Source organism: Aotus nancymaae, unplaced genomic scaffold (assembly GCF_030222135.1).
Source record: "Aotus nancymaae isolate 86718 unplaced genomic scaffold, 86718_ANA_hifiasm-v0.15.2.pri h1tg000007l, whole genome shotgun sequence".
Classification (NCBI taxonomy): Eukaryota; Metazoa; Chordata; class Mammalia; order Primates; family Aotidae; genus Aotus; species Aotus nancymaae.
Genome location: NW_026988418.1, coordinates 64,806,437 through 64,950,615, shown reverse-complemented (window position 1 = coordinate 64,950,615; position 144,179 = coordinate 64,806,437). Strand labels below are relative to the sequence as shown.

Sequence of the window (144,179 nt, the reverse complement as noted above, 5' to 3'; positions counted from 1 at the left end):
AAAACCTAAGGAAAACTCTTCTGGACATTGGTCTAGGCAAAGAATTTATGACTAAGGCCTCAACAGTACAGCAATTAAAAAAAAATAGACAAATAAAACTTAACTGAAAAGTTTCTGTGCAGCAAAAGAAATAATCAACACAGTGAACAGACAACATGCAGACTGGAAGTAAATATTTGCAAACTATGCATCTAATACGAGACCAATGTCCAGGATTTACAAGGAACTCAAACAACTCAACAACAAAAGCAACAACAACAACAACAAACCATTAAAAAGTGGGCAAAGGACATGAATAGACATTTTCAAAAGAAGACAAATAAATGGCCAAGAAGCTTAGAAAAACAATGGTCAACATCACTAATCATCAGGTTTTAATGCAAATTAAAACCACAATGAAATATCATCTTTTACTAATCAGAATTGTTATGATTAAAAAGTCAAAAACTAGATGTTGGTGAGGATGCAGAGGACGAGGAATGCTTATACACTATTTGTGGGAATGCAAATTAGTACGACCTCTATGGAAAACAGTATGGATGTTTCTCAAAGAACTAAAAATAGAAGTACCATTTGCTCCAGCAATTCTACTACTGGTTACCTACCCAAAGGAGAAGAAATCATTACATAAAAAAGACACTTGCACTTGTATGTTTATCATAGCACTATTCACAATAGCAAAAACAGGAAATTAACCTAAGTGTCCATCAGTGGAGGACTGGACAAAGAAAATATGGTATGTATATACCATGGAATACCATTCAGCCACTTAAAAAAAGAATGAACTCATCTATTTTTCAGCAAAATGGATGCTACTAGAGACCACTATCTTAAGTGAAAAAAACTCAGAAACAGAGTCAAATCCCACATGTTCTCTTATAAGTGGGAGCTAAACAATATGTACACCTGGACACAGAGTGTGGAATGGTAGACACTGAAGATTCTGAAGGGTAGGAGTGTGGAGTGGAGTGAGGGATAAGAAATTGCTTAATGGGTACAATGTACATTTTTCAGCTGAACGTTACACTGAAAACCAGACTTCACCACTACATAATATATCCATGTAAAAAAACTGCACTTACATCTTTTCAATTTATACCAAAAAAAACCCACCACCTCCAACAACAACAAAACCCTTAGTGCTCTGTGACCTTTATAAGTGAAGAATGGGTTAATAGAAATAGCAGGGTTTTCATGGTGTTCAGGCAAACAAGACCAGAGAGAGAAAGATAATTTTAGTGTCGCTAGCTTTTTCAGAAGGAGAGGGAACCCTGACCATCCCCCATGGGTACCTGGACGCTTTGGCAGGACTTTTTCTGGAGTGAAGATGTAGGTACCTAGCTCCCATGGCATAATACATTGACCATCAAAAGCATAAATTAACCTCCTGTGCCCTACGTTCTGCCTCATTCTGACCATCCAGTCCAGCCTATTTGAGTTACATTTCTCATGACAATTCTGATTTACCATCAGTCTCTTAGGTGGTTCGTTGGCAGAGGCACTATAGTCCTATAGTGCATCTAAATGCAAGAGCATCATCTTCAGGTAGAGAGTTGAATTCATGTTGTATTCAACACATCTTAGAACAGCACCAGCAGCTTAGTATCTCATGCAGGAATAGTGCATCATGTCAACAAGCCAAAAACAAACTAAAGGCTGACAAACATGGACCTTCAGGGGGAAGACTGCAAAAATGAGCTGGTAACAGACAGTTGCCCCCAGAAGTTCTCAACAGTGCTGAGAGCTGGGTCATATGTATATACCAATATCACCCACACATGTTTAATTATAGAGACTCAAATTTTACCAGATTTCCAAGGACATGTAAACTGTCCTCTTCTTCTGAAGCCTCTGCTTTCAACATTGCCTTCCACCCCACATCCCGCTGAAATCTAAATTTAGACATCTGTTTTCACTATTTCAATAATCACAGGTACTTAGGCTTACTTGATAGGGGTGATATTGTAAGTGAAGTCAAGAAAGAACACACATCATTAAAAATGTTCAGGGCCAGCAAAATGCCTTTGAAATCGCTTGCTTTTTAGCTGGAAATGTGAAATAGCATAGCAGGAGCAGGTCTTGATGCCTGCATCAGGAAGATAATAGAAAGGTAATGCTGTTCCCTGTGTCACTTTTAATGCCACGGGCAACTTCCCATTAACACTGGGAAGTTCTTTTCTTTAAGAAAAAAGAAAATAAGTTTTATTGGTGAAATGGACAGCCCACCACTTTTCTTATTCTATCACCTTACCTGTCCCTGAGATAGCTCATCTGCTACCAACCGTGGAGCTCTCCCTCTCCAGATGAAACTTAGGGCCTTCATCTTCCTTCAATACCAAGATCTGTAAGTCTGACATTCAAGTCAGCAGCACTGCCAAGGGCGCTGAGAGTGACAGTGCTTCTGTCTCTCAAACCTGGTACACTTTGTTCTAAACCAGATTCCAGGAAGGTCGAAGCAGGAAGTAACATCGTGAAAGGCCCCAGACCCGGCACCCTCAGGAGAGGGGGCAGGAGCAGAGCCTTCCTTCAATTAAATGCAGGCTAACTCTAAAAGGTTTTATAAAGCTATGCTATAAGTTGTATGATCACACTAGGTGCAGATTTATAAGTCCCTTTTTTGTGTGTGGGGGGTGTTAGAAGAATTCTTGGGTTGGGCATGGTGGTTCATGGGCCAGGCACACTGGCTCATGTCTGTAATCCCAGCACATTAGCAGACTGAGGCAAGATTGCTCGAGCCCTGGAGTTCAAGTCAGTCTGGGCAACTGGCAAAACCCCATCTCTATAAAAATACAAAAAATAGCCGGGTGTCATGGCATGTGCTGTAGTCCCAGTTACACAGCAGGCTGAGGCAGAGGATCACTTGAGTCCGGGAGGTTGAGGCTGCTGTGAGCCATGATCATGTCACTATGCTCCAGCCTGGATGACAGAATGAGATCCTGTCTAAAAAAAAAAAAAAAAAAAAAAAAATAGAAAAGAAAAGAAAGAAAGAAAAAAGAATTCTCCAGGGAGAGTCACCAAAGAACTTACCAAATATCCCTTGGGCAGATCACCTTTCTGGACCTCAGTTTCTTTATCCATAGATTGAGATGATATGAGTCAGTGGCTTTCAACCAGGGGTGACTTTGCTTCCTGGGGACATTTGGTAGCATCTGGAGATGGAGGTGTTTGGGGCTGTAACGACGTGAGGGAGTATGCAGTGCTGCTGTCATCCATGGATGCTGCTCAACACCCACGATGCACAGCTCTGTGTGCCCCAACAACAAACAAGTATTTGGTTTACAATGTCAATTATGCCAAGGTTGAGAAGCCCTGGAGTAGATGATTTTGAAGTTCACTCCCAGCTACAAGAATATCTTCCCTTTGGTGTGAGTGTTAAAAACCCACGTGAACATGTATGATTGGGATCTCTGAGTTTTAATGGCAAGTCCCAAAACTTAGTTCAGGTACCAGGAAGGCGCCCTGCTTCTGTGCCAATGTCCTGAACTCACCTTCCGAGCCAAGCAGGAAGGTGACCCAGGAAGATGACCCAGGGCCATCTGCTGCCATCATATCTGTTACCCCCAGGGTCAGCAGAACACCTATCATCATGGAAGGCACTCCCAGCTAGAGAAGTTGGGTGGGAAGTGGGGATGGAGGTATCACTTGTCACCGGGCTTTTCTCACTGCCAGTTTCCTCTCATTATCTGGTGAACTCTGTTCCTGTCTGTCACCATGCCTGTCAGCATATCTGTCAGGGGCCCAACTGCAATCTTCCTTCCGTCTCATGTCTATTTCTCTCCTCTTCTGGGACTTAGGTCTGCCAGCTCTGAAGACTCACCTTCCCCAGAGGAAACTCTTCATCACCTCATCTCCCAGGCTTGGATTCATAGTCCTAAAGAGGACTTCAGGATTTAAGCTATGGGCTTTTCTTCCAGCATTCACTAGTCTATCCCCAGTATACATAGGAGAGGCTCAATAACATTTGTTGAATGAATGAAGAGCCTCCCAGCTTGTGATCTCCCTGAGATGCACACTGCCCACCTGGCTCCCTGGAATTGGAATGGACTCCAATTCATAGCTTGCCATCTGGACTAATGCTGATTAGAGTGATCCTGGGAAACGAGAGCTTTGAAAGAGCAAAGACGATATAGTGAGCTCTGCTTTCAGGTGTAAAAGGGGAATGCAGGACTGATGCTTTCCATTATTTCTAAAAGAGCGATAATGGCTGTGAGAGAGAGCTTTGAAAGAATCTGATACTTGTGTCACTTTCCCATGTTAATTATTTTTATTATCCATTTCCTGGTTCCCTGTGGTGATTTAAGGGCTTTAGGAATGTTTAAGCTATCATTCGCTGAGTGCTATGTTTTATCAGCTTTATAAACATGACCATAATAGGTTGACCGACTAGATGACCATAATAGTTTGGTTCTCTTTTTGTCCCATTTCTCAGAAATTGAGGCACAGAGGGGTTAATTACATGCCCAAGATGCCCAGCTAGGGGAAACCTAAGTTCAGATTCATACCCAGGCCAGCGTGCCTCCAAAGCAGGTCTAAATAAAGCCCTTCAAACAGAAAGAGCCTGCATGCTTGTGCTTGATGGCCACAGGGTGGAAGGAGATTGTGCTCTGTCTCTCTGCCAAGTTTGAAGACAGAGACTCTGGGGGAGAGGGACAGTGGGAGAAGCTGAGGGAAGGATTCTTCCCTGAGACTTTGGGGAAGGCAGAAACAAGTCCCGTGAATTTAGCCTGGGTAGGAAATAGGTCCTCAGTCTACAACTCTGCAAAACCCCTGAGGGGAGGTCCAGCTCAGGGGTCCAGTGAGTCTCGCTCTGGCCCGCTGCCCACGATCCCCTAATCTCTTCTGCACCATCCTCTGGTTGTCTACCCCAACATTTTGGTGGCCAGATTTAGCAAACAGAATTACAGAATGGCCAGTTAACTTTGCAATTCAAATAACAACAATTTTTTTTAGTACAAGTATAGCATATTTGAGATAAATACTAAAATATCATTTATTGTTTATCTGAAATTCATATTTAATTGGCTGTCTTGTATTTTACGAAATAATTCTATCTACCATCCTTGGCCCCTCCCACACCATCCCCTGGTCTGCTGCCCTGCTATTCGCAGTGGAAATTCCTGGCCCCACATAGACCAAATTGCTGTGTCACTTTCCCTGCCTAGCTGCCTGGTGGTCTCTACCCAGCTTAGTTTCTCCAGGAGCCCTCCTCGAAGCAAACAGTTGCAGTCCTGAGGACAGGACTGTGAGCATCCTGCCCCAAGTCACTCAGATCCTCCTGGGGGTATTAGGTTCAGGCTCCCTGGGGTGGGGGTGGGGGGTTCTGGATAGCAAAGTAAAGAAGCTAATGAGACAAGAAATCTTGCCTCATGATTTGGAAAACTTCATCACTTCCCTGGCTCTGGGCCAAAGCAATCATTTTAAGGTGCTTGGAGCAGGGAGTGGGGACTGAGAGGAGGGTGGTTTGCTGTGGGTTTCTCCTCCCAGACTTGACAGCTGCAGACAGGATAGGTTAATGAGATGTGGAAGTAGAATTCACCCAGGAAATGATGTGGGGCCACCCCACGCCTGTACCCAAAGGCTGTGGAGCTTCAGGCTTGGAACGAGTGCAATCTGAAAACTCACTACCTATTCTGGGGCTCCCACTCCTCCCTTCAGACATAAACACGGAGATGGGAAAGGGCTTGGCCTTCAGGCAGGAACCCGTGGATCGAGGAAGACAGCAATGGGGATGGAAGAAGGGAAGAGGAATTAGAGGAGCTGTGCTTTCTGTATTTGACTCCCTACAGATGTACACATGCACACACTGCACTTACAGCACAGGAGCTGGGGAGCTGAGTTCTTATGCGTATTCTGTGGCACGTGGTGAGCCAGTTGCTTCCCTTGTCTAGGTCTCAGTTTGCTCATCTGTAAATTTTAGGAGAAGGGCTAGAATCTCTTGGGCCCTGTCTGCAAAGGTCCAGGAATCTGGTATCCCCACCTAAGTATGAACTCTCTGAGAGACTTGGCTTCAATCTCATGGATGACTGATCGCCCAGAACCCAGCCAGCCTCAGGGAGGGTCCAGCAATGCTGGTTTCTGCTGCTGCTGCTGCTGCTGTCCCTAGACCTGGAGACTGGCCAAAAACCAGAGGCATTTCCCAATGTGTGAGCTGGGGCCTTCCCAGGCTGCGCTGGCAGAGGCTGCAGGAGAACCAGGATTCTAAATTCCCAAGCAGGCAAATTACCCAATGAGCACCCTGCACCCTAGTGCCTCCGGACCAGTCCAGGAGACAGGGCAGAGGAGGACACATCTGCCAGGTGGCTCCCAGGGTCCCACCCCCGAGTTATTCTCATAGTGCCACTGTGAATGCCTTCCGCTTTAGCTTAATTAAGCCATCTGCCCACATTAAATGGTAAATTATCTCAATCACTCCCTGGATCCCAGAGGGGAGAAAGAGATGAAAGGAAAATGTCATCCCTTGAGTGGAGCTGAAGGACTCTGCCCCGCCTGTGATGACTTCTCCCTCAGTGAGGGACAGCCTCCAGTGTTTACAAACCTTTCTGTGTCCTTGAAACTCTAACTCCACCTGTCACCTCACTGCTTGTTTCTCTTTCTATAGGGAGGAGTGAGGCTCTTGCATGTCTGACCATGGGTAGGGAAAAAGAGAGTTCTTTTGTTTTTCCTCTACCTTGGGGATGCTTGAATGTCGGTAATGTTGCTCTCTTCCAATAAGCCTGTTATGTTTGCACCCCTTTCAGCTCTCAGTTCTGCTGAGGAAGCCATGTGCTCCCACTGAAGTGACCTGTGAACTTCACTCTGCTCTGCACGCATGTGGCCAGAGGCAGGAGGATGGAAAGATCTCATTACAGGATCTGTGGGGGAAGTGGGAGGTGTCTCCCAGGATAAAAGCACCTTCTTCGAAAGGTTGCTGTGGAGCAGGGGATGGCCCTTGCTTAGCTTTGGGTTCCAGACGTTGGATTTATAAGCATGCTCATAGTTGTTAGGGTTCAAGAAGCATTGACTTACAATCACTAAATCCCTAAGAGACTGATGAGCCTGAGTCCAGTAAAAAAACTGGGGGACGTGACTCAAGAGAGATTGACTCACATTCACTAAACTTCTAAGAGACTGAGTGTCTTGGTTCATTTTGTGTTGCTATAGCAGAATACCCAAGGCTGAGTGATTTATAAAGAAAAGAGGTATATTTAGCTCATGGTTCTGCAGGCTGGGAGGTTCAAGAAGCATGGTGCTGGCATCAGCTTGGCTTCTGTTGTGGCCTTTCCTGCTGCATTAAGACATGGTGGAAGATCAAAGGCGAAGTGGACATGTGTGAAGAGGCAAAACTCCAGGAGCTGCTGCTGCTGTCCCTAGACCTGGAGACTGGCCAAAAACCACGCTCAACGAAGCATTCCTGTGAGAACTAATCTGTCTCAGAGAGCAAGCACTGACTACCGCCAAACCATTTATGAGAGATCTGTTCCCACCTCTCACTGCGCCCCACTTCCCAATACCTCCACATCGGGGATCAGTTTCAACATGCATTTTGGTGGGGTCAAACCAAAACCTAGCACTAAGGAGCCGAGCCCAAAGTAAACATAAAATGGTGACAATTCCTACCAAGTATCCCCTTTCTGGTATCAAGCTTACCCAGAAAACTAATAATCAGAAGACTACTTAGTGAGTACAGAACAAAGAGACTTTAGGTCAGCAGATAGGAAATTGTGATTAACTATGTCTGATCCAGAATTAGTTGTCTCTCTCAGTGGAACTGGAGACACACTGACTGGGTGTATTATTTGACTGCCCCTTTTCTGGACACCTAGCAGGCCACAGACCTTCAGTTACCCTAAGCTTCCTTCAGTCAGACTGGGGACTACTGACTGAGCCCGAGCTCTCTTTAGCTACATTTAGTCCTGATGACTTTTTTTGGACTTGGGTACTTCCCAATCTCTTCATTATGCATTTACAAAGCATCACTTAGAGTGGGTCTTTTCTATGAAGGCTTAATGCTTACCTGTTTCACTTTCTCGAAAATGACTTACTTCCCAGGTTCTGTCAATCTCTTTCTGTAGCTCCCTAGCTACACAGAATTATTTTAATGAATCATAAGTCATGCCCCTGGATCTCAGACAGACTTCAGATGCTGTTTCAGGGCACACTGGGCTTCCGCTGAGGCTTCCCTCAATGGAGCTGCCTGCTAGCTGTGTTACTTTGGGCACAACACTAAGCCTCCATGAGCCTTGGTTTCCTTAGGATAAAATTGGGATATTAATGATGATCTCACAGGGATACAAAGATCAAGAGAAATGGTCAAGCGTTGTATCTTGATCATGTATCAAAGAAGACTGTGACCTCCTTACAGTGACTCATCAGTCAGGAGCCTCAAGGGATGCTTTCCCAGACAGAAATAGTCTTGGCAATATGCTTAATTTGTTTATTCACAAAGCATTTATCAAGCACCTACTCTGTGACAAGCATAGCACTTGGAGTGATAGAAGAAATTTTCTTAAATGCTGAAATAATTACTTTACCATGGGAGGTGAGGATAGTATATTGACAACTAATATTGGAACTTATTGTGTGCCAGACAGAGAACTAATGGCAGGTATCATTTTATTAAATTCACACAATAGTCAAATGAAGTAGACACTTCAACTAACCCCATTTTGCAGATTAGCACACAGAGCTAATCAAATTCTTTAAGGTAGACAGCTTGTACATGGTATAATTAGAGCCCCGATACGAGCGGCTGCAAAGATCATGCTCTTAACCAAACTCCAGAGAAGGATAGATTACAAGTGCAAAATTAAGATGGTACAGATTAGACCCTCTGGCACTGGATGTGTGACGGTTATTAAATGTAATGTGTTATATTCAAACATGACTGTGGGTTTAAGGCTACAATGTTAGGGTGGGTAAAAGGAGGATCTCCTTCAATAGGGTGAATAGTGATGAAACAGCCCATAATGGGGACAAAGAGGATTCTCAGACTAGAAGCACAGGGAATTCCCCATGTGGGTGTGGCCTCCTGGAAGGTTAAGTGCAAAGGCAGCATCCATCACTTTGAGGTAAGCAGGAATCAGGAAGTAGGGAAAGGGTGGTGAGCCAGGGAGACCTGCCATCTCTCTTAATAATATCGCAGACCTCCAAAACCAGCATGTAAGGGGAACTGGGCCTCACTGCGTCCAACCCAGGGATTCATACTCCCTCAGGGATGTTCTGACAATGACTGCTGCCTCTCTCATGGGTCTCACATCCAAAGGTCCAGCCAAAGACAGGACACCAGGTTGTCTTTAAAGCCTATTACTGAGTGGCCAGTCTTGAAGTCATGTTCTATGGTCATATTCTATTGCTGCCTTTATTTTTCCTCTGTTATTCCTAAGCCCTTTAGTCAAGTCTCATGTAACTGGCCCAGCCTGATTTCTACCAGACAAAAGGAAAGGCCTTGTGTTCAGGCTCTAATTGAAGCATTAAAGAGATTGCAGGCTTCCTTCAGCTTTGTGGAGAAAATGTATTCCAGGTCAGAGTGTCATCTGCATCCTCATCAGGAGATATGCTGGGATGGCCTTGTCACCGCAAGACTGCCATGAAGTCTGTGAAGTTCATGGACTCACTCTAAGTCCCCAACTCACCCTCCCACCCTCAGGCCCCAACAGCTGATGCCTCTGCTCTCAGATTCCCATAATGGTTCCAGGTGGTGACCATTACCCAGTACCACACTTTCCAGACTGTGCCCATCTCAGGGGCCAGCAGCCTGACCATTCCTAGAGTTTGTCAAGAATGCAGAGCCTCGAGCCTACTCCAGACCTCCTGAATCAGAATCTGCATGTTAACAGAGCCCAGATGATTCAGAAGCACATGAAAGTTTGAGAAGCACACATCCAGGGCAGGGGTTCTTAACCTGAATCCATGAGCTCAATGGGGAAAAATAGTATTACATCTCTATTTCTACCAGTCACTGACCAAACATTAGGATTTCCTTCCGTTTTGGATGTACGTTGCAAGTCACAGAAGTAGTCACGATACTTGTGACTTTGTCACCAATAGAAATCATGGGTACTTTTGTAACACATTACAGTTGTTTTAGACATCTCAAAATACCGTATATGTTCACCACTACCTCAAAATAACAATGGCTATTAGATCTGAAGTTATATTATACTATATAATAAAATTGTAACCAAACTTATTATATCACAAAATTTGAAAATATTTTTGATAGTGATTTCAAAGCACTCGACTTCCCTTATTATCCCATGTGTTTTACTTTCTGCATTAGAAAACTTATTCTGAGAAGGGCTCACCAAGTTGCTGAGGGATCCATTACATAAAAAAGGCAAAGAACCTCTGCTCTAAGAATCACAGCAGGGCATATTTGGAGAATTTCAGAAACATAGTGGGGTTAGCATCACTCAATCTGGAAAGCCCCAGAAATCACATAGCCCCACAGACAGGCAGCCTTTGGAGCAGACCTGATGGGCAGCTAGTGGTCTGCTTTGATGGCTTCTTTATTCTCTCTTCATTAAAAAGTGGGTTTGAGGCCGGGCTCAGTGGCTCACGCCTGTAATCCCAGCACTTTGGGAGGCCAAGGTGGGCAGATCACCTGAGGTAAGGAGTTCCACACCAACCTGACAAACATGGAGAAACCCCATCTCTACTAAAAATACAAAATTAGCCAGGCGTGGTGGTGCATGCCTGTAATCCCAGCCACTTGGGAGGCTGAGGCAGGAGAATCGCTTGAACCTGGGAGATGGAGGTTGCCGTGAGTTGAGATCGCACCATTGCATTCCAGCCTGGACAACAAGAGTGAGACTTGGTCTCCAAAAAAAAAAAAAGTGGATTTGCTAAGCCCCATGCTAAGGAACAAAACCAAGATTCCAAGTAGGAGAGATTGCTGTTGTCAGCCCAGCAAGAAAATCAGGGACCCAACTGAAAGAATATCAAAGATTGTTACTTTTATCAGACCCTCTCGACTTCCCCACGGTGATCCACAGAAAAACACTTCAAAAGAAAATCACCTGTGTGCCTGTCTTTAGGGGCAGAAAGGAGGAAGGCAGGGAGGACATCAGCTCCCTCTGCAGCCAGAGGGGTGATCCCTGCCGGGTGCGGTGGCTCACGCATGTAATCCCAGCACTCTGGGAGGCTGAGGTGGGTAGATCACCTGAGGCCAAGAGTTCGAGATTAGCCTGGCCAACACGGTGAAACCCCATCTCTACCAAAAATACAAAAATTAGCCAGATGTGGTAGCGCGGCTGTAATACTAGCTACTTAGGAGGCTGAGGGAGGAGAATCACTTGAACTTGGAAGGTTGAGGTTACAGTGAGCTGAGATTGAGCCACTGCATTGCACTCCAGCCTGGGTGACAGAGGGAGACTCCATCCCAAAAAAAAAAAAAAAAAAAAGAAGAGAAGATCCCTTTACAGTGTGTTAGGCATACGTGAAACATAAATAAATAAAAATAAAAAGAAGATCCATGGTTGGGGAGCAGCATCCCTAGGCCTGAGGGAATGGTGGGGGTGTCTGGGTGAGATATGACCCTGAGGCCAACAGCAGGCCTGAGCTGGTCCCCAGAATTCTCTTAAGGAGAGGGAAGTTACCACCCCTAAAAAAAAGCTCTTCTGGCAAAGATGTAATGGAAGGGATAGCAAGATCAGCTCAGGTCAGGGCTTCTCCCTGGATCCTCAGCTGGGGGCAGGGTGGGCACAATGAGCCATTCTAGGAGTTGGGATGGAGCAACAGCCCTGTGCTCTTTGGGGGCCTTGAAAGCATGACCCTATAGGGCTCCTGGCGAAGGTACTTTGGGCTAACAATAGGGCTCTCTAGGGTAAGGCTAACCTCACACTGTCCTTTATGAATAATGATAATAACTTCACAAACTGTTTAATATTTTAGACTTTTCAAAACTGCCTTAAGGCAGCCTGATGTGGTAGTGGAAAGAGACCAAAACTGAAATCTACTTCTGTCCATTAAAAAAAAAATAGAGAAAGCCATAGCCAAATTTCTTTGGCCCTCTTGAGTGTCAGTTCTTTCCATTTGAATGGTGGGGATAATAATAACTGAGGAAGCAGCTCACTGATTTGTGTGCAAATCAAATGGCGCATGGGCACGAAAGATGAGGGCTTTGCCAGGGAAGTGGAAGGTCCTGTTTTATCTGAGCACTGTCACCTCCTGTATGAGTTTCCTAGTGCTGCTGTAATAAAGTGCCACAGTCAGTGGCTTAAACAACAGAAATGTATTGGCTCGCTGTTCTGAAGGTTGCAAATCCAAGACCAAGATGTTAGCAGGATTTGGTCCTTCTGAGGGCTGTGCCTCTGCCTTCACTTCTAGTGGTCAGCTGGCAACAGTTGGAGTTTCTTGGCAAGTAGAGGCATCACCCTGACCTCTGCCTTCATCTTCACATAGTGTTCTTCTCGGTAGGATGTCTGTGTCCAATTTTTCCTTTTTATAAGGACACCAATCATACTGGAATAGGAGCCTACCTAACTCTAATAAGACCTTATCTTAACTAATCACATCACAACAATCCTATTTCTAAACAAGGCCACAGAATGAAGGAGGGGTGGGACTTCAAAATTTGAGTTTGGGGCCAACACGGTTCAGCTCATAACATTCCCATTAACCTATTGCTGCTCCTTGGCCGTGGGTAACCCAGAACACACAGGTCAGGTATAGAGGATGGAACAGGGTGGAGAAGTTCCAACTGTTCTAGGCAGATTCTGCTCTCGGATGAATTGAGGTCTTCCACCACCTCTTTTATTAAACACTTAAACATTTATTAAACATCTACATTATGCCAGATATAGAGAATATAAAATGAATAAATTATTGTCCTTAACTTCAAGGGAAAAGAGAGATAGACATGTAAACAAATCATTGCAAGGCAGCAGGATTCACACAATAAGAGAGGTACGTGGCAAAAAAGGCGGAGTCCAGGACAGGAGTGGTAACATTGGAACTAAATCTTTAAGATAGCTAGGGGTTTTCCAGGCAGACAAAAGGCAGAGGCATTTCGACAAGACTGAAAGCATCACGGCATAGAAGTGTAAGAGCCTGGCTTGGGCGATGTTTGGCTGGGGTAGAGATGGGAGCAACGGGAGACAGAAGTCAGAGGTAAGTTAGGGCCAGGTTAACGAGGTTATCCACCAACCTAAAGAATGTAAACTTTGGAATGGAAATCCTATAGGACCACCATGGAAAACTCTATGTTGTATGTTCTGAAAAGGTAATGATCTCATTGGTTGTGGGAGATGAGGGCAGAATGCTAACGTAACACCCGGCACATAGCAGACCCTCAATATATATGCAACAAACACATGAATGAATGAATGAATGGATGGATGAATGAATGAAGCAGCAGAGTGGTATGAGAGTCTTAAGAGTAGGGTGCATATAGAAGCAGATAAACACACTCAGGATAATTTGCTATACACCAGGCAGTGCTGTGAGGGCCTAAATAGCTTCTAAGAAGCACAGAAACACTTATGGCCTTCAGTGGGGTGGGAAAGGGTGGAAAAGGTGAAAATAACGGTACATCTGTGGGGGTCTTAAGGTTGGAATATTTTTTTTTTTTTTGAGACATAGTCTCACTCTGTTGCCCAGGCTAGGGTGCAGTGACATGATCTTGGCTCACTGCAACCTCCGCCTCCTGGGATCAAGCAATCCTCACACTTCAGCCTCCTGACTAGCTGGGACCACAGGTGCACGCCACCATGCCTGGCTAATTTTTGTAGAGGTGGGGTTTCACCATGTCACCTAGGCTGGTCTCAAACTCCTGGGCTCAAGGATCCTCCTGCCTTGGCCTCCCAAAGTGCTAGGATTATAGGTGTGAGCCACTGTGCCCAGCCTTAAGGTTTGAATTTGGAGGAGTTCCTGCCCCCAGCCTTGGTCCTCTCTGAGGAGCTGCTTCCCGAGGGAAAGGTAAGAAGAGGCTGTAGAAGCGCTCTTGCTGAGGAGTACAGAGACCAGCAAAGAGCAGGAGGAGCTAAGAACACAGCTCAGCTGCTACAAGGCCAAAAGGGAGGCAGATGCTGAACTGTGGGCCTGAGCTAAGCCTGGGGACTTTGGAATGCAATAGAAGGAAAAACTAGGCTACAGTGAGTTAAATAGTGTCTCCCCAAAATTCATGTCTATGCAGAACCTTGAAATGTGACCTCACTTGGAAAAAGGGTCTTTGCAGATGTGAGGTGAGATCATACTGAATTAGGGTGGCCCTAAATCCAATGATAGGTGTCATTATAAGAGACAGGAAGGACACAGACACACAGAGAGGAAGGCCTCATGTGAAGAAGGAAGCAGAGACTAGAGCTGCGCTGCCACAAGCCAAGGAAGGCCAGGAGCCACCAGCAGCAGGAACAGGCAAGGAAGCATTCTCTCCCGATGCCGCCGCAGAGAGCACGGCCCTGCCAACACCTTCGTTTTGGACTTCTGGCCTCTGGAACTATGAGAGAATAAATTTCCCATTGTTTTAAGCCCCTGAACTTATGGTACTTTGTTATGGCAGCCCCAGAAAACTAATACAGAGCCAGAATACAAGGGGCTGGCGAAGGTTAGGTCAAATGGCCAACTGTGGAGTAGGGACCCAGGCAGGAAAGGAAGGGATGTTAGGAGGGACTGGTTGACTCAGAGAGGTCTAGGGCTGAAGGACTTGAGGACAAATGACAGGTTTGGGGAAAAGCTGAATGAATAGATTTATATCCTGAGAGTGGTATATTTAAAATTAAGATTTTAGAGGTGTCTGTTGGACGAGAAGCTGTTAAAAAAATAAAAAAGGTTTCAGAGATGGAACAGTTCCAGGTGATTATAGGTGTAGTCAGATGAATCTCTTTTTTTAGTGGATACAAGCTACCTGACCAACAAATTTACCCAACCTGGCAAGACAGTTTACCCTCCTTGGAATCTGTGCTTTAAATTCAAGGATTAAAGAAGAGCTTGTGTTCTTCTGAGAAATTACTATTAGTTCTCTTCATGTTGAGGCATTTCAGACAGTGCCTGGGAGTTTCATGTTTTAGGAAGAAGGTCATAGAGGTGGGGGATAAGGCCTGTGGGTGAGTCTTCCCAGGCCTGGCCCAGGCTTTTAGAGAAAGGCATCCCCCGAGAGGCTTTCCGAAAGTTGTGCTCGTCTGGAGACCCCTGGGACATTCGATGGCAGAGAAAATAAAACCCACCAAAATGTCAAGGCAAGCTGGGCCATTTGAGGAAATTCAGAAGGAAAAACCCCAAACAGAATCTTAAGGTAATTAAGTGACATACCTCTAGCACAAGCCAGAGAAATTCTCAGAGTTGCCCTGGGGCCAGGAATTACTCAATTAAATAGCAAAAGCCCAAAGGGAGATGGAGAAACAGCACCTCTTCCTCTTTTACCTGAAGCTCTGCTCCCCCTATTCCCTTCACCCCATATGCCCTCTGCTAGCAGCTTCTCCCTGCAGGCCCTACCCTGAGACCAGTCTGCCATCACACCCCAGCTGTCAGTGCGTTCCTCTTTGCCCATGAGCACTGATTGGCCTTCTCTCCTCCTGCTCCTCTCTGGCCCTGGTCCAGGCTGTTTCCTATCACTTTCTCCCAGGAGCTTTCTAGCTGAGCTGCTGGGGGCAGGGGACGGTCTCATTTCTACCTTCTCAAGATATGGTCTCATATTATGTATATATTTATTTCGTTTTCGCTATCGCCTACTGAGAGGGTGGTCTCCTACCATTTAAACAGATAAGAGTGTTTTGAGGGAGAGAGGACAGGCAATAAGGAAGCTACATTTTCTTCCTTACACAGTGTCTGAGCCAAGAGGACTCTGGCCCCAGTATCCACGTGACTGGAGCATCCTCGTGCCTGCCTCTTCAGCCCCTACACTGTCCCCCACCGGCCCTTGCATTTGCCAGCCCAAGACTGTCAGGGGCATAACCCTCTGACCATATCCTCACACTCTCTACCTTTAGCTCCTTCTCCTCTCCCTGTGGCATTCCTCTCCCTCTCCCCAGCCCTTTCTCCAATTCCCCAAGTGAGAGGGATGGATTGGGAGCAGAAGGCAGTTTAGCTTTTACAAGCTAAAAGCTAGTGCAAGGATCTGCTAAGAGCTATTCCAAGGACCATGTTTTCCAAAACAGATTTTGTATTTTTTTTTTTTTTTTGAGTCGGAGTTTCGCTCTTGTTACCCAGGCTGGAGTGCAATGGTGCGATCTTGGCTCACTGCAACCTCCGCCTCCTGGGTTCAAGCAATTCTCCTGCCTCAGCCTCCCGAGTAGCTGGGACTACAGTCACGCGCCACCATGCCCAGCTAATTTTTGTATTTTTAGTAGAGACGGGGTTTCACCATGTTGACCAGAATGGTCGCCATCTCTTGACCTCATGATCCACCCGCCTCGGCCTCCCAAAGTGCTGGGATTATAGGCGTGAGCCCAATGAAGGTGTTTCTCTCCCAGCAGACAGCTAATCTCCAGGAGCCTCACATTCATCTTCTTTTGGTATTTACTCAGATGGGAAAAGTAGCTCCTCTTACCCTTATTGCCTGAACATCATACTTCCTTTCCCCAGCTTCTCCCCATTCACATCAAGGAATTGTACCATCCGACCAGCTCTCTCCTGTGGGAAAAGCCAGAGGCGGGTGAGAGGATGGTGACCTGGGGAGGCAAAGTGACAGAATATGTCAAAGAGCAGTGACAGTCTCAAGGCTGTAAGCTGCCTGGGATGGCATGGGGGATGGTGATTATATTGAGTCACCACTAATGAAATATTTATTGAGCTGTGAAGGAAACACTCCAGGGTAAAGCAGAGAAGCAGTAACTGATTTAAGATGCAGAAGTTCAGGTTCTCACGCCACTGCCTCACTGCGCAGGGACAGCAAGTTCTTTGCCTTCTCTGGGTGTCAGCTCACAGGCCTGGGGTGTCAAGGCTGTAAGGGAGCAGACAGAATGTTTATTGGAACCTCACCTATTAAAGATGGGGCATTGGACTTAGAGAGGCTGAGCTGCTCCAAAGTGTAATTCCAGATGGACAGACGAAGGGACAACATCAAGAGCCAGCCTCCAGTCCCTGGCCACTGTCCTGTCTATCTGCCAATTTGTTTGGGAAAGACCTGAACTTGTTTGATCAGCAAAGAAGCCACTGGCCTTTCTTACAAGTAGCTCTAAAAAGAGCAGCCTCAGATGAACATTAGGAGGCTTGGTCAGGTCCTGGCAGGAAACAGAAGGATCCTCAGCTGGTATTATGAAGGTAATTGCATAAGGGAACCATTTGCAGAGGTACGGCAAGGTCAAGGGAATCAACAAGAAATGCTGAGACAGATAGGGACCAGCAACAACAGGAAGCTCTTCCTACCCTCAGCCTGAGGAGGTGCACAGAAGAATGGAGTCCTCAGGACCCAGGAAGTGTTGGAGCCATGCAAGGGGGCTACCCAGAAGGAGCTGTAGTCGTAGAATTAAAGAAGGGCAGGGAAGGAGGGAGCAGAACAAACACCCTGACCTCTCTCATGCCTTTGATTTCCTGCCAAATCTTCCTGTTAATCTAACCCAAATTGGAAGACAGAAGACAGGAGAGCCCTGCGATAATATCCATAGAGATTTTCTCCTGGAGCATGAAGCAGGCAGAAAATGGATCTTGGGCTGGGAGCAAAGCAAAATTGCAAAACCAGCAGATGGGGTGTTGTAGATGGTGCACCCTAGTAGAAACCACAAGTCCTTGGGAACCAGTAGTCAGTATGAATCCTGAGTTCCTGCTTACTAGCTGTGTGATCTTGGGCAAGTCACTTCACTCTCTGAGCCTGGTTTTCTTCTTGGGGCTAATTATACCATGTTGATGGAGCAGTTGTGAGGATTAAATAAGACACCTTTTGGGAAAGCGCCGACCATGTAAGAGGTTCTTACAAAGATTGTTCTTCCTTCCCTTCAGAGCCCCCCTTCCAAGCTCTGCTGGACTGGAGGCACCGGAGTAGAGTGGAACGGAAGAAATACACAACTCTGGGTTTAGATCCTGGCTCCACAGCTACCAGCTGCATGACTTTCTGCAAATCGCTTAACTGGATGACTGGGGGCAGGTTACGTATCCTCTCTACCTTTATTTTCTTAATGGTAAAAAGGGAGTATCCAATTCATAAGGTTGTTGTGAGGATTAGAAATTATGTAAAGCACCTACAAAGATATTGGACTCGTGGTAGGTAAGCCCTGGAATTAGACTAATTTCAAGTCCTACTTCCCTCCTTATGAACCATGAAATTTTGCACGAGTTTTTGGATCTCTCTGAGGCTCAGTTTCTTCATTTATAAAACAGGAATAATAAAAGCACCTCTTTTGGGGGGTTGTAATAATGAAGTGAAGTCATGGGCACACACATGCCAGGCATAGAGTTGGCCCTCAAAAATCTGTTGTTGTTATTGGTCATGACTATTATCAGTCTTCCAATGTTTCCCATGTATCTTTCCCCAATCAAGCATCCAACCCTTCTACTCAGACCCCCAGAGTCCTTGCTGGAGAAAGGCAAGTCGGGAATGGGAGTAGGGGAGACAGTTAATTCAGAGGGGATTGGTTTGTCACGTGAGGATGGCTCAGCCTGCTTGGCAAATGCCTTTGGCAAATGCACAGGCACCCAGACACGAGGTGCAGTTGAACACCCAGCCTGTGACTCCTTTGCCTTCCTCTATCAGGTCACCCAGACGAGAGGATGGCCTGTCCTCCAGCCTTCTCACCCTCACCCTGGGCCACCTGATGCCATGTTGAGACTGACTGGCTTTCAGTTGGATGAAAACAGAGGGAAAGGGGGAATGTATGTCTAGACCTGACACTCTACATCCCAATCATAATTTGCTGAACCCTTACTATGTGCTAGGCATTGTGAAGACTTAACATAATTAGCTCACACCAATTTCAACACTATTGTGAAATTAGTCAAATTGAAATAGTAACATTAGCAATATTGGAAGCTAAAGCCCAGAGAGGTTAGGGAACTTGGCCAGCATCACACAGAGAGTAATTGGCAGAGTCTACATTTAAAATCAGGTCTGATTGTTCCCAAAGCTCAAGCTTGGGCAGCTGTGCCAGGTGGCCTCCCGGAAGGATGGCTCATATGTTGAACATCAATGCAAGGGTTTAGGGAGATAATGGAAGACAGGAGTGAAGAATGAGCCTGTAACAGATGTGAGAACAGCGTTGTCTGCCATTGCTGGTTGCTTCCCTAGGAGGCTTGGAGACTGAGGCTTTCTGGGGTTCCTTCCCCTCTGATACTCTGTGAGCCAGACCCTAACTGCCAGGCACCTGGAGAAGAGAGACAAAAATCCTGCTTCCCAAGGCCCCAGAAGCTGGCCTCCTTCCCTCCTCCCCATGTTAGTTCCTTAGGGCTCAATCACCTTTTCCTACCCTGAGCTACAGAATGCCTCTTAGCGAATGGTTTACTGTGCCCCAGAGGGTAACTAGAAAAAGATGGTGTACTTTCAGATAGGGGCCAAGGAGGAGGGGGCTTTTCCTTACATCATAATGCCCAGGTACTTTTGAGCCCTTAATCTGCCAGCCTCTCAGGCAAGATCTGTGGTCTTAAGTGTAAATAGACTGGTCAAAGTTTGTGGGGAGCGGCCGCTGGACTGCTGCAGCCTCTGTTGGCCTCTTCAGAGCATACATACTCTTCTCGGGACTTCTCCAGTCAGGAAATGTGGGGGTCCAGCGCAGTGAAGGAGCCAAGCCATGGGGTGGCATGGGTGGGGGAACACACAGCCCTGGGTGCCCCTCAGAACTGGACCCCCCCAGGATGTTCACTGGTTTCTTCACAGATTCCACAAACAGTTTTTGAGAACTACTTGAGTATGAGCCCTGCGTAGGCTGAATCAGATAGAATCATGCCCTCGAGTTGCTTAGATCTAGTAGGGGAGATAAAACCTGCAACACAAAAATATCAAAGTATAGAACGTTATCCAAACCTCTCCTTGGCATTTATAAGTGTTTGAAGGGTTTAGAAAGACAGCAGTAGGGGGAAGGGGGATGCTTCCATAGCACTTACTACATACCAGTCACTGTTCCAAATGCTTTGCATACATTAACTCTCATAATACTCACAGCCACCTCATCATTCTACAGATGAAGAAACAGGCATAGAGAGGCTAAGTGACTTTCCTCAGGGCCTAAAGCTGGTAAGTGGATTTGACCCAGGCTGTATGGCTCAGAATCTGTGCTCTTACCTAGTCTGTGCGGATCTCCTGCCCTGCCCTCAGGTCTTATCACCTGATTGTTAAAACACAATGATGAAAAACAAGCACAAATATCTCCACCTGTATTATGCTCAGTTGTTAAAAATCAGTATATCTGCAGCGTGTTAATGTATGTCACTGTTAGATTATAAGCTACAAAGAATCTCACTCAGCTATACTTATTGAGTGTCTGCCAAGAGTCAGACACTGTTGTAGCTGCTTAGCATATTCTAGGTCAATTTACTTCTCACAACAGCCTTGGGAAATAGGTGGCAATCTCCCCCTGGATTCCAGGGAAGAAAAGGAGAGACAGGCAGCAAAGATATTTGCTACACCAGTAACTCCCGGCACTAAGCTTTGGACACAGTTCTTTCAACAAGTTACTGCTTTTAATTTTAAAGATGAATATTAATATGGTTAATCTTCATTATATAGAACCACATACAGTGTAGCCTATACCTAGTATCTTTTTCATTTGATTTTGCATGTGAAGTAAGCTTTATTTTTTAATTTTTTTTAGCACTAGCGTCTTAACTCCTAATACTAAAAAGCATGGAATGTGGGCTTTGAGATTGGCTGAGTTCAAATTTTCTGGTTATCAGTATAAGGATGTAAACTTGGGTAAATTTCCTCAAATCTTGGTCTTTATAAAATGGGAATTGTAATAACCAACCCCACAAGGTTATTGGAGGATTACATTAAATTTCATACAGCAAGAGCCAAGAATTGTGTATGATACCCTATAGGCTCCCAGTGAACAATAGCTATTCTTTATAGACAGCTACATAGCATGGGTCCAATAAATATGTCATGGGGTGATGGGTCTTACATAGTCCTCTAATACATATCTTCATTTCATCCCATCAGTATCGCTGGGAAACAGATATTCTCATTTCAGAGCTAGATATCCCACATCTAGTAGGTGATAGAGCAGAATCTCAAATGCATATCTCCTGACTCACCATTCCAGTGACCTCTCCACCTTCCCTCATCTGTTCAATAGGGACAATGGCAATGCTAGTCTCACCAACCATTGGAAGCCTGGGAGATTTGCACGATGGGACAGTTGCCCAGAAGGATCACAAAACGTTAGTGGTGACCATATGGTGCCGCCTCTCTGATGGTGAAAACAGGTGAGTGCCTCCAAGGCACATGTACCAAAGTGCTTTCCTAATGTTAAAAAAAAAAAAAAAGTCCAGGCACGGTGGCTCACGCCTGTAATCCCAACACTTTGGGAGGCCGAGGCGGGTGGATCACGAGGTCAAGAGATCGAGACCATCCTGGCCAACATGGTGAAACCCCGTCTCTACTAAAAATACAAAAAATTAGCTGGTCGTGGTGGCGCGAGCCTGTAGTCCCAGCTACTCAGGAGGCTGAGGCAGGAGAATTGCTTGAACCCAGGAGGCGGCGGTTGCAGTGAGCCAAGATCATGCCACTGCACTCCAGCCTGGCGCTTGGCAACAGAGCGAGACTCTGTCTCAAAAACAAAAAAAACAAGTTTCTTAGCGAAATTTGTTGGCTGTGGCCACTGGCTGTGGTCAGTCCTATCTCAGAAAACCACTATTTGATGTATAAGTCCTGACTTAGAAAATTCCTTGGTCTGCAGCTTAGATTCAGAATCTGGAATCTAGCTGTTTGCAGCCAGGTGTAGGTGGTTTGAGTGAAGGTTTATTGGTTAAGATAGTGATGATGGCCCACCACCTCCCAGGGTTGAGAGAAGATAGAAATCTGAGAGAGAAGAGACTCCTACTCCCCTCACACTATGAGACCCCCATTTGGCATTAGCTGTGTGAGCCAGGTGATTCAGTGTTATCTGTGTGAGGTTGGATTTACTTGTTGATCTCGCCCTAGTCTTCTTCTAACCAGTTTCCTCCCATCCTACACTTGGTCTTAGCGGAAAGGCTGAGAAGCGATGCCTTCTAACCTTTATCTGAGATAAGTAGATGTTCTCCACCGACCTGAACACTGAGTTTGGGTCCTGTGTCCACTGGCCCTGTGTTGACTTGAGTTCTCACACAGTTCTTCTTGAGATACCACAATGTTCATTAACATATTAGGGCTCTAAAACTAAAACGTGCTTTAGTTAATCATGGGTCTCTTTATCCTACAACACCTATTAATATCCTACAATCCAAAAAACACACGTTGGGAAACACTCCATTGCCTAACAAAAGGGAACCCAAATTTCACACATCCCTTAATGAGCCTCCACTTCTGAGTAATCAATAAGTGTGCAGGGGCCTGTGGGAGAGCATGGAGGATGTGGGAGGCTACAAAGCTATACTAAGCCCCCAAGCCCGCTCTCAAGGAATCCACGACATGATTGAGAGAGATAAAACACGCCCACACAATCAAAGCTGAAGGAGGCCAAGTGTGGTTTAGTGCCAAGGATGGTGTAGGGAGGGCACCAGCATTGCTCTTGGAGATGCAGCCAGGGAGGAGGCCAGGGGAGAGACAGGGAGTTGGGAGGCAAATTGGTGATAGTCTTGGCACCATGGGTGTTCCTTCAAAGGAGAAGGGAGAAGACGGCCCAACTTGGAACCAAAGAAAGAAATCCCAAGTGAGGCTGAGAACCCAGCCAGGTACGCCATCAGGTGTGGAGGAGGAGGCTTGGCAGGGCTCTGGCTGAGCGAGCAGCAGAGTGGTGGAGGAGCAGCCACCACCAAAGCCCTGCACAGCAGGAGCATCCATGAATAAGATGTCTTGGCTGCTCCTGGGGATGGAGGAGGCTGTGGAAAGTGTGTACCAAGAGAGCAGTCCAGAGACGGGAGAGAACATGCTGGACCCAGCTTTGGAGTCTCTGACTCTAGATTCATAGAGGGCAGAGTGGGTAGGAAGAAGGGGGCGTATACCACTTGTCCATGAGACTATTCTTTGCATGGCTCTGTAGTCCCGAAAACAACAAAGAATAAAACGATGACAATGGGACTGAAGTCTGAGCTCAGCTTCATCCAATAACTATGTATGGACAACCTACTTTGTGAAAGAAACTGCACTGGCCCCTCCTAGGTCTCTGCCCTTCTGAGAGTAGAGGGCTGGGGGTAGAGGCCACACATGGGAAAAACAGCTTTAAAACCAATTTGTAAAAAGTGCTGGGTAAATTCTACCAACTAGGTCCTGCATTGATTCTCTCATCTGGCTTTGGGCAAGAGAAAGCTTCCCAGGCTAGTGATCGGGGTGGACTTCATTCCATTTAGCCAAACTGATATGAATGAGTCCAACATGTGCTGGTTGCTAGGAGTGGGTTCAGGGACAGATAAGGAAATTAAAATTGTAAAACCTCTCTTAGATGCTGTGACAAAACCAAAAAGATCCAAGGAGTGTTTGACAGGCCCTTTTTGGTTCTGTCAAAGCACCTATGCCTGGTGTTAGGGAGACAAGGGCCCTGCCGCATAGGTGGTATGCCCGAGCAGATCGGAAAGGTGATGTGGAGTAAGGGCGCTGCTTGAGCAGAAGAGAAAGGAGCAGACTTAGAGCTAGCTCATAGAGAACTGTGAATAATCTTGGCTGCGCCCAGAGGACTAGGCCTTCCATAGGACCATCACAGCTCAGTGTGGAGTAGAGAGAAAAAGATGAGTATCCCAGCCTGGTTAGAGATTGGGCTGGAGAAGAGAAACAGGTGTGACAGGTCTTCCGAGGCATGCTAAGGAATCTGGCCTCTACTGGGGAGCCATTGAACATCCATTGGTGGATGTTGCATGGAGCAGGATACCATTAGCTTTGCCCTTTAGAAGGAGCTTTCTAGTCTGGGTACAGTTGCTTATCCTTGTAACCCCAGAACTTTGAAAGACTGAGGCAGGAGGATTGTTAGATCCCAGGAGTTCTTGACCAGCCTGGGCAATATAGTGAGACCCTATCTCTACAAAAAATACAAAAATTAGCTAGGTGCTGTGGCACACACCTGTAGTCCCAGCTACTCTGGAGTCTCAGGTGAGAGGATCTCTTGAGACTGAGACTTTGAGGCTGCAGCAGTGAGCCATGATTGTTACACTGCACTCCAGCCTGGATACAGAGTGAGACCCTGTCAAAAAAAAAAAAAAAGAAAAAAAGAAAAGGAAAAGAAAGAAAAAGAAAAGTGCTAAAGCACTTTCTGGTGCCTCAGAGAGCTGGTGAGGCCAGAGGCAGAGGACTGTAGGTGGCTTCAGTTCTGGCATATGGAGAGAGTGGGGCAGCCTTCAAGGCTGAGAGAAAACCCTGTGTTTGAAAAAATGTTGACTTGGGATGGGATTAGGAAGCAGGCCAGACTCTACTTGGCCTCTGCTCCATCTCTTTCCTATCAACTCCCTCTAACCACTTTCAAATACTGTTTTGGGACCAGCCAACCTTGTATCCTGTAAGGAGGATAAAAACCAGCTGTCCCCAAAGGGGAGGGAGGGTAGCAGAGGAGAGAAAGAACTGTGAGTCAACAGAGGAGGGGAAGGATTCAGCATAGGTCCTGCCCCTCCAGCTTGGTGCCTGGGCCAAGAGGTGGGCAGGGGGAAGTCTCAAAGGGTAAAGCAAGCTCCAGGGGCTCAGATGTCGGTTTTGAAGCACTGGCAAGGAAGCCTCAGGCCTGAAGGTCTCTCAGGGACCAGAAATGGACAGTCATGTCTGTTGATGATGTTCTCCTTCAATATTTTGAAGTGACAAGAGGATGAAAGATGATGACAATAGGCTTTAAAGCAGAGCTGGTTCAGCTGATGTGGGAACCAGAAAAGATGACTTGTTAGATTCAAAATGAAGCAGGGGCTCCAGGACAGTGGATATTAAAGCATTTATAGTGTAAGTAGTCTGGGTACGGAGCAAGTCAGTGGCATTAGACAGTCTGGGCATGTAGTAGGTGAGCAGCAGATGCAATTACGTTCTCCATCCTTGTGTTATGACACTTTTCCCTAAGCGTCTTGCAAAATGCTACCACATCAGCCAGGCCTCAGTGCCTCAGGTCCTCCTAGTGATGGAGGAGTGGTGACCAAAGCCCTATGCCTGGAAACCAAGGGCAGAGAACACAAGGCTCAAGCCCCTTTTGAAGCTGCAGAATGAGGACCATGAAGATTCAGTAATGCTTTCTGGCTGCCTAGCACTCTGCCCAGTCTCTCTTCCCTACGCTGTGCCGCTCAGCCTCAGAGACCCACAGGGATAAATGAGAACCTCAGAGTCCAAAATCTGCCCAAGCCCGAGGGTAGAACTAGACTGCCATCCACCAGGGTTCATCCACAGGGCAAAGCTGGGATGGAGCTGAGGGCCCAGGAGTAGTAACAAGCAGAGAACGAGGAGATTCGGCTGAAATGACTATTAGCCACTCTACTTCTCCTGGGCTGTCTAATACAGTAGCCAGTAGCCACATGTGTCTGATAGGATTTAAACTAGTTAAAATTGAATGCAATTACAAATTCAATTCCTAAGTCACACTAGCCACACTTCAAGTGTTCAGTCGCCACATGTGGCTAGTGGTTACCTTATTGGACAATGCAGGTGGAGAACATTTCCCTCACTGCAGAAGTTTCTGTTGGATAGGTCTTTGGCACTGCAAGGTAACATCGACACTAAAATCAAGCCTCGCCTCTTACACCATGTACAAAATAGGCTTTTCTGCCTCCATTGCCCTTTTCTCATTTATAGCCCTTCCTCCTTTCTTTCTCTGGGCCCCTCCTTCTGAGATGCCCAGAGCTCCCTACTCCATTTTGACCAGACCTTTGCAGGCATTGATATTCCCCTTGCCTGCTGACCTCTCAGTTAGGTCCTCTTCCTAGACCTTGGCTTCTTAGCCCCCTTCCACAAAAGTGGAGCACAGGAGAATTGCACAGGGGGCATTGCAGCATATATTCTGGGCTCCTGCCTTTTTTCCTCCCCTGTGACTTGGGCTGGACCTAAGATTGCCTGAACTCGCCTCATCTGAGCCCAGAGCTGGCCCTAGGTTACCAGGCCTCTCTTCAGAGGGGTCCTCTAGGCCTTGAGAGCACCCTTCCCCTTGGCCGAGAGCTTTCCAGTTCTTAGAGCCTCCAAGTCAAATATTCCTAGCACATCTTCCACATAGGACACCATGCTCCTAAGGGGAGGAGATGGACGCCTACTAACGCTACCCCATGGCGGGATGTTGTCTAAGCTCTCTGTGTCTTTTCCATCCGTTCCATTCTCAGGTGCTTCTTTCCAATCCTCCATCCCCAAATGTCCTCTGTGCTTTTAGGCATGTGACAGAGATTGCTGATTGATCACCAAATCCATCTCACCTTCTTCTCTGGCATATGGCTAGGCTTCATTTCCCAGGCTGCCTTGCAGGTTAGCTGTGTTCTCGGGAATGAGTTTTGGTTAGTGGAATGTGAGGTGATGTGTGCCACTTTCAGATCGGACTATAAAAACATCCCAGGTGTGGTCTCAATGTTCTTTCTGCATCTGCTGGACAGCAAATCCCAGGGCAGCCTTGGTTGGAGATGGCAAAACCATGGTCATTGAAGTCCCTGAGTAACTGAGTAGAGCACAAGCCTGCGCTACCAACCCGGACCTGCCCTGGAGTGAAAGCAGCCAGGAGATCAGGCTTACTTACACCTATACATATATGTGTACAGGCTGTCATCACATCTGGCAGGTGGTGCTCCTCTGGGCTCCTGGCTCTGGTACCATTTCTAGTTAACAGGCAGGGCATGTCTGCCTCAAGGCTCTGTGGATGAGGGGCCTTCTGCTTCCCCAGACACTTTCCTGTCCACATCAACTTTCAAGTTAGTCCACAAATTGATTTGGACAATCTTGCTCGGATCCTGAGGTCAGAGAGAACATTTCTTCCCCTGCTGGTTAGTGACTTGGCTCTTGCCACTTGGCAAGCTTCTTCCTTTCACTGTGGAGAAAGGGGCTGAGTGATGGTCAGATGAAGGACCAAGGACTCCAGCTGAGACCAGACCTGTTGCTAAGTGATCAAAGGGGGCCCCTAACTTTGGACTTCCCTGCATGCCTCTTGCAGATAGAAGTCCCTGTGTCAGCAAATTTTTATTCAAGTTTCAGAGACTAGATTTGATGCACAGAAAGACCCTGCTTGATTTACCAAAAAGGCCCAGGACAGAAGGCCTTCCTCAGGCTGTCTCTGGCAACTTGCCGCTGTCCCACGCCAGGGATGAGAAGGGATGAGAAGGATGAGACGCTGTAGTCTCCCCAAATGGTGTCCATGGGTCTGGGATCCTTCCACTTCCACTACTCTGTGATGTCTGCTGGGCAGGGTCTTCAGTGAGGTGCACACTCCAGCTAGTCTAAACTGCGTTACAAGTAGTTTCTTAAACTACCTTAGTCAAGTGCTCATCAAGCCACAAGTGAACAGCTGCCTCCTGCCTTGAGCCCGATGCCTGGATTATTCATCCTTTTTGGCTTTCAGATCCTCTTTTTGGATCCAGACAGCTACTGCTCCTTCCACAGCCACCTTAGTTTGTCCTGTCATCCTCCCAGTCACCCCCTCCCCACTCCTGGCCCCTTTCTCTTTTTGGTTGGGTGTCTCTCCCTCTTCTCCAGGCCCCTCCTTTCATCCTGGAATGAGTCTCTGAGGCATGGTTCCAGGCTTCTCTTGCTTCTAATCAATTCCTTTCCCCCTTATCCCAGCAGCCTCACATTCATTCTGTTGGCTCCTCTCCATTTTACTGAGCTTTCCTTAAAATATCTCCTTCCTTTTTATCTCTGTTCCATCCCCGGGGAAGTGTGGTCTTTAGTAGGCCCTTGTTTCTCATGTCTCCTGGGGCTCTCTCTTTCCTTCCTCATTATGACTATCCACCTTGTCCAGGCTCCGCCCTGCAGCCGCTAGAATACATATCACTGATGGAGCGTGGAATATGTGCCAGGCACTATGTCAACGCTTTGCTGCAGTTCTTCATTTCATTCCCTCACAATAACCCCTTGATAGCAAATAGGATCACCCCCTTTTAGAGTGAAGAAACTGAGGGAGAACCACAGAGGTTGAGTAATTTGCCCAAAGCAAATTACAGTCCGTGGGAGGAGGAATTCCAACCCGGCTCTCTCATGCTCCCTGCTCACCCTGCCTCATACACACCTCAAGTCAGTAGATATTTATGAAAAGCCTACTGCATACAAAGCACCGTGGGTAATAGTTATGTGGGAAGGAAACAAAGAGAAAGAAAACAAGATTCTCTCTATGCCCTCAAAGAGCACCACCTAGTATAGGAGACATGCATACATATGTATAACACTACATGGAAAACCTAAGGGTTAAACATAAGCACAGTTTCTGAGCACTTAGGAGAGGGAGTGGCTTAGCATAAGAGATGGGAATCTCCCCACAGGAGACTCTTGCTTCCTTGAATCAAAAACCTAGAGATGGAACGAGAGGACATTTCAGGAATAATGCTGCAGTCACCACAGGAAAGCAGGAATTGTTGCAGAGCATCTGAGATGAGCTCTGCATCGGATTCCTGATCACCTTGATGTTGGACAAGGAATCCAACATCTTGAGGCCTCAGGTTTTTAATCTGAAAATTGGAGGATGCATAGTACCTGCATCATAGGAGTGTCGGGAGAATTAATTGGGATAGCACATTTCGAGTAAAGAATTGAGCATAGTAAGTGGTATGTTTTATGTGCTCAGTGATTATCATTCCCATAACCTGTCTTCTTGCCACAGTTTCCCACTCCTGTACAGTGAAAAATAGCATTTATTGGATATCTTCTTAGAGCGAAGTGGCTTCACATGGGTTAATCCATTCAATTCTCAGAACGAAGCTGTAAGTTTTGTTTGGTGTAGTTGGTTGTCATCATTTTAACAAATGAGGGAGCCCAGGCCCAGAGGGCTCAGCAATTTGCTCAAGGTCATCTGGTTAAGAGAGCCTTCATCAGGACTTCAGTGGCTCTGCCTGGCTCTGCAAGGCCATGTATTTTCCCTCCTCGTGAGTCACCAAAAAGTCCTGGAGTGGAGTGACCATGCGGAATTGGAGGCATCAAGATCCAGGGGGACCTCCAAGGACATCAGGCCTAAAGATGTAGGCCTGCGGAAGGAGAGAGCCTAGGGGACCACTTTAAGGCGATGCTGGGCATTCGCGCAGGGACCCTATGAATACTGAGCGGTTTTCCGGCTCACAGTGGGGACAGGCAACCAGAGCATCTGGTTTTCCCTGAAAATGTCTACAATTCCACCAAAATCTGCCCAATCTGCATGTGGTAAAGATAGGAGGATGTTGTCTATCCTTGCTACAAGGTAATAGGAGGACACTGGGAGTTGGCATCTTGCTGTAATAGGCACAGGATTCAAAGATAGATAGATATGGACTCAAATCTCAGACCCAAGCCTTGAAAGCTGGGTGACCCTGCATGAAGCACTCCTGACTGGCCCTTGCTTTTCTGTCTCTAAACACAGATGATCATAATCATACCACTCTCCACTGACCAAACAGTGGTCATTAGATCCAATGAATCAACACATAGGAGTACACTTTACAGACTCAGTTATAACCGGGCATTAGTAGTCAAATGAATGAGTCAGATATTTGGGAGAGTTGCCTGAGAGCCAAGAGCAGCCAGCTCCAAGACACCTCCAGGGGGAGCTTGAAGCCCTCTGGCACTGAGTTTTTTCTTCTCCAACTCCCTAACCCCACATGTTTATAGTCCACACCACATCCAGTTCTCACGGTTCAGAAAGTCCTCCAAGCCAGGCCATCTGAATCCTTTAATGACACCTGCACAGCTGTTACCCAGCGCCACACACAGAGCAGACGCTGAATCACTGCTTATTGACTGAATCAGCAATGGGGTACCTGCTCCTGCCCTGCTTGCTTCCCTTTGCAGAGCCTCCTCCTATCAATATATTCCCCCTCACATGGAATCCATCCCTCACGCAGGCCTTTCAGCAGGAAACTTCCCCTGGGCCCCTGGCCAGTGTTTTCTTTCAGAGCTTCATCATTTCTGAGGTGGCTGAGGTTGTAGATTTCAAAGCAAGGCCAGAGAATGTAAGCTCCAGGCTGGTTTTCACTGCTTCTGCCAACCCTGCTGCTTACCCTCACATGTCCCTGAAAAGCTTTGGCTGGAACCAGATGCCAATAGGCTAAGGTCCCTGTTGCCTGGCCCTTCATGGCATCCAAACCAGCAAACCAGGGGCTTCCCTGGGGCCGAGTGACCTTCTCTGGGAAGTGGGCCAGAGCTCAGCAAAGTGCTGCCTCTTCAGCCACTGTGGCTGTGTGAGGCCTGGGCTGAATCCCAAAGAACGAGGGCCCAGCTCTATGGCAGAGAATCTCAGTAGGGGCAGGGCTACAGGGACCTCCAAAGTCAGCAAGCTCAACCTCGTCATTGTCCAGAAGAGGATACTAAGGTTCGAAGAGGCTCGGCAATGCGAATTAGGTAGCAATCTGGGAGCAGAGATGTGCTAAGCCATGGCCTTTTTTCCCAGCCCTGGGCTATTTATACCACCCAACAGCTCCTAGTGCCTGGACTAGAAGATTCCACAGTCCAGCTTCTACTTCTTTCCTTTTGAGTTGCTCTTGGGCTTTCCCAGGGAATAAGATGGCTGTTTATTTATTTATTTTTATTTTTTATTTTTTTGAGACAGAGTTTCCCTCTGTCGCCAGGCTGGAGTGCGGTGGCACAACCTCTGCTCACTGCAACCTTTGCCTCCCTGGTTCAAATGATTCTCCTGCCTCAGCCTCCTGAGTAGCTGGGACTACAGGCGCATACCACCATGCCCAGCTAATTTTGTTATTTTTGGTAGAGATGGAGTTTCGCCATGTTGAGCAGGATGGTCTCGATCTCTTGACCTCGTGATATGTCTGCCTTGGCCTCCCAAAGTGCTGGGATTACAGGCGTAAGCCACTGTGCCCGGCCTTTTTAATTTATTCATGCTTCCAATTTCAGATTAAGAGGGACTGGAAAGAACAGCGGATATAAGATAAATACTATTACTGTCCCTATTTTATAGATGGGGACACTGAGACTTGGAGATATCAAGTATCTTGCCTAAAGTCCCACAGCTAGTACATGGTGGTGCTGGAACTGCAATGCAGGCGACTGGCTGTATCACATTACGCTGCCAACACTACACACCTGGTGAATTACCCCCACCCTGAGAAGCACTTGCTGCTCCTCCTAGAGGTTAGGCTGGAGCGAGGAAAACTCAGACCGTCTCCTACCTGAGGTTGGGTAACATAAGCAGTGACTAGAGTTTAGTAGGACGTAGACAAAGAGAAATCCCCAAGGAGGCAGAGAGACTCCAAGATTTGAGCAGCTCACCATAGGGATCCAGCCACTTTCTCTAGATGGTCACAGATGAGGATTCTAGCAGCAATTATAAATGACAGGAACTTTCCTTCTCCTGGTGCCACTGTTCTCTGAGCCTCAGTTCTACTTATTTTTTAACCAATAAAACTGGGAAGTCAGATTAGTTGTCCAAGATGCCTTCCTCATCGATAACCAAGTATTGAGCCCGGTGCTGAGTCTTTATATAGCAGCATCAGCACCCACCATTCCTCTGCTGGAGAGGAATGGGCAACAAGGTCCTTGCTTTAAGGTCTTAGATTAGTTGAGAAAATACATTTTGAGAGTACATAAACTGGCCCTTGATTGCAGGTTCAAGTGGCCCTTCTACCCATCAGAGTCCATAAGGGGAACGAGAGTTAGAGGAATGGCTTCTTCCCATTCCATCCTCCAGCTTTCTCCCATTCCAGGCCTGTTTCACCTCCCTGATTTCTCAACCCTCAAAGACTTTAAGACGTTACTCGAGACTTCACACACTTCACATCTTTCTGTAGCATGACTCTATGGGGTCCAGAGAAGCCTGGGGAGAGGTGGCCCCACGTGCTTCACCCAGAACAGCATTCCCTCAGGTTGAATCACCGGACTGACAGCACAGTGGGCATCCGCTCCTCACTTCCATTCTCAAAAAAACACCCACTTCAACCGTTATTCCAGGCACACAGTCCCCCGCCCAGGATGGGAGAGAGCTGGGGAGGAGAAAGAACTACACTCTGCACACTTGCTTCATTCTTCCACTGCTACTCACAATGGCACCACCAGTTTATAGAAAAGGAAATCAGGTCTGAAAATGACTTACCCAAGGTCCTGTGACATATGGGTGGCAAAACCAGGACACAAAGGCAAATCTGACTCCAAACCTGCCTCCTAACCACTCAGATATCAGATCTGGCATTCACCCATTTATAGCCAGCAAGTTAGCCTTTTATCCATCTCCAAATCGGGGTTTCAGCCCAGACTAAGGAGAGCCTCAAGCTCCTTTAGTGAAGTCTAGGCATTCTCTGAAGGAAAAGTCCCCATCCATCCACCATGGCATGCCTGGCCTCCCATGGCTCCTCTCTAACACATAGACATGGCTGTCTCTGCTACTTGAAACACTTTGCTGGGAAGAGATCCCTCCAGCCTTCTCCATGAGCCATTGCATGCTATCAGTCAGCCTTATCCCTCCTTCCTTCCCCATGCAGGAGGGAGCGACTTTGCCAGTCCAGAGGTCTGAGCTCTCAGATAGTCTTGCCAGGTGACATCTGGGGCCTCATAGCCCTTGCTGGAGAGGCCGACATGCCCACACCCCTCAGAATGTTTGCAGCTTGGCGGGACTGAGTGACCCAGTTTCCCCAGCGGGGAAGCTCAGTTGGCTAGCAGGCTGAGCAGGGTTTGGCATCTGCACGGCTCTCCTGCCCTCTGCTGGCTACCAGGCAGGAGGCTCGCCGGGGCAGGCAATCCCACGCTGGGTTCACTGCGGGAATTGACTCTCAGGCCTGTCAATGTTTGCTGAATTCACTGAATGAATGAGTGTATTGTGTGCAGTTCTAGGCTCTAGGGCCTAAAGTGGCCGAAGAGACAGGAACTACTCTGGGAAAAGAGTGAATTCTGCTGAGCTGGGCCTGGGTTCCCAACAGGCTTCCCCCTTTGCTTTCTTCCTGCCTCTCTGAATGACCCGCCCTCCCCTCCCTCACAGGCCTTCTCCTCCCTCACAGCATGCTGCCATTTTAGGATGAATTAGATCATTCTAGGCCCAGGTCAACTAGTTTCATCACCACCTGCCTCATTACATTTCTTCTATCGCATTCCCGTGGAGTGGTCTCAAATCTCTCTTTGAATGCCTCCAGTGGCAGTCACTCACTATCAAGCAGCCCTTTCCACTTTCTGAGGGCTGTAATCAAAAGAATGCTTTTCCTTCTTCACACTAAATCAGCTCTGACACTTCCACTTGGAGACCCAGTTCTTACCTGTTGATCACTCAGAAGTTCAACCTGACCACCCTGTGACAGCCTTTCAATTCCTTGAAGAGGCAGTGATATTCCTGAGACTTCTCTCCGTGCAAACACACTGGGTTCTCTACTTCCTGCGACCTTAAAAGTCTGGAAGACTCAGACAATGGCTCTCAGTGGTGGAATTCTAAAAGATGAAGGTATTTTCAGTCTAAAGACCTTCTGAAAGGCAACTTTCTACCTACTCTAGGAGAAGGCCTAAATCACAAAATGGGATAATTCTTTGGTCACAGTTTGCACAGTGTTTTAGATTTAGAATTTACAAAGCTCTTTCATAGGCCACCATCTCAGTGAGCAAAAATATTTTCTTCTGAATTTTAGGGATGAAAACAGGAAGGCCTCCCAGAGGAAAAATGCTTTACTGGTAATCATACAGGAAGCAAAAGCTAAATGGTACTCAGACCCAATATTCTGATTTCAAGTCTACCATTGTTTCTACAAAAGCATTGCTGCTTCTGCCTTTTGAGAACGTAAAAAGGAAAGAAAAAAAGGGGCAGATAACAAGTATTGAGCACTTACTGTATGCCAGACATTGCTCTAAGGACTTATATTAACTTCATGTTCAAAATGACCTTGTAAGGTATGTACACTTACTATTATTCTAATTTTATTTTCCAGGGTTAGTAAATTCAAAATCCAGCACACTAACCAGTGCAATTCAGCCCGGAACTGACACTTAGTCACGCCACCATGGCTCTCCATGCTTGCCTAAGTTTATACATACATCCATCTTTTTTTCTCTTATTGCCTCTCATTTATCTGACCAATGATACTGTGGAGAAAGGTAAAGAAGAGTCCCCAGGGGTGGGAGAGGGGAGACTTTCCTTTCTTCCAAGGCAGTGAACCAGAGGCTGATTCAAATCCTGGCTCTGTCACTTTTCAGCAAGTGACCTTGGGCCAAGTTATTCAACCTTCCTCCTCTCCTCGGGTTCACCATCTGTAAAATGGAGGTGCCACCAACACCGACTTTTGTAAAGTGCCTAGAGAAGTGAACTTCTATTATTAAATTTGGACCTTCAGCTGTTTGAGGTGACTGGGGCAAAGTCGAGAGGGTGGGTAAAAGCAGGCACTGTCCTGTGGGAACACAGAAGGAAAGGGCCCTGGAGCCCAGCTGGAGGATGGGCTGGGGGAGGAGGGGTGGAGAGAGAAACTGATGGAGAACTGGAATGACTTTTGGTGGGATCTGACCCTTTCATGGAGTCACAGTTTCTCTGAGTTAAAAGTATCTTTCTAGGGCATCTAATCCAGCCAAGCAGTGGAGCAGGCACGAGTCTCCAGTCTCAGCCAGAAGCCTTGGAAGATGAAGAATTCTGTTTCCTAAGACCCGGGGCACACTGCATTAAAATAAATGACACTTGGCAGGCTGGAGTTGAGGGAGGTTCTCATTGGCCTCTTGAAGAAACTAGACAGCAGGGATATAGGGGGATCCAGATGTCTTTACACCTGACCTCAATTTGGTCTCATATTCTGTTCTCAGGAACAATATAAATCTGTGGAACTGTATGTGTTCCAAGCTGATGGCACACTGATAATAATAGCTAACACTTATGAGGGATTCCCATGCACTAGATGCAATTCTGAATGCTCACTTGTGTTATCTCATTTAATTTTTACATCTTTGCTTTAATGGTATCAGCCCCACTTTACCCAGGAGGAAAAGGATGCACTGGGACATTAAAACATTTGATCATCATCTTGCAGCAAGTTGTGATCCAAATCAGAGGATGAGAACCAGACCCTCTGACTCCAGGACCAGTAAGAGCTTTGTAAGTTCTAAAAACTATTATAGGCAAATCATTTGAGTTCAGGAGTTCAAGACCAGCCTGGCCAACATGGTGAAACCCTGTCTCTACTAAAAATACAAAAATTAGCTGGGCATGGTGGTGGGCACCTGTAATCCCAGTTACTCGGGAGGCTGAAGCATGAGAATCACTTGAACCGGGGAGGCAGAGGTTACAGTCAGCTGAGATCGTGCCACGGCACTCCAAAAAACGAACAAACAGACAAGCAAACAAAAGCCAGCCATTACTGTCATTTCAGAAATAATTGAAGTTGTGTATTAAAGAATATTCATTTTGAAAATGTAACTGAGTCTTTAAAGGCTTCAGAGAAGCAGATTTCTCTTGTGGCAGCATTTTCTCAGAACCAGATGGGGCCACCAGTAGCATCCTTCATTCCTCTAGTGCATATCTGGGTGCTTGTTCCATTCAGGCATGACATTAGGTTCTGGGAATGCTGCACAGAGTGACACACACTCAGTCACTGCCCTGATGAGGTTTTACAACCTGGTGAGGCAGAGAAATACTGGTCAAACAGTCATATCAACATATAATCCACAACCACAATAAATGCTATGAAGGAAAAGTTCAGAATGCTCTAAGAGAGCATTATAGGTAGCAGGAACTGCCCTAGACTGTGGTGCAGGGTTGGGGAGGGATGTGTCAGGAAAAATTTTGCCTCTAGGTTTTTATATAAAAGAATGTCTTTGGGCTGGGTGAAGTGGCTCACGCCTATAATCCCAGCACTTTGAAAGGCTGAGGTGGGAGGATTGCTTGAGTCCAGGAGATTGAGACCAGCCTGGGAAACTAGTAAGACCCTGTCTCTACAAAAAAAAAAAAAAATTAATTATCCAGATGTGGTTGTACATGCCTGTAGTCCCAGCTACTTGGGAGGCTGAGGTGGGAGGATCACTTGAGCCCAGGAGGTTGAGGCTGCAGTGGGCTATGATCAGCCATTGCACTCCAGCTTAGGTGATGGAGTGAGATCCTATCTCTTAAAAAAAAAATCCTTTTCTAAGGTTATTTCTGAGTTAGTGTAAATAATGGACATGGACTCAAGTTTTGCTTAAAGATTCAATACTTAGACACAGGAAAGCTTCACCAAGAAACTTCTAAGACTGCACAGTCCTGGGGTAAAGAGGGTGAAAAATGCTTCTGGGGTGTCCATAGTAAGCTGGCATGAAGGAATCTTCATTGATCCCAGGACCTACAGTGCTCTGGCCCTCCTTTCTGGAAATGACAATCCCTACACATTCACGGCATGCCCCCCAGCTTTCAGTGGTAGAGTGATGTTAGGAGCCCTGGCTCTGGAGCCAGATGGACACGTGGTAAATTCCTTAATTTCTAGAGTCTTCAGTTTCTATAAAATGGGTTGGTAATCATATCTGCTTCCAGGGTTAATGTGAGACATAAATGATATAAGACACAGGGAAGTACCTGAGAATTATGTGGGTTGCAGCAAGCGTTGAATCAATGTTAGCTAGCATAGCCTCCAATTCCAACTATAAACAGGTAGGATAGTGAGGTGAATCTGTATTTATCTCAAGACATAACATGGAATTTCATTTTTTTCTAAGTAAACCATTGTTTGTTTCTTTTCGTCCTTCCTTTCCTATTTACCTGCCAGTTTACATTATCTAATTCTATAAACCTTCACGGGAAAAGGTCACATGACAAAAAAATTGCTTGGTATTTCCTATGTGGAAAGACAAAGGAATCAATATGGAAATTGAATTCTGTTCAGCATTCCCAATGGTTATTTATAAAATTTACCCAGAGGGAGAGACAGAATTCTAAATATAAAAATCACATAGAAATTTCCATTTAGGGAGCCCCAAAGTACTTTATTTTTAATGTATTATTATGACTGCAGAGGCTATTGTTAAATTTCAGATGCTGTGGTAACGCTGTGGGGGTGGCAAGAAAACCTCCAAGTGAATTTTGCCCACAGCATCTCTGGGGCCCAGGGAAAGAGGGGGTCTTCATGAGTGGCCTTCAGAGCTCAACCACACTCTAAGAGGCTACCTTGGTGGTGGCTCCTGGCACTGCACTTCAGAAATGCCTTTCTCTCTCCCCAAAGTGGAAATGAATCTATAAAGAAAAATATGGCCCTGTGAGGGATTCCTGCCTAGGTGTGTCCTGTGTGTGTGAAAGCTGCATCCAGATTCCTGACCCTCTGAGGACAGGAAAGCGTTCCTGCTCCCCTAGTCTCTAAGAGAACACATTATCACTCATTTCCCTCCCTTGACAATGGCTGGAATGCTGCCTCTCCAGGCAAAAGTAATTGCTAACCGTAATTATACTTGACATTTGGACAACACTTTATAGCCACTAATTAGTTAAATGCACACAGCACCCTGTGAGAACAAGAAGGATCCCAGCTCTGCTTCGTGGAGGGGAAAGGCCTGGTGGGGAAGAGGACCTCAGATGCAGCTCGGATCAGAGAGGCACTGTTTGCAGGCCCTGCTCCCACTCCCTGCCCAGCACGGCAAGCTCTGGGCAGCTATTAATAACAAGCATGTTAGTTTTCTTCTCCTTTAGAAAGGCAATGAGGTGAAGGTCCCCTAAATCATGTCTTCTGCTATAGTAGTGGTAATGCAAACAGTACACTGAGCAATCTCTGCATCAATCCGAAGCCCTAGTTAACTGATTACCAAGCACCTTTTGAGCTCTGACTATACACACACATATATATATATGTATATATACATACAGAGCTCCCCACTGAGTCACCTGAGGCTGTATTGGGCCTATATTGAAGCTCCACTTTTTCTCCTTCCCAATTCTATTCCTTCTCTTCCCTACCACAGGTGTCCAGCTCAAAGTAATCCCTTAAGAAACACCCTGCATGCTAAGCTCTGCCTCAGAGTTTACTTCCCAGGGAATCCAATATTAGAAATGTAGATAAATGGGCTTCAGTTAGGGGCCCACTCTAGAATGAGGGAAGTGGGATGTGGAACCAACATGAAAAGAGAAGAAAAAATAGGACTTTATAGCAGATTATTTTCAGAGAGAGAAAAGTCAAAGATAAAAGGTTTTAGCCTGTGCAACATGGAGAAACCTGTTTTTACAAAATATGCAAAAATTAGATGAGCGTGGTAGCACGTGCCTGTGATCCTAGCTACATGGGGTCTGAGGTGGGAGGATGGCTTGAGCCAGGGAGGCAGAGGTCACAGTGAGCTGAGATGGCGCCGCTGCACTCCAGCCTGGGTGACAGAGCAAGACCTTGTCTCAAAAAAAAAAAGTTTTAGTCTATGTTTTTTTAAAAAAGTTATCATATAATAATAATAACGGGATGGAGGGTTGTTGCGATAAATTCTTTAGACTTGAATTTGACTTGACAACAAAATTTCCAAGTCGAGATATCTTGGGAGCAATTGTGTATATAAAATAAGTCAATTTGGGAGTTATATCACATTGTTTTTTCCAAAAATGGAAGCAATATCTCCTATCTCACGTGTTCTTCTATATTGTGAACTGGCCATTACCCTCATCAAGAAGTGGAGTCTAATTCCTCCCACCTCTCTTGAATCTGGACCAGTTGAGACTGCTTCGACTACTTGAGTATAGTAGAGTAGATGTTGCATGACTTCTGAAGCTAGGTCAAAAAAGGCCATGCAACTTCTGCCTGGCTCTCTTGAAACGAAGCCATATGTTATGTAAGAAGTCTGACTACCCCAAGACTACCGTGCTGGAGAGGCTGTGTACAGCAGATGACAGGTGGCATCAACTGCTAACCATGCATCTTGTTTATCTTAGCACAGACAAGATAAATAAAGCCCCAACCAACATCTGACTACAACAATGTGGGAGACCTCAAATGTGAAGCACCCAGCAGAGCGCTTCCCAGATTTCTGACCCGTGATTGTTTTAAGCCACTAAGCACTGGAGCAATTTGTTATGTAGCAATAGTAAGAGGAAGAGGGTCATTAGCAGAGAAAAGAATAGAATCTCATCATTCTGTCCTGCACAACTTCCTGTTTTCCAGTCTTGTTCTACCCGACCCCACCCTGCCCTGCTTTACCTACCCTACCCTATCACCATCTACCTTCCACATAGCCACCAGGGATCCTTCTTAAGTAGTCAGCTAATTTGATCAAATCACTTTTCTTGAAAACCTTCCATGGTCCCTAATGGCCTGTAAAAGTCCTCAGGTTTCAATGTACATCCAAAACCGTCTATGTGATGCACAGTATGTATCAGTAACCATCTGTGTGATTTTTGTATCAACTTGACTGAGCCACAGGGTGTCCAGACATTTGGTCAAACATTATTCTGAGTATGTCTGTGAGGGTATTTCTGGGTAAGACTAACATTTGGCTGGTTGCAGTGACTAACACCTGTAATCCCAGCACTTCGGGAGGCCAAGGCGGGCAGATCACTTGAGCCTAAGAGTTTGAAACCAGCCTGGCCAACATGAGGAAACCCTGTCTCTACAAAAAATACAAAAATTAGCCAGGTGGGCATGGCGGCAGGTGCCTGTAATCCCAGCAACTCGAGAGGCTGAGGCACAAGAATCGCTTAGACCTGGGAGGCAGAGGTTGCAGTGAACTGAGATCATACCACTGCACTCGAGCCTGGGTGACAGAGTGAGGCTCTGTCTCAAAACAAACAGACAAACAAACATCTAACATCTGACCTAGTCGACTGAGTAAAGCGATTGCCCTCCCTAATGTGGGCAAACCTCATCGAATCAATTGAAGACCTGAATAGAACAGAAGGGCTGAGTAAAAGGAAACTCCGCTTGACTACTTGAGCTGCACACGTGTCTTTTCCTGCCTAAACTAAAAAATGGGTTCTTTTTGGGTCTCAAGCCTGCCAACTTTCAGAATGGAACTAAATCGGGGCCAGGTGCGGTGGCTCACGCCTGAAATCCCAGCCCTTTGGGAAGCCGAGGAGAGTGGATCGCCTGAGGTCGGGAGTTCAAGACCAGCCTGACCAATATGGAGAAACCCCATCTCTACTAAAAACACAAAAAATTAGATGGGCGTGGTGGTACATGCCTGCAATCCCAGTTACTCAGGAGGCTGAGGTAGGAGAATCGCTTGAATCCGGAAGGCAGAAGTTGGGGTGACCTGAGATGGTGTCATTGCACTCCAGCCTGGGCAACAAGAGTGAAACTCCATCTCAAAACAGAAAGAAAGAAAGAAAGAAAGAAAGAAAGAAAGAAAGAAAGAAAGAAAGAAAGAGAGAGAGAGAGAGAGAGAGAGAGAGAAAGAAAGAAAGAAAGAAAGAAAGAAAGAAAGAAAGAAAGAAAGAAAGAAAGAAAGAAAGAAAGAGAAAGAAAGAGAAAGAAAGAAAGAAAGAAAATAACATTATTAGCTCTTCTGAGTCTCAAACTAGCTGACTACGGATCTTGGGTCCTCTCAGCTTCTATAATTGCATGAGCCAATTACTTATAATAAATCATATACATATATACACACACACAGAGTCATGAGCCACATAATGACATTTTGGTCAATGATGAACACTGTCTTATAGGACAATGGTCCTATAAGATCATAATACTGTATTTTGCTACACTTTCTCTAAGTTTAAATATGTTAAATACACAAATACTGTGTTATAATTGCCTACAGTATTTAGTACATTAACATGCTGTACAGGTGTGTAGCCTAGGAGCAATAGACTATCCATGTAGCCTAGGTGTGTAGTAGACTATACTATCTGGGTTTATTTAAATACAGTCTATGATGTTTTCAGAATGATGAAATCACCTAACGATGCTTTTCTCAGAATGTACCCCTACTGTTAAGTGACACGTAGGGTCCATGAATTTGCTTTTCAAAACAAGATCCCAAAAAATAAATAAATAAATAAATAAATAAATAAATAAATAGAAATAAAATAAAATGAAAAAACAACAAGATCCTCAGGTGATTTTGATTTTGATTCTGACGCCAGTTGACAAACCTTAACCTACAGAATACAGTCCTTCAAAACTCATTATTCCACGCCCCCTTGTGTTAAACCTAAAAATTTTAACATCACCCTCAAGAGGACAATGGCTTTGCTGCAGAACCTCTGGAGCTTCTATATTTACCTATATTTATCCAGCTTTCCTAGTTTGAGCTTTAATTTCTGTAATTTGTATTATGAAAACAATAATTTTATTCGCATTCTTGATATATAAATATATAAAATTGATTCTATAAATTAATATTTTATGTAATGTGGTTTTAAATATGCATGTGAGTAAAATGTGTAAGTTAAATAGTAACAATAGGAATACATTTTTCTATGTAATCCCCCTTCAGATACACATTGTTCCCGTCACTATCCCCTTCCATGCCCCCAGAGAATGGAATACTCTTCTTTACTGTGTTGAAAACCACTACTTTAGCCAGTGAGGGCTCCCTGGAGATCCCCTGTTTGTGCTGTTCTCTCTGCCTGGAAGACTTTTTGTTTCTTTGACAAATATTTGCTGAAAATTTAGCACATGGCAGGCTCGGTGCTATGCAATGTACCCCCGCTCCCATAGCGAAGTAATTGATTCTTTCTCTGAGGGCCACAGGCCCTGAGTGTGCACTTCTATAACAGCCTCACCACTTCATGAGATAGTTAGCTGACTCCTTCACTACATTGTGCGGCCTCTTAGGTCAGGGACTACATCTTCTTCATCTTTGTATCCCGTCACTGGCACAGCGCCCAATACCCAGTAGGAACTCAATTAATGTTGATGAATGAGTTAATAAACCAATGATGATAGTCTAGCATCTGGCACAGCACAGATGATCAATAAATATTGGTTGAAATGAAATTGTATTGAAAGTGCAGGTCACAGAAACAAGGGCAGAAAGAATTTAAAGAAAGAGGAGTTGTGACACCGTCAAAAAGATACCAAAAGATCAAGGAGGATAAGCACTGGGGTGAAAAAGAAAAAGAAAACATTGGATTTGACAAAACTGAATATTAAGTCCTAGCATTAGCAGCAATGGACAAAACATTTATCACAAAACCAACAAGATCAGTATTTCATTGTCTTCAGAGTGTTCATGGTACTTCTTCAAATCCAGTTACCAGGTATGTAAGTTCCTTTAAATGCTGCAGGTTTGTTATGCCTCACTCTTCACTACCTAGCCAGTTAAAAAGCCCACACGTAAAGATCTTCTACTCACACTTGATTTTTAGATTTAACAGCATAACTGTCCTTTCTATGAAAAGATGAGACCACCTAGGTGTGATCACCCCCAGATACTTTGTCTCTTCATTCATTCACTAAACAAACGTTTGCTGTGCTACATACCTACTGTGCTGAGTAGAGACCATTCTTCAACTAATTGTGAGGCTGTATTTGTAGAACTTTTTTGTGCTTGTGGCTCCATTCAAGACATCCTAAATCCTAGACATGCCTGGATTCCCAAGGCAGCTTAACTCTTGGGAAATTTCTCTTTTTTTCTTTCTTTCTTTTTTTTTTGAGACAGAGTCTCATTCTGTCACCCAGGCTGGAGTGCAGTGGCATGATCTCTGCTCACTGCAACCTCCACCTCCTGGGTTCAAGCAATTCTCGTGCCTCAGCCTCCTGAGTAGCTGGGACTACAGGTGTGCACTACCACACATGGCTAATTTTTGTATTTTTAGTAGAGATGGGATTTCACCACATTACCCAGGCTGGTCTCAAACTCCTGACCTCAAGTGATTTGCCCACCTTGGCCTCCCAAAGTGCTGGGGTTATAGGCGTGAGCCACTGTGCCCAGCCAACTCTTGGGAAGTTTCTTTTAGTACACATTTAGAACTCTTCCTGCCATTTGCTACTTTCAGAAACAGCACTAGCATGGGCATCCAAGTTGTCTCTCTTGAGTATAAGTGTTGCCCACAGTATGTCCCGGTCTATATCCAGTGGTTAAGTAAGTTGAGGGCTTCTTTACTGCAGGATTTGCCAGTCTTTTATATGAAAATATGTGTGGGGGGTAGAGATGGAGGCTAAAATAATATGGTATAAAGGGTTTTCTAAAGTCATTTAACTTTTTAATCAGCTTTATTTTATAGGATATTTGAAAATATTATCATATATTACATTCATTCATTCACTCAACAACAATTTTTGTGTGCCAATTATGTGACCGGCAGTGTGCTGAGTCTGGATAAAATGGTGACTAACCAGACATACAGGCCTGTCCTTATGAAGACTTGGGGGGAGATAGGCATAAATGCACTAAACTGCAAATCAAATAATCATAAGAAATGTAAAATCATAATTTGGACAGATGCAATAAAGAAGAGTCACATTCCATGGCCAAATTAGGGCCTATAATAGGGAGCTTCAGTCTGGTCAGGGAAGGCTGCTCTGAGGAGGTGACCTGGGGCTGATATCTAAAGTATGAGTAGGAGTTCACATGGGGATGAGGGTGGAGAAAAGCATTTGCCCCAGGATGGGAATAGAAAGAAGGTCAGTGAAAGGATGGAGAGCAAGATGAGGCTAGAATGGTGGAAAAGGCCACACCATATAGGGCCTTATGGGCCATGTTGGGAATTTGTCTTTATCCAAGGAGCATGGAAGCCATCAGGTTTGTGTTTTGGAAAGACCATTCAAATCGCTGAGTGGAGAACTCATCAGAGGTGAGCCAGAGTGAATCTAGGTGAGCTATTTAGAAAGCTATTGAAGTGGTTCAGGATGGTGGTAGCTTGGCCTATGATGATGGTGGTGAAAGAGATGCTGATCATCTCATGTGTCAGATCAATCCCTCTTCTACAAAGCAGCTGAACCCACTACAGAGCTGGCTTTGTAATAATTCACAGATATCCATTCACTTCTCCAGAAATCTCCCCTCTGTACCTACAGGATTGGGAATGGGGAAAGAAGTGGTCTGCTCTCACCTCAATTCATTCAAGCAAAGCATTGTATAGAAAAATGTCCTAAAATTAGAGATGTTCTCTGGAACATCTATTATTAGGATCCAAAAAGAGCCCCAGAACTCTCTTTCCAGCCTAACACCCACCTGTAACCATGCTCTTTGGGGCCTACCATTTACCCTTTATGACTGCAAGTTTGATTTATATATCTGGGAATTTCAAAGCTGGGAAGGATCATAAAAGTCATCATCACCCTCAACCGTATGCAAAAATTCCTTCTTTATTTCTGAAAAATATCTCAAACAAGAGCCAACTCATTCTATTCCCAATTATTCTAATTATTAGAATCCCAAATACGAGTCTTTCATCCTGTCCCCAAGCTTCTGGGGTCTTTAGAGTTGAAGCATAATCTCACAACTTACCCATAGTAATTCCTGACATTCTTACAGTTACCTACTCTCTTATTTACTCTCAATCGCTCCAGTTTACAGAGGGTTTACATGTCATGCCCAAGGTTACACACTAAGGACACTTAGAGTCAGCACCCCTCATAAAACTGCTTGGAATGTAATCAGAATTCTATACTGTGCATTCTGTACTGTCTGGAATGCTACGATGAACACATAACTGGCCTGGTTTCCCCAGGCTGTGCTGGTCTACTTTCACTACATTTTCATACTTGACAACTTTTTTTTTACAGATAAAATTATATGTATTTATTGCATACAAGATAATGTTTTGAAGGTTTAACTTTAAGTATCTATATTTTTTCACTGACTAATTTTTAAGTGTACCTGGTTTTTGTCCCCATATAAGCAAATTCTAGGTAAGAATCATCATGATTTTCTCCCTATATTTTAACTGTACTAAGCACATAAAACATGATTAATAATGATTAATTAGTTGATTTATTAAAGGAAATTACGATTTTTTTTTTTTTTTTTTGAGACAGAGTTTCACTCTGTCACCCAGGCTGGAGTGCAGTGGTGTGATCTTGACTCACTGCAACCTCTGCCTCCCGGGCTCAAGCGATTATCCTGCCTCAACCTCCCAAGTAGCTGGGACTACAGGAGCCTGCCACCATGCCTGGCAAATTTTTGTGTTTTTTTTTGTAGAGGCTGGTTTTAGCTATATTGCCCAGGCTGGTCTCAAACTCCTGATCTCAAGCAAGCTACATGCCCCAGCCTCACAAAGTGCTGGGATTTCAGGTGTCAGCCACCGTGCCCTGCCTGGAACTCACAATTTTAAAATTTCATGGCAATATTGTTTTTACTCAGGCTACATATATAAAAACATTTGCAGAAATCCATTTTTTTGCTTTTTTTTCTGAGACAGAATCTTGATCTGTCGCCCAGGCTGGAGTGAAATGGCTCTATCTCGGTTCACTGCAACCACTGCCTCCTGGGTTGAAGCAATTCTCCTGCCTCAGCCTGCTGAGTAGCTGGGATTACGGGCGTGCACCATCACGCCCGGATAATTTTTGCATTTTTAATAGACAGATTTCCCCATGTTGGTCAGTCTGATCTTGAACTCCTGACCTCAAGGAATCCGCCTGCCTAGACCTCCCAAAGTGCTGGGATTACAGGCGTGAGCTACTGTGCCCAGCCAAAACTCCATTTTTTTCCTACTAGATGATTTACAGCTGTTTCAAGAGCCTGGATTTCTCCAAACTTAGTCTTGTCTTGCTAATAGTGGGCTCATCGAAATAGCTTGTAAGATCTCAGAAGCTGATTGCATTTGTGTGAAAGACTTTATGTGCTAAAACACTCCAGAAAATATCTGAATCTGAATCTACCACTTTTTGTACAATTGAAACAGTTGGCTGGGAGCAGTGGCTCAGCCCTATAATCCCAGCACTTTGGGAGACCAAGACAGTCTTCTATTCAATTAATTTTAAAACCAAAAAAAAAAAAAAAAAGGAAAAAGAAACTCGGTAACAGATGTACTCATATTCTACCAACTTTATAACCATACCAGTTTTTATAAGTGGGTGGAATTTCAGATGTGAGAGATAGGAATATTACACAGAATATACTCTCAAGAGCTCTCTAAATTGGAATCTCCACCAGACACTAGAAGCAGCAAGAGAATTTTGCCTAATACTCAAAAAAGAGCTGCAAATCATACTTTTGCTGTCTTTGACTGTAGAAGCTTTGTCCAATCACTGAGTCCCTGAATCTCCATCTCCTTTGCAAGACACCTAATTTTTTGCCTCTAAACTGTCCACAATCAAGTGAAATACTCTCTTGTGGTTGCTATAAACTACTGACGTTAAAGTACCATTTTTGAAGCAGGCAATTAATAATATAGTTACTGTATATTTCTACGTTACATTTCTATAGAATTGTCTGCACCACTTGTTATCAAATTTCCCGTTAAAGTACTGCACTTATTCACAGCAAAGAACAGGCGAATGGATATTGGTTAGGTAACCAGCAGTGTTATCCACAATATGGAAGGATGACTTAAAATCAAATGCTTTGCACAGACTGTGGTGGCAGCCAGGGGACCAACCAGGGTACACATATTATTCTTCTTAAATATTTGCAAAATATATTAGATCTCTAAGCCTCAGTTTCTTTATCAGAAGAAAAGGGAATTATAAGCCTGCCTGTCTCCTGGAGTTGTTGTGAGGGTAAAGTAAGCTAATGTGAGGAAAATTTTAGCAGAATGCCTGGCATGTAGTATGTGCTCAATAAAGTTTGACCTTTATTTGTCAGTGAATGGATCACGTGATAATTTATTTGTTCACATTTCTACTTGTGGGAAGGAAAGGCAGCTTCTCAAGACCCATGTCATTTCCAGCCACCTGTTTTCACATGGGATACAGTGGAAAGTGTCCAGTGGTAGCAGTCAGTGGACTTGAGTTCTGTCCCTTGCAGATTTATGTGCCAAATTGGGAAAGTCACAAAACATAGAATTACAAGACTTTATGGGGAGAGAATCTGTCTAGAAAATCTAGGGCTCCAGAATGGTGATACTGCTCCTTTCCCTTCAACTCTACTGCCTCCCTCTTTAAAAACAAAGGCAGGCATGGTCGCTCACGCCTGTAATCTTAGCACTTTGGGAGGCGCAGGTAGGCGGATCACCTGATGTCGGGAGTTCTAGCCAGCCTGACCAAAATGGTGAAACCCTGTCTCTACTAAAAATACAAAAAATTACCCAGGCATGGTGGTGGGTGCCTGTAATCCCAGCTACCCAGGAAGCTGAGGCAGGAGAATCCCTTGAACCCAGGAGGCAGATGTTGCAGTGAGCTAAGGTTGCGCCATTACACTCTAGCCTGGGCAACAAGAGCAAAACTCCGTCTCAAAAAAAAATACTACCACCAACTATAATTAGCTGAATTTTAGTTTTCTAATCTGCAATGAAGATATTCATATTTGTCTTTACTTATATGATTACTGTGAGAATTGAATCAGATAATTTAAGTCAAATCATGAAATGACATGCTATAATTGAATCCTACCAAGTACCATGGGCTTCACATGCATTGTGTCATGCAATTCACCCAGTACAGAGTTCTGGAAGACACTGCTGGTTGGCCCCAGTGCCTGCTCTCCCCCTTTTCCTTAGATATAAAACCTCTGCTTTTCAGCTGGGCTAATATAAATTTTAAAATACACCTCCCAGCCTCCCTTGCAGCTAAATGTAGCCAGATGTCTATGCTTTGGCTAATGAGATATAGGAGGAATTTTAGTGTGTCACTTCCAGGTAGTGTTGTGACAGGAAGCTGCCATGCTGCCGTTCCTCCCTTCTTCACTGTTGACTCACTGGAATGCTTACCATGGCTGGAACTTGAGAAGCCATATCAGGTCATAAGGCAGTAGAAGTGCAGAGCAACAAAATAGAAGGAAATAATCTGTTCCTTGAAAGTGTCCTGAGTCATTTAGAGGAAGTTGAAGATATCCCTTTACTTTACCCTTGGTGAACCCCAAATATCTGAGACAGGTCTCAGTCAATTTAGAAAGGTTATTTTGCCAGGGTTAAGGATGCATGCCCGTGACACAGCCTCAGGAGGTTCCGACAACAGGTACCCAAAGTGGGCGGGGCACAGCTTAGTTTTACACATTTTAGGGCAACATGAGACATCAAGCAATACATGCAAGATGTACATTGGCTTGGTGGGAAAAGTGAGACAACTCACAGTGGGGAGGAAGCTTCCAGGTCATAGGTAGATAAGAGACAGATGGTTGCATTCTTTTGTTTCTGTTAGCCTTTCCAAAGGAAGCGATCAGATATGCATTTATCTCAGTGAGCAGAGGGATGACTTTGAGTTCTGTCTGTCCTTTGTCCACAAGGAATTTCCCTGAGGAGGAATTGTGAGTGAGGCATGTAGCTTTTTTATCTTAGTAGCTATCTGCAGGTTTGCCCTAAGCAGTTCCCAGCTTGATTTTTTCCCTTTGGCTTAGTGATTTGAGGATCCCACATTTATTTTCCTTTCACACCTTAAGTATTTCAGCATGTGTTTCTGAGCTCACAGGCATTATCTTAATAACCCCAGAACAATGATCAAAATCAAGAACTATAACATTGGTACATTACTATTAACTAATTCATAATACATATTCAGATTTTATTAATTGTTCCAGTACGGGTTGAGCATCCCTAACATGAAATTTCAAATGCTCCCAAACCCAAAACTTTGTGAGCACAGACATGAAGCCACAAGTGGAAATTACCACACAAAAACATTAACACAAACTTTGTTTCATGCACAAAATTATTATTTATTATTATTATTATTATTATTTTTGAGCCAGAGTCTCACTGTGTCACATAAGATGGAGTGCAGCGGCATGACTTTGGCTCACTGCAACCTCCGCCTCCTGGGTTCAAGCGATTCTCCTGACTCTGCTCCGTAGTAGCTGGGATTACAGGTGCACACCACCATGCCCAGCCTCAGTTTTGTATTTTTAGTAGAGACGGGTTTCACCATGTTAGCCAGACTGGTCACGAACTCCTGACCTCATGATCCACCCACCTCAGCCTCCCAAGGTGCCGGTATTACAGGCATGAGCCACTGGGCTCGGCTGAAATTCAACTTCTGTAATTAAAAACTTGATAGCACGCCGGGGACAGTGGCTCACGCCTGTAATTTCAGCACTTTGGGAGGCTGAGGCAGGCGGATCACCTGAGGTTGGGAGTTTGAGACCAGCCTGACCAACATGGAGAAACCCCATCTCTCCGTTTAAAACATATTTTTCCTTATTAAAGAAGTATTTCAGTGAAATGTAAGGCTGGCTGCCTCGCTGGGAGTTGAGTGGACACGCCCCTCTCTCTCCGGGCCTGAAAACTACGTTACCATTCTGAGCACATTACTCAGCATTTGCCCTCTCCACACGGGCTCACCGTACCAGTTTCTGCATTCCAATCTCAGCCCTGCACCCGCTGAAATTTTAAAAAAGCCTGCCAAAGACCTGCCCTATGGCAAGCTTGCCCAGTACATCCTCGACCCGCCCCTTGTCCATGCCCGGTCCCTTCATATCCAATGAAATTACCTCCTCTTTGTTTCCTCGCAGTCAATCAGCTACCTCCACTCCCTATAGAACCCTACGCCCCAAGAAGAGAAGCGCGACTTCTCCAGCCCCTCCTGTCGGACCGTAGAACCTTGCCCAGGAGCTGATTAAATTTCTTTATTCCAATAACTGGCCTCAGTTGCCTCATTTAAATCTCAGTTGCTTCATTCAAACCTTACAGTGAATATGGATTTTTTTCATTTAATTAGGTCTTATTTAATTTCCTTCAGCAAAATATGTATACTTTATGAGTACTCTTGTATCTCTTTTACTATGGTTTGTTACTGTTGGTAATGGTGTCTTTTTAAATTAAATTATGCTTTTTATTTGTCTGTTGCCAGGATTCAAAATGCAGCCCCTTGCTAAATTTATTATTATTATTATTTTTTGAGACAGAGTCTTACTCTGTTGCCCTGGCTGGAGTGCAGTGGTGTGATCACTGCTCACTGCAGCCTCAACCTCCCAGACTCAGGTGATCCTCTCAGCTCAGTTTTTGTATTTTTAGTAGAGACAGGGAGGGTTTCACCATATTGCCAGGCTGATCTCAGACTCCTGGGCTCAAGCGATCTCTGCACCTCTGCCTCCCAAAGTGTGGGATTACAAGCATGAGCCATTGTGCCTGACCTCCTTTTAGTTATCATCTACAGATAATAAAGAGTATTTTTTCCTTTCTAATCCTTATGATTTTGGTTTTTTGGTGTTACTAAGTAGAATCTTTGATATAATGTTACATAGAAAGAGTGATGGTAAGCACTCCTATATTATTCCTAATTTTATTTTATTTTATTTATTTTTTTGAGATGGAGTTTTGCTCTTGTTGCCCAGGCTGTAGCACAATGGCGCAATCTCAGCTCACTGCAACCTCCACCTCCCAGGTATAAGCAATTCTCCTGCCTCTGCCTCCCAAATAGCTGGGATTACAGGTGTGTGCCACCATGCCAGGCTAATTTTTCATATTTTTAGTAGAGATGGGGTTTTGAGATGCCAGCCAGGCTGGTCTTGAACTCTTAACCTCAAGTGATAGACCCACCTCGGCCTCCCAAAGTGCTGGAATTACAGGCATGTGCCACCACACCCCGCCTATCTATTCATTTTTTGAGTCGGAGTTTTGTTCTTGTTGTCTAGGCTATAGTGCAATGACATGACCTCAGCTCACTGCAACCTCCAGCTCCTGGGTCCAAGCGATTCTCCTGCCTCAGCATCTTGAGTAGCTGGGATTACAGGTATGCGCCACCACGCCCGGCTAATTTTTAGTACTTTTAATAGAGATGGGGTTTCTCCATGTTGGTCAGGCTGGTCTCAAACTCCCAACCTCAGGTGATCCACCTGCCTCAGCCTCCCAAAGTGCTGAAATTACAGGCGTGAGCCACTGTCCCCGGCGTGCTATCAAGTTTTTAATTACAGAAGTTGAATTTCAGCCGAGCCCAGTGGCTCATGCCTGTAATACCGGCACCTTGGGAGGCTGAGGTGGGTGGATCATGAGGTCAGGAGTTCGTGACCAGTCTGGCTAACATGGTGAAACCCGTCTCTACTAAAAATACAAAACTGAGGCTGGGCATGGTGGTGTGCACCTGTAATCCCAGCTACTACGGAGCAGAGTCAGGAGAATCGCTTGAACCCAGGAGGCGGAGGTTGCAGTGAGCCAAAGTCATGCCGCTGCACTCCATCTTATGTGACACAGTGAGACTCTGGCTCAAAAATAATAATAATAATAATAATAAATAATAATTTTGTGCATGAAACAAAGTTTGTGTTAATGTTTTTGTGTGGTAATTTCCACTTGTGGCTTCATGTCTGTGCTCACAAAGTTTTGGGTTTGGGAGCATTTGAAATTTCATGTTAGGGATGCTCAACCCGTACTGGAACAATTAATAAAATCTGAATATGTATTATGAATTAGTTAATAGTAATGTACCAATGTTATAGTTCTTGATTTTGATCATTGTTCTGGGGTTATTAAGATAATGCCTGTGAGCTCAGAAACACATGCTGAAATACTTAAGGTGTGAAAGGAAAATAAATGTGGGATCCTCAAATCACTAAGCCAAAGGGAAAAAATCAAGCTGGGAACTGCTTAGGGCAAACCTGCAGATAGCTACTAAGATAAAAAAGCTACATGCCTCACTCACAATTCCTCCTCAGGGAAATTCCTTGTGGACAAAGGACAGACAGAACTCAAAGTCATCCCTCTGCTCACTGAGATAAATGCATATCTGATCGCTTCCTTTGGAAAGGCTAACAGAAACAAAAGAATGCAACCATCTGTCTCTTATCTACCTATGACCTGGAAGCTTCCTCCCCACTGTGAGTTGTCTCACTTTTCCCACCAAGCCAATGTACATCTTGCATGTATTGCTTGATGTCTCATGTTGCCCTAAAATGTGTAAAACTAAGCTGTGCCCCGCCCACTTTGGGTACCTGTTGTCGGAACCTCCTGAGGCTGTGTCACGGGCATGCATCCTTAACCCTGGCAAAATAAACTTTTTTTGTCTTTTTCTTTCCTTTTTGTGGAGAATGGGTTCTTACTATGTTGCCCAGGCAGGTCTCAGACTCCTGGGCTCAGGCTATCCTCCCACCTCTGCCTCCCTAAGTACTGGGATTACAGGTGTGAGCCATTGTGCCTGGTAGAAGATTTTTTATAATTTATAAGAAAGAACAAAAATTTAATATAGTCAAATACTGGTGGGAAGGTTGGGAAAAATGATCTTAGACAAGATACAGAAAGTGCTAACCATAAAATGTTGATAAATTCAATTGTATTTAAACTAATAATTTGTTTATTAAAAATCAACTTAAATTGTGTGAAAAGATAAGCCACGACTAGAAAAAGATATTAGCCATACATACACTCTATAGAAGACTAGGATCAAGAACATGAAAAACTCATATACCTATAAGAAAGATACAATTCAATAGAGGAGCAAAAGACATGAATAGATAGTTCATAGATGAAGAAATATATATGACCAGTAAACTTATAAAGAGATAAGCAACCTCACTAGTGATCAAGGAAGTAAAATATCAAAACCACAGAGACATGCTATTTTATGTCCATTTATTTAATTTGAAAAAGTTATAAAATGTTAGTCACATGGATCAATAAGATCTCTCATACACTACTGATGAGATTGTAAATTGCTAAAAAAAAAACCCGTTTTAGAAAACAATTTGACATTATCCTATGAAACTGGACATTTAATATAACCTTTTTATAAAAAAAAAAAAAAGACTGGGAGGGTCTCACCATATACTCACACTGGCCTTGAACTCCTGGGCTCAATTGATCCATCTACCTTAGCCTCCTGCGTAGCTAGAATTACAGGCCTGCTTCAATATACCTTTTTAATCCAATAATTCCACTCCTAGTATCCTTCATCTTCCACCTCTCCATCCTATCCCAGGGAAATTCTTGCATGTGTGCCTTAGGACATATGAATAAGGATCTTCATGGTAGCACTGTGTTAGGCCATTCTGCATTGCTATAAAGGAATACACGAGATTGGGTAATTTATAAAGAAAAGAGATTTAACTGGCTTACAGTTCTGCAGGCTGTCCAGGAAGCATGGTGCTGACATCTGCTCAGCTTCGAGGCCTTGGGCTGCTTACAATCATGACAGAAGGCAAACGGGGAGCCAGCATATCACATAGTGAGAGTGGGAGTGAGAGAGTGGAGTGCCATATACTTTTAAAGGAGAATTCTGGAGAACTCACTCACCATCACGAGGACAGTACCAAGCCGTGAAGGATCCTCCCCTATGATCCAAATGCCTCTCAGCAAGCTCCACCTTCACCACTGAAGATTACATTTCAATATGAGATTAGAGGGCACAACATCCAAACTATATCAAGCACTCTTCATAACAGCATAAAAAGTAGAAAATATTCATAGCCCAAATCAAAAGAAGAATGGATAAATAAAAGGTGGTATATTCAATATAATGAGATATTTTACAACAATGGAAATAAACTATAGCTATTATATATGATAATATGGAAGAATCGTAGTAACACAATAAAAAAATGTAAATCTCAGAAAATTATATATAGTATGTTGTTCAAATGTAAGTTTGTATAAAGTTCAAAAACAAGCAAAATGAAAATATATTTTTCAGGTGTGTGTGCACACATGTGCAAGCACACACACATACGAATTCTTTAAAATTCCTTTAAAAATTCTTTTACAAGGCAAGGATTGCTAAATACTACACTCAGGATATCTATGAAGGTGGGCAGTAGACAGGATAGAGGACCAGCATTTAGGTAGATGTAAATTACTGGTAATTTTCTATTTCTTTGAGTGCTGGATTGAGTGCTGAGTTCATGGATTTTCATTATGTTATTAATAAATAATAAACATTGAAGATATGGACCACTGCTGATTGTATACCATGAATTAAGGATTATAATTAATCCAATTCTATGTACCCAAGTTCAAAGAGAAAATATATTAATAATAGCAATCATTTACGCAGTGCTTACCATGTGCCAGGTATATGGTTTAACCCACTTAATATTCCCAGTGAGGAGAAAACCAAGGCCCAGAGAGGTTGCCAGTAACTCTTCTGAGGCCCATAGTAGAGCTGGGATTTAATCCAGGCTGGCTGGCTCCAGAGTGTGTACTCTTAATCACTACCCTATAAGGTGTCTAAATAAATAAAAGATAATTATCTTAGGGCTTAGTCATGAAGAAGTTATAGCAGAGTACTTTATTTAACAATATTAAAGGAGGAACCACATGGACAGCTCTATAAGGATTTTAAAACCCCCTGAATTATATACTTTGAATGGGTAAACTTTATGGTATATAAATTTTATCTTAATAAAGCTGTTTAAAAAACTCACATACCACAAATCGTGATTTTGTAACACAAACTGGGTCCTGAATGATTTTTTATCGAAAGTTTGCTACTTTCGAGATTTAATATATGCCTATGGGTAAAATATACACTTTTTCTGCAGACCAAACAAAATAACTGTCAAGACACCACTCACTTTATGAAGGAAGCTGAAATAGAAAATTTTAATCTGCTATTACGAGTGGGAAAAAATTTTTAATTCCCAGCTTTAGTCTTTTTGTTTTGTTTTGTTGCATCTGCCAAGAAATTGAATGGCTCTCAGCTCCCAAGGTAAATTTCATATTGCAGTAGTAATTGTCTATGTGTGTACTGAGGATACACAAACAATAAAACCTAGGAAAGATAGGGTGGAAAGAGGACATTTGATTGAAAACATACACATAAGTTTAAGATGTCAGTATGTTTTCAGTCTTTATTAAGCTTAATTTATATACCATAAAGTACACACATTTAAAGTATACAATTCAAAAATGAGCTGGGCATGGTTGTACATACCTGTAATCCCAGCTATTGGGAGGCTGAGGTAGGAGAATTGCTTGAACCCGGGAGATGGAGACTTCAGTGATCTGAGATTGCACCACTGCACTCTAGCCTGGGCAACTGAGCAACACTCGGTCAAATAATAAATAAATAAATAAAGTATACAATTCAGTGGTTTTTAGTATCCTTACAGAGCTGCTCTGATACTCAGGCAATCTGCTGGTAACATAACCCTGTTTTCTTTCTGTGGTTTTTTATTTTTTTTATTTTTTGAGACTGAGTCTTGCTCTGTTGCCCAGGCTGGAAGGCTGGAGTGCTGTGTCACGATCTCAGCTCACTGCAACCTCCGCCTTCTGGGTTCAAGGGATTCTCCTGCCTTAGCCTCCCAAATAGCTGGGATTACAGGCGTCCACCACCACGCCTGGCTAATTTTTGTATTTTTAGTAGAGATGTGGGCTGGGGTTTCACCATGTTGGCCTCGCTGGTCTCCAACTCCTGACCTCAAATGATACACCCACTTTGGCCTCCGTAAGTGCTAGGATTACAGGTGTGAGCCACCACATCCAGCCCTGTTTTCATGACCATCAAAAGATCCTCCTCACCTAGGTCAGCTGTCCTCACAAATCTGGCCACGGATCACAAAGAGATCAAATGAAAGCTCAGGTTGCACCTTAACAATTTCATCATCAACAGCAAAAGAAGGGTTCAAAGTCCTGGCCATCTAAACCATGGATCACTTTTATCCACTTTTACACATGTGCTCTCTCTCAAGCACATGTGTAAACAGAGGATGATAAAACCTCACTTGGGTGCAGTGGCTCATGCCTAATCAAAGCACTAATCTCAGTGCTTTGGGATGGCTGAGGTGGGACGATCACTTGAGGCCAGGAGTTTGAGATCAGCCTGGGCAACCTGGCTAGACCTCATGGACACAAAAAAATTAAAAAATTAGCTGGGCGTGGTTGTGTGTGCCTGTGGTCCTAGCTACTTGGGAGGCTGAATTGGGAAGATTGCTTGAGCCAGGAATTCGAGGTTGTAGTAAGCTATGATTGCACCATTACATTCCAGCCTGGGTGACAGAGCAAGTCCCTGTCTTCTAAAACAAAAAACTCATTAAGCAGCTTTATGCTTTAAAGCAGGGGTTCCCAGCCCCCAGTCTGTGGACCAGTACTGGTCAGTTGCCTGTTAAGACCTGGCTGCACAGCAGGTGAGGGGGGCAGGCGAGGGAGCATTACTGCCCGAGATCCATCTCCTGACAGATCAGCAGAGGCATTAGATTCTCAGAGGAGGGCTAACCCTATTGTGAACTGAGTATGTGAGGGATCTAGATTGTGTGTTCCTTATGAGAATCTAATGCCTGGATGATCTGAGGTGGAACAGTCACAGTCACACATTACAGGCGATATTTTGGCTGTTACTTGTAATGGAATTTAGGCCTTTTCCATCTAACCATAAACCTTACTAGTCCTCTTGGCTCCAGGCAGATTACCAGTCCCCCTAGGCAAGCCTTCAGACTAGCCAGCTGCGGGCAGTAGCTTCCATCAAGCTCCCTGGTATTTGAAGTGGCAAGTCACTAAGCTTTGCATGCCTCTGGCGCATGTTCACACAGACTGGGTGCCTGCTTATCTCCCTGAATTCTTTCTCTCAACTCTTGTGCTCCCTCAACCCCTATCATGGGTTTGGAAAACTGATTTGGTCATTATCTTTTTCTTTGATCAGTGAGTCACCTTAGCAGGTCAATTTAGGTTAAAAAGTCACTCTGGTGCCTGGTTTATTATCTCGATTGGCTATTACATTGACTAATCAGATAATGGCTTAACTTCAATTTCCATTTGTGGTCTATTAATATAACCTTGAAGCAAATTTACACCCAGGTAAAGCTTTTTCTTTTATTTTGTGCTTTTACAAAGAATGTGTTCGTGTTTTTTTTTTTTTTTTTTCTTCCCTCTACCAGCATCCAGATTTTTATCTTCAAATATCATTTCCCACTAAAAGGAACCAGAGCTCTCTGGAGAAATGGCTGATTCCACAACTGGGGCAGGAAGTATATCAGGTAAGTCTGGAAGAAAACAATGGAGAAAGGAAGAGTGGGAAGTGTGATGCAGATGAAACAAGACTGACATGATTTGACAATTGTTGAAATAGGGTGTTGGATACATGGAGTTCTTTATAGTATTCTTTTATATAGTTTAAACTTTGTCCATAAAAATAGTTTAAGGAAAATTAAAAATAATAATTTTTTTAAATTCAAAGAGTAATAGCGTGCTTTTTGTAGAAAACAAAAGATTTCTACAAAAAAAAGTGAAGTCTCCCTCCTATTCCAGACCCTCACACCCAGCCTCAGGGCGATCCTAGTAACACTTTCCCATGTATTTGTCACGAAAGTTTCCAAGCAATGATATTTTTAAAATGTACATACTCACAAATGTAATTTTTAAAACCACAAATGGTAGCATATTATACACATTATATTATGCCTTATGGTTTTATTTCCCATTTTAATACAATGAATATGTTTACACATTACAATATCATAGACTTCCATGCTTTACAATTTAGCTTCCTCCTTCAAATTTCTTTGATCTAATCAAGGGATAAAAGGCCTGCAGCTTCACATTCCTCAGGATTACTTACAAAAAGAAGGATGGCTCGGCCAGTAAATTTAGGTTACATTTCCTAATCTTAACACCGTTTTCCAGTTTAGGTTTCAGCTTTTGGGACATTATTGTTACCTTGAAAAATGTCATGTTTAAAAACACCTCACACCCTCTACTATAGATTAGATCTTGGGAAATAGGGTTGAGGACCGGATCAATGTAAGAATCCTCAAAACCTCCGCCCCGGCGGATACCTGGGAGGGCTGCAGACAGTCTAAAGGCTGTGGTGACCTCAGCGCTGCGTCCCTCCAGCAGCCGGCGAGCGCTGGGGCTCAGGCCATACCCCCTAAGCTCGGCATCGCCTGCACCTCCCACAGGTGCTCTGTCTGCCACAGTAATGCTCTACGGAAAAGAGAGTTGTAAAGCGAACGATTGGAGGAGCCAAACGAGGTGGATCTGGAGCGGCCGCAAGGTGCCTGTGCTGCTGGCTTCTAACACAATAAGCGGAGTGTGGGGGATGCCAGAAGTTACGGGGGGAAACCAAGTGACATATCTGCATGGAGCCTAAATTTCGCTTGATGATTTTCCAGGAAGAAGCATTAGATGTTAAAAACAAACATAGGTATTTTATGGGACAACAGAATTTAAAAATCCACACAGATTCGCAAAATAAAACAGGCCGCCCAGAGACACGTCCACGCTGTCCCGACAGTTCCGGCTCCGCCCGCGGGCCAAGAGGCGGGGAGCGACGGTCACTCCCCTCTGCTACCCAGAGTACTTGGGCGGGAACGGCGAGCGCCCGGGAAAGCCGGGCTCCCAAGCGAGGACTGCTTCTTTGTCGCGCACCTTGAAGTTCTTGAAGTTCCTTGTGTCAGCACCGCCCCGGGGCGTCAGCGTGACCTGGGGCTGCAGGAACCATTAACTCCTTGCTCAGCGGGCACGGGTGACCGCAGGCGGTGATCTCCCGCGCGCGGGGGGCGGGGCTCCCCCCTCTATTCACGCAGCAGCCACAGCGACCTAAGATGGTGTCCGCTAGGCGTCCCAGGACGGCTTCCTGAGGGACTGGAGGGCCCCGACAGCCGGAGAGCCTGCCACGCCCCTGGGCCGGCACAGGTAGGACGGCGGGGAGCCCAAAAGTTTCGAACTCCAAGGGCCGAAGCACAGCTAAGTACCTCACGGAACTGAACAAATGTTTGTGGGAGAACGCCGAAAAGGCGGGGAGGCAGGGCTGGCTCACAGCCACCCTCTCGCGACATCTAAGTGACGTCGCACAGTAAGCACGTGTTCTAGTCTTTCACCTTCAGTCAGCCTCCTCCTTTATACGAGTCTACCCCTTTAAGCAAGTGATGGACAGTTATTTCAGCCTATCAACTTCCTTGCCGACATCCAATCCGATTTAAACTTCTTTTAGCCGCCGGAGGAGTTGGAAAAAGGGGATCGAAAGAGGGAGCTCACCCTCTCTCGCGATATCGCTGTGAGGCTTCCTCTGGAAAAAACGCTGAAACGGATGGCCCGACCTCCCAAATAGTGGTTTAAAGGACGGGTTTATAAGCCAATGAAAGGGATGAGGAGGTGGGGTTGCTGCTTTCACCGAGTAAGAAGTACCGTTACAGGGCAGACTTTTCGTCCAATCAAGACCGCCAGACTTTGGGTCACATGACCGTAGAGTGCCAGGGGCGGAGCTACAGCCTGGCGCGAGGAACCGTTAAGATAGACAACAAATATAACCAATGAGGTACTCTGACTAGGGCGTTGGGAACCCAATAACAGTGGTTGGGCGGGCGCCTTCCTGGAGCGCGGGGAGATGTAAAGATAGACAAATAATTTTTCCAATGAGACTGTAGAAGAGAGAGCTAATTGGCCAATGAGGACTGCGGGGCGGGATCCTGTGCCGCGGCGGAGTCCAAGATGGCGGCGTGCGGTTCCGCTGTGTGAAACGAGCGCGGGGTGGCGGGTTAATCACCTCCGCGGAGACGACCTCCGACGACCCGCAACAATGAAGGGGAAAGAGCGCTCGCCAGTCAAGGCCAAACGCTCCCGTGGTGGTGAGGACTCGACTTCCCGCGGGGAGCGGAGCAAGAAGTTAGGTGGCTCTGGGGGCAGCAACGGGAGCAGCAGCGGAAAGACAGATAGCGGCGGCGGGTCGCGGCGGAGTCTGCACCTAGACAAGTCCAGCAGCCGAGGTGGCAGCCGCGAGTATGACACCGGTGGGGGCAGCTCCAGTAGCCGCTTGCATAGTTATAGCTCCCCGAGCACCAAAAATTCCTCGGGCGGGGGCGAGTCGCGCAGCAGCTCCCGGGGTGGAGGCGGGGAGTCACGTTCCTCTGGGGCCGCCTCCTCAGCTCCCGGCGGCGGGGACGGCGGGGAATACAAGACTCTGAAGATAAGCGAGTTGGGGTCCCAGCTGAGTGACGAAGCGGTGGAGGACGGCCTGTTTCATGAGTTCAAACGCTTCGGTGATGTAAGTGTCAAAATCAGTCATCTGTCGGGTTCTGGCAGCGGGGATGAGCGGGTAGCCTTTGTGAACTTCCGGCGGCCAGAGGACGCGCGGGCGGCCAAGCATGCCAGAGGCCGCCTGGTGCTGTATGACCGGCCGCTGAAGATAGAAGCTGTGTATGTGAGCCGGCGCCGCAGCCGCTCCCCTTTAGACAAAGATACTTATCCTCCATCAGCCAGCGTGGTCGGGGCCTCTGTAGGTGGTCACCGGCACCCTCCTGGAGGTGGTGGAGGCCAGAGATCACTTTCCCCTGGTGGCGCTGCTTTGGGATACAGAGACTACCGGCTGCAGCAGTTGGCTCTTGGCCGCCTGCCCCCTCCACCTCCGCCACCATTGCCTCGAGAGCTGGAGAGAGAAAGAGACTACCCATTCTACGAGAGAGTGCGCCCAGCATACAGTCTTGAGCCAAGGGTGGGAGCTGGAGCAGGTGCTGCTCCTTTCAGAGAAGTGGATGAGATTTCACCCGAGGATGATCAGCGAGCTAACCGGACGCTTTTCTTGGGCAACCTAGACATCACTGTAACCGAGAGTGATTTAAGAAGGGCGTTTGATCGCTTTGGAGTCATCACAGAAGTAGATATCAAGAGGCCTTCTCGCGGCCAGACTAGTACTTATGGCTTTCTCAAATTTGAGAACCTAGATATGTCTCACCGGGCCAAATTAGCAATGTCTGGCAAAATTATAATTCGGAATCCTATCAAAATTGGTTATGGTAAAGCTACACCCACCACCCGCCTCTGGGTGGGAGGCCTGGGACCTTGGGTTCCTCTTGCTGCCCTGGCACGAGAGTTTGATCGATTTGGCACCATACGCACCATAGATTACCGAAAAGGTGATAGTTGGGCATATATCCAGTATGAAAGCCTGGATGCAGCGCATGCTGCCTGGACCCATATGCGGGGCTTCCCACTTGGTGGCCCAGATCGACGCCTTAGAGTAGACTTTGCCGACACTGAGCATCGTTACCAGCAGCAATATCTGCAGCCTCTGCCCTTGACTCATTATGAGCTGGTGACAGATGCCTTTGGACATCGGGCACCTGACCCTTTGAGGGGTGCTCGGGATAGGACACCACCCTTACTATACAGAGATCGTGATAGGGACCTTTATCCTGACTCTGATTGGGTGCCACCCCCACCCCCAGTCAGGGAACGCAGCACTCGGACTGCAGCTACTTCTGTGCCTGCTTATGAGCCACTGGATAGCCTGGATCGCAGGCGAGATGGTTGGTCCTTGGACCGGGACAGAGGTGATCGAGATCTGCCTAGCAGCAGAGACCAGCCTAGGAAGCGAAGGCTGCCTGAGGAGAGTGGAGGACGACATCTGGATAGGTCTCCTGAAAGTGACCGCCCACGAAAGCGTCACTGCGCTCCTTCTCCTGATCGCAGTCCAGAATTGAGCAGTAGTCGGGATCGTTACAACAGCGACAATGATCGATCTTCCCGTCTTCTTCTCTTGGAAAGGGCTTCTCCAATCAGAGACAGACGAGGTAGTTTGGAGAAAAGCCAGGGTGACAAGCGAGACCGTAAAAACTCTGCATCAGCTGAACGAGATAGGAAGCACCGGACAACTGCTCCCATTGAGGGAAAAAGCCCTTTGAAAAAAGAAGACCGCTCTGATGGGAGTGCACCTAGCACCAGCACTGCTTCCTCCAAGCTGAAGTCCCCGTCCCAGAAGCAGGATGGGGGGACAGCCCCTGCGGCAGCAGCCTCTCCCAAACTCTGTTTGGCCTGGCAGGGCATGCTTCTACTGAAGAACAGCAACTTTCCTTCCAACATGCATCTGTTGCAGGGTGACCTCCAAGTGGCTAGTAGTCTTCTTGTGGAGGGTTCAACTGGAGGCAAAGTGGCCCAGCTCAAGATCACTCAGCGTCTCCGTTTGGACCAGCCCAAGTTGGATGAAGTAACTCGACGCATCAAAGTAGCAGGGCCCAATGGTTATGCCATTCTTCTGGCTGTGCCTGGAAGTTCTGACAGCCGGTCCTCCTCTTCCTCAGCTGCATCAGACACTGCCACTTCTACTCAGAGGCCACTTAGGAACCTTGTGTCCTATTTAAAGCAAAAGCAGGCAGCCGGGGTGATCAGCCTCCCTGTCGGGGGCAACAAAGACAAGGAAAACACCGGGGTCCTTCATGCCTTCCCACCTTGTGAGTTCTCCCAGCAGTTCCTGGATTCCCCTGCCAAGGCACTGGCCAAATCTGAAGAAGATTACCTGGTCATGATCATTGTCCGTGGTGCGTCCTAAAGTCCATGTGTAACTTGTATTTACTACTTTGACATGGTTCCTGTTTTGTGATGTGTAGTGGGATACAGCATCAGATGCAATTTTCTTTTTAGTTAGTTGTTAATTATAGTGTTTTCTTTTTTATATTTTTATAAATGTCTTTAAAATAGAAGGCAGGACAATTTAGCTGTGTTTTTGTTTGTTTGTTTAGCTATTCTTTTAAGTGAAAGTGATGCCCTAAAGGTAGCAGGCAGATGGATTTGCTTTAATTAGGAGTCCCCACCCTTATGAGTAATTTTTTTTCTCTTTCTTCAGTTTTTTGTTTTTTTTTTTTTTTAATCTTGAGCTTAAAAAATCCTCAGAGTTACAAAACCAAAATTTTGAAAAGTCAGAATTTGGAGAAAAGAGTCCACTGACCATATAAAGAGTAACATCCATCTAAAAATGACTTGATTGGTGTGTACGTAAATGATTCTTTTACCAGAAGTGTGTATGACTGAAATTTGATCAGGGATCTCAAAGGTATATGCTGGTAAATTGTATAGCACTGTAATTGTTTTAATCAGGTTTTTGAGTATTTCTTAAGACACAGTTTATTCCCAGAGAGTTTGTTTTAACATGCATTTTTAAAATGATTTGTTCTAGAGTTCTGTATCCCGTATATGCACTTTTGGTTTGTAGCAGTAACTGTTCAGTAAAAATTAAGGACTATGTTACAAACCATATATGTCTTATGCTTACACTAGTATGCAAGAAGTGAGTAGGTGCTTTTAAAATCAGAATTATTTGGTCAGTAATTGGTGTGTGGTGGTGTTTTTACTGACTTTTTCAGAGGTGTAGCAGATACAGTTCTAATTGTGCATATTTCAAAACTAAGTGTTCATCAAAGATGAGTTTTTGTTGTTGTATCCATTCAAATTTCTGGTTTCAATAATAGAAAGAAGAGTTGTCTGCAGGCTCACAGTCATCTTTTGTTTCAGTGGGCATTAATCAGCCATATTTGGCTTGCATAATTTTTAAAAAAGTTATCATAAAATGCCTTTGAAATCCTCTTTTAAAATTTTGCTTGTGTTTTTATTTTCATATTTAAACAGCAATGACATTACATTATTAGAAATGTTTTGAACATCTTGGAAGTTTTATGTTTAATATTCTTACTGCCGTCCAGCTACAGAATTGAAATGTCAGTGTAGGAAAACCTTTTTTTAATTGTTTTATTTTCCCAGACACCTGGAATTAATTGCAGGATCATTTAACTTAACCTTCACAGGTTTTTTTTGTTGTTTTTTTCCCCAAAGCTGAGAATGGTATCAACCTCTGGTTCTCAACAAGGACTTTTCCTGCTTAACAGTAGTGGATTATTAGTATTTTTTTTTTTTATCTACCCCCTCTGTCTCACCCCTAGTTTGTCAGGTCATTAGTAAGTATATTTTTCTCCCTTGATTTAAGCGCTGAAGACTTCAGCTAAGGCCCTTGATACTTAATTATGATTAGAGACTTTTGAACCTTCTGGATCACAGTCATGTTTCTTGTTCTATGAAAGTGACTTATTTGAAGCCTGGCAGAACCCAACTGTTTTCTTTCTGTTATCAAAGCTGGTAGTTTTGAAATAGCACCAATAATAACCCAGGGAAATGTCATGTAATTTTTATTTTACATTATGACAGGTGTCTAATGCATGTTAGCACGAAGTATCATCACTGCTGTGTCATCCCTCTTGGTTTTCACTATGCATTTATAATTTTTTAAGTGTGCAGGTTTTGTGGGGCTTTTTTTTGTTGTTTCTTTTTAAACTGGAAACACTAGCCATTTTGAGAGAAGGAAAGTACTAAGCTATGAGCATGAAGGTCCTCGTTGTGCCTCAGGAAAATACCTGAAATCCTACAGTGAAGACTTGATGCGTCTTGCTTTCGAAAAGCAGTGCTTGGTTTGGAGTAGACACTGTTCAGGAACTAATGCAAGTGTGGAGTCTGTGCATACATAGGCTCAAAGTATAATTTGTGGCTAGCTACATTTTTCCTGTTTAAATAATCTCACCATTAACTTTTGAAAATCTTTTGGTAAGTTAGTTGGACAAATGATTTTGCTCTTTGGGGAGTGAAGTCCATGGTATCTAATTTTACTGTCATCCAAAAGGTGGTGTTTTTTCTCTCTTTTTTTTTTGTTAGTGTGACAGCTTACAGAAGGGTATATGTTTTGCTCCATGTTTGTTTGAATCCTTAACCTGACTTTGCTGCTTTTGTTAGGTCTGGGCAATTTGTGCTTCAGTGTTTTTGAAACAATGATTTGATACCATTTCTAAATGTATGTATTATTAAAAAAAATTATATTTAGTTTGGTCATTACCTACAGAGTGCCATAGTGCACATGAACCTCTTATTTGTATTGCCCATTCTTTCATGTAGGTTCATAATATCCATAAAGTATCTAGTTAAACCTTCAGAATTCGAATGAAAGCAAAAGTCTAAAACCATTCTACTTCTCATTAGCCAGGATTTAATAATCCCAATGTTGAATGTTCTTTGTAACAACCAATTTTTTTCTATCATTATTTTAATGTAGTTGATTTTCTGGAAAAATCAGTTAAAATTAAAGAAAACTTCAGGATATCATTCAATGACTTAAGTATTACTGGTAAAAACGTGAATATAAGACTTTTAGATCACAGCTTCAAATTTTATGGAAAATTAAGCAATCAATACCTAGCCAGTAGTTCTACTTTTTGGTTATTTTATTGGGATTCCTATAAATAATTTTTTTCACACAAAGATTTAAATTCTTGGTGTACTTTGACTCTTAACTGAGAGTGGGTAGTTTTTCTTTTGACGATTACATCTTAAAATGTCCATCCCCTGGCTGGTTATAAGCATTTGTCACCTTTTGAGGGTAAAATATACTCTGGCCCTTCTTGACTCACAGATCATTTTAGGTCCAGAGTCAGGTGTTTGGTTGTTGCTTTCAGAGTCAGACATTGTTTAGGTTTATTTAGCAGGTTTTCACTGACAATGCTTTTTTAAAAATAAAAAATGTCATTCCACCTTTTTAAGGCAGATTGTTCGTTATCCATGTACAGTTTGAACTATAGTTTGGGTCCATATAGGAACCATTCCCCAAAATCTCTGATAACAGAATTAGGAAATCCTCTTGAGAAGAGGGCCTTAATGACCTTTTACATGAAAAAAAAATCTGGAGAGAATATCTGGACTTTTTTTTTTCTGTCTCTGCCACAGTGTTTGGTTTTGAGATAGGAGTTAGGTATAAGAACAAGAAGAGAGAAAACATGGCGCTGACTCTGTTATAGTGGTTATAGTGGTATCCCTAAAGGGAGAAAATGATTCAGGTAACCACAGTGAAATGTTAAGCTTAATGAAGAGTTTTATATGTGTGGCTTAAACAGTTGAAAAGTGAGAGTCCTGAAGTGTTCTTTAGCTGTTTAACAATGATTTGTATAAGTGTTTTCTTAAAATAACGGCTGCTGTCTTTGGTAACATAGATGAGGGTGGATTTTTAAATGGCTTTGTATCGACCCCTTTCTACAATAATGGAGTAGTTTGTGTTGCTCCATATAAATTACAGAATGAAAATAGATGGGGCAAAAGTTTGACTAAACGTCATCTTTTTATAGTTTCACTTTTTAAGTTCTATTTAGAATATATTGATAGATTATAAATTGATGGTGAAACTTTTCTGAAATTTTCCAACATGTTTTACTCAGTTACATGAGTATAAAGGATATTTCAGTCCTGTTATCTTCAATTGCAGTCTTTAAAAAAAAACCCACCCTATTCTATTTGTTATATGTCTAGTCATACAGTAAATTCATTTCAAGGTTTATGCCAGTGGGTATTATTGGTGCTTTTTGAAGTTGAGGTGAACTATCCAAGGAGGTCTTGTTAATGTTATGTTCATCTATAATGGCATAGGGGAAATATATATATTTTTAATATTGTAAACATTTGTACTGAATAACCTTTTTTTCCCCCCGCAAGCAAAACTGGTTGAACAGCGGATGAAGATATGGAATTCAAAGCTCTAATGGACCTTTTTGAAGAGAAGTTGTGGCTTGTGTGGAGTTTACATGGGCCTCTGATGGAAGAAAGCTAATCTGTTTAATATTTGTGCATTTTACTAAAATGGCAGCTTAAAGTTGTGTATCTGCTATTGTGATGCCAATGCCGGTGTTTTAAGTGGAAAAAAAAATGACCTCTTTGCTTTGTGCTGTGTACACAAGATTTCTGGAAAAGTAAAGAAAAACCCTTTTTATGGCTCACACAGCTTAAGAGTAGCTGTCTCAAACGTGCGCTCACAGTTGAGCTGCTTTTGTTTTATTCTAAATAAATTGTTTCTTTTGAGGAAAATGTTTTTCTGCCTGGAAGTGAATTGACGGCAAATCTTTGACCCCTTTGTTTGCAGCTGAGGGGGTACTTGCTGCTGCTCAGATCTCGTATGTCTTGAGCAAGAAGCAGGGAGACCATCAATTTCATTTTGACTTATCACAGTGTGTCAATTCTGAAGGATCACTAGTGTTACTGTTGACCCCCTTTGTTTGCAGTGAAGGGGATCATTTGCTTCTTGGTTCTCAACGTGATGAGGAAATGGTGCTGTTTGCTGGCACGCAAGAAGCCGGGGCAGGCACCCTAAGCCTCACCACAGTGCACGAGTCGGGGGCTTTTGCTGGTTTGAAGAGCTGGAGTTGCTGAAATTTAAGTTTTGATTTATTTTGTTCACCCATCACGTTTGGCCTTAGTTTCATTTTTAATTTGAAGAGAAGTTTGAAATTGCTTTATCTTGCACTTAACATTTGCACCAAATTGCCAAAAGAAGGAGAAATGCTCCGTTTGCTTTTTAAATGTTAATGATGATGTTAATAAAGCCTTTCCTGACACATTTGAGGAGCTCCTTCGTCTCCAGGGGCTTCTTACCAGAGTTATACAGTGATGGGTTTAGTTCTGAATGGATGAAGAGTTCCTGAGAGCTAGCATTTGTAATTAGAACCGTTACTTGGTATCTGTGCCTTATTTGACCTTTGGTTCCACATGCCTTGGATGTGCATGCACCGTGACGGTTTCATAGGTACGAACGCACACTCAGGCCCAGTCACTTCGGTTGGTAGTACAGATTGTGAGGAAAAAGATGGAGGCATCCTTAAGGAGGAAAAATGTTTGCCTTTAGTTCCTGCATTATCCTGTACAGGGGCTCCTGAGTTTTGGAAGCCTGTTCCCAGTACAGGAGAACAACTCCCCTGTTTGCAGCAGGAGACTTCAGTGCACAGTGACAACGCTGGAGTTCAAGAGGAAGCCAGCAATGCTGCACCGTTGGCTTCAGACACCATGTTGTTGTTTGCCAGTTTTAAACTTAACTAGTTGCAGACGAAGACCACCTTGAAATGCAGGCTTGTTGGGCTTGTTTTGAATTTTAACCTCGGATGGAAGAGCCCTAGTGCTGTCTGTCTCCATGCGGGATGATGATTGCTAGGCAACAGGTGATTATCAACAAAGGATGCCACGGTTATACTCTGCAAGGTGGTGTTCCAGTGGCAAACAGCTGTATAAACTCTTATAAACAGGTAAGAGGGTTTTTAGAGGTCAAAATGCATTATAATTAATAGGGTGAGGGCTTTTAATGTTGGGTCTGTTTCTCTAGATGGAAGTCTTAAGGCACTCTGCTGCCATTACTAGCTTCCTTCACCAAAGTGTCATATTTCAGGTCAGAACTTTTGTTCTACTTGATATTTTTATTTTTTAATTTATTTTTAACATTAAAAAATACTTTTAATGTGGGAGCCAAATTTCTAAAATCTTGGTTATGGATTTGGGACCTATAGCCTTGATGTCCTTTACAATTTTGACATTTGCTGTTAACCTTGGCCTTTGCCCTTAGTCATGATTTAATGATGCAGGAGGATTTACTGCTATAAAAATGTTGCTTGTTTACAAATACTGATTTCTAAACTTCAGAGTTAAGATATTACAGTGTATAACAGCAACAAAAGAAAGTATGCCATCAGATTGCGAGTGATAGATACTTTAGCTAAGTGTTTTTTTTTTTTTGATCCCACAGAGAGATTATAAAATTAGACAACCTTAACTTTAGGGAAATGAATAAGCAGTGTTGAGAAGTCTGGCTTTTGTCTGCCCTTAACATTTTCAGTATCTATGTAGTTTTGAACCCTTCTCCCCCACATTAATCAAATTTGAAGTTTTGGCAACTTATCACAAGCACAGCTTTGTTAGTATATAATACAACTTAGGTTTCCTTGCTTTATTTTAAATGGGATCAAAATTTTTGAACAGAATTGTTCTTTTTTCATCTCTTCCAGAAGACATCTAGTATCTAGTAACTACAATAGCTGATCTATACTTGCTACTTTTTCCAAAGGTTTGATTGAGCTCCTTGTATTGTTTTGCTAGGCAGCTTATGTACCCATAGTTTTGATACAGTAAAAGGGAAAAAGTGAAGTACAGTGGAATTTTTCAGGTTCTCACTGTCATAAGAATTTTTAAAACTACTGGTTATGAGATGATGGCTGCCATCTGAGGCTTTTCTAAATGGTCTGTCCCCTGCATTTCTTTAAACATTTTATACCTGATGGAAATGTCAGTTTTCAGTGTGTTTTCTTTTTCTTGCTAGTTTACACCATGAGTCTACTGAGTGGTTTTTCCAGTTAGTAAGCAAATATTTTAAATCACTATGGAGATTTAGAAAGATTATGTTATACTTTCTACATATTTCTATATGTCTGGTATCTTTTTAAGGTTTCAAGCTTCATCTCTCTAGTAAGAACAAGAAAAAAAGTTGCAGACAGGGCATTTATTTATTTGTGTATAAAACCATGTCATACAAAATGGGAAGGTACACAGCATGGTGATTTTTTTGAAATTACTCAAGTCATTTTATTCCCAGCTGCACTGTGAAAAACATTACCTGGATTGAGTGTTAGATTCAGAGTTCTGGTTTTATAAATTGGAAACTTCCCTTTTGAGTTATTTGTGTGGTTTCCCAGTATCCTTCATGTGATCTAAATTTAGAGTTCTGTGAACTATTTCCAGGAACACCTTCAAATTGACGGGCTCAATTTGAAAAGTTTTGCTGTGAGCACTAAAATTGAAAATAAGGATTATCTTGATTTCAGTAAAACAACCTGAATTTCCTAAATTGCCACTTCCATTGTTTAAATTGTATAATTGTTTACAAGCTCTTTATCTGAGGCAATATATATAGTAGCTTGTAGAGCATCTATTTTTCTTTTGACAGTAGTATATCTGATTATGGCTTCTGACTATCATCTCTATCTCCCATTTCAATTTAGTCTTTTTGAGCTTTCCTGGTTAAAGATCCTTTAACTTAGTAACTTGAATTATAATCTAGTTTTAAAATCTTGGCAGAGGAATTTATTGAGTAACAAAATTCCTTCAAACCTCAGACAAGTTTGGTCTTGGCAACCAAGAAGAGATTTTGATCTGTCTATTCTCTTCAGCAATTTATGCTCTTAATTGGGGAAACTATATATAAACAGGTGAATAGTTAATTTTTGATGATTTTTGTTTGGTTGGGGGGCAGGGTTTCTGTCGCCCAGGCTGGAGTGCAGTGGTGTGATCTTGGCTCACTGCCACCTCTGCCTCCCGGGTTCAAGCAGTTCTCCTGCCTCAGCCTCCCGTCTCAGCTTCCTGAGTAGCTGGAATTACATGCCCAGCTGATTTTTTGTAATTTTAGTAGAGACGGGGTTTCACCATGTTGGCTAGGCTGGTCTAGAACTCCTGGCTTGAAGCAATCCACCCGCCTTGGCCTCCCAAAATGCTAGGATTACAGGCGTGAGCCACCACGCCCTGCTTGTAATGGATTTTTATTGGTGATATAGGTGTATGAATGAGCATACGAACAGGTAGGTTACTTGAAACTGGCATGGTGAAGAAGGCTTTACAGAAGAATTTGTTAGAGTAGGATGTGGAATGGTGGAGAGAAGTTGAGATGGTTGTGTCAGGCAGATAAGCATGAGTTGGAATATAACAGCTTGTGGATTGATGGAAAAGATAAGATGCAAACTGAAGCCTGGAATACTAGTAAAATGGTTGGGTCAACAAAATTAGGGAATCCTGAAGAGTAGGCCAGTTTGAGGGTTGGAGAGTGGAAACAGATCAGTTGGGGCATTGATAATAGTCATTTATTGACTGTCTACTTCAGGCCAAGGATTCTGCCAAGTACTGTACATACATTGTCTCATTTAAGTCTCATAACAGACCGTAATTTCACAGTTTAGTGATAGAGACACAGTTCTAACCAGCCCTTTGTCCTAGCTAAGGCTCTCTTGGTCAGTCTACTTGTGGAGGCTAGGAATGGGATTAAAGCTGCAAGCCTGAAAAGATGGGCAATGGATTTCAAACTATCAACATTGGCAGCACTTGGGAAACGTGCAGGCCCTTGGTACCTCCTAGACATTCTGGGATTTCTTAGGACCAGCATGACCTAGCAGTCTTTGTTCTTTTACAAGCCCCCAGGTAATTCTGATGTTTTCTGTGGTCAGTGGGCCATGTGTTGAGCAACACTGGACCATGGAGAGTAGAGTGCTGTGGTAAACTTAGGATAAAGTTATTTGAGGCATGGGAAGAGAAGATGGTGCTGGAAAAAAGCCTAGGTAGGAAAACAAGAATTGTGTTGTCTCAGAAACTGAGAGGAGCTTCTAGAAGATAACTTCAAAGCTGTTGCAGCAGACAAGGAGAACAAAACTGCAATTGTCATGGAATTTATTAAAATTGTCACTTAAGTAACATAACAGTTTTCTAGTCATGTAATTATTTCTCCAAGACACTCAATCTAGATTACTATTTAATTTTGCCTCATAACAGCCCTGAAGATGGGCCACTGTTTTGTTTATGAAATGCTAAAGGGACACCAGAATAGTTTTGTGACTGATGGATACACAGCCAGGAACTGATTGAGGTATCCTTGAGTTTTCAGATGTCAATCTGAAAATACTGTGACTGTAGTCATAAAATTGAAAGTGATGCTGGGATTGAGTGTGTACACATGAAACTTGTTTCCATTAATGGATCATCACCTATATCAGCTACTCCTAAGTTACTAATAGGATTGAGACAAAGGCATTATAGGTAAAAGTGAGTGTATTTTTGTCCTGTAAATGATTGAGTATACTGCATTTGTGTTTCATAAGTATAGCCAATGAACTATTCAGATATTTGGGTACATATTATATACCAGACATTATTCTAGATCTTGGGAGTATATTTGTGAAGAAAACGAGATGTGTTTCTCTTTTCTCATGGAACTTACAGTCTGGTGGAAGAAAGGAGGTGGTAAGCTCTGAATTAGGGCTGTTAGGCTCCAAACAAAGGGTTTGGATTGTATTCTTTAATTTATTTATTTATTTTGCCTTAGGTGCATACTATATCTGGATTGTATTCTAAATGCTGATTGCTGTGGGAAGCCATTGCAGGTTTTAAGCAGGGAGAGTGATATAATTTGATCAAGATTTGACTACCTAAGGAAAGTAATAAATTTCCTTCAAATGCCAAAGAAAATAAATTATTAACATTTCACAAATTCTCTGTCAGACTATAAATATGTTCTTGTTAGAGATCAGCACTGCTCTTTTATTTAAGTACAATAATAAAGATTTTATTTTTGGGGGGGCTCATAATTGTTGACCATCCTGAACTTTCAAAGCAGTCTTCCTTCTGAAGGTGCCTCATTTTCTGAGCATGCCACTTAATATTATTTCTGCTTTCAATAAACTGTCTTGACATTTTCCACTGTGGTCATATATATGACTACAGTGTGTGATACAACACACTGACCATGCTTTCTGTATTTCATAATTTGCAGTTTTTCTAGTGATATTTAACCAAACTCCCTTGCTAAAAAATAATTTAGAGGATCTTTTTGCGAAATGGCTGTTGTCCTATGCAAATAAGTTACATGTGTGTATACAGTTTTTAAGTGTTGAATTTATCTGACCTTTCTCAGGTAACCAGCAGATTCCTTTTTACCTATGAAAAAGACTTAGGGAAAAATTTTTGTGCATAAGCATGTTATTACACCAATGTCCACAATATAATTATTATTACAGGCAAAATTAGTACTTTGGGATGCTGTGTGTTTATTTTTTATTACACACTTTAAGACCTATAGGGAAAATTAGTTTCATAAAACTGATTTGCATTTTAGCATATAGAAATTGTCTATCAGAGGCCAGGTGCGGTGGCTCACGCCTGTAATCCCAGCACTTTGGGAGGCCGAGGTGGGTGGATCACGAGGTCAGAAGTTCGAGACCAGTCTTGCCAACATAGTGAAACCCCATCTCTACTAAAAATACAAGAAATTGGCTGGGTGTGATGGCACACGCCGTAATCCCAGCTACTTGGGAGGCTGAGGCAGGAGAATCACTTGAACTCGGGAGGCAGAGGTTTCAGTGAGCTGAGATCACACTTCTGCACTGCAGCCCAGGCGACAGTGGGGGACTCTGTCTCAAACAAACAAACAAACAAACAAATTGCCTATCAGGTTGGGCACTGAGTCTTGCACCTGTAATCCCAGCACTTTGGGAGGCCGAGGCAGTAGGACTGTTTGAGCCCAAAAGTGCAAGACTGTATCTCTTAAAAAAAATTATCAATAGTTTTACCTAGCTCCCAAGATAAGTATCTTATATATGTCATTTGTGTATATTCTGTATATACAGAAACACTTCAGTAAACTAGACTCCTTAATTGGAATTTTTCTGCATTCTATAGCAGAGGTCTCAATAATGGCTCAACAAGTGCAATGGAATCACCTGAGGAACTTTAATACCAGTGACTGGGTCCCACTCTCAGAGATTCGTTTAAATTGATTAGGTTGAGTGGGTTTCTGCAAAGGGCCAAGTTTGTTTGCATTTTGTTTTAACTGCTCCCAGGTGATTGTAATGTGCAGTCAGGGTTGAGAACCACTGCTCTAGAGACAGATTTTATACCTACAAACACACACAATCAGCCTTTTAAGGATTGTTTGAAAATCAAAACACTAAACTTTGAGAATGTAATTGGGGTTCAGTACAATATGTATATTGCTTAGTCTTCTAGAATCTGTTATTGAAAGTGTGGTCCTCAGACCAACAGCATTAGTCTCACCTGGAAGCTTATTAGAAATGCAGAATCGCAGGGCCTTACCCCAAACCCACTGAATGGAACAAGATCCCCAGATGATTTGTATGTATATTAAAGTCTGAGAAGCAGTACTTTAGATGTAGCCATAAATGTTCTGTATGATAAAAATTGATAATTAGAATCTTCTGTCTGCATAAGATTCTCAGATTCGTGCATTAGTCAGTGACATTTACTGTAAAGCATTTTAAAACATACTTTCAACGAGAAAAGTAGAATAAAAGAGTTCTTAAGTAGTGAGCCTCGGTGACCAGAAAATTACCAGAGGTCTCTGCCACCAAGACAGGGGAAGGGGTTACTGTTTTGCCTATCCTAGTTGGTTGGTTCTTGATTACTTTGCTATGCTTATATCTTTTCTCACCTTCCCATTCTATACTGGTCACCTCTCTTCTTTGTGAGATAGAACATGTTATTTTTTACAGGTACAGGTGAGGATATTGTAGACACCTTGCTAATAGGTGCCCCAGGATTTAGGAAATTTGGTAGTGGTAGGTTTAGAGCTTTCTGTGAGGTGATAGGTATGGGCAAGATGGAGGAATGGTTCCTAATTGCCTTTGTTTCTTAAGTGTAATATACTAACTTCATAAATTAATTTTCCTTACATGAATCAAATACCTATTATACAGTGACAAATAATGTAATATTAACATTATTTTGTATTAAAAGTAATGGTTCAGTATGAATGCTCAGAGACAAATAATGTATTAAGATTCCTGTGTATTAAAAGGAATGGTTCAGTATGAATGTTCAGAGAGTACTCTAAATTGCAGTGTATCAAATTAGGTCAGGAATATTTTTGTTATTTTTTTTTTTGAGACAGTGTGTCACTATTGTCACCAAGACTGGAGTGCAGTGGTACGGTACAACTCAGCTTACTGCAACCTCCATCTCTGGGGCTTAAATGATCTTCCCACCTCAACCTCCCATGTAGCTGGACTACAGGTGTGCACCACTATGCCTGGCTAATTTTTGTATTTTTAGTAGAGACAGTTTTATTATGTTGTCTAGGCTGGTCTTGAACTCCTGCACTCAAGCAGTCCACCTGCCTCAGCCTCCCAAAGTGCTAGAATTACAGGCGTGAGTCATCATGCCTGGCCGTTTTTTTTTTTGAGACATAGTCTTGCTCATAGCCTGGTTACTTTTTTTTTGGAGACATAGTCTTGCTCTATCATTCAGGCTGAAATGCAGTGGCACTATCTCAGCTTACTGCAGCCTCCTCTGTCTCCCAGGTTCAGGTGATTCTGCCTCAGCCTCCTGAGTAGCTTGGACTACGAGCGTGAGCCACCATGCCTGGCTAATTTTTGTGTTTTTAATAGAGACGAGGTTTCGCCATGTTGTCCAGGCTGGTCTCAAACTCCTGACCTCCTGCCTCGGCCTCCCATAGTGCTGGGATTACAGGCATGAGCCACTGCACCCGGCCTGATACTTTTAATGTGTGTTTCTCATACCTAGAGCCATATGAAAAGATAAAAATAATGTGTAAATTTTTATGACAAAAGATTCCCAAATACATTCACCAAGCAACCATGTGGATATCAGTTGAAAAATTGGAGTCAGATTATTTCTTAGATCCCACAATTTTAAGATTTCTAAATTGGTATATGAGGCTTAGGGGGATTTTTTTCATCAAGCACAGCAATGCTAATGTCTCTTAACTTTTCAAAGGTTCATTTGTAATTTATAGATTTCTCCTAGAAATGAGAGGCTTTTAGTGGAGACTTCACCTATGTCATCATTTCTCCTGACAAATTTCATTTGTGAAGTTTACTCTTTGCAGTGCTATAACCTTACCGAAAGTTCATTCCACAGTAGGAATGGATTCATTTGATAATGTATGAGTGCTTTTTTCCTTTAATGTGGTGGTTTAAAAGTGTTTTGGACCTTCAAAGGCACCCTGTCTTCTGTTTGCTGCTCCTTAATTTTAGTAATGTCTAAAGCCCTAATACAATTTTTTTTTTTAACATATGTGATATTGGAACTCCCTTATTTTTTTTAAAAGCCAATTTTAAAGGGAGCATTTCTAAGTACAGTAATTGGTTAAACATCTTTTTTCCTCCTGGGTTTCTTTTTAGGAACTACTGACAAAAACCTATAGTCGACTTTGGGATCTGACTTTATTATTCAGCAACTCAAAGATGAGTTCTAATTGGCAGACTTCTGGCACTGGCACTTGTCCTCCTGTTTCTATAGAAACTGGGTTGGAAGTCAGAGCTGCACAAAGGGAAAGGGTAAGTTTCTTTTAATTCCATATTTATAAACCCATATCTTATTAACTGTGACATGGTGTCAGTTTTCACATGAGAGTATACATCCTTGAACTAAAACTCAAATATTTACTACTGATTTTCACTTGAGTGGAAACTGACATCAAGTCACGAAATATAATAGGAGGGTTTAAATATGGATTTATTTTTCCTGTGACTGACTTCACATTTCTTGAAGCAGTGATCTCAATGTCATAATTCTCATTCACAGTTATTTTTAATTTGGGGATCATAAATTGGTTTTTATTATCTTAGATCTTACTCTATTGTACTTTTCTGGTAAGTGAAAATTGGAAGGACATTTTGAAAGTCTGCATGAGGCCGGGCGCGGTGGCTCACGCCTATAATCCCAGCACTTTGGGAGGCCGAGGCGGGTGGATCACGAGGTCAAGAGATCAAGACCATACTGGTCAACAAGGTGAAACCCCGTCTCTACTAAAAATACAAAAATTAGCTGGGCATGGTGGCGCGCGCCTGTAGTCCCAGCTACTCGGGAGGCTGAGGCAGGAGAATTGCTTGAACCCGGAAGGCAGAGGTTGCAGTGAGCCAAGATGGCGCCATTGCACTCCAGCCTGGGTAACAAGCGAAACTCCGTCTCAAAAAAAAAAAAGAAAGTCTGCATGAATTATAAGTCTCTTTGTAGCAAAGTCTGATTCTTCTTTCCATTATAAAGTACTATACTACTGATCAGTTTTTTTAGTCTCTCTCCTCTCTTAGCCAAGCAGGATGAGTTCGTCTGTTGGGGCACATACATTTGTTTTCATCCAGGCAAACGCCCATTATTTGTAGAACCTAAGACACCTGCCAGTTGGTGAGTCATCTTACTGCTATGGCTTCAGAGGCCTGCTATACATCTGAAGTATTTAGGTTTGAAATTGTTTAATTAGGTATGATAAGCACACTCCTTTGTTTTATGGGTACCGTATATAAATAACTTATAGTGAACTGTGTCTAGTTTTGAGACAGTGGAAGGAAGACAGTATTTGCTGTTGCTCTTTAAAAGTTGTCTCACTTATTTCTTTGGTCCTGGCATACTATGCTTAATGGATGGACTTCTTTTTTTCCTGCTAAAAGAACATTAAGGTTGGTTGACACAAGTCAAAGGGTGGAACACCTTGCCATTACTTCGGCTCAGTTTGTCTCTTTTAAAAATAGTTTGGCTGGGTGCAGTGGCTCACGCCTGTTATCCCAGCACTGTGGGGGTCCAAGGCAGGGAGATCACGAGGTCAGGAGTTCGAGACCAGCCTGATCAACATGGTGAAAGCACTTCTCTACTAAAAATACAAAATTTAGCTGGGCATGGTGGTGTGCACCTGTAATCCCAGCTACTCAGGAGGCTGAGGCAGGAGAATTGTTTAAACCTGGGAGGCGGAGGCCGCAGTGAGCTGAGATTGTGCCACTGCACTCCAGCCTAGGCAACAGAGCGATACTCTGTCTCAAAAAAAGAAAGTTTAAAAAGTGAAATCTGGAAGCTTGTTAATAGGAAAAGTAAACTCATTTTTAAAATTTTCATTTCACAAGGCAAACAGTTAATGCCTTAAAGTGGATTCTCTTATTTAAAATTGAATTTAATTATTTCAGCTCTGATGAATTCTCATTAAAAGTGTTGTATGCCTCCTTTGTTGGTTTCTGTTTTGCTCATTGGTACTTACATGAGGTAAAAATAGAAATGAATTTGTGGGGTTTTTTTTTGGTTTGGAAGGTGACTAGAAAAAAATTTAGTCTTTAACTGTGTGTTATCAAGTATCCAGATGTATTCTCCACTGCTTAATAAGGAGTACCCAACTTGTCTTGGCTTTAAAACTGAGAGTCCTTTATCTCAAGAACAACTTTGTTTCTTTCTAGACCCAGACAGTCACCCTAATCTTAGTTCATTCTCTGTATCCCTAAAAAGGCCTTACTAAGTTGTTATTAATTATGATTTTGAATGGAAGGAGATTTCACAATATACTGGCTTCTGTCAAAATGTAGTATTCGGTATTTATATATATATATATAAATATCTATAGATAGGATTAGGTATTTACATATATATATGGATATTTATACATATATATATGTAAATACCTAATCCTACATCTTGCCTGGAGACAGAGCAAGACTCTGTATGTGTGTGTGTGTGTGTATACACACATACACACACACATACACATACACACACATATATAAAAGCTAGTCCTTAACAATATATATTAAAAAAAAAGAGTCTTACTGTTTTTTTTTTTTTGAGACGGAGTTTCGCTCTTGTTACCCAGGCTGGAGTGCAATGGCGCAGTCTCTGCTCACTGCAACCTCCGCCTCCTGGGTTCAGGCAATTCTCCTGCCTCAGCCTCCTGAGTAGCTGAGATTACAGGCACGCGCCACCATGCCCAGCTAATTTTTTGTATTTTTAGTAGAGACGGGGTTTCACCATGTTGACCAGGATGGTCTCGATCTCTTGACCTTGTGATCCACCCGCCTTGGCCTCCCAAAGTGCTGGGATTACAGGCGTGAGCCACCGCGCCCGGCCGAGTCTTGCTGTTTATATATTAAAAAAACAGAGTCTTGCTCTGTCTCCCAGGCTGGAGTGCAGTGGCACCATCTCAGCTCACTGCAACCTCCACCTCCTAGGTTCAAGTGATTCTCCTCTCAGCCTCCCAAGTAGCTGGGATTACAGGCACCCACCACCATGCCCAGCTAATTTTTGTGTTTTTAGTAGAGACAGGTTTCACCATGTTGGCCAGGCTAGTTTGGAACTCCTGACCGCAGGTGATCCACCCACCTCGGCCTCCCAAAATGCTAGCTAGCATTTCAGGTATGAGCCACCATGTCCAGCTGCAGGCTTTTTTTTTTTAGGAAATGACTTATTTGTCTCAGTGATCCTAGGTCATACCAGTTTACTTCTCACAGAAATGAAACATGAAGAATTTTAAATAGATTTTAAAATTTGCTATCAAACACTTTATTTTTTGTTTATGTATACGTTAAGACCATAGATGACAAATGTGAGACAATTCAGTAGATATTTGTGGCAAATGAGTAGCCACATGAGGGCAAATATGTAGATATAAAGCCTTATACAAGGTGGTTCTGGCTTAAGAGAAATACTCAAGGCTTTTAAAAAGTATTGGGCTTTGAGCTGGGCATGGTGGCTCATGCCTGTAATCTCAGCACTTTGGGAGCTGGAACTGGGGGGTCACTTGATGTCAGAAATTCAAGACCAGCTTGGGCAACATGGCGAAACTCCATCTCTACTAAAAATTCAAAAATTAGCTGGGTGCTTCGGAGTGCACCTGGAGTCCCAGCTACTTGGGAGCCTGAGGGAGGCTGGGGCAGGAGAATTGCTTGAACCTGGTGGGAGACAGAGATTGCACTGAGCCAATATTGCACCACTGCCCTAGAGCCTAGGCAACATGAATGAAACCCTATCTCAATAAAATTATAGGGCTTTGGTTTTTGTTTTTTGTTTTTTTTTTTTCTTGAGACAGAGTCTCACTCGGTCTCCAGGCTGGAGTACAGTGGCGTGATCTTGGCTCACTGCAATAGCCGCCTCCTGGGTTCAAGCAATTCCCCTGCGTCAGCCTCCCCAGTAGCTGGGATTATAGGCGGGTACCACCACACCCGGCTAAGTTTTTGTCTTTTAGTAGAGATGGGGTTTCACCATGTTGGCTATAATGGTCTTGATCTCCTGACCTTGTAATCCATCCGCCTCAGCCTTCCAAAGTGCTGAGATTACAGGCATGAGCCACTGTTCCCAGCTAGGCTTTGGTTTTATATGAGGTCTTCAGGGAAACCACCATCCAAGTTTTCTACTATGTGTCTCTTAAAAACAGTTAAAATAATAGTATGATTTTTTTCCTCACATGGAAAAAGCTGATTTTATAGTTAGACAAATGTATTTACTAAAGGAACATATTTTGCAAACAAACAGGACATCACACATACTAATATACCGCCGTTATTTAAAAAAATCACGAAAGTGTATCATTTCAGTCCATTTAAGTATAATTACTGCTTTTAATGAAGTTAAACTCCTAGAGAATCATTAAAGAAGAAAAGCCAGGGGCCATGAGCTAATTCAGCACCAGTAATTAGGTTTTAAAATTGGCTTTGTTAAGGACTAGCTTTAAGCAAATAACTTGTTCTTAATTGCTTTTGTTCCTGATATATAAAACATAAATAATAATACTTATCCATACTTGGTCACAGAATTGACATGATGATAATGAGATAATAGATGGGAAAGAACTCCAAAAAGTTAACAGTACCATAAGGTAGAGTTTTAGTGTCCGAAATTGTATTTTACAATAATATATATGGAAAATTCTTTATTTTATAATGATGGAAATATCCTAACGGTTTTAAACATAACCCAAGAAGTAGCAGAAAAGAAAGTATACTAAAGTGTACTGAAATTTTATGTTCAAATTACCATAGCTCTACTAGATATGTGTGTATATTTTAAGGCTTACAATTTATAAACACTCCAACTATTAATAATAACGTATCAAGGAATTGTAAGTGGCCCTGTATGTAGGTGTTATTTTCTTTAATCAGGTTCACTGAGTATTGGGAGACCTAAGAAAGTTAATTATATTAACAACTATATTATGATTATAATACATTGTAGCAGATGTGTTCTGTGGAGGTTTAATTTTAGTGAAGGTGGAAAATGGGGGCTGGTTCTTATATACTTGGCATCTTTGTGTTCTCTATTTTTTTTTTAAGACATGGTCTCGCTCTCTTGCCCAGGCTGGCATGCAGTGGCGTGATCATAGCTCACTGCAGCTTCCTCCAACTGGGCTCAAGTGATCCTCCTGCCTCAGCCACCCGAGTAGCCTGGACTACAGGCACATGTCACCATGTCCAGCTAATTTTTAACAATTTTTTGTAGAGATGAGGTCTCACTGTATTGCCCAGGCTGGTCTTGAACTCTTAAGCTCAAGTGATCCTTCCACCTCAGCATCCCAAAGTGCCAGGATTACAGGTGTGAGCCACTTGGCCTACATTCTCCTTTTTGTTTCAATAAAGACATTAAAATTTTAGGCCAATTTGAGTTAGATTTTTATTATAACTGCTTTCAATTAAATTAGCTTCATAATCCGTTGATACTGCCAAGAAGCCAGAGTAATGTAAAGGGGAAAGAGTAGGATTTTGTGTCAGATTGTGTTTGAATTATTACTCAGTTACTCACTGGGTATTTAATTTCTTCGACCTTCAGGCCGGGTGCGGTGGCTTACGCCTGTAATCCCAGCATTTTGGGAGGCCCAGGTTGGCAAATCACCTGAGGTCAGGAGTTCAGGACCAGCCTGGCCAACATTGGTGAAACCACATTTCTACTAAAAATACAAAAATTAGCCAGGCCAGGTGGCAGGTGCCTGTAATTCCAGCTACTCGGGAGGCTGAGGCAGGAGAATCACTTGAACCCGGGAGGCGGAGGTTGCTGTGAGCTGAGATCATGTCATTGCACTCCAGCCTGGGTGACAAGAGCGAAACTCCATCTCAAAATAAATAAATAAGTAAAACTGAATTATTTTTTAAAAAATAATAATTTACTTGACCTTCAGTTTCTTCATTTGTAGAAAGGGCATGATAGTATAGTATCTCTCTACTTCTTAAAGTTATCATGAATATTAAATAGAATATTTGTCAACTGGGCACGGTAACTTACACCTGTAATTCCAGCACTTTGAGAGGCTGAGGCAGAAGATTCAGTTGCGCCTAGGAGTTCTAGATGAGCCTGGGCAACATGGCAAAACCCTGTCTCTACCAAAAGTACAAAACTTTGCTAGGTATGGTGGTGCATGCCTGTGGGTCCCAGCTACTTGGAAGACTGAGGTGGGAGGATCGCTGGAGCCCAGGAAGTAGAGGCTGCAGTGAGCTGTGATTGTGCTACTGCATGCCAGCCTAAGTAACAGAGCAAGACCTTGTCTCAAAATAAATAAAAATTTTTTGAAAGGAAAATTTTTTTAAAAAGTTATGAGTCTACCTCAGTAACTGGTGTATTATTAGATGTTGAAATAAAGTTACTGACCACCCTACCATACTTACTAATATGTAAGTTGTGTCACACTTGTTTCCTCTTTGTCTTATGCAATTTCTTGAGGGGGAAGAAAAAATCAGTGACTACCGTGCTTTTCTTGAAACTCCATATATAGCTGGGATGATATTCCTGCACTAGCGATGTTTTATATGGCATCTTATAATATTGTCCACAAAAATGACAACATTTCAGTAAATGGACAGGAACATCATAAGTTAATTGTTAATAGATGAATGCATTAGTTACAGAAGTCGTTACCTTTCTGTAGTCTTGGGATTCAGGCTTTCTTAATTCACACCACCCAGGTTTAGAAGGCCTATTACCATTGATTAAGATAAAGAACATCTCTGTTACGTGGGATTCATAAAGCCTAAGAATTCAGTTTGGAGTTCTTTAATTGGTCTTACTTAAAATGTACAGCTTGCTTAGATAGGAGGAAGAATCAAGTTGCTCTAGGTAGTTGAAGTCCCTTTTAAAAATAATTGCTACTCTAAAGAGGAGGAGGAATTGAAAGTGGTTCATAGTAAATCATTGATTTCTTTTGTTTTGACATGAAAGCAGAATGGACATTAGCAGCTACTGTATATGAAGGGCATTTTGCCTGATATAAACATATTTTCTTTTTTTTTTTTTTTTTGAGATTGAGTCTTGCTTTGTTGCCCAGGCTGGAGTACAGTGGTGTGATCTCAGCTCACTGCAGCCTCCACCTCCTGGGTTCACATGATTCTCCTGCCTCAGCCTCCTTAGTAGCTGGGACTATAGGCACACGCCACCATGCCTGGCTAATTTTTGTATTTTTAGTAGAGACATAGTTTCACCATGTTGGCCAGGCTGGTCTCAAACTCCTGACCTCAAGTGATCCACCTGCCTCAGCTCTCAAAGTGCTGGGATTACAGGCATGAGCCACCATGTCTGTCACAAGTATATTTGCATGCGTTTAATCCTCACAGTACATCTATGAGATAGGTTGGTAGTATTCTCATTTTACAGAGGAAGAAATTGGGTCTTAGAGAAGTTAATTTTAAATAACTTTCATGAGGTCATATAGTAACAAGTGGCAGAGCTGGTATTTATTATTAATTATTTTTGCTGTTTGTATGTGTAATGGGGTGGTATTTTTGCTTTTTTCATATTTTCTTATGTGTAAAATGTAAAAATATTAGCCATCTACATCTAAATGTAAAAATGACATTTTTTTTTTAGTTAGAAAACCAGTTTTCTTTTGCTTTAGTCAGAAAGCCATAAAAATCATATTTAAATAGGATCAACTACTGTTTTTTAAGATAAATGAGATTTGAACCCAGATTGTTTCCAAAGCTTATGCTAGACTTTGGAGAATACAAAGATGAATAAAACCCTTACTCATCTTGCCGATCTTGCAGACTAATGGAAAAGGTTGACATGTGAGTTTATGTAGTACTCTGTAAAAAGTTAGATAGGATTCCAGACGAGAATGACAATGCTGGGGAAGATTTTCCAAAGGAGGTAGCCTTTGAGTGAGTCAGATAGTGAAAAGTGAAATGGTGCCTGGTGGAGAAGGTGTATATAGGCAGTGACAGAGTGACAGGGTATGGAGCTAAAACCAGTCTTCAGTTTAGAGTTTTTCTCTGTAGGGAATCAATAGACATTTTAAAACAGAAAGGAATGGAAGAGTCAAATAATGATGATGGTAATCGTTTAAGAAGCGTTCTGGGCCAGGTGTGGCTCACACCTGTAAACCCAGCACTTTGGGAGGCCAAGGCAGGTGGATCACTTGAAGTCAGGAGTTTGAGAGCAGGCTGGCCAACATGGTGAAACCCTGTCTCTACTAAAAATACAAAAATTAGCCAGGCATGGTGGCCCATGCCTGTGATCCCAGCTACTCAGGAGGCTGAGGCAGGAGAATAGCTTGAACCCTGGAGTCAGAGTTTCTGGTGAGCCAAGATCGCACCACTGCACTGCAGCCTGGGCAGCAGAGTGAGACCCTGTCTCAGAAAAAAAAAAAAGGCATTCCGAAGGACATGCCAAGGGAGGTTGATGGTTGGTGTTGCAGATACAGAGAACTTTAGCTGTTTTTTTTCCTCTTAAAGATCACTTGGGAGGAGGAGGAAAAAAAAATCACTCAAATAATGAAGGTTCTTTATTTACATGCAATCGCTTAGTTTAAGTGACATTATTAGTTAACATAATTGCATATATAAGAAACATCTTTTAATTTAAACATAGTTCCCATTAAAACCACCTCTTCAACTTTCATTTAAATCTTGTAAAGAGACATTTCAATATTTTTTTAGTGTGAATATTTTGGTAATTAGATGTAGTAGAAAAATAATACTTTGATGGGCAAAATGCTGTTCAAATGATCCTGAAATAAATTTAAAAAGCAGTTTTTATTTACTTTTTATTATTTAGCAATACATGTTTATCAGAAATTTAAGAACCTAAGTAATGCAAAGAAAGTAAGGATTACCTTTAATCAATAAACAAAGATAAACTTTTGAAGGGAGTATATGCCATACCAGTCACTAAGTAAGGTTTTATATTCAGATTCTAGAGTTCTAATCAATCAATGACTATATTTTACACTTATTTAAATTAAGAAAAAATTTTCTATCTTTACATATTTTAGTGACTGAATTACCATGGCATAATTGAGAGTTTGGATTTATTATAGTATACTATGATTTCTATTTAACATGTAAGGTTCCCAATTAAAATTTTAGCCTATTTGATTAAATACTAACAATATAGGTTGCTATTACTCTTGTCTTACTACCAATTAGACATTTCTCAGAATGCTAAAGCAAGAAGGAACCTTAAAGTCTTGTCTGGTTTACCTTCTCATTTTACAAATGTAGATGCTTTTCTTTCAAGCTTTTGTTTGCAATGGCATATTAGGTTAGATTTTCTTTTGTTAAGCTCTCACTTGATTGCAGTCATCTTTCTTTCAGGTCAGACTGTTTTTCCATCTCTCAGCCAATGGTACAAAAAAAAAGGAAACTGAAGAGAGGAGATAGCATATGCCAGAGAAGTAGAAAGAGCCGTTGTATGTCTGGGTATAATCATATAACCAACCTGGAAGGAAGGAATGATTTCTGTTAGTAAAGGAAATTTTTCCGTTAGTAATTCTCAGCCATGAATTGTTCCTCAAATGAAGGAGCCTCCTGTATTGTGATCCATTAGAAGTTAGTGAAGCTTCTTAGCTGTCCTATTTTTCATTTACGAAGTTGAATCAGCTCCACCTGAGTTAGGAACTTACACCATCTCCAATCTTACAGGGGATGTTGAAGAAAATTAGGGATACATACCATTTTATTTTACCATAACTTTTATTAGAAGACCACTATTATGAAGAAATATAATGAATTACTATTTTCCAAAGAAAAAGTGAGAGAACCAATTATTATCTTTTTTTTTCCTTTAATAAACAAACACTGAGTACTTACTATATTCCTGTTAATATTGCTAGGTGTTGAGGATATAATATTGAGCCAAAACAGATATGGTCCTTGCCCTCACAGAACTTACAGTTTAGCAGGGAGATAGGTACCAACCACATAAATAAATAACACGTGATAAGTGCTATGAAGGGAAGGTCCAGGGGGCTATGAGAATATATGAGAAGGATCTGACTGTCTGATACTTGAGTCTTGCTTTGTCACCCAGGTTGGAGTGCAGTAGCATGATCTCAGCTTACTGCAGCCTCTGCCTCCTGGATTCAAGTGGTTCTCCTGCCTCAGCCTCCCAAGTAGCTGGGATTACAGGCACCTGTCACCACACCTGGCTAATTTTTGTATTTTTAGTAGAGATAGGGTTTCGCCATGTTTGGCAGGCTGGTCTCTAACTCCTGACCTCAAGTGATCCACCCGCGTTAACCTCCCAAAGTGCTAGGATTACAGATGTGAGCCACTGCGTGCACTTGGCCCTAAATGCTTTTTAAAAGCATAAGTTGGAGAGTCCTCAAAGTCTTTGGCTAACAGCACATGCTAGAGCTTAAGTGAGACCCTTTTTTAAAAAAAAATCTGAGTGGGTGGTAGCAAAGAATATTTATGCTAAGGCACATCGTTGGAAAAGCAACACTGAAAAAGGCAAATTATAATATTTGTATTATCATGACAATAAATTTGGCCTCCTGGACTTCCTAAAGGGTCTCACGGACCTCTGGGGGTCTGTTGACCTCACTTTAAGAAGTTGTTTTCTAGAGTATATAGTAGGGATATTATATCTGATCACTTACTCAAGAAATTTCAGTGCTGTACGGCAGCACAGGTCTAGGTTCCAGGGATATATCCCTGAACAAAATAGATGACAATATCTGCCCTCATGGAGCTTACACTGTATCTTTGATTTTTCCCTTCTATCTTAGATCATGAATGCCTCACTGGATATGTAGAGTATACCCTCCCCCACCTTTTTCTTCTGGTCTGGTTGTCTCATCTCCTGTCTGTCCATAAGACAGCAAAGAGGAGATGAGAAAACCAGACCAGAAGAAATGGACTTAATTTATTTTTGTTTTATAACTCTGTGTTTCCTGTTGTTAATGTTAAAAATAAATGAATAGGATATTTTAGCCTCTTAAGTTCAACTGACTTTAAGTTGCTTTTTACTTATTGACTCCTGTTTGATCAGTGACCTCTATTAAACGTTTCTTGGAGTTACTAGAGTGAAAACAACTAGGACAAGTCTTTGTGTTATGTTAATAGTTATTGACCTATAGATCTCTAAGAAATAGGTGACTAGTCTCTGAACTCTTCTACTAGACATTTCTAGAAAGGAGGGAGTATGAAAGGTAGCAGTCCTTACCCTCCCAGTCCCTTGTCATTCTTGCCTTAGTCCCACCAGCACAGCAAATTTATTAGAGTGTATGTGCTATATGTATAGATGTATATGTAAAACCTGTGAATTATAAAATAGTGGTATCAGAAGTAACACCCTGGGAAAGACTAGGAATTCTTCAACACAGGTAGACAGTACTACTAAAGTGTCAGGTAGGCCATAGCTAAAAGTAAAAATGAATTGAAGAGAAAAACCATTTGTAAGCCTTTTATTTATTTATTTTCTTTTTTAAAAATTTCTTGTAGAGACCGGGTCTAAGTTGCTCGTGCTAGTCTCAAATTCCTGGTTTCAAGTCATCCTCCTGCCTCAGCCTCCCAAAGTGCTGGGATTACAGATGTGAGCCACCATGCCGACCAAGCCTTTCATTTTATACACACATACACACTCACACTTACTCACTTTTTTTAAATTTGAGTTGGAGTCTTGCTCTGTCGCCAAGACTGGAGTGCAATGGCAGTCTCAGCTTATTGCAATCTCTGATTCCTGGGTTCAAGCGATGCTCTTCCCTCACCCTCCCAAGTTGCTGGGAATACAGGTGCATACCACCACACCCTGCTCATTTTTTTGTATTTTTAGTATAGACACAGTTTTGCCATGTTGGCCAGGCTGGTCTCAAACTCCTGATGTCAGGTGATCGACCTGCCTTGGCCTCCCAAAGTGCTGGGATTTCACTCACTCTTAAAGTCGTAATGCTGTTTCTGAAACGTTAAGTTTTTTTTTTTTTTTTTTTCTGAGATGGAATCTCGCTCTGTCGTCATGGCTGGAGTGCAGAGGCACGATCTTGGCTCACTGCAGCCTCTGCCTCCCAGGTTCAAGCAGTACTCCTGCCTCAGCCTCCTAAGTAGCTGGGATTACAGGCTTGCACCACCACACCCAGCTAATTTTTGTATTTTTAGTAGAGACGGGATTTCACCATCTAGACCAGGCTGGTCTCGAACGCCTGACCTCATGATCTACCCGCCTTGGCCTCCCAAAGTGCTCTGATTACTGGTGTGAGCCTCCGCGTCCAGCTGAACATTAAGTATTAAAATATAGTCGTGTGGCACATAACAGGACAAACCTCATGAGGTTATGATACACGTTTTTACTGTATCTTTCTATGTTTAGATACATGAGTACTTTGTTTAGATACATATCTTTCTATGTTTAGATACATTACCTATAGTATTCAGCACAGTAACATGCTGTATAGATTTGTAGCCTAGGAGCAATAGGCTGTACCATATAGCCTAGGTGTCTAGGTATGCTGTTCATATGATAACAAAATCATCTAACAACACATTTCTCAGAATGTTTTCCTGTTGTTAAGTAACTCATGACTGTATTTAATATATTTTCTTACCAGGGCAGGGAATCATTCAGCATGTTTTAGAATTATTTCTATGTATTTCCATGCAAAATTAGATGAAATAAAATCTAGATGAAATAATTGTTGTAAATCTGTTTCTCCCAGTCATATTTGATCATTGAGATATTTGTATTTTTTAGATTCTAAATTAAGATCCAATTGCCATACAGTAGGATAATAGCATACAGTGAGTATTTAGTTTTAGGATGCCACTTATACTAGCAAATTTGAGGTGAAATGTAGGATGCAGAATTATACATACGACTAATTATTTTATGAAAGTATTAGCTGTTACAATCAAGCTTATATTCAAGTGACTACTAGGTAAATTAAATTTGGAGCTTCATTGGTATTGAAACATCTACTTTATTTGATTGGAATAACTAGCCTTTCTCTACTGCTGAAAGTAAAAGGATTGGCCAGGTGCAGTGACTCATGCCTGTAATCCCACCACTTTGGGAGGCTGAAGCAAGCAGATCGCTTGAGCCCAAGAGTTCAAGGCCAGCCTGGGCAATGTAGTAAGACCTATCTCTACAAAAAAGAAGTACTATATTAGCTGGGTGTTACCCAGGCATGATGATTCACACCTGTAACCTTAGCACTTTGGGAGGCCAAGATAGGAGGATCTCTTGAGCTTAGGAGTTCAAGATCAGCCTGGGCAACATAGACCTTGTCCCTATTCTATCAAAAATTAGAAAAATATTGGAAAAGTGCTGGGCGTGGTGACTCACTCCTGTAATCCCAGCACTTTGGGAGGATGAGGTGGGCGGATCACGAGGTCAGGAGATAGAGACCATCCTGGCCATGGTGAAACCGCGTCTCTACTAAAATACAAAAAGTTAGCCAGGCATGTTGGCACATGCCTGTAGTCTCAGTTACTCAGGAGACTGAGGCAGAGCAATCGCTTGAACCTGGGATGTGGAGGTTGCAGTGAGCTGAGATCACGCCACTGCACTCCAGCCTGGCGACAGAGCAAGACTCTGTCTCAAAAAAAAGAAAAGAAAAGAAAAATATTGGAAAGGGTAAAAAAAGTTAAAGAAAAAAAAAGCCAGGTGTCATGGCATGTGCCTGTAGTCCCAGCTACTCAGGAGGCTGAGTTGGGAGGATTGCTTGAGTCTAAGAGGTTGAGGCTGCAGTGAGCTGTGATTGTGCCACTGACCTCCAGCCTGGGCAACAGAGGGAAAACGAGTATCTGATTTTACTAGATCTCTGTATTTTTTCGGTAACAGTATGAAAAATCTATTCAGATGCACTTTTGACCCTAAACAGTTTAATGCTTCTAAGTAAATATTTTTAAAAGAAATTACTGTTGATAGTTCAGAAGCCACTATATTCTAACCATTTTAAATGGAAGCACACATATAAATTAACATTCAGAAGACTAGATTCCTTTGTGGTTATAGCATAAGCATTGTGAATGTCAGAGAAAGACAAGATTACATACTAGTTATCATCCAGGGTTAGGTTCATGTATCTGAATGTTCATTCTATGCTGGGTATTACTGTATGTAGCCAGCACCCTGAGGAATAAACTGACAGCTGATGCAGAATTATTAAGCTGAAGACCTCTGTAAGCATTTCCTCAGTGTCTACAGGCTACCTGCCTCAGATTTACCCAAGATGCATGTTAATAATGCAGATTCGTTGGATTCTGTCAAGTATAACTTCATCATGGGTGGCACTCAGTTGATTCTTATACACAGTAAGATTATTATTTAACAGTAATAATTATTATATTTGAGTTATTCATCCCAACTCTTTTCTTATATCTGTGGCTATAGGACTTATTTTAGGCAGAAATGTCTAATAATGTTTCCTGTGATAATTTAAAACAAATAAGAAGATTGGGCTGAGCTTCCTTAAACAGTTGTGCAAACTAGTTTTTTTATAGTCAGCAAAAAAGGAATAAGAATAATCATTCAAGTTTGATATTTAATATAGGATTCTGAATTCATTTTGTAAGTGTTAATATTTTTTAAATTCCACATCATTTTATATGTTAGGCCATACATATAGCATCCTGTCTGAAAAGTAGTCATACCTCCAGACATCTCAGAACTTGATTGTTAAGCTACATTATGAATCAATTTTATTAGGATTACTATGTAAGTTTACTATTAGTCATCTTATTAAAACTTAACGTAGCCAGGTGCAGTGGCTGACATCTGTAATCCCAGCACTTTGGGAGGCCAAGGTGGGCGAATTGCTTGAGCTCAGTAGTTTGAGACCAGCCTGGGCAACGTGATGAAACCCCATCTCTACTAAAAATGGAAAAAATTAGCCAGGCATGGTGGCACACGCCTGTAGTCCTAGCTACTCGGTAGGCTGAGGTGGGATAATCACTTGAACCTGGAGGTTGCAGCGAGCAAAGATCGTGCCACTGCACTCCAGCCTGGGTGACAGTGAGACTCCGACTCAAAAACAAACAAAAAAGTTATACCCAGAAGGTCCTTAATTCCAATGTTTCTTGGTGCTAGTTCTAATAAGTGGTTGAAAATTCTACAGGTGACTGGTCAGAACTGAATCAGAACTTCTAGCAGTTGAGTTGTAGCATAGTGGCACATTTCCAAGGTGTGCAAAGACAAGTTTTCTCTCATCTCTGGAGCTACTGGAGACACCAGCTGGCTATAGGCAATCTTGTTCTTTTACTTTGCGTGTATTGTGTAAATATTTTCTATATGTGCCATGATAGGAAAAATCTTGAGAAACTTGGCTTAGCAAATTTAAATTTCAGGGCCTTTTAAGATGGGAACTCACTAAAGTTTCCTTGATAGAAATTTACAGTAAGATTTACTGGGAATGCTTCAAGTAAATGCTTCTGCGCTGTGAGGTTTTTGTTTTGTTTTGTTTTGTTTTGTTTTGTTTTGAGACAGAGTTTCGCTCTTGTTACCCAGGCTGGAGTGCAATGGCGTGATCTCGGCTCACTGCAACCTCCGCCTCCTGGGTTCAAGCAATTCTCCTGCCTCAGCCTCCCGAGTCTGCGCTGTGAGTTTTAAGGATTGTGATCTCGATTAGGATTTGGAAGCCGGATTCTTTGGCCTTGCAAAGTGTGTTATATAAGGGAAGAACTCCTCTTCTTAAACCACAATAGAGAGCTCTCCTCTTCTTAAACCACAATAGAGAGCTCTTTGGTATTTATTTTTGATGTCTTTGTAGGTATTCATCAGTCTTAGGAAAACTGAATCAAAGCAAAAGTCTGTAAGGCTTTGTAGTTTATGGGGAAAATAATCACCAGACAAATAAAATACTTTTTAAAGCCTTTTTTTCCCGTAGAATTTATAGAGGAAAGAGCTATGCTCTGCCTTCTCACTTTCTCACCACTCATCCCCAACCTCCAAAATGGGTTTTCCAAGTAAAATTTTAGGCCATAGAGAAATTATCAATTGATAGGCCAAGGTGACTGATAAAACTCTAGAGGTCAGGACTGGTAATAGTGCAGCAAGGACCAGATGGAATTTTTGTTTAGTACTGTATCTGAAATTGAGGATGGGATAGATAGGAAATGACCTATCGTTTCATGAGGAGATGACTTTTTTGTGATAATGGGAAAGAGATGAGCTTAGATGGATGAATATATATTTTAGCACTTATCTTTTTCCATAAAACACCAATAGACTTGATACAAAATTACCAGACTCATTCTATGATATTTCTGATGAGATACAAGATTGGCAAATAATAAGAGAGAGACAGAGGTACTTCTTTAGGAGCTAAGTTAACTTTAACATATGCTGGAGTACAATTGACTTACAACTATTTGGGGTTAGAAGTGATTTTTCTAGGGCTGTTTGGGGGAAAAAACACTTGTGAAATACCTGCTTGACTTAAACTTCAACATATTTTAAAGTCATTTTATTATCCCACAGCTCAGAATGTCTTCAATTAAAGGTAAGAAAATAAGTTGTAGAGGTTCTAGACTGTTGTTCTTAGTATGAAGTCCTGGCAGTATATGTGGCAGAGTGAATACCGTGTCGCCACCTGGTGAGTCATGTGAGCACTCTGAGTAACTTTCATCTTCTGTGTGTCCCACATAGTGTTTAACAGAGCACTATGCTAGTCATTTGCTTGATAGTTATTGAATGAATGCTAAGTTCCAAATATTTATTTAATAGTAACTTAATCACCAAGTAATCAAATAGTTACTTTTAGGGAGTTTCCAGAAGATATTTGTGATTTTACCATTATATATGTATATTAGCATAGGGTATGCATTTGTCAGTTGGGAAGGGGGAGAATATGGAGAAGCAGGGAACTGCATTCAGTTTTATTTTATAGGCAACTAATATGGTCCCTGGTTTTATTTTAAAATGAAATGGAGCCTTGAGCATTTTGAGCTTACATGTCGAATTCCTTGAATGCAAGAGTAGGAATTTCATGTAAGTAGCTTACATCTGGCCTGTATCTTGAAGAATGTGGTTAGATATACTTGCTTTTCTGCCCAAGGCACTATTTTCATATTTATATTGCTTTTTGCAGGTTTACTTTGGTTAATGGGTCTGCGAGAAATAAGGCTTAAACTATCAGTACTTCTCATTTTTCCACAGCCTTCCAAGGCTTCCATCTTTGTGCCAGCGTGTAGTTCTGGGTACCCCTTAACAGCAAGAGCAGCAGTTGGGTTTGGATGGGCTGTGTGACATTTGGGCTACACTTAGGTTTACTAACCGCCATGGTCAGGGAACCTAGAACAATCCTAAAACTCACATACTTTAATGCAGGCCATATTTTTTTTTAACTAAAATTGAAATTGTCACTGAGTATTGCAAAGGAGGAATAAGAAGGGACTTTGGGGTGGAGTGGGTGGGCAGGGCGTTGCATTACAGAGGTGTTGGGGCAGGTAAGTTTTAACTTTCATCCTTTCAATTTGTCCGTTTCAGTAAAGATCTTATGAAGAATTTTGTTGTTAACATTATTTCTTAAATTCATGAAAGAAACATAAGAAATCAAGATGTATAATTTTCTTGCCCATATTCTCTATATTTAAAAAAAAATAAGAATATGTCTGAATTTCTTGTGCTATTTTTGCTTTCCTTGATTTATTAAAATACGTTACATAGAACTAATACTGTTTTCTTTATTTTCATACAGGAAGGAGAGAAATATTGTTCATGTAATGTGTTATTTTTTTTGTCTGTGTAATCTACAAGAACATGGCTGAAATGTTACCATTTTTAACTAATGCTTTGACTGAAGATTATTATGAAAAGTTTTACTTTTGCCGGGCGCGGTGGCTCACGCCTGTAATCCCAGCACTTTGGGAGGCCGAGGCGGGTGGATCACGAGGTCAAGAGATCAAGACCATCCTGGTCAACACGGTGAAACCCCGTCTCTACTAAAAATACAAAAAATTAGCTGGGCATGGTGGCGCGTGCCTGTAATCCCAGCTACTCAGGAGACTGAGGCAGGAGAATTGCCTGAACCCAGGAGGCAGAGCTTGCAGTGAGCCGAGATTGCGCCATTGCACTCCAGCCTGGGTAACGAGTGAAACTCCGTCTCAAAAAAAAAAAAAAGAAAGAAAAGTTTTACTTTTGTAGATTCCTAATTAAAAATGCCTATACTGTTTTATAGGAGTTTCAACTTTTGCACTTTGGTAATAACAGATTTAGGTAAGTAAAATATGAGAATCTCATACAGTTCTGAAGATCTAAGTTTGGTTGAGGATTCATTGTTTCATCACCAGTAAACCTTTTGATTCAGTTAAAGATAAAGACTCAGTTCTGCCCACACAGGCAAGAACTGAATTGATCTGTACATCAACATTTCTGATGTTTCTTTGGTAGTTGCTGCTGGAGTCAGAAGTTAGGAACAAATCTAATGGCCTTTATAATGTCCTCTTTGTCATTTCACAGAGGAATGACTTAGGAACAAAGCTTTCCTGAAATTTCTTTCTTCAACAGATGGTTATTGGCACAGCATTGCAGTTAGAATCTTGTTTAAGATACTAGGAGCACTTCCTGGACTAAAAATTTCTACATAAGCTTTAGCAACAGCCTTATAACTTCCCTTCACTTTTTTGTAGAGCTTATAGGATGTATGGCTGCCTAATTAATACTCTGAATTAACGGGTAAAAAAAATCATTATGAGTTCTTCATCCTCACATATAGTGCTAGAATATACTGAATTTGGGGTAAAATAAAAGCTTGTTAACTTTTTTGTTTGTCTCTTTGATGGAAGTATTTTATATCTCATATTTTACATTACATAGGGGTGTGTGTGTATGAAATAAAAGTTTCAAAATAAAGTGACGTACTCTGTTTTTTTAATCTGCTCTGTGGTAGTCTGTCTTTTTACATGAAAACAATGAGATCATGACCCAACAAATTTATTTCAAAACACACATGTATACCTGTAGCTTTTTCTTTTCAGATAATGGTCTTCGGAAAACTTGCCTTGTCTTCTTTTGTATTGAACTATTTAAACATTTTACTTTAAGAAGTATACAAAGACATATAGGACATTAAACATTGTTATAGTTTTACTGCTTGTCTTTTTCTTTTGAGTAAGATGTTCTATGCCTTGTGCTTTTGGCCCAGTAGGCTTGAAAAGTTCCAAGGCACTACTGGGACAGCCAGTGAAGAAGGATCAAGATGGAAAAAAACGCATCAGCAAACTGTGTTTGAGCTCTATGTTCTGTATCTCACTGACCTGGGTACTAGCCATAGTGTAGTTCTGCGAGGTACTTTAAAATTCCAGCCTGCTTTCCGGATATGAAATGTAGGCTCAGTGTTAGACAGCATGGGAAGGGGTGTGTTCATAAATGGAAGTAAGAGAGTTGGTTGCATATTTATATAAATTTACTTCTTTAGAATAAGTATGCCTTAATTGAACCTTAGATAGTAGCATATATTTTCTTCCTAGTAATAATTTTTTCTTCTCTTTCTTTCTTTTTTTGTTTTTTGAGACAGGGTCTCGCCTATCTGTCCAGGCTGGAGTACAGTGGCATGATCAAGGCTCACTGCACTCATTCCTGGGCTCAAGCAATCCTCCTGCCTCAGCCTCCCGTGTAGCTGGGACTACAGGTATGCACCACCACACCTGGCTAACTTTTAAAATTTTTTGTAGAGATGGTGCCTCACTATCTTGTCTAGGCTGGTCTGGAACTCCTGGACTCACACAATCCTCCCACTTTGCTTCCCTAAGTTAAGTGATGGGATTATAGGCATGAGCCACCGTGCCAGGCCTTCTCAGTAATAATTCTTATTATCCTTAGTTTACATTCTCCTTCTTTTAATATGTACCTTTTCTGAGTTTTTTTTTTTTGAGATGAAGTCTCGCTCTTTTGCCCAGGCTGCAGTAAAGTGGCATGAAGTGAAGTCAGCTCACTACAACCTCTGTCCCCAGGGTTTAAGCAATTCTCCTGCCTCAGCCTCCTGAGTTAGCTGGGATTAGATGCCCGCCACTATGCCTGGCTAATTTTTGTATTTTAGTAGAGACGGGGTTTTGCCATGTTGGCCAGACTGGTCTCGAATTCCTGATAGGTGATCCACCTGCCTCGGCCTCCAAAAGTACTGGTATTACAAGTGTGAGCCACTGCACCTGGCCCCTTTCTGAGTCTTAAGAAGTATAAACTTAACATCATTATGAAACTTAATTTTTAAAAAATGATAGTGGGTGGGACAAGATCAAGTCCCTTCTGTCTTATTTCAGGAATGAAAGAAGCAAAAGTAAGTTTTAGGCTAAGTTTCTTTTTGTGGATGATTAGGAATGTCATAGTAATTTCTGCATTCAAATATATTGAGAACCTGTGGCGTGTGAGAAACTAAAGTTTAGTTCCCTAGAAATATTTCTGTGTGAGTAGTTAAGTTTGTAATAGTATCAGATTAAATGTTCAGCAAGCACAAAAAGTCCAGTTAGGTAAAACGTGAATGTAAAACTACAATTTGAATCTTAAAGTTAACTTACATATCAGAACTCCCCAAATGTTTACTGTATTTGTATATACTAATTTCCAGTGGCCCCCAATATCCTCTCCATAGAGATTCTGGCCTCCCATCCTTGGTACCTGCAATTTGAAGGGTCTCTCAAAGAGAGAGCCTCTTTGTTATCTCTCTTTGAAAGAGAAAGTTACGTCTCTTTGAAAAGAACAGATAACAGGCAATCCTGAATATCCATATGACACATCAGAAGAAAAGTGTCAGGCCTATACCTTTCAAGCTCTATAAAAGTGACTCATGTTTAGATATAAGATGCTAGTGGGTCGTTTTTTTTTTTCTTTCCTTTACAGAGACAAGGTCTCACTCTGTTGCCCAGGCTGGTCTCAAACTGCTCAGCTCAAGTGATTCTCCCACCTTGACCTCCCAGAGTACTAGGATTATAGGTGTGAGCAATTGCGCCCAGCCCTTTTTTTTTTTCTTTTTTTAAATAAAAACATCATGAGTCTTTGAAACTCAAAACTCTGGATTGTCTACCCTAGACAAGTAGACATACATCCAATATCTGCCCTACAAATCCCAAGATAATACAAGAATCTGCTTTAGGCACTCTTAAGAGAATACAAGAATCTGAGCCTTCAGATTTTCCTTCATTGGTGATGGAGTGAGTAGATACAGGAAAAGCAGAACTTACCTGTTTCTTTTAACCTGATACTGTCATTACATGTTACCATTAATCCTAGATCACTGTTTCCTTTTATTCCTATTGAAATTTGTTCAGAATGTGGTTAAGGTGTTACCTGCTATAGGTGGTCCAGAAAGGATAGCCATCCCAGCAAAGAAACCAGCAAATCCCAAAAACCTGTGTACTGTAGAATTCCAACAGAGATCAACCTGTAGGAATTAGAATTCAGTGTCAGCCATATTAAGGGTGAAATTCTACAGAGATCTATTTCTAAAAGGGACAGATACTATTTATATCATCTCAAGCTATGAACAGTATGACTTCTGGGGTAAGTCAGATGGCCTTTTGCCTCCAGTATTGTGAAGTTGCTGAGGGCTAATAGCGAACAGTAACTGCTAGGCAGGCAGTGTTTTCAGTTTATTAGTAACATGAGTTTTTATTTTCATTCTAATTTTTTAGGTGGTTCATGGGTACTTTTTCTTCCCCAAACCTTGCTGCTTTTCTCTATTAGGAAATGGTACTTAGAATACGAATTGTTAGTGATATTCTTTTTTTTTGAGACAGGGTCTCTCTCTGGCACCCAGAGTAGAATGCAGTGGTGTGATCTTGGCTCACTGCAGCCCCTGCCTCCCAGGCTCAAGCAATCCTCTCACCTCATCCTTCCAAGTAGCTGGGGCCACAGGTGTGTGCCACCACACCTGGCTAATTTTTTTATTTTTTGTAGAGACGGGGTTTCATCATGTTGCCCAGGCTAGTGTCCAACTCCTGAGCTCAAGCAATTCTCCTGCCTCTGCCTCCCAAAGTGCTGGGATTAGTCCCTCTCGAAGTGCTGGGTGTGAGCCACTGTGCCCAGCCGATGGTGATATTCTTGAATTCCCTAAGGTCTAAGTATCAACCATTGGTTTGTAAGTAATTAGATATCACAAGGAATTAATTTCAACTTTAGGAAGCTTGATTTTTGCCTGCACTTTGTATAATGTCCTGTAGCACTTATGCTAATATTGATAGAACAGAATTTTCCTAGGAAATCTGTTCCAGCATGTTGAGGACGTGGTTCTAAGGAGAACCTATGAAATTCCAAGGGATTTCCAGAACACAGAAGTATTTGTGTAAGTATTTTGGTTCCATCTGGGTCCAGGACTTTTGAGTTAGTTTGAGGTAAAAATGAAGAGGAAGTATAAAACAATGGCCCTGTGAAAGTACACAAGACCAAAGCAGTAACTTCAAAAGAGAAGCCACACTGGTCAGGAAATCCCTTTTCTTCTTGAAGTGTTCTCAGGGATCTCTTTAAGATTGTGTCTTAAAAGGAGCCAAACAAGTCTCTGGAGTTGAAGGAGTGAAGTGAACACAAGTCTAATCTAGGAGACTGATAAGTAAAAAGGAATCCTGTTGATCCCTTTTTTTGGTTTAATTTTATTCCTGTCCCATGTGAATAGTCCTCCTACCATCCCTTCCCCTCACACACAAGGTAAGATGAATAACTGGACAGGATATAGCTGCAGAGTTTCTAAGGTCTTTGATATGATTTTTTTAAGTTATGAAATTAATACAAAATATATATTTTGGGGAGGTTGTTACTGATATTTGCTTTTACTAAATGTTAACATAACAATGTTAATGAGTACGTCTACTCACCAGTACAGGCAGTATCAATGCTAGGTAACCACCAGCAAAGATGGCAAAGCAGATGGTGTAGGTCATGAGTAGTGGAAATGTGGTGGCCAAAGGAGCAAGCAGGTTAGTGATGCCGCAGAGGATGAGGTAAGACTTGTGGTAATGATACTTCTTAATCCAGTTTTGGTCAGCAACCCATCCAGAAATAATCTGACTGACCGCCTCAAGGATACCTGAAATGATATTGAAATCCTTTTATTTTCCTAGCCCCTTTGAAAAATATGAATTCTTAAGGCATCATTTCCCAAGTAACATGACCTCATCCCGAAGCCAGGATATGTGGGGGAAAAAATGATTTCATTGTGTACCAATAAGCTCTATTACTTACTTATCTATTCCAAACACATTTAATAAAAAAGCAAAAAAGTCTCCTCTAGAGTTGTGTAGAAGACCCACGTAGTTGGTGTTTTGTCTGATTGTGTTTGGAAAACTTACACCACTACACTGGGAGTCCCTGGTTCAGAGGACCCTGGGCACAGAAGGCCATCTTTGTCCAAGAGGTCCTGCAAGTGAGAAAATGAAGTTTCTTAAAGACAAAGAGACCTTCAGGTCAGTGTCTTAAGGAAGTCATGTTGTAGAAGGTTGGAGTCTAAAAAGTAGATATTGGGACTCATAATTGCATATTAAGTTTTAGGAATTGAGTTCTCCCAAGTTTATGCTTAATTTGAAAATAGGAAGGAAGTCTGGAAATGGGAGATGATATTTTGGACAACTGCACCTGGCCAAAACCCAAGCATTCTGTCTCCAAGCATTTTTATGAATAGTCAACTAAAATAGTTTTTAATTTACACTTTATTTTAAATATCAGACAATCCATAAGTGACTAGCCTTAAAAGTCATGTTTATCTGTTTTACTGTGAGTTCAGGGGAAACATCCTTAGCTGCAAATAATAAAACGTTATTGAATGCTTACTACAGGCCAGCCACTATTCTAAACTCCACATGCATTGCTTTTTAATCTTGACAATCTTATGAGGGTAGATACTATTATCCCTATATTACAGATGAGGAAATCAAGGCACAGAGAAGAAAAGTAACTTGCTGAAGTTCCCACAGTTAAGAAATGCAGAGCAGGAGTTTGAACCAGGGAACTCTTTCTCCAGAGCAACTTACTTGTAACAACAATAATACAATATTACATTGTTAAAATGTAATAAACCTGTAAAATTAAGTTGATCTTTCCTTTTGGGTGGGACGTAGGCTTTCTTACCTGCTACAGAAACAAGGTAAGAGGCATCCATGATGTCAATCCCCAGTGTTTTGGCTCTGGCTACCAGGTGAAAGGTAGGGATGAAATATGCTAACTGACTGAGGAGAAAAGACCAAGTAAATATGTAGAAGAAAGGATTTCTAAAGAGAGAAATATCAAAGAGTTTTTGTTTGCAGCTCCACGAAGTAGCCTTCTTATCACTTTGTTCATTACTTTTTAATAACAGTCTGTTCCTGTTAGGCCCATTGCAGAACTCCTCATTTTGATTTTGTGAGACTGTTAAACATTCACTAGGTAGTCCAGCCTTCTGCATAGTACTGTCCTCGATGGTAGACTCTTGTGTCTCGTCGCAGTATGTTTCTGTTCCACATGCCTCTGGACCATGTGCAGACACACTGCTGCCTTTATCTTCAATACCAGAATTGTTCTCACTTTTGATATAGACAGGTCTTAAGAGCATACTAGAAGGCACCAAATTCAATGTGATAGCTCCAAGTAATATAAGAGCACCTAAAAAAGAGGGAGAGATTGGGCAATTAAAAATAGCCTTTCAGTTCACAATACTGCTTTGTGTTCATAGGCTCAGAAGAGGCCCCACTAGCATAGTCCATTAATTCTTGAAATCATTACTTTGTCTCCGATTTGACGTATTAGTCATATACACTGCTGTATCCGTGTAATAATGTAGTGCTTTGGAGATAGAAAAGAAGAAAGCTGTACCAATAGATGGGATAAAAGAGGTGGTGGTGGTGATTTGTGTAAGGGTGGGGCAAGTTTTTGGAGGGAGAGGAGGACATTTCAAATGCTAAAAAATTAAATAGAAAATTTAAATATCCTGAAGTGAGAGTACAGATTTTGGTACAGAAAATATAGTATAAGATGATAGAAATCATTTGGAAACAGCCTTAGAAGAGGGTACAGCTGGCCAGGTGCAGTGGCTCATGCCTGTAGTCCTAGCACTTTGGGAGGCTGAGGCAGGCAGATCACTTGAGCCCAGGAGTTTAAGAGCAGCCCTGGGAAACGTGGTAAAAACCCATCTCTACCAAAAAATACAAGATAATAAGCCTGGTGCGCCTGTAGTCCCAGTTACTTGGGAGGCTGAGGTGGGAGGATTGTTTGAGCCTGGGAGGTGGAGGTTGCAGTGAGCCAAGACTGAGGCACAGCACTCCAGCCTAGGTGACAGAATGAGAGCCTGTCTCAAAAAAAAGGGGAGAGGGAGGAAAGGAGGTGGGGATAGACTTTCATCCCATGACATTTTTTAGATCTTCCTTAAAAGATGATAGATGTTAATCTTGCCTTTGAAGCTGAATAGTTGTTTGCATTCAGCATGTTCTGATCAGAGCTATGACTTGTATGGTGCTTCTGAAGATATAATGGGCTATAGGCTCTGCCATCCTATCATGGATTTGTCAGCTGGTTCCATTCACTATGAGATAACTGAATAGTTTTTCTATTTGTTTGTTTGTTTTGAGATGGAGTCTTGCTCTGCTGCCCAGGCTGGAGTGCAGTGATGTGATCTCGGCTCACTGCAACCTCTGCCTCCCAGGTTCAAGTCCATCTCCTGCCTGAGCCTCCTGAGTAGCTGGGATTACAGGCGCTGGCTACCATGCCTGGCTAATTTTTGTATTTTTAGTAGAGACGGGGTTTCATCATGTTGTTCAGGCTGGTCTCCAACTCCTGACCTCAAGTGATCCGCCTGCCTTGGCCTCCCAAAGTGCTGGGATTACAGGTGTGAGCCACCATGCCTGGCCTCTGAATGGCTTTTTATTTAGGAAAAATTCAACAAAACTGCCATGTAGATAACAATAGGCATATGAATACACACATGTACATATATTTTTTCCAGTAGTTTAAGATTTTAATCCAAATGTCTTAGAATTAACTGTGATATGAATAATCTTTCATTCATTTGTGAAAATGTATAGTTGACATATAAAATATTACTAAGGAACATACTCTTTTTACCAAAGCATTTGTTTCTTTTTCATCTATTTTAGTGAGTCCGATGGAAGAGGCATTTTTTAAATGCAGATTTTTGTCTTAAAGGGAAAATGTGAAAAGTGAGTGTTTTGGTGGGGAAAGGGGAAGCCTTGTTTCCCCAGAAGTATCGCTTTCACTACAAGCTGTTTCCAGCTGCACAGAATGCTTTCCATCTCCTCAGACATTGTGCCCTATGGTGAATTCTGAGTTGCTTGTGTGAGCTGGCAAAGCCTGCAAGTATTTCAAGATCTCTTCTGCTTTTATATTCTCCAGGAAAGAGAAGCATGTTTACTTTAGAAATTATGCTCATTTCCTCACTGGCAATACCTTGTGAAATCAATTGCTCTAAAAGTCTTAACTTCCACTCCTCAAAAGGGAGAACGCTGAACATTAAATCTTGCACAGTTGATAGTAAAGAAATTTAGAATGACTTACCTGTCCAGTCATACAGATCTATCAGGAATTTTGTAAAGGGTGCCAACAGAAATGTCAGACCCATCCCAGAACGGGCAATAGCTGTAGAAAGAGCCAATTGTTTTTTGAAGTATTTGGTAATTACCACAGAAGCTACTTGGTATAAGAGAGCAGAACCCAAACCTAAAAGAAAAACATAATAGTTTAGAATTACTCTCACATTAAGTGGCTTGGCACCAGAAAAGATAATCTCCTGAATCCAAGGTAATACCACTAGGCCTTTTAGACCCAGGAACAGTAGAAGGGAAGGGTCTATGGGTGGATATATATGTACAGATACACATACATATATATATACACACACACATACATATTTTGAGACAGGATTTCATTTTGTCACTGAGACTGGAGTGTAGTGATGTGATCTCGGCTCACTACAGCCTTGACTTCCTGGGCTCAAGCATTCCTCCCAAATAGCTGTAACTACAGGCACGTCCACCACTGGCCTGGCTAATTTTGGTAGAGACAGTGTTTCACCATGTTGCCAAGGCTGGTCTTGAACTTCTAGACTCAAATGGTCCACCCGCTTTGGCCTCCCAAAGTGCTAGGATTACAAGTGTGAGCCACCACACCCAGCCTTCTGTGGTCATATATTTACAATTGACTCACCAGGTAGAAGTCCCATAGTCACACAAAGAAAAGGAATACTTGTGGCCCAGCTGCTGACCAGATATCCACCAGTAACAAGGAAAGCCCCAAGAATGGAGGTAGTTTTCTCTCCAAGTATGTCACAAATAATAGCAGCCAGGGGACCTTAAGAGAAGCAACAAAGGCAATTACTAGGTAAATACGATCTGGCATGTCTTATCCTCTGATGCGTGACTTAAGCAAATGACAAGCAAAGCAAGAGGACTGTTTACTTTGATGTATTGTGTATACTTCAAAAAAGGTTTTCATATTGGGTTTCTTAATATCGCTAGTCCCACACTATTTTGGTTTTTGGAAGGGGAGTTCAAAAGAAAATATTGATTGTAAATAAGGTTTGGAGATGGGTTTTGAAATGCATTATAGAACCTCCACAAAAACATTGCATCTTGTGGTCAGTGACTAGAATAAGGCTGAATCACTTAACTGCTCCTCCACCTTGTTACCACTCCAAATAAAGGAAGAGAAAATGGTTTGATAATTTGTTTTGGGGCACCGTGGCTCATGCCTGTAATCCCAGCACTTTCGGAGACCAAGGCGGGTGGATCAGCTGAGGTCAGGAGTTTGAGACCAGCCTGCCCAACATGGCGAAACCCCATCTCTACTAAAAATACAAAAGTTAGCCAGGCATGGTGGCGGGTACCTGTAACTCCAGCTACTTGGTAGGCTGAGGCAGAAGAATTGCTTGAACCTGGGAGGTGGAAGTTGCAGTGAGCCAAGATTATGTCACTGCACTCCAGCTGGGCAACAGAGTAAGACTGTCTCAAAAAAAAAAAAAATTGTTTTGAGCATACTTAGATAACTAGAACTTCATGGCCTAACTTCCAGGTTCAGGGCCTTACTCACTGAACCTTTATTAAGGCATCACCAGACTCGAAAGGCAATGCATGAAATTCTGAGTCATGGTGTTTAATAATTCTTCAGCTTTCTTTGTTTGAATGCTGATTCTCCCAACTTTGTTACTAAGTCAAGTGGAAGCTAAATATTGCAGTTCCTTACTTTCTCAGCATTACATATGAGTAAATGAACCTGAATTTTAGCAACGCTTCAGTCTTGAATAGGAATCTTGGAATTGCCCTTTGTGGTTCTTCTCGTTGGACAGCAAGCTTATTGCTAGCCTTATACCTGCAGAAAAACGAAGAGATGACATGATGGATCCAATCCAGCCAGTTTGTTCTGAGGTGGCTTCAAACTCCTCTTGAAAGATCACAAAGAAAATCGCAAAAGTCTTGGTCAGCCCCATCACAAACACATTCACCTAAATCAAAGCAGACCAGAGTCCAACTTAGGTGGTAAGTGAGCCATTAGAGAGGCAATTACAGCTACTAGAAGGTCTGATTCCCTCAGCTCACTATTTATCAGTTTGCCTTATTGGTTGATCCTCATTATACATCCTATATTTTATAGAGGAAGTCACTCATTTTAAAGTAGCTAAGCATTTTAAATGGAAACATCTCATTTAATCCTCATTTCACAGCTTTGGAATAGGCATGCCAATGTTGTATACCAAATAATTTATACCAAATAAATCACCTGATGGGTTCACCTTGCCTGCTGCCTAGATAGAACTGATTTATCAAGATAGGAATTGCAGTAGAGAAAGAGTTATTCACACAGAGCCCACTGTGTGGGAGACTGGAATTTATTATGTCAATTGGTTTCTCCAAGCTTTGGGGGATCAGAGTTTTTAAGGATAGTTTGGTGAGGTGGGGGGCAATGAGGGGAGTGCTGATTGGTTGGGCCAGAAATGAAATTCTATAAAAGCTGCCCTCTTGCCCTGAGTCGCTTTCTGGGTGGGGAGGACCCCATGACCAGATGAGCCAGTTTATTAATCTTGGTGGTGCCAGCTGATCCATCAAGTGCAGGGTCTGCAAATTATCTCAAGCACTGATCTTAGGTTTTACAATAGTGATGTTGTCCCCAGGAGCAATTTGGGGAGAATCAGTTTTGTAGCCTCCAGCTGTATGGCTCCTAAATCATAATTTCTATCTTATGGCTAATTTGTTAATGATTGCATTCACTCTCAAAGCCCAGGAGCCATTGTGTACTCTGTTTCCAGGGGCTTTGGGGCTTCCCCCTTTTTCTCCTTGTTTCAATAGCGTTGGTTTTTCAAGGCCACTTCTGCTTTCAACCTGGCCATGCATTACTTACGAACCATAAAACCAGCTGGGCATGGTGGCTCCTGCCTATAATCCTAGTAGTTTGGGAGGCCAAGGTGGGTGGATCACTTGAGCCTAGGAGTGCAAGACCAGCCTGGACAACATGGCAAAACCCATCTTTACAAAAAGTACAAAAACTTAGCTGGGCATAGTGATATAATGCCTGTAGTCCCAGCCACCTGGAAGGGTGAGGTGGGAGGATCACCTGAACCTGGGAGGTTGAGGGTATAGTGAGCTGTGATCACAGTGCTGCATTCCAGCCTGGGTGACAGTGAGACCTTGTCTCAAAATTAGTAATAATAATAAAAGAACCTCAAAGCCTTAGGTTCCCTTTCATTAATTCCACTTTCTCTGCTCACCTGTTACGGTTCTGTACTCATTTAGCTTAATACCTGCTCCCTGGGCAATCATTCATTCCCAAGGTTTTAATTACCACCCGAGGCATAGTAGTATATGGCATAGTGGCATAGTGGGCATACTTAAGGTGGTGTAGCTGAATAGGGTTCTGCAATCAGTCTGCCTTAACTTGCAGCCAGGCTGTGCTTCCTACTGGGGCATGACTTTGGGCAAACTACTTTGCACTTCACATGTGTTAAGCTTCCTCTTTTATGATGTGGGGAGAATGGAAATATTACCTAGCTCATAAGACTGTGAAGATTAATTGAGACAATTCTGATAAAGTACTTAATATTTGGCACTTAATGCATGAATAGTGAACTATGGTTTCCTTTCTGCTTTCCTGAGAGCTTCAGACTCCTAATTGTCTACCATATCTTTATAACATCTGGTCAACTTGCCCAAACATAAGCTCACATTTCCCTTACGCCTACTCTTCAGTTTTTCCGTGGGTACCATCCACCCATTCACCTGAGTGAGAGATGTGCTTCCTCTTAGATGCCTCCCTCTCTCAGCCCCTGCTTTTTAATAATCAGTAAGACTTGCCCCTTTTCATCCGCATCACTATTGGCGATGCTCAGAAATTGCAAAAGCGGGAGTGGTGAGGAAGAAGTCTCTTAATATATTTGTCCCATTCTGATTTGATAAAAGGAACAAAACTTATTTAGAATGAACAGTGCTATAAACACCAGGACTATATATTCAAAAGTTAAAAAGACATTTTATCAGGCCCCCATTTAGGCAATTTATAACCATAGTTTTCCTCTAAGGCACTTCTGTCAGGCTAGAAATTAGGCTAGAAAATATACACAGATTTCAAATTACCTAGACTTTATTCTCTCAGTTCAAAATGTTGTGTCCTCTCATGAGCAAGGAACACTAAAACGTGTCATTCTGTAAAATAATCTTCCTTTTGTTCTGTGGACATGAGTTCTGTGCTGCTGTCTAGAAGATGTTGACCTCTATATTCTTAGCTACCTAAATTTAGCTAGCTACTGGTCCCCCAGTTCAGAACTCTTCCTCTCTGGTCTGTCCTTGGTGTCTGAGTGTAGCAGCAGTGAATGGTTAGGACTTGTCTGGAATAACTGGGTCTGTCCACTGTGTATCAAGAAGACCAAGGGCAGAGCCTTTGCACCTACCATGCTTTCCATCCCTTAACTTGAAGTCTTCCATCTTTGTTTCTGTTTTGACTCAAAGATATTAAAAAGTCTCTGCCAAGGTCTAGGTTTTTCCTTAGTTAATTTAGCAGACTACATCTGCATTATCCTCCATAATCTCATGTCTTAAACGAAGCTTGGTGGATTTCAGTTCTGTCACCAGAGTCCACATCATACGTTGTAAATAGCTCACTCCAAAATAAAGCAAAAACCGTAGAACTTCTCCAGTCCCCTCATTTTCTTTTTGTGTGTAAGAGCAGTTAATTTGGTTGAACCTGTCAGGAACACCTTAAGCAGGCTTTCCCCACACCCCACCTCCAATAAGAGCTTCCTCACTGGATCATTTTAATTATCGTCTTGGGAAAGGAGTTGGATCAGCCTCAGTGGCTTATTTTAAATATAAGCGCCAGGCTTTGTCAGAGTGAGTTTTATCTGATAACAACTTATCCTGAGTCCCTTCCTAATATCACCCTAGCTCCTCCTGACCTTCACAGACAAGCTTCTGTAAAAAAATAGTCTATTAGGTATCCACTTTCTGTCATTCCACTACTCCACTGAAAACTAAATAAAGTTCACTACCTTCAGCCCCCACTGTTCCACTGTACCAGCTCTTATCAAGGTTATCAGGACTTCTTTGTTGATAAAACAGTAGACTCTTATTATTTCTATGCTGTTTGACCTCTCAGTAGCATCTGCTCATCACATTTTTCTGAAATGCAAATCTATCATATCCCTGCTTAATTTTTCTCATTAGCTTCTCATAGCCTCAAGACAAAAGCCATTCTCATCTCTTCAATTTCATAACCTATTCCTTTCATCTTTATTTGTTTATTCATAAATGTATGCAGTTATCAATTGATCCATCTATCCACCCACCAACAGTATTTACTGAGTGCCTACTGTGGTCCAGGCTGTATGCTGGTGCTGGGCTTACAGTAACGAGCATACACTCGTGAGCAATGCAGACATGGACCCTGCTGCCCCCACGGAACATTCAGTCTAGTAAGACAGACTGAATACAGAAAACAGTCAGAGATATATAAAGTGTGATGAGTTGGTTAGAATGAATCTCTCTCTCTTTTTTTTTTCTTTTAAATAGGAAGCTCCCAAAGAACATTGTTATTTTCATTTACCAGGAGCTCATCTGTTATAGAAAAGAACACTTATAACTCATACAGAAACAAAAGCACAGTCGTTCAAATATCTGCATTACAACTGTGGGGGATTAGCCCCTGCATTTATTGTTAACAGTTTGAGGATCCAGTGCATTTTTCGTGCTTAGTAAGCAGTATCACACCCTAAAAGTGGGACAGTGTTTATTAATCTGGTTATTAGATGGTTTTTCTTACCAGCAACTAAATTGGTCAAAAACCATTCTATTCTCAGAGGATGATGTAGAAAAAGTCAGGGTGGTTACGGGGAGAAAGGCAAGAGAATTAGAGATTCTCACCAACAATGCTCATTTTGCAAAGCCTATGATGTGGGGAGGTGGCCCAGCCACAGGAAGGACTCTCAGACTTAGGGCATCCTTTAGTTTCCTTATTAGTAACATTTCTGGGGAAAAAATGGGATTCCACATCCTTTAGTACTGAAGCTAATGTTTAGCAAGTACTACTGTTAAGTGTTCGGAGTTTTGTATTACATAAATCCTAGCTGGGGACCTCTGCCCCTACATACTACTTCTCTATCACTAGGGAGGAGGCCTGATGTTTTCCCACCATCTATTTGTAGAGTTCTTCGTTATCTGCGTGTGAACTATAGGATTATTAGAAGGCACCAGGACCTGTGCTGTACTTTCCTGTGAGCTGCTTACCGTAGGGCTGAGTAGGGGAGAAGTGTCAGCAAGAAAAGGATGTTTTTGTGAGTGCATCTCAAAGTTAATAGAACTCTGGAAACAAGAATTGTGCAGCTGGCGCCACTCTCTGGAGAACTGTGTGGGGCATAGCTGGGATGGGATTCACCGACATTCTAGAAGGGTCGTGCTGATGATGCAGATCACCACTGTCACACCTCAACCCCTGGGAGGATGAGTGAAAGAAGTTAACTTAAAAACTGGAATTACTAGTCTAGTTGCTTATGGGTGAAGGAGAAAAATCAGGCTCCCCTTTCAAAATCCATGTCTCCTCCCTTTCCAAACACATTAGAAATACAGATAGCATAAAAAAAAAAAAAAAAGAAATACAGATATCGTAAACTATAGTTAGTGGGGATGGATTGGGAAGTAGACAGCAGGCCAAACAGAGGAAAGGTCCCCACCCCTTCTCAGTGGAAGGGGCCGTGCCAGCAGTGTTAAATCTGTTAGACATAGTGAACTCCCAAGTTTCTCTTCAAAGAATCAGTATTTCAGTATTTTCAGGTTTTTGTCCTCCGTTTTAAAGTTGAACTTCCTTGTAGTTTCAGTAAACAGTTATACCAGTTCTAATCAGTAGTTCACATCTGTTCCCCTGGTCCCCTGCTCCGTCCTGACTCATCCTAGTCACCTGCCCCGGTCACCTGCTCTGGTCACCTTTGACCTAGCTCACCCCTGGTTACCTTCTCTGACCTGCCCGTAACCATCCTCACTGCCAAACTACCCACCCCGCCACTCCGGCTCGTACCCCTGCTCTCTTTAAAATAGCCAATTGGGATTAGTCTAGATTATGCGGTCTAACCCTAGCCAATAGGGGAACGACACAGCATTGGGGCAACCTCCATCAAGAATGAGTACCCCTTTCCCTCCCTTGTCCAGGTGTGTGCTCACCATTGTTCCATCTGTGAGCCACACCCTTCTATAGTAGTAAATTGCCTTGCTGAGAAAATTTATATTCAAGTGCTACTTCTTTTGTGGCACCAAAAATTTTGCATATATCTATGCTGGGCTGAACTGGGGAGACCATCCCCAAAGCACTTTTTAGCACTTCCCAGTGCTACTTTTGTCATGGTTAAAAGTATGATTATCCCCAAATCCTAACTGTCATGCAGCCAGTATAGAGCTGATGATTGTGACTGAGCATTCTTAGGTTTAGGAGGTGGTAAACAGGAAGAACAGAGGACTGGATTCAGGAATACTTCTGTTTGTTTGTTTTGAGAGAGTCTCTCACGGTTGCCTAGGCTGCAGTGCAGTGACAGGATCTTGGCTCACTTCAATCTCCACCCTCTGAGTTCAAGCGATTCTCCTGTCTCAGCCTCTAAGTAGCTGGTCCTACAGATACATGCCACTGTGCTTGGCTAATTTTTGTACTTCTGTAGAGACGCGGTTTCACCGTGTTAGTCAGCTGGCCTTGAACTCCTGACCTCAAGTGATCCACCCACTTAGGCCTCCCAGAGTGCTGGGATTATAGGCATAAGCCACTGTGCCCAGCCCAGGAACATTTCTGCTTTCACTCTAGGGGCATTTTCAGCTTTCTTCTGGGTTCGGCATGGGCCTCTGACTTTAGCAGTTTTTGGCAGCTCCTGGCCTTGTTCCCCCCCCCTCCCCAACTCAAATGCCAAAGATTTCCTCAGTGGTCTTATTTGTAGGCAGCTCTGAGCCTTTCTCTAGAAAGCCTGCTTTCAGGCAGTAGGAAAGGGGGGAAAAAGCAAATTCTTACCAGAAAAAAATGAAACACAATCATCCATCCCCATCCTCCATCCAGGGTTTTAGTGTAAGGTCGGGCCTTTCCCTCCCTCTTCAGCATGATGCCTCTTCTATTTTAAATGCAGAAGATCCTTGTGATAAATCCAAGACAACTGATTCAGTGGACAAGAAACGAAACTTTTAAACTTTTTATCTGAAAGAGAACATTTATACATTGTTGGTGGGAACGTAAATTAGTTCAGCCACTGTGCAAAGCGGTTTGCAGATTTCTGAAAAACTAAAACTGGAACTACCATTTGACCCAGTAATCCCATTCCTGGGTATATACCCAAAGAAGTTAAATTGTTCTACAAACATACACATGCACTTTTATGTTCACTACAGCACTATTCACAATAGCAAAGACATGGAATCAACCTAGGTGCCCATCAACAGTGGATTGGTTAAAGAAAATGTGATACATAGACACCATGGAATACTATACAGCCCTAAAAAAGAACAAAATCATGTCCTTTGCAGCAATATGGATGCAGCTGGAGACCATTATCATGAGGAAATTGATGCAGAAACAACAAATACTGCATATTCTTCCTTATAAGTGGGAGCTAAACATTGGGTACATATGGATGTAAAGATGGGAACCACAGATGCTGGGGACTGTTAGATGAGAGAGGAAGGGAGGAGGGTTGAAAACTACCTATTGGGTGCTGTACTCACTACCTGGGTGATGGGTTCAATTATACTCCATATCTCAGCATCACAATAACCTTGTAATAAACCTACACATTGAATCTAAAGTAAAAGTTGGAATTTAAAACAAAACAAAAAAACCTTTTTCCCTATGGTGTAAAACCACTTGTAATTTTTTTAAAACTCCTCAGTTACAGACGAAGTCTGCCTGATGCAACTAAGGAGTTAGTTAACTAGAAAGCCTGACCTCAGTGTGGGGTGGTCACTCCTAGAATTGGATTCAGTGTCCGTCACCCAGGTCTGCAAGCCAGTTTCTTGGAGAGCTGTGCATCACCCTGCTGGTCCTCTGGGTGAACTATGGACTTCAGAGAAATAGAAAGGGAGGGGGAGCCTTGAGTTTAGAAATTCTCCTTAGAAAACACTTGGCTAAATGTAATTATTTTTGGAGCTAAACAGACATGACAACAAAATGCGACACCCATTCATTGAATACATCCTAGATCAGAAAAAAAGTTGTAAAAGACAGTTAGAGGGGACAGTTGGGGGAACTTGAATATGGACTGTACAATAGAGAATACTGTACCAAGGTTAACCTCTTGGATATGATGGTTCCACAAGAGAATATTCTTAGGAGATACATGCTGAAGTATTCAGAGTGACATGACTATGCTACCTTCTCACAATCGGTTCAGTAAAATAAACGTGTATATATAAAGAGTGATAGCAAAAAGAAAATGTAAATGTTCTGATGAAGGGGGTACAGTACTCATTATTTCCTCGTCAGGTCAAAGGCCGACTGTTTCTTACTGGAAAGGAGAGTCAGCTGGCAGCGTGTGTAGAATGTCCATCTGGTGAGCAGGCTGGGTGGGGAGAGATGCCGGTCATTGAAGACATCGTAGAAAACCAACCCAGCACACAGTCCCATTCCTGTCTTACCTTTGATGTGTTCAGCGAAGAAATCCTCCACGGATCAGGCAATTCAGAAAGAAAAATAAATTATACCATTTTCTGGAATGTTACTGTTTTTCTAAGGCATTTCATTTTGCTGCACTGTGAAAAGTGTTGTAAGAGCCAAGGAGGGCTGAGACGATTTAGGCCCTCCGGCCAGTGGACTTTACTTCCTGAGACGAGGAGGAAAGACTGTGATTTGATGTCATCGCAGGCCCTCCCTCTACCCACAGTCACTCAGAAGGTAGATTTTTTTTCACCGCAGGCTCAAAAGGAAGGAGGGAGTAAACTAAGTGGAAAGTCCTTTTGGTGACTATGTTCAGGGCAGGGGAATGGGGCTCCAGAACTCTCATACACTTATCTTCAGAGTTCCTCAGGGAACGTCTCATGACATGCTTATTTTATAGGAAAATACAAAACTCCTGGGTTGGTGAGGAGAGAGGCATTTTCTGGGCCACAAACAGCAATTTTCAGTAAGCTCAGCCCATTCGTGTGGCCTTTTGTATATTGACTAAAGATTCTGGTTACTAATTTGGGGTTTCAGACCCAATTTTAGTAGCATTTTTGACACCTGATTAACCACTTCCTGCAAAAGATGTTTGCTTGTAGTAATTTTAATGGAATTTTTTTATTACATTTTGGAAATGGTTAAGGCTGAGACTCCTAGAAAATTACTGTGATAATTCAGCTTTCTCTTCCCATTTCGTCCCTTTTCCCCCCACATAAAACAAGTCAATGGGAAATTTCCTTTCATCTCCCACACCAATATTCCAGATTTTAAAACAGAGTGTATTTTGGGGGAAGGATGTGTCTTTGTTTTGTCTGGAAAATATGCACATATTTATGTGTGTTCCTTTTTAAAAAGCAAGAGGCTTCTCAGAGTCTTAAAATCAAACTCTATATACTTTTTGATTAATGAGCTTTCAGGACAGCTTAGTGGTTTGGGAGGGTGCTCTGTAAGTGAAACCATGGAAGGATCATGATGCTGATGGCAGGGATCAAATAAACATCCAGCAGAAGGAGAAAACCCAGAGAGAATGTGAATGCTTTTCAGAGAGCTGTTTGTAATTACAATTACACTCTAGAAAACTTTTTTTTTTTTTTTTTGAAATGGAGTCTTTCTCTGTTGCCCAGGCTAGAGTGCAGTGGCATAATCATGGCTCACTGCAGCCTTGACCTCCCCAGCTCAAGCAATCCTTCTACCTCAGCCTCCTGAGTAGCTGGGACTACAGGCATGCACCACCATGCTCAGCTAATTAAAAAATTTTTGTGTGTGTGTAGAGATGGGGGTTTTATCTGTTGCCCAGGCTGTTTATGATCTCCTGGGCTCAAGCAATCCCATCTCAACTTCCCAAAGTGTTGGGATTACAGGCATAAACCACAGTAATAGGCTAGCTATCTATAATTCTAATCACAGGATGAAATGAGGCTAGGCTTTATATATATTTTTCTCACACACACAGAGAGGAATATATATATACACACACATATATAGGAATATGTACACATATAAGAATATATATGCATATATGATTAGGAATATATATGTGTATATATGTATATTCATATTCATTTTTGTCTTATAGTAGGCTTTCTGTTGATAGAGAACTCTGATGCTAATCCCTGGGGTCAGATTTGAAATGCAACAGAACAGGAAGTTATTCATAGAGGCCAGGAGGGCAACAAAGTAATCAGAGATGAACTCCTTCAAACATGTTTCATAGAGGCACATTAACAGAAATGCATGCTTGGTGATAATCTCAATTTTACCATTTTTTCAGACCATGGACTCTGGGCAAGTTACTCTCTTTGAGTCTGTTTCTCTCTCTCTCTCTCTCTCTCTTTTTTTTTTTTTTTTTTTTGAGATGGAGTTTTGCTCTTTGTTCCCAGGCTGGAGTGCGATCTCGGCTCACTGCAACCTGTCTCCTGGGTTCAAGTGATTCTCCTGTCTCAGCCTCCTGAGTAGCTGAGATTACAGGTGCCCACCATCAGACCCGGCTAATTTTTGTATTTTTAGTAAAGACGGGGTTTCACCATGTTGGCCAGGCTGGTCTTGAACTCCTGACCTCAGGTGATCCATCCACCTCACCCTCCCAAAGTGCTGGGATTACAGGTGTGAGCCACGGCGCCCAGCCGAGTCTGTTTCTAAAACTCTAAAATGTAGCTAATATTTTGCAAGATTGTTGTGATGATTAACAACATGTAATGTAAGATGACTGTACATTGGAACTACTATTGGTACTTGATTAATGAAAAATAATTTTTGTTAGTCAGATGGGGCCTAATAGCAAGAACAAAGAATTCTTTTTTTTTTTTTGAGGCAGAGTTTCGCTCTTGTTACCCAGGCTGGAGTGCAATGGCGCGATCTTGGTTCACCGCAACCTCCACCTCCTGGGTTCAGGCAATTCTCCTGCCTCAGCCTCCTGAGTAGCTGGGACTACAGGCATGCACCACCATGCCCAGCTAATTTTTGTATTTTTTAGTAGAGACGGGGTTTCACCTTGTTGACCAGGATGGTCTCGATCTCTTGACCTCGTGATCCACCCGCCTCGGCCTCCTAAAGTGCTGGGATTATAGGCATGAGCCATCGCTCCCGGCAGAACAAAGAATTCTTAAGCCACCTTTGGGATATTGGTTAACATTTTGGCATCTGTACCCAATTGACTTAATAAAGCTCATAGGGTTTTTAAACATAAACAATTCCTTCAACTTCTAACCTTTTAACTCTTGGCCCTAAAGATATTCAGCAAGAATGCAGTATGATTTTGCAGTCATCACTATTACTCTCATTCTTGTCAAATATAGCCAGCCCATGAATAATTTTTAACACTTATGGATTTAGACTTTAATAAACATTACCAACTAGAATTAAGATATTTTATTTTTAGTTGTATCTCTCCTTGCCCTTATTCAATCCTTGTGCAGAAAAGAGTTAACATCGCTGACCTGAGATTCCTATTCATTGAAAGGCCTGTGGCCAGGTTCAGTGGCTCACTCCTGTAATCCCAGCACTTTGGGAGGCCGAGGCGGGTGAATAACGAGGTCAGGAGTTCAAGAGCAGCCTGGCCAGCATGGTGACATCCCGTCTCTAATAAAAATACAAAAAAATTAGCTGGGCGTGGTGGCACATGTCTGTAGTCCCAGCTACTCGAGTGGCTGAGACAAGAGAATTACTTGAACTCAGTAGGCAGATTAACCGGGCCTGGTGGCGCATTCCTGTAATCCTAGCTACTCGGGAGGCTAAAGCAGAATTGCTTGAACCCGGGAGGCGGAGGTTGCAGTGAGCTGAGATCGCACCACCACATTCCAGCCTGGGCGACAGAGCGAGACTCCGTCTCAAAAAAAAAAAAAAAAAAAAAGAGGTCTGCTTACATGGTTGGCCTCTGGCTGGCAACTGCATGAACTTAGATTTCAGGAGGGTTCTTACCATTCCCTAAATGATAATAGTGAATCATTGTGCCTAAACTGTGTAAACAATACAATTTTTTTTTCTTTTGAGAGAGTCTCACTCTGTGCCCAGGCTAGAGTGTGGTGGCGCTATCTCAGCTCACTGCAACCTCCGCCTCCCGGGTTCAAGCAATTCTCCTACTTCAGCCTCTCGTGTAGCTAGGATTACAGGTGTGCACCACCACACCCGGCTAATTTTTATATCTTTAGTAGAGACAGGGTTTCACCGTGTTGGCCTGGCTAGTCTTGAATTCCTGACCTCGTGATCTGCCTGCCTTGGCCTCCCAAAGTGCTTGGATTACAGGCATGAGCCTCTGCGCCCGGCCAACGATACAATTTTTATGCTGAACATTTGCTTTCTTTTCAGGAGCCTGGAATTTTGATACGTGCTAGGCAGAGAGTACTTAGGTGACCAGCCCCCTTAGGCACTGAGTCTCTACTGAGCTTCCTGAGTTGGCAACATTTCACACATGTTGTCATAACTCATTGCTGGAGGAATTAACTGCATCCCGTGTGACTTCACTGATAGAAGAATTCTTGCGAGCTTCTGCCTGGTTTCTTCTGGACTTTGCCCCATCCTCCTTTTGCCTTTGTTGAGTCAGCTTTGTATCCTTTCACCCGTTCACTTTAATGAACCACGTGAGTACAACAACTAAATGCTTAGTCCTGTAAGTCATCCTAGTGAATTATCAAACCTGATCAGCAAGCGGGACACTCAAGAGAGTTGATGGTGTAGTTCCAGTTGAGTCCAGAGGCCTGAAAACCAGAAGTGCTGATGGTGTAAGTTTTAGTCTGAGTCAGAGGGCCTGAGAACCAGGAGAGCGATTTGTGTAAGTTCCGAGTCTGAGTCCAAAGTCAGGAGAAGACTGATGTCTCGATTCCAAGACAGTCAGGCAGTGAGAAATTCTTTCTTAGCCTTTTATTCTGTTTAGGCCTTTAATGGATTGTATGTGTCCCATCCACATTGAGGAGGGCAGTCTTCTTCACTCAGTCTACTGATTTAAATACTGATCTCATCCAGAAACACCTTCACAGATGCACCCAAAAATGATGTTTAGCCAAACACCCGAGCATCCCATAGCCCAGCCAAGTTGACACATAAAATTAACTATTATAGAGGTGTCCTTGGACTCCCCCATACAAGCATACTTCAGTTTTGGCTCTGTACAGACTAGAAAATCAGCCTTCTCCAGCCTCAAGCTCTTTCCAGCATTTCTTATGTTTCATTGATAAATTGGGTACATTATATCCTACCTCAAGGGTGCTGTGAATAAATCAGAATGTATGTTCATTTATTTCATTCAATAAACAGTAGCTTCCTATGTGCCAGACTCTGTGCCAGACAGAGGGGATATGTGGTAGACACAGGGTGGCATGAGATGTAGCCCAAGGGGTAAGCAGGGGCTAAGTCATGCAGGGGTTGGGAGGTCATGGTTATAACTTTCTTAATTAAATTTTTTTTGAGACAAGATCTCGCTTGGTCACAGCCCAGACTGGTGTGCAATGGCACAATCTCAGCTCACTGCAACCTCCGCCTCCTGGGTTCAAGTGATTCTTGTGCTTCATCCTCCTGAGTAGCTGGGATTATGTGTCCCACCTTGCCCAGCTAAGTTTTTTGGATTTTTAGTAGAGATGGGTTTTCACTATGTTGGCCAGGCTGGTATCGAACCCCTGACCTCAAGTGATCCACCCATCTCAGCCTCCCAGAGTGCTAGGATTAAAGGTGTAAGCCACTGTGCCCGGTCATAACTTTTTAATTCTAAATGCTGTTCGTGGTGGCTCACACTTATAATCCCAGCACTTTGAGAGGCCGAGGTGGGTGGATCACTTGAGGCCAGGAGTTTGAAACCAACCTGGCCAACATGGCAAAACCCTGTCTTTATGCAAAAATTAGCCAGGTGTTGTGGTGCATGCCTGTAATCCCAGCTACTTGGGAGGCTGAGGCATGAGAAGCGCTTGAACCTGGGAGGGAGAGGTTGCAGTGAGCCAAGATGGTGCCACTATGCCCTAGCCTAGGTGACAGAGAGAGACTCTATTTCAAATAAATAAATAAAAATGCAATGAGAAGCTCCTTAGGAGAGGTTTAGCATTGTGCCTGGTAAACAGCAAGCACTCAATACATGCTTGCTGTTAAGGATTACCACCAAGATGCCCTGTCAATATCTAAAATCAAACCCAGTCATCTTTTCCCTGTTATCTTTTGAGTTCACTGCTTTTTTCCTAAGGCACCCAGTTCTATCATCTAGACTAGAAAATTCAATCACCTTTAATTCTTCATTCTCTTTTATTCTAACAATTTGCTTTTTTTTGTCTCTCACATTTGATCCTGAATTAATGATCTTGTGAAGCCTATTTCTTCTCTAAAATGGGGATAATACCTTGTAAGAGTGAGATAAAATGAGGTAAATGAATGTACATTGCTTAGCATGTGGCAAAAGCTCACTAAAGATTGGCTGTTATTACTTTGGGCTAGGAACTGAAGATACATAGTTGAACAAAAGGAAGCTTACCCTGAAAAAAATGAGCTGTTTCTACAAATTAATTTTTTTCCTTTGAGATGGGGTCTCTGTTGACCACGCTGGAGTGCAGTGGTACAATCTGGGCTCACTACAACCTCTGCCTCTGGGGCTTAGGTGATTTTCCTGCCTCAGCCTCCCACAGTAGCTGGGATTGTAGGTGCTCGCCACCACACCGGGCTAATTTTTATATTTTTAATAGAGACAGGGTTTCACCATCTTGACCAGGCTGGTCTTGAACTCCTGACCTCAAGTGATCCACCCACCTTGGCCTCTCAAAGTGCTGGGATTACAGGCATGAGCCACCGTGCCTGGCCACTACATATTAATATTAAAGCTCCACCTTTACTCTCACCTGCTCCAAAATCCAATCTGCTAACAGGAAAAAGCCTAGGTTTCTTAAAAAGCAGATATTCAGGTTCCCTGAGTTAGCTGCTCTACCTTTCAGACTAAACAAAGGCATTTGCTGTTACACCTCCTACCTCACAGACTAAACAAACGAAAGCATTTGCTATTACATATTCCTTTTGGTTTATCCACCTTTACCACTGCCATTTCCTCTTCCTGGAAACCCCATATTCCTTTACTGCAAGTATCCATTCATTCTATCTTTGAAGGCCCAGTTCATACTACAAAACTCTTTTGTAGGGCCAGGCATGGTTGCTCACACCTGTAATCTCAGTACTTTGGGAGGCCAAGGCAGGAGGACTGCTTGAGGTCAGGAGTTTAAGACCAGCCTGGGCAACATGGCAAAACCCTGTCTCTACTAAAAATATAAAAATTAGCCAGACGTGGTGGTGTGTGCCTGTAGCCCCAGCTACTTGGGAGACTGAGGCACAAGAATTGCTTTCACCTGGGAAAGTAGAGGTTGCAGTAAGTCAAGATTGCATCACTGCACGCCAAACTGGGAGATAGAGCAAGACCCTGTCTCAAAAACAAAAAAATAAAATCTCTTGTACTAGTTATATACTCATCTATTCAGAAATTATTCAGTGCCTACTCTGTACTAGGAACTGTTCTAGGTGCTGAAGATACATATGTAAATAAGACAAAGGGGCTGGGTGTGGTGACTCACGCCTAGAATCCCAGCACAGGGGAGGCTGAGGCAGGTGAATCGCTTGAGGCCAAGAGTTTGAGACCAGCCTGGCCCAACATGGCGAAAGACCATCTCTACTAAAAATACAAAAATAAGCTGGGTGTGGTGGCGTGTGCCTGTAAACCCAGCTACTTGGGAAGCTGGGGCACAAGAATCGCTTGAACTCGGGAGGTGGAGGTTGCAGTGAGCCTAGATCGTGCCTCCGCACTCCAGCCTGGGTGACAGAGAGAGACTCTGTCTCAAAAAAAAAAAAAAAAGACAAAGCTTGTGCCCTTAAAGTATCTACACTAGTGGGGAAGTCAGACATAAAATAACATGTATACTATATGTCAGGTATTAGTAAGTATGGCAAAAACCATATATATATATCCCTTCTCTTCAAGTACAAGCTCATGCTGGGTGTGGTAGCCTACGCCTGTAATCCCAGCACTTCAGGAGGGTAAGGTGGGTGGATACCAAGGTCAAGAGATCGAGACCATCCTGGCCAACATGATGAAAACTTCTCTCTCCTAAAAAAATAAAATAAAATACAAAAATTAGCTGGGCATGGTGGTATGTGCCTGTAGTCCCAGCTACTTGGGAGGCTGAGGCATGAAAATTGTTTGAAGCTGGGAAGTGGAGGCGGAAGTTGCGGTGAGCCGAGATCGCCCCACTGCTCTCCAGCCTGGCAACAGAGCGAGACTGTCTCAAAAAAAAAAAGTGCAACGTGAGAGATGGGAAAGTTCTTCAATGTTTATATCTTAGACTACATTATAAGGAGTTACAGTCTCTTGCTCTATGGCCATTATCTGCTTATTAGCCTAAACATATACCCATGCATATATATTTTGTAAATCAGCTATGTCTTAAATCAGCTACCTTGACTTGCTCCAGCATGTCTGAACTGGGCAAGCTCCAAACCCTGGTGCATGCCATTTCTTATTTGGAAACCCTCCTGACCTTCTCCTGACTAGCTTCCTCTTCTTCCTTGTCTTCTTTCCCCCTCATGTATTGAGAAGATTTGCAAGTTTTTAGCCAATTGGGTCCAGCATAGAATGAGAGGTCCTGTTCTGGCCAATAGAAACTGGACACAGCAGTAGGGCAATTTCGTCAGGTCATGAAAGTTATAAATGTCTCCCTTGTTCAGGTGTGCTCGTGGCAAGACTGCCAGTGAGGTGCCCCCTTTCTGCAGGAAGTAAACCAGCCTTGCTGAGTGATCCATTGTCTCAGTGTGGATTTTTCCCGATATTATAAACCCATTTCCAACATACAAGCTCAAGGGCTGGAGCTGTCTTACTAAAAATCTTTACTGTTCTCACATAGCACTTTATGTTTGTAGATACTTACTATTTTTCGATAAGTAATATCCTGGAGATTTTTATACTGTCCAATGTTAAATTGCTAGAGCAACAGGAACTACATTCAAGTTCAACAAATTGGTCTTTTGTGCCTGCTTGTGCACAGTTCTGTTGTTGAGAACTATAAAGGCTGAGGTGAAAATAATGTTGACATACTTTTTTTTCTGATACAGTGGCTTGCTCTGTCACCCAGGCTAGGATGCAGTAGCACATCACCAGCCTCAACCTCCTGGGCTCCAGTGATCCTCCTGCCTCAGCCTCCCGAGTAGCTGGGACTACAGGCCCATGCCACCACGCCTCGTTAATTTAAAAAAAACGTTTTTTGTAGAGATGGGGTCACACTGTTGCCCAGGCTGGTCTTGGCTTAAGCCATCCTTCTGCCTTGACCTCCCAAAGTGTTGGGATTACAGGCATGAGCCACTGTGCTCAGCCAGACCTGTAATTTCAAATGGTAAAAGTTTTTTTTTCTAGCCAACGTGTCCTATTTATTTGGTGGTCTGGGTGTTAAGAGTACAGATTCTGAGTTGGAGTCCTGAGTCCAAATGACGACTCTGGTAGTTTCATAGCCTTAGTTGTGAGTACCTACTGTATAGGGTTGTTAATGAGAATTAAATGATCCCTAAACAACATGGGTCCACTTACACATGAATTTTCTTTCACTTCTGCCACCCCTGAGACAGTGACACAAACCCTCCTTTTCAGCTTACTCAATGTGAAGATGACAAATATAAAGACCTTTATTATGATCCACTTCTACTTAATATTAAATATATTTTCTGTATAGTTTTAATAACATTCTTTTCTTGAGCTTACTTTACTGTAAGTATATAGAATACATAAAACATAGAAAATTAGTGTTAATTGATGTTTAAGGCTTCTGGTCAACAGTAGGCTATTGGGGAGTCAAAAGTTATATGTGGATTTCCAACTGCACACGGCGGGATCCATGGACATGCCTGTGGGAATATAGGTATTTCGGGGAGCTTCTTAAACAAAAGCAAGTAGTTTAGAACAAAGACCTTTTTTAAAAATTTATATATATATTTTTTATATTTTTAAATTACACATATATACAATTTATATATGTGTAATTAAAAAAATTACAATTTGATAACTGAACAAAAAGAACATTTGGTTAAGAGGTTAAAGAATCTAGAAAAGATCCATTTTCCTCCAAACAGATTTATTGAATATAGCAAAATTCTATATACAAAGTGACCTGGACCTGCTGCTTCAAAACATGATCCTTTCTTTTGATATCTTGATAGTCGGTCCATAGAGTGTTAAAAAGCAATTTACTCTTAAATAAATAGAAAAGTGCCCAATGCACATTAAATGAATGGCCTAACTACTGGAACTTTAGTAGTTAACATAGGTAGGGTCGAGTTCTTATGACAGGCTGCTGAAGAACAGATACAAGATGTCAAGAGGCCATTTTGTGCACTGCCACTGTGATGCCATCATGTTTCTGGATCATAATGTTCCTGAAATGCAAGGAAGAAAATATTCAGTAAAACGTTACAAGTGAGACTTCACTGTAAGATGAAAGATGTTGTTTGGTTTAGGATACACTGTTTCTATGTATAACAGCAATATTTAAACACAACAAAACACTTGGGAAATACATAAACATATAAACATGAAATGAATCCTTAATCCTACTACACACAGACAACCACTGTTAATATTTCCCTGGTTGTTTTTTTTAGGCAGTGTCTTGTTGTGTTTCCCAGGCTGGCCTCAAACTCCTAGGCTCAAGCAGTCCTCCTGCTTCAGCCACCTCAGTAGCTGGAACTACAAAAAAAAAAAAAAAAAAAAATGCTTTCCTGGTCCTTGTCTTATTTGTATGTATATGATACAGTCATGTGCTGCATAACAATGTGTCAGTCAACAGTGGACCCTATATATGATGGTGGTACCACAGATTAAAATGGAACTGAAAAATTCCTATTGCCTAGTGACCTTTTAGCCATTGTAGTGTCACACAGCACAGCACAGCACATTACTCACGTCTGTGGTAATGCTGGTGTGAACAAACATACTGTGCTGCCAGTCATAAAAAGTATAGCACATACAATTATGTACAGTACATAACACTTGATATTGATAATAAATGACTATGTTATGGTTATGTATTTACTATACTATACTTTTTATCATTATTTTAGAGTATACTACTCCTACTTATTAAAAAAGGTTAAGTATAAAACAGTCTCAGATAGGACCTTGGGGAGGTATTCCAGAAGGCATCATCATGATAGGAGATGACAACTCCATGCATATTACTGCCCCAAAAGAACCTCCAGTGGAGAAGATGTGGGGTAGAAGACAGTGATACTGATGATCCTGACCCTGTGCAGGCCTAGGCTAATGTGTGTTTCTGTCTTTGTTTTTCACAAAAAAGTCTTAAAAAAAAAAGTTTAAAGAAGAATTTTTATACAGCTGTACAATTTTAAGTGTTATTATAAGGGTCAAAAAGTTTCACTGACTCACTCAGAGCAACTTCCAGTCTTGCAAGCTCCATTCATGTTAAGTGCCCTACTGAGGTATACCTTTTAAAAATTTTCTTTAAAAGAAATATTTTTACTATATCTTTTCTCTGTTTAGACACACAAATACCACTGTGTTATAACTGCCTACATTATTTAGATTACAAATCTTTGTAGCCTAAGAATAATAGAGCCTAGGTGTGTAATAGGGTGTACCACCTAGGTTTGTTTAAGTACACTCTATGATGTTCATACAACAAAATTGCCTGACATATTTCTCAGAATGTATCCACATTGTTAAGCAATGCATGACTGTGTATTTTTTCTTTTTACAAAACGGTGATACTAGCAGTTGTATATATATATATTTTTTCACATATTATTCTGAGGACCATCACTTGGAATATCTTTAGTAATTTTATTAATTTACAAGTAATTTCTGGCCAGGTGCAGTGACTCACTCCTGTAATCCCAGCACTTTGGGAGGCTGAGGCAGGCAAATCACTGAAGCCCGGGAGTTTGAGACCAGCCTGGGCAACATGGTGAAACCTAATCTCTACAAAAAATATAAAAGTTAGCTGGATGTGGCAGTGCATGCCTGTAGTTTCAGCTACTCGGGAGGCTGAGTTGGGTGAATCACTTGAGCCCTGGGAGCTGAGGTCACAGTGACCCATGATTATACCACTGTACTCCAGCTTGGGTGACAGAGCAACACCTTGCCTCAGGATAAAAAAAAAGTAATTTTTATTCTCTGATTAGTTTTCCTTTGTGCTATTTATTACTTTTTTTTTGTTGTTAAACTAATAGTTTGTGACTTATTCTTCATTTAAATGGCATTGTGGCCTGAAAGCATGTTAGTTTTAGGGATCAACTTATCCTTTCCTGTGGTCCAAATGATTAAGAACTTTTCCCAAAGTAGTTTGAATAAGGAATCACTTGAATAAGGAATCACTGATGAACACAGGGCTGGCCCCTGCCAATTTTACCAGGAATTTTTCTGATCAAAAGGAAAGGATCTGCTGAAATCTACTCACCCATTATCTGATTCTAGACACACCACAGGAATATCAGTGGGGTCAGAGGTTAGCTTAGCTGCTTGCTGGGCTAGAACGGATATCACTCCAGCATGCTCATCTGACAGGGTCCCACGGCCTAGAAAACAGAGATGATATATGTCACCTGATTGCTCATAGAGTATTTCTGCTAGAATAAGCTAGCTGGCTGTTTTAAAATGTCGACAGAATTGTCTTTTTATTAATGTTTGTATTAGCCTATATATATTATAGTAACTAAATCTTGGGTACAAAAATACCTATAAATTCTAGGTACAAAAATTAGTTACTAAGTAAGTGTACTTTATAATACATTTCTGTATATAAAGGCAACACAAGCTTAACTGTACCTGAAACCAAATCAGGTAACAGACATGCCACTATGGTGGCAGAGCATATGGATGTACTATTACTATACAAAACATTCTGACCAGATCTGATGCCGACGTTTGGGCCTTGAAGGTTTCTTGAAGGAACTCATTTAGTTTTAGGTTTCTATACTGAATTTCAATCTTTCCATTAGTGAGCCTGGCAAACGCTTCCAAAAATTTACCCTTTTTCTCCCAAATGACTGATCTGTATGTTAAACTGAGTTACACAGATTACCTCTTTCAGTTACCCTTCCAGCAAAAATTCAGAGCTTCAGAAATTCCTGCATTAGGAGCAACAAGTCTTGGGTTTACTAGTTCTGTCACTAATTAACTGAATGCATTAGTTATTTACCTTTCCAGACTTATTTCCTCATCTGTAACTATGACCATTTATTAAGGATTATGTCTCAGTTCTGTGCTAAGCATTTTATATATATTATATAACCTTACAATATCATTATTAGGCTGGGCACAGTGGCTCATGCCTGTAATCCCAGAACTTTGGGAGGTTGAGGTGGGTGGATCACTTGATGTCAGGTGTTCAAGACCAGCCTGGCCAACATGGTGAAACCCATCTCTACTAAAAATACAAAAATTAGTCAGGCATGGTGGTGGGCCCCTATAATCCCAGATACTCAGGAGGCTGAGGCAGGAGAATAGCTTGAACCTGGGAAGTGGAGGTTGCAGTGAGCCAAGATTGTGCCACTGCACTCCAGCTTGGGCAATAGAGCAAGACTCCATCTCTGTAAAAAAAAAAAAAAAAAAAAAAATTACGAGTAAGAGGCCTCAGAGCCAAAAATCCTAGCTTACCCACTTATTTAACCTCTGTGTCTCAGTTTCTTTAATTTTTTTTTTTTTTTTTTTTTTGAGACAGAGTCTTGCTCTTGTTGCCCAGGCTGGAGTACAACAGCACGATCTTGGTTCACTGCAACCTCTGCCTCCCAGGTTCAAGCGATTCTCCTGCCTCAGTCTCCTGAGTAGCTGGGATTACTGGCACCTGCCACCATAAGCTTGACTAATTTTTTTTTGCATTTTTAGTAGAGATGGGTTTTCACCATGTTGGCCAGGCTAGCCTGGAACTCCTGACCTCAGGTGATCCACGCACCCCCACCCCCGCCCCCGCCCCCGCCCCCACCCCCGCCTCCCAAACTGCTGGGATTACAGGTATGAGCCATGGTACCTGGCCTTTTTAAATTTTAAAAACAATAAAATAGAGATGGGGGAGGTCTCACTGTGTTGCACAGGCTGGTCTTGAATTCCTGGGTTCAAGTGATCTCCCCACCTTGGCCTACCAAAGTGCTGGGATTACAGACATGAGCCACCATGCCTGACCCCTCCACTTCTATTTCTACCTCACAGGGTTGTTTTAAGGAATAAAAGAGTTAGTATATGTAAAGCACTTACAATGGTGCTTGGCACATAATAAGAGCTCAATAAATGTAATTCTATAATTATTACCATTATTAAATAACAACCCAGTGAAGAAAATGAAGCCCTAAAAGGTAGTTTTTGGTCCACGTTCATGCTACTAACAAATCAAAGAGTAACGGATTGAGCCCAGGTATGTCCAACACTGAAACCCCATTTTACTGCCTATTCACTTCTTGTTTAGTGTAGTTGAGCTTAAAAATAGGACACCACCCACTTTGCAGGGTTGTTGTTAAAATTAAAGATAGTGTATTTAGAACCTAGCAGTCTCAGCATATGGCATACATTCAATAAATGGTTAACAGCTGTCATTCTCTGAAGTCCTTTCTAGACTCAATTTAACATGATTCAAATACTATTTTTAGTAAAGGCAACTACTTAGTGCTATAGAACAGCAAGGAACATCCTCCTTCATAAATACCAATTGAAACCTTTCGATTTTCTGATACTGTTATTTGGAGATAATCTCTACTCTCAGAAACTGAGGAAGAACTGGCAAGGTAACAGGAAATAAAAGCTAGAAAATAATACCACGCTAGGCTCTAAGTCAACATCAGATGCTGCGCAATTCATTAAACGGTTGGTATGAGAGATACTTACAACCCAGATTAAGTCCTTGTGAATCTGTGCACAGGACTCCAACAATGGAGGGATTCTTCATTCTAATTTCAGGAACACAGAGAGTTAAAGAGATAATGGGAGAAAGAGGATTTGAGCAAATATAAACATACACACGTTCTATGTACCAGACATTGTTTAAGTGCTTTAAATCAATGTTTCTCAATCTTTTTTCATTATCACACTCTAAGAAAAAAATTAAGTTCTAATTAATTAATTTAAATAAACCAGTTTCTCTCTCATGAGAGAAAAAACTGTGCTAAGTACTGTTGAGTTTTGGAGAGCCACAAACATTGCAGTATCTAGGACGTTTTCACCTTTGTTAAAAATGTATGTTTTAGTATTAACTCATTTAAAACAACCGTTGAAAAACTCTTAAATCGCCTCCTGGAGGGTAAGTGGAAGCTGAGTGACATCGGTGGGAGGCCAGGTGTCTCTGTAGCCTTTATACTTTTCCAGTTTCGAATTTTACGTAAATACTGCTCGTTCGAAAAATGTAAAGGATGACTTTTATCTACGTAAGTACCAAGTAACTGATAGGATACACACAGGATATAAATGTTTGTTTACACTGCAGGGCTTGACTGTGCACAACTGGCACAACCTTCCCAAAAGTTAACCCGTTGCCTAAAACTCCTGCAGAGCAACGCTGACCGTAAAGACGATTTCAACAACGAGATAAGCAGTTTTGGCCGTAGCCTGGGCCCGGGAGACTCGCTCAAGAGGGGATGTGCGGTGCCCGGCAGAGTTTTAATTCCGGGTCTCCAGCCCCGCCCTGCGGCCCTTGGGTAGGGCTCAGCTCCCTCATCCCTTGTCCTGGGGGTCGCGCGACGTCCCCGAGACGCCCCGGCAGGCGCTCGGAGCTCGCGCCTTTCGTCCCGCTCAAGTTCCTCCGCCGCGACTTCAGGACAGGCTGAAGAGACGCACACTACTCACGTATCTTCCAAGTGCTGCTCCAAGGTCGCCTCCATCCCACCCACTGTCCACCCCGGCCCAGAACCCAGAGGCACGCCACGTCCGACTCCACCACAGGCCTCAGTCACTTGACGCGAGCGGGGCGTGGACCGGAACGGCGCCTCCAAAGGGACAAAATTGATCACGGCGCAACGTCCGCGTTCTTTACTGGAAAACATCACTGCGCTTCCGCCGCACAGAGCCTGGGGAAGGCTTGGGCTGCCCGCGCGTGGCTCCCCAGCGGAATTATTCCCCGCTCAGAAGAGAGGTCTGCAGCCGGGCCTCAGTGCCTCAGTTCCTGGCCTGGCATTTTGTGTCAGTGTTTTTTAACCTCTGGACTCTAATTCAACTGACTCTGAGACCTAGGAGCCAGACCTTCAGTTTTACAATAACCCAGGGGTCAGACAGGGTCTGATCTAGCCTGTGGGGCAGGTACGAAGGGGACCTCTGGCAGGGGGTCCATAGTCTTGTGGGACTCACACAGAGGACTAAATGACTAGAGGGAGCCTAGGGCTGCCATAACACATTGGGTGGCTTAACCAACGTGAATTTATTGTCTCACAGTGCTGGAGGGTAGAAGTCCAAAGTCAAGGTGTCAGCAAGTTTGCTTCCTTCCAAGGGCTGTTAGGGAAGGATCTGTTCCAGGCCTTGGCTATAGATGACTGTTTTTTTTGTGTGTGACATAGTTTTACTCTTGTACAATGGCGCCTTCTTGGCTCACTGTAACCTCCGCCGCCTGGGTTCAAGTGATTCTCCTGCCTCAGCCTCCTGAGTAGCTGGGATTACAGGCATGTACCACTATGCCTGGCTAATTTTGTATTTTTAGTAGAGACAGGGTTTCTCCATGTTGGTCAGGCTGGTCTCAAACTCCTGACCTCAGGTGATCCACCTGCCTCAGCCTCCCAAAGTGATGGGATTACAGGCGTGAGCCACCGCACCCGGCCTATCTGTTCTTTACGTCTCTTCACATCGTCTTCCCTCTATGTACATCTGTGTCCAAATTCCCCCTTTTTATGAGGACACCAGCCATAGTGGACTAAGGCCTATCCTAACAACCTCATTTTCACTTGATTACCTCTATAAAAGAAGTCCTATCTCCAAATATGGTCACATTTTGAGGTACTTGGCATTAGAACTTTGACATACGAATTTTGGGGAGACATAATTCAACCCATAACAATAAGTGTCTCTGAAGCTGATTTAACAAAAGCTCTAAGACAGAATTCCAGTTTGAATGTTGTTATTCAGGGGTCTTGGACTACTGCTCAGAGAAATTATTCATGTTAAGTTAGGGGTAACACAATATAGGCCATATAAGTTTTAGAAAAAGCAGTTTAAAACTTAGACGACAGCATTAGAAAATACAAGTAGTGCCTGGTGCAGTGGCATGTGCCTGTAATCCCAGCTACTCAGGAGGCTGAGGCAGGAGAATCACTGGAACCGAACCCAGGAGTTCAAGTGCAGCCTGGGCAACATAGTCTAGTAGCCACATTTTAAAAAGTAAAACAGGGCTGGGTGCAGTGAGTCACACCTGTAATCCTAGGGAGGATTTGGGAGGCCGAGGTGGGTGGATCATTTGAGGTCAGGAGTCCAAGACCAGCCTGGCCAACATGGCAAAACCCCATCTCTAATAAAAATACAAAAATTAGCCAGGCATGGTGGCATATACCTGTAGTCCCAGCTACTTGGGAGGCTGAGGGGGGAGGATCGCTTGAGCCTGGGAGGCAGAGGTTGCAGTTTGTTGCACCACTACAACAGAGTGAGACTCTGTCTCAAAAAAAAAGTAAAACAAGTGAAGTTAATTTAATAACATTTTATTTATTCAAACAATATATTCAAAATATTATTATTCAACATGTGATCGATAAAATACTAATGAGATATTTTGTATTTTTTCTCCTATACTGTCTTCAGAATCCAGGGTATATTTTTCAGTTAGCACCACATTTCAATTCAGACTAGCCACATTTCAAGTGCACAGTAGCCACCTGTGACTAGTGACCACAAAGCTCCAGGATATCTCAGATTATCTCAAAGGTAGATCAGTGATTACAGGATTCTCAGGCCAGGCATGGTGGTTTAAGCCTGTAATCCCAGCACTTTGGGAGGCCTAGCTGGGCAGATGGCTTGAGCCTAGGAGTTTGAGACCAGCCTAGCCAACGTGGGGAGACCCTGTCTCTACAAAAAACACAAAAATTAGCTGGGCATGGTGATGAGCACCTGTGGTCTCAAGTATTTCGCCTGAGATGGGAGGATCACTTGAACCCTGGAGGTCCAGGCTGCAGTGAGCTGAGATTTCGCCACTGCACTCCAGCCTGGGTGACAGAATGAGACCATGTCTCAAAAAAAAAAAAAAAAAAAAAAGGATTGTCAGAAAGGCTGGTGATTAATTTTTAAGCTATAAGGAAGACCCTTGAAGGGAAATCAAGTAGGAAGAGAATGACAGCTGGCTCACACGTCCTTGCCACATGGGAGGTGAGAGAGCAGGCCACTCCTTACCACCCACTCTTTGTCTGCCCTGCTGCTGTCTTGGCCCTGTGCAGGGAGGCAGTGGGAGAGGAATAGCATGTATAAATTGGGCAAGTGCTAGGGGGCTGGGGTGATGGTTGGAAAAAGTGTTTGACCTTTAATTGTTTTCTGCTTTCTTTAGCTTGTGGGGTATTTAACAATTCTTTATTCTTAGTTTTGAGTGCCAGTAGCCATTCCTGGGGTGACAGGAAAAGTTCCATGACATCCATATTGCAGTATTTGTTTCATTGTATTGTAATTTAATGTTTGCTTTTGAGAAAGTTCATTCTTTTCTCTTTTTAATTCTTGCTCTTTTTTTTTTTTTTTTTTTTGAGACAGGGTCTTACTCTATCACCCAGGCTGGAGTGCAGTGGCACAGTCTTGGCTCACTGCAACATCTGCCTCCTGAGCTCGTGATTCAGCCTCCCAAGTAGCTGGGAATACAACACCACGCCTGGCTAATTTTTTTCCTGTTTTTTGTAGAGGTGGGGTTTCACCAGGTTACCAGGCTGGTCTCGAACATCTGGGCTCAAGCAATCTGTTCGCCTTGGCCTCACAAAATGCTGGGATTGCAGGCATGAGCTACAGCATCCAGCCCTTATGTTTACTTTTCATAGACAGGAAGAATGTCTTCATTTCTGCATACCTAGTGCAACAGAGCATGATAAGAATTCAATAAATATTTATGAAAGAGTCTTGATGATTGACGTCTTTTGAGAAAGGAACTCTACGGTTTCTTTTACTCTGAGGTAAAGAAATTTAGGTCCTGAACTCTCACCACTTTCTCCTCTTCTTTCTCCCCTCTTTCATAAATGAGCTCTTGGAAAATTAAAATGCCAGGAGGGTCCAGCAGAGAATACCCAAGCCCACATGTCCTGATGGGAAGTGGGGGATAAGTAGAGAGGGGAACACAGACCCTGCACGCCATCTCACTGCTGCTGGCCCAGGGGACCGTAACTCCTCTTCTTGACCCATCAGAAACAGAATCCTCCTGAGGGTCTGTTTAAGAAGCACAGCTCTGATAGAAAGGCTAGCTTCCCTCTGGGTACAGAGGGCTCTGCTACCCCAGGGCTGCCACACTGGGCTGTGAGTCACTTTCAAATGCTTAGGGTCAAGGGCTTTCAGTGGAGTGAGCCCTCATGTGCCACCAGGTAGCACCAAGGCCACAGAAAACCCTACTCAGATGGAGGGTTCTGGGGTGAGGGAAAGGAATCCATGGGTCTGTGGAGCTGGCAGAGCATGGGTGAGGATAGCATTATGGTAGGTTGGTGGCCTTGGAGTCAGATATAAATTGGGATCCTGGCTTGGCCACTGACTATCCCCCGCTTTGAGCCTCAGGGGCTCATTTGTGATGTGGGGGTACCATTATCTGCCTCATCAGCTTGCGGGGAGGATTATATGAGATACTTTATATAAGCAGGACTGGTGGATTGTAGAAGTCAATAAATAAGTTTTGTTAAATCTGAGTAAGAAGACCTGTTTGTTTCCTCAAGTTGCTTATGATCTAGGTGAGGAGACACCTGAGAGAATAACTAATAGTTCAGTGAAGGTAAGAGCCGAATGATTGGCACAGACCTCAAGTGGTCTAGCATTTATGGGAGAGGGGGACTGCAGGGCTAGATTTACAGACCTGCTTTATAAAGCTATGTTAAATGAGATCAGTACATTTTATTCTTTTCATTAGACCTTTCTATAGCATAAAAATGATAAAATACAGCAAGAAAAAAAAAGTCACCTGAAATTCTAGTCCTAACCCTAATATGAATGTGAAGGAGCTGGGCTAGAATAGAATGGGGTAGAATTTGCATAAGGTGGAAATGGGGACAGGCCTGTCACAAGGATCACGAAAGTCTTGCTGGCTAACGCATCTCATTGCATTCATGCTGCAGCACAGGACCTGGATGTGGAACAGGTTGGGGACACAGCCTTGCCTTCTAATAGTGGACTCCATCTGAGAGCTGAGCCATAGATTCAAAGCCTAACTCCCAGTAGCGATGGTAGTAATATCATCAGCAGTTCATATACATGGAGTGACAATGTTGTGCCAGGCAATTCATAGGGCCTCTTGGTCCTCACAGCATTTTTGAAGTAGCTAACATCACTATCCCCCTTTTACCGTTAAAAAACAAAACAAAAAGTCCAAAGCAAAAACAACAAAACCCTGAGGCTCTGAAGATAAATATTTGCTCAAGATCACCATGCTTGTAAGTGGTAGAGCCTGTCCATTAACCTTCCCATGACACTGCTTCAATTTCTATCACTTCGTCAATGACACAACCCAAGAACTGTGAGGGGATTTAGCAGGTCCAATCTAGATGTCTTATTCTACAGAGAAGAAATCTGAGGCTCAGAGAGGGGAAGAGGCCTAATCTGGACCTTTAACTTCTGATTCTTAACCTTCCGGTGTTCCAACTATATTGTACTACAAGAGGCTGTCTTAGAGTTTTTGTTAAACCAGCTTCAGAGATACTTATTGTTATGGGTTGAATTATGTCTCCCCAAAATTCGTGTGTCAAAGTTCTAATGCCAAGTACCTCAAAATGTGACCATATTTGGAGATAGGACTTCTTTTATAGAGGTAATCAAGTGAAAATGAGGTTGTTAGGATAGGCCTTAGTCCACTATGGCTGGTGTCCTCATAAAAAGGGGGAATTTGGACACAGATGTACATAGAGGGAAGACGATGTGAAGAGACATAAAGAACAGATAGGCCGGGTGCGGTGGCTCACGCCTGTAATCCCATCACTTTGGGAGGCTGAGGCAGGTGGATCACCTGAGGTCAGGAGTTTGAGACCAGCCTGACCAACATGGAGAAACCCTGTCTCTACTAAAAATACAAAATTAGCCAGTCGTAGTGGTACATGCCTGTAATCCCAGCTACTCAGGAGGCTGAGGCAGGAGAATCACTTGAACCCAGGCGGCGGAGGTTACAGTGAGCCAAGAAGGCGCCATTGTACAAGAGTAAAACTGTGTCACACACACAAAAAACAGTCATCTATAGCCAAGGCCTGGAACAGATCCTTCCCTAACAGCCCTTGGAAGGAAGCAAACTTGCTGACACCTTGACTTTGGACTTCTACCCTCCAGCACTGTGAGACAATAAATTCATGTTGGTTAAGCCATGCAATGTGTTACGGCAGCCCTAGGAAAACTTTGTGGATACATATGCTCACATTTCCATAAAGACTACAAGTCAAAAATATCAAAGACTTTTGGCAGCCCTTCATTAATAGAAGCACTGGTTGGGAGGGTCACCCACCCCGAGGCAAAAGGATAGAGCAAACGATCTTTCCAGCTTGCTCTCAACCTTGATCTTTGGCCAAGATATTTTTCTTTCACTGGACATTGGCCAACAGTGGTGTCATGACTTATTTGACTGTGACCTTCTGGAGTCTGTTTTTTATCTCTGAGCTTGACCTATAGAAGCAGCTCAATAAATGTGTGTAGAGGGGATGATGAGTGGGAAAATCAGCTCCCAGCCATTCCAATTCAAGCCTCTCCAAGCAATGGTGGGGCAGGGAAGCAGGGCATGTAAGGCCTGTCAGTGGATGGAAGTTGAAGTTGGACACTGTCTTCTAAAGTTTAGAGCTGAGCCCAAATTCTGGAAGACACAAGCAAAATACATTTTAGATGACTCAGGATGGGCTAGAGAAGTTATAGTACAGGAAACTATTTTCCTGCTGCTTTATTAATTTTGCTACTGAGGATAAATGAGACACCGACTTTCATATCCAAGTCTTCATTAGATGCCCAGTTAATGCAGCCATGACAAATGGGAATGAAGCCCTTATGAATAAAAAAAAGATCAACCCAGTATAAAAAATCATAGACCAGAGAAATAAAAATTGAGAGGAGCTGATAAAATACCCTATCCTTAATTAGACTGTCGGCATACACATCAAATCAGCCTTAATGCCAAGATTTATTGGCCTTGGGATTGGGTAAATGAAATAAGTGCTTACAAATGAATGGAAAAGAAATTACCTGTATTAAAACGTATTTGGGGTGCAGGCCTGTGCACTGAGGCTTTTAGTCAAACTCAGGCTTGCAGCTTCTTTGCTCTGCATCCATTTCTATCCCCTGTTCCCAAGTGGGTTTCAGAGACCCTCTTTGTGGGGTAACAATATGTACCATTGTCAACTCTCTCTGCCATTGTCCTGGAAAAATCCTTCTTGGACAGTGAAATATTTTTGTCTTTATTTTACCATCTCCAGATTAGAAGGGTGTTACTGATTCTTACCTCAGAGAAGAGAATGTCATGGAGACAAAATGACCTGCTTAGAGTTCTGCCCACCCCAGCATGGAGAGCAGAGAACAAAGATTTCTTCCGGACTCCCACATTCTCCCCTGGAATCCAAGAGCTTGTGTACTGCCACAGCACGTTATTACCCTCCTGTAAGCCACTGGACAAATCCTCTGATGCCTTGATACCTCAATTTTTTCCCACTCTAAATGGGAAGATAAATTCACTGTAAACAGTACTTACCTTGCAGTGTTGTGAGAATTTTACGAGACAATGCAAGATAAAGCTCCTAGCACAGTTCCTGGCACCATGGTTAGCACTGAACAAATGAAAGCTGTTGTCATTAGGATCTCAAGAAATGACAGCTGAGGCAAATTCGGATTAGACTGCATTCAGTATTCTTAGCTGTAAGCAACAGAAGCTGACTGTGGCTTACAGAGTAGGAAAGGAAGTTATTAAATGACATTGGGTAGCTTGTGGAATTGGGAGGACTGGAGAGCTCATTTTAAGTTTCTAGTGACAAAGCTTCAAATCATACATGAGGAAAATGCCCCTGCCGCTTCTGCCCCTGGCATGACCACACACACATAACTGCCAGCAGTACCAGGGCCCCTCTGCAGGAGGAACGTAACCCTGCAATCACTGCTCCCCTTGAAGCCAGACGCTTCTGCTGCTGCCCTTCCCAGCAAAGTGCAATTTCCCCAGAGCCTCTGGATTGAAGTCTTGTGTAGATAAACTTGACTGATGGAGCCTGGATCATATACCTGGCTTTAGTTGTAAAGGAGGCTGGACAGAAAATGCTCTGCTGTCTATAACTGTCTTGAAAGTGGCCTGCATGTAGCAAAGCCATTCAAAAGCGGTGAGCAGCATGAAAGCATTCCGTCTCCTCCAGAGGGATGCTTGCTTTGCATGAGGGAGAACTCTTGCTCCCAGAGTTTGAGACCAGCAGGGGCATTTTCTTCATGTGTGATTTGAAGCTTTGTCACTAGAAGCTTAGACTGAGTAGGACATCTCTGAGTGTCCTACCTGAGTTCTCCCTTATGCAAAGCAAGAATCCCTCTGGAGGGATTGACACCACAGCCTCTTCCATAATGCCTCCGAGCAAATTTATTGGCAGCATTTCACTCCTTGGCAAAGGGGAGGGGCATGCATTCTACCTTCTCTCCTGCATGAGCCTAGTCTAATATGGAATTTGGGAGTGTTGATCATTTTACTTCATGCTCCTAGAGATAAGGGTCATAATAAAGCATCTCGGAGTCTGCACATGTGCCAGCTTCATGTTCAGCCTCACTGTGGATCCACAGTTCCATTTCTTTATGGATCCCTTACCCCTCGTTTGCCAAATTCTATGCTGGTAGCAATAATAATTCAGACAGGGCTTCCTTATTCAAGGAGCTTATGCTCTATATAGTTAATAAACTAGAGATAATTAAAAAAACCCAACTTGAATTTTGGGTAAGAGAAACTTTTCAGACCAATGATCATTACCGGTAACAGCCTCCATGCGTGGCCCTGCCCGGAGCCTGGGGCCTGCACTGCTGTTTCCAGGCACCACATTGTTTTTAATTTTTTTTTGTAGAGATGGGGCCTCACTCTGTTGCCCAGGCTGGTCTTGAACTCCTGGTTGCAAGCCATCCTCCTGCTTTGGCCTCCCAAACTGCTGGGATTATAGATATGAGCCACCACGGCTGGCCGACAGGCACCAAATCCTAGGAGAGGATTTGAGTAGGGTAGGCATCTGTCTCTCCCTATTCCTTTCATGGACAGAGCTCTCCTGGGAGGGAGAAAGAGAGAGGAAGAGGAAGGAGGATGAATAGAGAAGCACCAAACCTCAGAGTCAAGGCCTTTTTTAAAAATTCAGTGTCTTGTCTTTACCCTTTGTGGTGCCTGAAAGCATCTGGCTCATAGAAGGTGTTCAGTGAATGATGGTTTCATTAGTGAAGGAATTCCCTTTGGAAATCTCATAGGAAACTGACCCTCTCCAACCCTTCACCTGTGCCTTATTCTAGCTCCCAAGGAGGCAGCAGAAACCGGGGCAATCACAACTGTCAGCAGCAACGAAGGCAGCAGACACTTTCTGATTTACTTGACTGCTATGGATCCCACCTCTCTCCACGCCTCAGTTTAATATCTGTAAGCTTTGTCAGTATCTCACTCAAGAACATTGCATTTACTCTGGTACTTAAAGATGAAAAATCAGCGTTTACAAAGCAGATCCATTGTCAACCTAAATAACAAAGAGAGTGGCTGGGCATGGTGGCTCATGCCTGTAATCGAAGCACTTTGGAGGCCAAGGCGGGCCGATCACCTGAGGTAGGGAATTCAAGACCAGCCTGACCAACATGGTGAAACCCCGTCTTAAAAAAAAAAAAAAATTAAAAAACAAAAAACAAAGAGAGTCTCTCTAAAAGAAAAAAAATATTGCCGGGTGCGGTGGCTCATACCTATAATCCCAGCACTTTGGGAGGCCGAGGCGGGTGGATCACGAGGTCAAGAGATAGAGACCATCCCGGTCAACATGGTGAAACTCCGTCTCTACTAAAAATACAAAAATTAGCTGGGCATTGTGGCGCGCGCCTGTAGTCCCAGCTACTCGGGAGGCTGAGGCAGGAGAATTGTTTGAACCCAGGAGGCAGAGGTTGCGGTGAGCCGAGATCACGCCATTGCACTCCAGCCTGGGTAACGAGCAAAAACTCCGTCTCAAAAAAAAAAAAGAAAAAAAATATTTATTTGAGAATAGAGCATTGCAATAGGAATACACATACCTTAGTAATATGTGTATTCAGGGAGGTAAAGGAAGACAAAGGTTTTTAATGGAAAAAAATGAGGAGGGTTACATAATTGTTTTGAAATAATTATCCTTGGCTATAAAGATCAATAACAAGGGTGATGCCAGCCCAAGGTTGGACAGGCAGTTGCTGGGCAAATGTCTTTGCAGAAGTCTTTTGTGTAAGGTTGTAATGGCCTTTGTGCGAGGTTGTGGCTTTTGCAGTCTTTTGCAATAGCTTTTGTTACCAGGCATACAAGCATGAGAATGCTCTCATTATGACCTTCCCTGGCTCTATTTGTCAGGGGTTTCATATTAGTGATTCCACTTTGATTCTGACAACTTTCACACATTCATACACATTATCTCATTTAATCTCACAGTCATTTCATGACTCTCTCCCCATTTTGTGAATGAGGTAACTGAGGTCTGAAGAGGTCAACTAATTGGTGAAGGTCATAGAACTTGAAGATGTTCATTGTCTTGGGTCTCTAACACTGGAGCTGACATTCTCCCAGGTAATGTCGACTGAGTTGGGCCAGGTCAGTCGGCTCCTCTGCACCTGTGTTTCCTCAACTAGTTTGAACAACACAGGCCTGTGAGCCAGTCCTATAACGTGGCCAAGGGTTGCCTTCTCCCCATTTCCCCTCAGCAACAGGAGGACTTGTCCGGGTGCCTTCAGACACCACACAGTAAATCAATTGCCGCATTAATTCTGGACCATCAGTATTTTCCCCCAGGAGAAAGTCAGAGGCAAGCAGACTAATGTCTCATTGATATTTTCAATTGCCAAAGGGGAAGTGAGGATGAATCTAATCCCATCTGTCAAGGTGGAGAAGGGCTGATTTGAAAGCAGCATAGATTACTTTAAGGAGATGACAATTTATCACCTCCGGACAAGGGAATATGAAATGAGGACTAACCTCCTTTATGAGTTGGTGAAAGCATTGATCAGCAAAGAATGTCTGGGGAAATGAGCAGCAAGTTCTCTGACCCATTTTCTACTTTTTATTTCCCTAAGACTTTATGTCATACACACACACACACACACACACACACACACACACACACACATAAACAAGACAGAATTCACCTCCTGCCCTTCAAGAAAAATAGTTAACAGTTTTTGAGGATTAATCATTGCCAGGCTCTGTATTCCATGTTTTATATTTACTATCCAGAAGCCTTAAATGTTAAACAAGGTAGGTGTTATTATTATAACCTTTGTACAGATATGGAAACTGAGGTGTATAGAGGTTGACTTGCCTGAGATGACCCAGCTAGTGAAGGATGAAATGAGATGCAGTCCGGCCAACCCTGGGCCTGCTGTCAGTCACACGCAGTACATGCCACTCAATCAGCATGGAAAGCCTCCTAGATAGCCCTGCTTAGAGACCACTGTGCCCTCTCGTCACTCACTCTGTCCTTGGTCAGCCCCTTAGGGAGCCTTGCTGACCCTAGGAGTATGTGCCTTTTACAGGTTGTAGAGGCTGAGCCACAGCTCAGGGGCTGGAATGCTTGGGGGCCTCAGATAGGGTGTCTGGAGATCTGAGGCTCAAGGAAGGGTGAAGCAGGGCTGAAGCTGAAGGCTGTGGGTCTTGCCAGCATGCAGGGCTCACTGAGCTGAGGTGCCTCTCAGTTACTTCTGTGTGTGAATTTCTGGTGGAGGAGAGGTAAGGACAGTGATGGGCTCTGGACCCTCAGAAACCGGGATATCCATCATGTCCAGCCACAGTGCGAGCTGCCCTGGCTGCTAAGAGTGTCAGAAAATGCCACAGTCATGGGTTAGGAAGGCCTGGGGACCACAATAATCTGAGTTCAAAAACCCAAGAAGGAATGTGCATACCTGAGATGCTCAGAATGCAAGTGTCAGCGTTTAGTTCTGACTCTGCTTTAGGCAGGGACAGAAGCAACCTCTATAGTAAAGAACTGAAGGAGAGGGCTTTGCTGCCAGCCCCAGCCAGGGACACACGTGGTCAAAGCAAAGGTCACTCCGGGGCTGCAGGTTTTAGCCTCTGTGGCCAGAAACAAGCTTCCCAATTAATATTACCCTGGATCGGACAGAGATGGCTGCTCTGTCTCAGGTGCATTTGCCGTTGATCCCCGTGATTGATGCTAATAACATTAAGAATCTGTCAGGGAGATATTTCACGAATGTGAAAATATCTCATGTGGTGAGATGATACAGCCAGAAAATGCAATTCCCTAGCTCAGGCAGGATCAGAGATGACCCAAAGTGCTGATGGAAAGGCCCAGGCCCTTTCCAGCCTGTGGTAGGGTCGGGGAAGTAGGTGAGCTGGCAATTGGGTGGGGCTGGGCTGGTATGGAGCTGTATCGGGGATATCTCATGAAGGGCTTTGAAGAGAAACAGTATGTGAGAGAAGAAAGAAGCTTTTCTCTGGCTTTCCTCATGTAGAGTGATCACATCTGTGTAGGCCAGGAAGCAGTCCAGGGAATTTCACCTCAAAATGTTGAAACCACCTGTGCAAAGATTATAACAGTGAGAGAAGCCTCGAATGGCTGACTCTATCTTGCTTCTGGCCTCACAGGCTGGCCGTCCTCACTCATTCCTGGGCATAGGCCAAGCTAAACTTGGGAGGAATTTATGGTTTAACTTTGAAGTCAGGATGATAATAGGCCCTCCCTGAAACCGACCCCCTTCTTGTTCATGGACTGAAACTAGCTTTGTAAGACTAATGAAAGGCCACAAAATTAGGATTATGGAACGGGCCTGAACTCTGATAAGATGTGGGCATAGCTTGCCTTTCTGTAATCATTTATTGCACTGGCATTCACAAGATTTGTAATTTCCCCAATTGGCCCCATAGATAACATCACTACTGTGGAACCTCAGATGGGTCTTTTGAGATGTTTTTCAGACTTTTGTATTCTGATGACTGACTCCACCCAGACCCATGACTCATGACTCAACTGGTCCTGTGGCTCTTACTTAGAGTCTGACTCAGCACCAGAGGACCGTTTTCCACACTCCTATCTATGCTTTCATCCCCAACCAATCGGCACCACCCATTCCCTAGCCTTCTGCCCACCAAATTGATATCCATAAAAACCCTAGCCTCTGAGTTCTCAGAGAAACGACTGAAGTAATGAACTCCTGTCTTCTGTGTGGCTAGCCTTGTGTTAATTAAACTCTTTCTTAGGGCAGTACTGCTCTCAGTGAATCAGCTCTATCTGTGCAGTGGGCAAGAAAAACCCATTGGGTGACTACGATATGGCACTTTGTTATGTTGGTTATTTTAAGTTAGAAGCCTTTGATGCTGGAAGAAGCTTTACTCTGTTATTTTCTTATGTACCACAAGACTGGATCTGCAAAGAGAACACAATGACCTTCCATTCCCTTCCTGAAATCTTATTATCTATGGCAGAAAAGAAGACTGGGGAATGTAATACGCCTGAATGGACTCTCCAACTCATTCAAATTCTAAAGAGTCATTTGCAAGTTAATTTATGTATTCTAAGCACATTTGTTCTCCCACTCCCCTATGAGGAAGGGTATGTAAGTTTCTGTCTGGATCTCATTAGATGACTGTGTGATCGTGCTTCTGTGATCCCCACCCCACATGTTAAATAAATTTTGTATGCCTTTTTCTTTTATTAATCTGTCTTTTGTTAGGGCATTTTCAGTGAACCTTCAGAGGGCAAAGCAGAAGCTTTCCTTCTTTGACTCTACAGCCATTAGACTTGATTGAGTAAGACACACAATAATTAAAGTAAATAAGAAGAAAAACATTCTTTCTGCTGTCTCCAGGGTTTGAAATGTCTGCCCCAAACTTCCATTTCTATCTACCAAAAGTTCATGCAGCAATCATAAGGCTGATCTCAAAAGTGAAAAGTTTTTTGAATCCCCCAGTTAGAAATGATCTTTACCCTGACTCCCTTAACGCTTTGTACATTACTATAAAAGCATAATGTTCAAACATTTAAAATATACCTCCTTCAGATATAAAATGAACACATGCCAAAGACTTAGCAACTCATGAATGAGGGAACTAATAACATAGTTAAGCTAATTCAAAGAGCATTTCGAGGATGTGAATATTTATGTTCACTTAAAAGGAAATTTAAAATTTCTAGGTTAAAAGTAAAACTAGCCATTGCATATGTGGTCAAATGATTTTTGACAAGGGTGCCAACACTATTCTATGGAGAAAAGACAGTCTTTTCAATAAATTGTGTTGGGAAAACTAGATATCCATGTTCAAAAGAATGAACCCATACCTTACCTTCCACCATATACAAAAATTAACTCAAAATGGATCAAAGACTTAAACATAAGAACTAAAACTATAAAATTCTTAGAAGAAAACATAGGGAAAAAGGTCTGTGGCATTATATTTGACAATGTTTTTTTTTTTGAGACAAGGTTTCACTTTGTCACCCTGGCTGGAGTGCAGTGCAGTGGCACAATCTCAGTCCACTGCAAACTCTACCTTTCAGGTTCAAGCGATCCCCCTACCTTAGCCTCCTGAGTAACTGGGACTACAGGTATGCACCACCATACACAACTAATTTTTGTATTTTTGTACAGCGTTTCCCCATGTTGCCCAGGCTGGTCTCGAACTCCTGAAGCGATCCACCTGCCTCAGCCTCCCAAAGTGTTGGGATTACAGGCAGGAGCCACTGTGCCCAGCCCTGACCCCTCAATTTTTAAACAAAGCTTCTCTTGCATAATCAATTGCAAATCAGAAGATCTTTGAATCTATATCTACAGTCTGCAAGCCCCCTATTCAAGACATCCCACCCTTTTAAACTTAAGCCAATGGGTAACCTCCTAGCAATCCATTAATTTATGATTTTGCCTGTAGCTTCTGCTGTTCTGAAACTGACGCCTGCCTTTAAAAATCCTTGCCTGCAAGCTACTGGGGAGGCTAGATTTTGAGCACTTAGCTGCCTCGTCTTCCTTACTTAGTGCTCTGCAATAAACACCTTCCTTTCTATTACCACAAAATCCTGGGTATGAGTATCTGGCTTTACCATGCTGGGTGAGCAGACCCCAGTTTGGTTCTGTTACAAGTCCTTGCTCCATCTCACTTGCTACAACATGAATGAAACTTGAGGACGTTGTGCAAGATGAAATAAGCCAGTCACAAAAAGACAAATCCTGTATGATTCCACTTATATGAGGTACTTGCGATAGACAAAATCATAGAGACAGAAGGTAGAATGATGGTTGCCAGGGGTTTAGGGAAGACAATATAGGGAGTTATTGTTTAATGGGTGAGGAGTTTCAGTTTTGCAAGATGAAAAGTGTTCTGGAGATGGATGGTGGTGGTGGCTGCATGACAATGTGAATGTACTTAATGCCACTGAACCGTTCTTAACCTCACTTATACACGGTTAAGATGGGCCAGGTGCGGGCACTCATGCCTGTAATCCCAGCTCTTTGAAAGGCTGAGGTGGGCAGATCACCTGAGGTCAGGAGTTCAAGACCAGCCTGACCAACATGGTAAAACCCTGTCTCTACTAAAAATACAAAAATTAGCCAGGTGTGGTGGCACGTGCCTGTAATCCCAGCTACTCGGGAGGCTGAGGCAGGAGAATTGCTTGAACCCAGGAGGTGGAGGTTGCAGTGAGCCAAGACTGCACCGCTGTACTCCAGCCTGGGCAGCGAAACAAGATTCCATCTCAAAAAAAAAAAAATGGATAAGATGGTAAATGTTGTACCAATTAAAAACAAAGCCGGTTAATGCCCTACAGGGCAATTAAAACATCATAATCTTTGGTGTTATCTTTTTTATTAGATAGAAATTATTTACGTTTACTGGATGAGACCTATAAGTTAACATGTAGCTTCACAGAGTCTGAGCTCTTAATGAATAATAAATAGCCAAGTCACAGGGAGATACTTTCCTTGAGGTAATTAAGCAATCCTTGGGTAGGCTTGTGAAGAAATGGCCAAAATGACATTGGAAGGACATGCTGTTTTCTCTTGGCCTTTTTTTCCAGGGTTTGGACTATAAGTATTATTTTTTAACATCACAGAAATTTTTTATGCCCTGGTTTCTTAAGGGCAGGGACTGTGTCTTTTTCATCTTTGCCCCGCTCCATATGCTCTGGTTTGTACGATGGAAGTGAAGAGGGAGCCTTGTGTGAGACAGAGCAGGTTGGGAGCAGCAGACCTACCTGCTCATTGTTTCTGTGACCTTGACCCATCCTGTAATGGCCCCAGGCCTTGCTCTTCTCATCCATCAGTGGTGAGATTGCACCTAAATCCTGGGTGCTGTGCTGGGTTCAGGGATGCTGTCTAATCTCTGGGTTTCCTTCTAGTTTGCTCTGATCACCCACATGAAAAAGAAGCTACTCAAGGCAAACACATAAATGGATAATGAATAAATAGCATTTTTTCTTGCTTTCCTTGGAAGAACCACCCTGGATGCTATGTGAAGCCTGCAGCCCTTGCTCCTGGGCTGGGAGGTGGGCGAGGATTTGTGTTTTGTAGCTCTGCTAGATAAGGAACAGCTGTTCACTGGTGGCAGGACTGATGCCTCCCAGGGTCCAGGGGCACTGGGTCAGCAGGCGTCAGAGGGGAAGGAAGCTGGTATCCAAGTCTGCCTTTGAGAAAGGAGCAAATTACTATCTTATGAATTCATAAGCCACTCGTTGCTGTTTTCAATTAATTTCTTGACAAATCTGGTTGTTCCTCTTCTTATTTTCCTTAGGACAGGCGGTGTCCTGGTGATCAACTGGAGCTCTGGGGAGCTGTTGCTGAAATTAACTTGAGTGCATTGGAGAGAGATTTACACGACAGAGTGGAGCCAGGGCTGTTCTTTCGGCAGGCGCTGCTGTGCCACTGTGGAGGCGCCCCTGCTTTTCCCATGCTGTGCAGCGTCCTCAAAGGCCTTTGGAGCCATGCCCGGACTCATCCCCCCTGGTGTCCCTGTGTCTGTTGTGCCACTGACCACCTACTTCACTTGGCCGTGGGTCACATCAGCTTGCAGACAAACCCGTCCATCCACCCCTCCCAGCCCAGCTTGGCCCACTTGCAAGCACTTACAGAGAGTTTCAGAAGGAACAATGTCTGCCATCTGTGTTTGGAGACTGTGCCCCAGACTCTTGAGCTTACATTAGTCATGGCCACAGACAGGGCTGCAATCCTGCCCACTGGAGTCCCAAAGGTCTTTGGTGTTTGTTTTCCACTCTGCATGCCTGGGTTGGGGGACGGCAGGGCGGGTACAGGTTGTTGGAGTACCTCCAGCCAGGCCGTTTCCTTGACTGCCTCGCTTCCTCTCTAGATCATCAGTCTCGGCAGAGAAAACCAAAAATCTTCTCCCCGCCCCACTACTGTCTTTTGCTGACTGCTAGGCATCCCTGCTCTGAAAACATAACCACCATAAAAACAATAGTCTTGTCTTCTTTGTTCTAAGGATATACTATTTAGGTGATTTAAGGGGAGTAAACAGGCCCAGAGAAATTAAATAATTTGTCTAAGGGTACCCGCTAATAAGGGACAGAATGAGGATCTGAGCTCAGTTCTAAATGACCCCAACACTCATGCCCTTTTTTTTCCTCTTTGAGATGGAGTCTCTCTTTGTTGCCCAGGCTGGAGTGCAGTGGTGTGATCTCGGCTCACTGCAACCTCTGCCTCCTAGGTTCAAGTGATTCTCCTGCCTCAGCCTCCCAAGTACCTGGATTACAGGCACATGCCACCATGTCTGGCTAATTTTTTATATTTTTAGTAGAGATGGGGTTTCACCGTGTTAGCCAGGATGGTCTCAATCTCTTGACCTCGTGATCCGCCCGCCTCAGCCTCCCAAAGTGCTGGGATTACAGGCGTGAGCAACTGCACCCAGCCTCGTGCTCTTTTTTAGTCACCTTTATAATTATTTTTAAATAACATTTAATTAATTTTCTATTATAAGAGGAACATGTGCTCAAACAAAAAACTTAGAAAACATACAAATGTATGAAGACAAGATAACCCCCAGTATTAGCAATGCCAGCTTGCCAATAAAAAAATGTTAATTTTTTTTTCTTTTCAATCTTTATTCTCTGTGTGCACACATACACACAGGCAAAGTGGATTCACATTGTATATTCTTTTTTGTTTCTAGCATTTTCCACTTCCTAGTCTAATATCACTATTTCCTGCTATCAGTAAATGATCTTCAATCCCATGCTTAACTCTTCCGTTCAAGGCACGTTCTGCCCAATTTTGTTCTCTCCCGTGTCCGGTCGAATGCCTCCTTTCTAGCTTGCATCTCAGGGGGACACTAAAGT

General features: G+C 42.8%; 3 protein-coding genes and 1 long non-coding RNA gene across 4 annotated transcripts; 2 read left to right on the top strand and 2 right to left on the bottom strand.

Annotated features, from left to right (window-relative positions):
• The first annotated feature begins 58,475 nt into the window (after positions 1-58,475).
• RBM15 (RNA binding motif protein 15) lies at positions 58,476-75,844 on the top strand. The gene is made up of 3 exons (XM_012468100.3): positions 58,476-62,080; positions 66,060-67,636; positions 75,296-75,844. The coding sequence occupies exons 1-2, from the start codon at positions 59,215-59,217 to the stop codon at positions 66,104-66,106; spliced, it is 2,913 nt and encodes a 970-aa protein (XP_012323523.1). The 5' UTR covers positions 58,476-59,214; the 3' UTR covers positions 66,107-67,636; positions 75,296-75,844.
• Positions 75,845-83,610: 7,766 nt separating this feature from the next.
• On the bottom strand, positions 83,611-111,264 carry SLC16A4 (solute carrier family 16 member 4). The gene is given in 10 exon segments (XM_012468102.2): positions 83,611-84,513; positions 84,516-84,563; positions 96,342-96,435; positions 97,862-98,073; positions 99,111-99,620; positions 101,526-101,687; positions 102,174-102,317; positions 103,335-103,467; positions 109,491-109,670; positions 111,104-111,264. Coding segments are annotated over 9 exon segments (1,443 nt in total). The 5' UTR covers positions 109,578-109,670; positions 111,104-111,264; the 3' UTR covers positions 83,611-84,460.
• A 9,409-nt stretch (positions 111,265-120,673) lies between these two features.
• On the bottom strand, positions 120,674-126,709 carry LAMTOR5 (late endosomal/lysosomal adaptor, MAPK and MTOR activator 5). Its single transcript, XM_012468110.3, has 4 exons — positions 126,406-126,709; positions 125,452-125,513; positions 123,035-123,152; positions 120,674-120,995 (listed from the first exon to the last, which is right to left on the bottom strand). Exons 1-4 carry the CDS (start codon positions 126,600-126,602, stop codon positions 120,935-120,937), a joined length of 438 nt encoding a protein of 145 aa, XP_012323533.1. The 5' UTR covers positions 126,603-126,709; the 3' UTR covers positions 120,674-120,934.
• LOC105727922 (uncharacterized) lies at positions 126,605-133,412 on the top strand. The gene is made up of 3 exons (XR_001109888.2): positions 126,605-126,738; positions 129,553-129,680; positions 133,146-133,412. It is a non-coding gene; the product is annotated as an uncharacterized LOC105727922 (long non-coding RNA).
• The last annotated feature ends 10,767 nt before the right edge of the window (positions 133,413-144,179 follow it).

Coding starts and splice junctions, on each gene's coding strand:
- RBM15 (XM_012468100.3), top strand. CDS start 59,215: ATGAGGACTGCGGGGCGGGATCCTGTGCCGCGGCGGAGTCCAAGATGG. Junction 62,081..66,059: donor GGTCATGATCATTGTCCGTG/GTGCGTCCTAAA, acceptor TCCCCCCGCAAG/CAAAACTGGTTGAACAGCGG.
- LAMTOR5 (XM_012468110.3), bottom strand. CDS start 126,602: ATGTTTTCCAGTAAAGAACGCGGACGTTGCGCCGTGATCAATTTTGTC. Junction 125,514..126,405: donor GAGCAGCACTTGGAAGATAC/GTGAGTAGTGTG, acceptor TCCTGAAATTAG/AATGAAGAATCCCTCCATTG. Junction 120,996..123,034: donor TGTCTAGAATCAGATAATGG/GTGAGTAGATTT, acceptor CTTGCATTTCAG/GAACATTATGATCCAGAAAC.